This window comes from Rana temporaria, chromosome 4 (assembly GCF_905171775.1).
Source record: "Rana temporaria chromosome 4, aRanTem1.1, whole genome shotgun sequence".
Lineage (NCBI taxonomy): Eukaryota > Metazoa > Chordata > Amphibia > Anura > Ranidae > Rana > Rana temporaria.
In genome coordinates, this window is record NC_053492.1 from 106,465,533 (window position 1) to 106,609,711 (window position 144,179).

At 44.4% G+C, this 144,179-nt stretch overlaps 1 protein-coding gene across 2 annotated transcripts; it reads left to right on the top strand.

Annotated features, from left to right (window-relative positions):
* The first annotated feature begins 18,393 nt into the window (after positions 1 to 18,393).
* On the top strand, positions 18,394 to 80,712 carry LOC120936417 (alpha-1,4-N-acetylglucosaminyltransferase-like). 2 transcript variants are annotated; one of them, XM_040348727.1, is made up of 3 exons: positions 18,394 to 18,476; positions 62,550 to 63,043; positions 80,110 to 80,712. In XM_040348727.1, exons 2-3 carry the CDS (start codon positions 62,573 to 62,575, stop codon positions 80,695 to 80,697), a joined length of 1,059 nt encoding a protein of 352 aa, XP_040204661.1. In that variant the 5' UTR covers positions 18,394 to 18,476; positions 62,550 to 62,572; the 3' UTR covers positions 80,698 to 80,712. The 2 variants fall into 2 exon arrangements, with proteins under 2 accessions (XP_040204661.1, XP_040204660.1); XM_040348726.1 differs by lacking the exon at positions 18,394 to 18,476 and adding an exon at positions 52,224 to 52,478.
* The last annotated feature ends 63,467 nt before the right edge of the window (positions 80,713 to 144,179 follow it).

The following is a 144,179-nucleotide window of genomic DNA, read 5'->3' on the forward strand; positions in this document are numbered from 1 at the left end:
TTTTATTTCTTGAAAAAAAAAGGCAAATAGAGTGTGCACTTTGCAAAGTGCAGTTGCTCCAAAGCTTAGTAAAGAAGGCAAGTCTTCGCTTTGCAAAGAGTAAGTATCCAATCACATGCAAGAAAAAAAAGTGCACAGTCTATTTGCCTTTAGTAAATCAACCCCACAGTGTCTGTTTTCGGATCTGCACAATTGACCGGATTCAGTGCCTGTCTAAATGAACACATTGGCCCGGATTCAAAGAGAATTGCGCTTTTTTTGTGGAGACGCAGGGCAACGATTTTGCCCTGCGCCCCCGCAAATTTTTCCTCCGCTGCCCTCGATTCACAGAGCAGTAGCTCCGTAAATTGCGAGGGCGCGCCGGCAAAATTGCCCGGCGCTAGAGCACGCAATTTAAATGATCCCGTAGGGGGCGGGAATCATTTAAATTAGGCGTGCTCCCGCGCCGAGCGTAGAGCGCATGCTCCGTCGGGAAACTTTCCCGACGTGCATTGCGGCAAATGACGTCGCAAGGACGTCATTTGCTTCACGAATCACTTACGCAAACGACGTAACATTCAAATATCGCGATGCAGGAACGACGGGTATCCTTTAGCATTGGCTTCCCCTACTATTAGAAGGGGCAGCCTTACGCTAAACACGCCATACGGAAACAACGTAACTTGTGTACGCAGGGCTCGCGCAACATTGTGAATCGGTGTTAGTATGCAATTTGCATACTATACACTGAGCACAATGGGAGCGCCCCCTAGCGAGCATCGCAAGAATGCAGCCTAAGGCCTGGTACACACGATAGAATCCATCCGCTTGAATTTATCCGCGGATCGGTTTCAGCGGATCGGCGGATTTATCTGTTGGTCCACTGGCTTGTACACACCAGCGGATAAAAATCCCCTCGGACCAGAACGTGTTCAACGTAAACCACGTAAGACGTCACTATAAAGGGGAAGACCAAAGTCAACGGCGCCGCCCTCTGTTCCGCTTTTGCTAGTTCCGTGTTACCGCGTGCTAGTGAAGGTTTGGTTAGAGCCGATTCGTGCTTTTCAGTCTCCGCGTTTTAACAGGTGGTATTCTCGGGTTCAGTGCGTTTGCTTGCAGGATCGTAGTTGGCTTTCAGGTACAGGCTTTCAGCACGTTTCTGTTTGTTCAGTTGCGTCCTGTCCGCTCGTATCTGTTTGTCGCGCGTTCTTTGCAGGTTGTGCTGGATTTGCGAGTGCTTTCTGTTGGAGTGTGTTCTTGACTGACCAGCCGGCCGGTTTGAAGCCATGATGGAGCAGCAGCGTCGATTCTCGCGAATTGGTGCTGGTTATGGGTTTGCTTATGGACATGCTCAGCGAATCAGTTGTTTGGCCAGGAACAGTGGGAGGAGGCGTTTCTGGGCCAAGAATTGGTTGCGCCAGCGTGACCAGTTTTCTCATATGCCTCTGCTTAGGGAACTCCAGGAGAATAATCCTAATGACTTTAGGAATTTTCTCCACATGACGGACCCCGTATTCAACCGTCTGCTGGATCTTCTGTCCCCCTATATCACGAGGCAGGACACTGTGATGCGCCAAGCCATCACGGCCGAGCAGAGGCTTATTGCCACGTTGCGGTACCTGGCGACTGGGAGGAGCCTGCAGGACCTCAAGTTCTCGACAGGCATCTCTCCCCAGGCGCTTGGGGTCATCATACCGGAGACGTGTACTGCCATCATACATGTTCTGAAGGAGGAGTATATTAAGGTAAGTTCCCTCATTTTAACATCACAATGTTTTTTCTAAAAATGTGTGCGAAAGTCTAATCTTTTTTTCTTCCCTAATAACCATGAGATTGTAATCTGCTGTGTGTTGGATGTTCCCTTTTCTCCCCATGCATGTTGTTAACCTTTCCATGTTCATATTTTTGGCCTACCTGCATATTTTGACCTTACCCACCATAAACCTGTCCAGCATGCTATCCTAGGCCCAAACACACCTAGCCAATTTTTTGGTGATTTTTTGGCTAATCTATTGTAGTTCTGCCCCCCCCCCCTCCTCCCCCCCGAAAATTGTTTCTTGCTCTATCATCAGAGGGATGTGGAGTCTGATAATTAAGTGGGCCTATATTTTTGAACAGAAATACTCACTTCACAATGCTTGTAGGAAATGTGAATCCTGTTGTTGATGTTGCACAATGATGGTTTTTGTATTTTGTTTGCAATGTTTATCTGACAAAGTACTAATAATTTTTATTTTGTTTGTCCCCACAGCTACCCTCCACACCACAGGAATGGCAGTCTGTGGCTTCCCAATTTGCCCAGCGTTGTGATTTTCCGAACTGCGGTGGAGCAATAGATGGGAAGCACGTCCGCATTGTGCCCCCACCCCACTCGGGGTCCTACTATTTTAACTACAAAGGTTTTCATAGTATCGTGTTGATGGCGGTGGTGTCGGCACAGTATGAGTTTCTATATGTGGACGTGGGGAAGAACGGCCGGCTGTCTGATGGGGGAGTGTTCGCACGGACTGAATTCTACGATCGTCTACAAACTGGTGGTGTGGCATTGCCACCAGATGAAGATAATGTGGAAGGACTTCCGTTTGTGTTCCTAGTGGACGAAGCTTTCGGGCTTGGACCTCACCTCATGCGGCCTTTTCCCCAGAGGACCCTCACCTCAGAGAGGAGGGTGTTCAATTATCGGTTGGCCAGGGCTCGGAGGGTAGTCGAGAATGCCTTTGGGATCCTCTCCAACCGGTTCCGCCTGTTCCTGACAGCGATACACTTGGCGGAATATAAATTGAACACCATTGTATTTGCCTGCTGCATTTTGCACAACTTTTTATGCAGGCACTCCCAGACGTACCTACCCGACAGCGTTTCTGAGGCAAGACTACCCTCAGATACCCTTCCTGGGCTGGACACTGGTCGCGCTGGCTTGGCCACCCAATCAGCTTGTGAGGTACGCGACAAATATGTTGAGTACTTCATGGGTCGGGGGGCCATTGCTATGCCAGATCATATTTCTTTCAAATTCGGCCCCCAAAAGAAAGAAATATTCACATAAGTAATAAATAATTTGACCATTGGACTTTATACAGTTGTTTGTCATTATTGCTTTTTCTCTTTGTATCTGTCTTCCTGCTTCTGACCAAAAATAGTGCAGTTCTAGTGCCAAATGTATGGTTCAGGTTTTAGTAAGTAAACACAATCGCACATTATTCACTCATCTCCAAACTGGGTATTCAGCATATAAAGAATCAAGCCACTCATTTTTCGGATTTTGGCAAAGCTTTTTTTATTTAAAGCTTTTTCATTATCCTTTATTTGTATATCTTTTTTTTAATAAACATGTCAATATTTAGTTTTTGCGAGGCGATTTTTTGGGGGTTTTGTGTGTTTTTTCAAAAACATTTTTGTTCTATTTTTTTTTTGGTCCAAAAAATGTATTTACAAGTATTTTTGGTTCACAAACAATGTAGTACAATTGTACCATTTTTCCCAAAAAACTGTTATTTTCAAAATGTAGACTTCACCAAATTTTTATTTTGTCTTATTTTTTAATAATTTTGTTTCCCAAAATTTTTCGTTGATTTTTTATCTCGTTATTTTTACTATAATTTTTTTTTAGTTTTTTTGGGTAAAATATCTAAAAAAAAATTAGGATCGATTTGTTCCAAAATGTTAAAATATTTTTAATATTTTTATTTTACAATAGAGCTAAAAAAAAATTGGATATATTTGTTACCAAATAATTTTTTTTTTAGTATTTTTTTTTTTTTTTTAGTATTTTTTTTTTTTTTTTAGTATTTTTTTTTTTTTAATTTTTTTCGTTTTTTTCTGGCTTTTTGATTGCAAGCCATTTTTTTGGGGAAAAAGGATAAAATGTAAGCAAAAGTTCAAAGACAAATGTGTCACTTTTACATTCACAATAACAGTCATGGTGTGAGTTCACACCGGAACACGCCAAAATTTGAAGATGCACACATTGGGCCAGATTCAAGAAGCACTTGCGCCCGCGCAACCTTACTTGCTCCGGTGTAACGAGTGCTCCTGATTCAGGAACCTCGTTACACCGACTGCAGCCTAGGATGTGACAGACATAAGCCTCCTTATGCCTTCACATCCCAGGCTGCATTCTTGCGTTGGCCGCTAGGGGGCGCGGCCATTGTGATCGGCGTATAGTATGCAAATTGCATACTACCACCGATTCACAAAAGTTGCGCGGGCCCTGCGCACGCAAGGTACGGAGGTACGGAGTTTCCGTACGGCGACTTTAGCATAAGGCTGCTCCTGCTAATAGCAGGGGCAACCAATGCTAAAGTATAGCTGCGCTTCCCGCTCGTGAAATTTAAATTTCACGTCGTTTACGTAAGTGAACCGTGAATGGCGCTGGACGCCATTCACGTTTACTTAGAAGCAAATGACGTCCTTGCGACGTCATTTGCCGCAATGCACGTCGGGAAAGTTTCCCGACGGAGCATGCGCTGTTCGCTTGGCGCGGGAGCGCGCCTAATTTAAATGATTCCCGCCCCCGGCGGGATCATTTACATTAGGCAGCCTTACGCCCGGCTGTTTAGCATATCGCCCGCGCAATTTACGGAGCAACTGCTCCGTGAATCGCGGGCAAAACGCAATATTTGCGTGGGCGCAGAGAAAAATATTTGCTCTTTGCCCACGCAAATATTGCTCGGATCTACCTGAATCTGGGCCATTCAGTGTAATTCGCCAAATGTCAGTTCTTCAACATAGAAACACAGACAAATGGCAACAGGTGCTATCTGCCATCATGGGTGATCAATGTCTGTGTTTTGTGGGAGCAAACCCTTCCTCGAAAACTACTTGAGAATCGAGGAGGGGGTTGTACCCACAAAGCACAGATAATCGATATTCTGTGATGGCAGATAGCACATGTTGACACACTGGGCCAGATTCATGAAGCACTTACACCGTTTTTTTGGTAGATGCGCGGCGTAAGTGCAGATTTGCACCGGCGGATCCCTGCACCGTACCCAGAGAACCAGATTACGCCTCCAAATAGACTTCATCGCCTCGGTGTAACCTTTCCACGCCGGCGCGGCGTTGGCGCAGATTTACGCTGGTCGGATCTGGCGCGGCCATGGTTTTTGTGTTTTAAATATGCAAATGAGGTTGTTGGGCCGATTCATCAACTTAAGCTTGACCGGCGCAGGCTACTCCCGGTGAGCGGAGCTGAAATTTCCGGCGCCAAGTTACACCTCATAAAAGCAGGGTTAACTTTGCACCAGACTTGCACAGGTCAGCTGGAGAGCAGCTAAAGCAGCAGCGTTACAAACGAACTGAGCAACAACACTTGCTGGACAACACATCTGTGTGCCAACATGCCAGGGGCACCTGTGGTCTTTGCACTATTGCGTCAAAGGGCACGTAGGAGGGCACGGGAGAGGATCTTCCGCCCGCGCATTAACGTCTTTGACATGGGGAAGTGGAGGTGTATCGCACCTACAGGTTCAGCCGTGAAGTCATCCTGGAATTAACCAGCATCCTGCAGGATGACCTCACCAGCCATAACTGCCCCACCACAATGCAAACGACCTAGCTTGGAAAAAAAAAGCTTAAGTACATTTGCACCTGCAGGGCGGAAGTCTGGGCTGATTTATGGACTGGGCATTGGTAGTGGACCGGCGTAGCTCAGGGATCACGCCAGGACGCAGTTCTAAACATGTGCAGATTGGGGCATTTACCCCTGGATGTCACTGAGCATGTGCGGTCTAAGATGCGCCCCGGCGTGACCCCTGCGCCACGGTCGGCACTTCATTAGCATAGGGTGACTCCCAGTTGGCCTTACCCCGCCTTACGCCGTCTAAAATCCGCCCCGCTGGGGCATCGTAGACAAAAAAAGTTTCTTGAATCACCTAACTGCCTCTCCGCGCTGGACCGGTGTAGTCTAAAAATGATGCACCACGCCGGTGCAAATCTGCAGCATTGTTCATGAATCTGGCCCACTGTGTGTGCATCTTCAAATTTTGGCGTATTGCTGAGTATAAAATTTAAAATGGTTGGGGGATGGGCGGGGGGGGGGGGTGTTCAGTCTTTGACACGGCCCATCATGTCAATGATATTTTTATAGTTTTGTTCTATAACCAGCATTCTTTGCCGCATATTGTCCAGCTCTGTGCAGCACTCCACAATTACATTTTTCACATTCTGTTCCATGAGAACCATCCGTTGCCGCATATTGTCCATTTCAGTGCTGCACTCCATAACTTGCTGGATAATTATTCCAGCACTTGCGCGCGAAAAATGCGGAACAGCATCTTCATCCCCTACAAAATGAATCCAAAAAAAAAGAAATCAATTTTACCGGCCTATCTACATCTAGGGTTGCCACCTCATCCCTTTAAACCAGAACACATATTAATTACACAGGTTCTGTGGCTGATTAAGGTGGTAATTAAACTCACCTGGTGCCATATCTGCATTACATTAGCCACAGAACATGTGTAATCCATATGTGTTCTGGAGTAAAGGGATGAGGTGGCAACCCTATCTACATCTGTTTTGCCCTATAAAGCTGGGGTGACACTGACCTGATGGTGTGCGAATTTCCTCCTCCACCACTTCTCCATCTTCAATAACTCCTCCTTCTTTAACCACTTCCCCCTCATCCTCCACGACTCCTCCTTCTTGAACCACTTCCCCCTCATCTTCCAGCACTCCTCCTTCTTCTTCTTCCATCAATCCACCATCTTCAAATTCACAAAAATCATCTTCTTCAAATTCCTCTTCAAATTCCTCTTCATCTTCCACAACTACTAAATTCAAAATGACTCCTTCCTCCTCTCTTCCTTCCTCCTCCTCCTCCACATCCTCCTCTCTTCCTTCCTCCTCTCTTCCTTCCTCCTCTCCTTCCACATCCTCCTCTCCTTCCACATCCTCCTCCTCCTCCACATCTGCCTCCTCAAAATGCTGGCGTCTTCTTTCCCCTAAATAACACAAAAAAAAAGGCATACTCATCAGCACACAGATATTGTAGAGCAGAAATCACACACATTGCTTAGAAGGAAGAGGCTTTAATTTATTATTTTTTTGGTCTTATCCCCCCAAACCTACATTTTTGGATGACTTCTAGGCCAAGCTCTGATTCTGTCCCTTTTTAGCGAAGTGACACACATGGATGTCCCCCCCTTAAATTTTTTGATCTGAGACCATACAAATTTAAGTGTAATATTTTGGGGGAGACACAGGTGCTCTGGATTACAGATATGAAAACACCTGCTTAGTAGCACTGTTTGCATTTCCCATTCTAGAATTCGAATTTTACATAAATATATTTGTACACAATGTTTACAAACAATGTTTTTGGTCAGAGAGGCATGTCCAGGTGTGTTGTTCCTGGGCCAACATCGTATTTGGGAGAAACAATCTGATGTGAACGATGTTTCCTATTAACACTCGTTGCCCAAGCAAATTTTTTGGCAAAAAAAACTTCTATTTCAACATGTGTTCAGAAGTACAACCAGGCCAAGGAGACAGATGTAGAAATGTACCTGACCAAACATTAACTAATAAAATTGTCCCGTCCCCCCCCAAAAAAAAATAACTTACTTTTCTTGGTGATTTTTTTTATTTTCTTGAACTGATGTGGCTCCCGCAGTTTCAAGTCGGACCACCGCTTCCGTAGCTGCTCTTTGGACCTGGTGACACCGAACATCCTCTTCATTCTCCTTGTCACCATGTCCATAATTTTCCCCTTTCTGCGGTTTGGGGTCTTGTATGGGCCATATTGCCCATCATAGTCCTTCCTCCGCATTATTTCTACCAGCTCCACCATTTCGGCAAAAGCCATATTAGTGGCCTTATACCGTTTTGGCCTGGATCACGACGTTCCTGCCTCTGTCACTTTACTTGCGGCCTGAGAGCTTCGTGCACGCTCGTGTGACATCGCCATCTTTCCTTCCCACAGAGATTAGGGGCGTGGAAAAGAGGAAATGTCCCATCATGGGCGGGGACGAGGGCGGCGTTTCATGCATACGCAAAGTGTAGAGAATGAATAAGACGTGAGTACGTAGGTTACGTGGAGATTATTCGCTCGTTTTACAGAAGTTACATAGTTAACGCCATATTTTTGGAGTTAACATTGATTAGGGGCCATGGCAAAGGTGACGGAGGCGGCGTGTCACGCACACGTGGAGTGTATTAAATGGAACCTACGTGATTACGTAGGTTACGCAGAGATTATTTGAACATTTGACAGAAGTTACATAGTTAACGCCATATTTTTGGAGTTAACATTGATTAGGGGGCATGGCAAAGGTGACGGAGGCGGCGTGTCACGCACACGCGGAGTGTATTAAAGGGAACCTACGTGATTATGTAGGTTACGCGGAGATTATTTGAACATTTGACAGAAGTTACATAGTTAACGCCATATTTTTGGAGTTAACATTGATTAGGGGGCATGGCAAAGGTGACGGAGGCGGCGTGTCACACACACGCGGAGTGTATTAAGGGGAACCTACGTGATTACGTAGGTTACGCGGAGATTATTACAGCGTGCTTAAGGAGGAGCTAGAGAGACTAATAAGGTAAGAAATTACAACATGGGATCAGCAGAGGCCTATAAACTGGAGAGACATGGGATTGGGGTTTTGTCTCTTGTTTGCACCCTTTTAACGCTACTTATGTTTCTTGTGTACCAAAATGGTATTTTGTTCTCCCAATGCTTTGACACATCACTAAATCTAGATGTTAGGAATGCTCTACCTAATTTTACTTTTTGCCAGGTGTATTGTGATCATGCAAGTATTGTTATGTGTTGGTTGGACAGAGGTAATTAGGAAGTGTATTTATATGTCAGGAATGCTAAGGGGCATGCTATGTACACATGAAATAGTGCCTTGATGAATGGTCAAATTATTAATAATTGGGGATGGTTAGAGATCCCACGTATTTTGAGAAATGTAATCAAAAAGGGTCTGCATGTGAACTCATTTTTTGGAACAACAATGGGGCAGAGCTGGCCAGCATTTTAGCTGCAGGAGACACTGTGTTTGCATAGTAGCTGATAAATCTGGGGCCACATATTCTGACAATGTGAATGCTGAGCCTTTTTTAACGCTTTTTTCTTTTGGTTTTAACAGTGTTAAGTTTGAAAGATTTACAAAGCCCGAACTTAAAAAGATGGACCATATTGTAGGCAAGGAGAACATTAGCAGACTGATCGAAAAATTCCGGGAAATGCCCATACTATGGGATTCTAAACACCCCCACTATTATAAACGGAACCGACGAACGGCAGCACTTGCCCAGATTGCTACATATATGCAGACATGGGTTCTGCACAGGCGAGATAGTCAAGGACAAAATGAACAACCTGAGGGCCGCATACCGCAAAAAAAAAAAGAGAACTACATGACCAAAGATCAGGAGCAGCAGCAAGCGAGTCCACGGAGCCCAGTCTGTGGTACTACAAAGAGATGGAGTTTTTAGGTGATCAAATAGAGGGCCGGCAATCAATGTCAAGCCTTCCTTCCAGCCGGCATCGCAGCAGACCTTCCAGGGATCCCCACAACCCTGATGAGTACGGTGAGGGGCTGGCTGACATACAGCCAAATCTGCGACTCTCCACTTCTGAGGTAGAGTATTTTTCAACATATTTTGTGGCTGCTAATTCTTGTTTGTTTATTGAGTTGATATTGTAATCCCAAAAAACAAGATGTGAAAGAAAAGTCGTGGGCATAAAAATAGGGGTCAGGGATGCCAAGTGCAGGGATCAGAAGGAGAGTCTATTCAAGTTTAAAGTAAGAAAAAACAAACCAGTCTAGAGCATGAAAATGTGTGTGATTTGCTTGTGCTAAATTTAACATGTCCCTTTTTTTGACACAGGAAGAAGAGAGCAGCCAGGAGTTGTCAGCTCCTGATACTGAGCTCCATGTCAGCCAGGAGGAAGGGGTCAGTGGCAGCCAGGAGGAGGAGGCCGGGCCCAGTAGAAGTCAGCAGGGCCCCAGGCCCAGGGTCAGCACCACCAGGCAAGCCCCTCCCCCCCCAGGTCAGGCAAACAGGCCTAATGAGGCGCAGGAGGGAAGTTGAGGACGCTAGCCTCGAGATGATCCGGGAGGCTAGAGCCATAATGAGGGCACCCCTCAACCCCACTGAGGCATACAGCGCCTACGTGGCGCACGAAATGTCCCAAGCGGGGGAGGCCGATCAGAGGCTTGCCAAGGACCTGTTCAACCAGGTGCTTTTATGGATGCACCAGGGCTGGCTGACCAATCAGACTGAGCTGAGTGACCCGGCCCATCCTGCCCAACACCTGCAACCTCCTCCTGCTGCCACATCATCCCCACCTGCAAGGGGCTGTGGACGGGTCCGTGGAAGATCTGCTGCAATGCAGGCTGCAAGGAAGGTTACAAGGAAGAGGAGAAGGTGATTCTCGGCCTTCCATTTGATCACCCAAAAACTGTTTTTTTTTTGGACTACCACAGCCTGGGCTCCATTGGCTCACTTGCTGCTGCTCCTGGTTTTTGTTTTTGTGGTTGTTCTTTTTAGTTCTCAGTATGTGCTCCTCAAGGTTTGCCATTTTCTCCTTGACTATGTTGCCTGTGCAGTCTGGAACACAAGTCTGCATGTATGTTGCTATCTGAGCAAGTGCTGCCGTTCTAGGTAATTTATTTTTGTTTATGGCCAAAATAAATGTTTTTTTGATTTACTGAAAAACCTTGTCTATTGTGTTTTAATACTGTGGTGATTAGGCATGAAACATTTTAAAAAATAATATGTGTCATTTACAAAGGACACCAACTCCTTGGGGGGGGGGGGTACATTTGGTGTACCAATTTGGCAAAACAAAAACGGAAAAACACACGCAAAAATAAAATGGTGACATAACTTGCCAAAAAAAAAAATATGTCATCAAAAAACAATGGTGACATAACTTGCCAAAAAAACAACCCATAAACAAAAAATATGGCTTCAAAAAACAATGGTGACATAACTTGCCAAAAAAAAAAAAAATATGGCTTCAAAAAACAATGGTGACATAACTTGCCAAAAAAAATAAAAACAAAAAATATGGCTTCAAAAAACAATGGTGACATAACTTGCCAAAAAAAAAAAAAAAATATGGCTTCAAAAAACAATGGTGACATAACTTGCCAAAAAAAAAAAATATGGCATCAAAAAACAATGGTGACATAACTTGCCAAAAAAAATAAATAAAAAAAATAAATGGCATCAAAAAACAATGGTGACATAACTTGCCAAAAAAAAAAAATTGGCTTAAAAAAACAATGATGACATAACTTGCCAAATTGTTTTAAAAAATAAATAAATAAATAAAACATCCACATTAAATACAAATAACATGACATAAACATATACATGTGGAGGACATAAAGAAAGTTACAACATCTGGATAGATAGCATCAGCAAGAGAACGGGTTTATTCTAGCAAGAGAACGCAGAAAAAAAAAGAGGCAATAAACGACACACTAGATATTTAAAATGACGAATGTGCCATATCACAAACAAACGAGAGTTTTACCTGAACGAGTGCTCCCATCCCCTTATTTTGTCAGAGCATGCGCGGGATTTTTATCCGCGGATATTGTGTACTAACCAACGGATCTGTCCGTCGGACAGATTCGCAGCGGATAGATTTGTTAGCATGTCTTAAAATTTTTATCTGCTGGAAATCGATCTGCCGGATAAATATCCGCGGAAAAATATCCGCTGGAACGTACACACCAGGGGATCTATCCGCTGAAACCGATCCGCTGAGATTTTTCAGCGGATGGATCCTCTCGTGTGTATGGGGCCTAAAATATGCGTGGCATAAGAGCCTTATGCCACGCAGATTTTAGGCTGCAGTCGGCGTTACGATGTTCCTGAATCAGGAGCATTCGTAACGCCTGAGCAAGTAAGCAATTGCGCTGTGTAACCTATGGTTATACAGGCGCAATTGCTTATTGAATCTGGGCCATTGTTTTTCCCAGAGACTATAGATAAAAGGAAAACATGCTGTGGTTCCTCCTAAATAGGTTTACAATTTTCATTGATAGACATTGGCTCCTGCTGCTGTCAATCACAGCCAGTGAGCCAATCAGAAGACAGAGGGGACGGGGCCAAGTCGCGGCTCCATATGTGAATGAACAAACAGAGCCGCAGGTCGGGAGTGCGCCTGCTTGGGTGGCCCCAGAGCAAGCTGCTTGCTGTGGGGCACTCGGCAGGAGGGAGGGGCCAGGAGCTCCGATGTGGGACCCTAAGGGTCCATTTACATTTGCTTCGGCTTCAACAAGGCTTCGGACAGGTTTTGTTAAAGTTCTCTGAACACTAGTCAAACCTCCTGAAACTAAATAAAATGGTTAACTTACAGTCCTGTTTTCACCTTGCTTTTGCTTTGCTTTGCTTTGGCTTTGCTTCAAAAATTATACCCCATTTAGCTTCAGTGGTGCTTCAAAGTATCTTCAAAGCCTCCATAGAGGTGTAGCAAGGTGCTAGGCCTCCTTTGATCTAATGAAAACCTGCAGGGCCAGGGATAGCTGATATTCTTCTGTACAGTATATGGTGGGTTGCATAGCATATTGGGTGTAATGCAAGGTAGATTGATTGGGCGCCGGACACTTTCTTAAAAAAAAAAAAAAGGACTTTAATTACCCTTTAACCACTTAAGCCCCTGACCATTTGTCTTGTTAAAGACCGGCCACTTTTTGCGATTCGGCACTGCGTCGTTTTAACTGACAATTGCGTGGTCCTGCGACGTGGCTCCCAAACAAAATTGGCATCTTTTTTTCCCCCCACAAATAGAGCTTTCTTTTGGTGGTATTTGATCACCTCAAAAATAGAGCGACAATTTTGAAAAAAAAAAAAAATATTTTTTACTTTTTTCTATAATAAATATCCCCAAAAAATATATATATATAAAAAAAAACATTTTTTTCCTCGGTTTAGGCCGATGTGCATTCTTCTACATATTTTTGATAAAAAAAAACGCAATAAGCGTTTATTGATTGATTTGAGCAAACGTTATAGCTTCTACAAAATAGGGGATAGTTTTATGGCATTTTTCTTAATATTTTTTTTTACTAGCGATCAGCGATTTTTATTGTGACTGCGACATTACGGCGGACACTTTTGACACCATTATGAGACCATTGTAATTTTTACAGCGATCAGTGATATAAAAATGCACTGATTACTGTAAAAATTACATTGGCAGTGAAGGGGTTAACCTGTAGGGGGCGCTGAAGGGGTTAAGTGTGTCCTATGGAGTGCATGTAACTGTTAGGGGGTGTGGCTTGTCGTGACACGTCACTGATTGTTGTTCCCGATGACAGGGAACACGATCAGTGACACCTAAGCAGAACAGGGAGATGATGTGTTTACATCTCCTTGTACTTCAGCTCTGTGACCCGATCGCGGGACACTGGCGGCGATCGGGCCCGTGAGTTCCACGGGCGCGGTCACGGAGCTCACGGCAAGGTCGCGAGCGCACGGCTCGCAAATTAAAGGGGACGTACCTGTACGCCCATTTGCACATTCTGTCAACGTACATCATCGGTTAATACAGTTGGCTAGGAGGTGACAAATTGCTTCTGAGCCTCCTGCCAAATGCCTTTGAAAAGCAATCCACAGCAGATTGCTATTTAGAGGGGCTGTAATGATGGCTGCAAGTGTAAATAAGCCCTAAAACTTGCCCACTTCTCATGTCTTAGGCCCCGTACACACGACCGAGTTTCTGGGCAGAATTCAGCCAGAAACTCGATCGGAGCCGTATTCTGCCGAGAAACCCGGTCATCTGTACACTTTCGGCCGAGAAAACCGACGAGGATCTCGTCGGGCCAAATAGAGAACATGTTCTCTATTTCCTCGTTAGTCAATGAGGAAACTTGGCTCGCCGAGATCCTCGGACGGCTTCACAAGGAACTCGACGAGCAAAACGATGTGTTTTGCCCGTCGAGTTTCTCGGACGTGTTTACGGGGCCTCACCCATACATTACTACAAGTAGGTTTTCTGCTCCCCCTCCCAGTGTTATTTCACATGTCCGGTATACCTCTGTTAGGAAATGTTCTGCTTCGCATGCAACAACATGACTATTGTATAACAGATGTCCCCATTGCTGCTAAACCCATCCTTCTACTCCACCTTATATTTTAACTTGAATAACGAGACCACCACATTATTTTGGAGTAAACTTAGGCCGTAGCAGCCTCCTTTATTTTAACCACTTGCCGACCGCCGCATGTATATGTACGTCCACAGAATGGCACGTACAGGCATATGGGCGTACATGTACATGGTCGGATACCCGCGGGGAGCGATCCGGGACGACGGCACGGCTATTCGTTTATAGCCGCTCCGCCGCGATCGCTCCCCGCAGCTGAAGAACGGGGAGAGCCGTATGTAAACACGGCTTCCCCGTGCTTCACTATGGCGGCTGCATCGATCGAGTGATCCCTTTTATAGGGAGACTCGATCGATGACGTCAGTCCTACAGCCACACCCCCCTACAGTTGTAAACACACACTAGGTGAACCCTAACTCCTACAGCGCCCCCTGTGGTTAACTCCCAAACTGCAACTGTCATTTTCACAATAAACAATGCAATTTAAATGCATTTTTTGCTGTGAAAATGACAATGGTCCCAAAAATGTGTCAAAATTGTCCGAAGTGTCCGCCATAATGTCACAGTCACGAAAAAAACGCTGATCGCCGCCATTAGTAGTAAAAAAATTTTTTTTATAAAAATGCAATAAAACTAGCCCCTATTTTGTAAACACTATAAATTTTGCGCAAACCAAGCGATAAACGCTTATTGCGATTTTTTTTACCAAAAATAGGTAGAAGAATACGTATCGGCCTAAACTGAGGAAAAAAAATGTATATATGTTTTTGGGGGATATTTATTATAGCAAAAAGTAAAAAATATAGAATTTTTTTCAAAATTGTCGCTCTATTTTTGTTTATAGCGCAAAAAATAAAAACCGCAGAGGTGATCAAATACCACCAAAAGAAAGCTCTATTTGGTGGGGAAAAAAGGACGCCAATTTTGTTTGTGGGCCACGTCGCACGACCGTGCAATTGTCTGTTAAAGCGACACAGTGCCGAATCGCAAAACCTGGCCTGGGCATTTAGCAACAAAATGGTCCGGGGCTTAAGTGGTTAAAATAACTTTTTCTAAATATTCAAATTTAAATTAACACATAACATAAAATTTTCTCAGAAAACAATCCCATCAGTATACTCGCGCTGGTCTTTGCAGGAACCACCAGCTTGTAACATCTGGCACTGCAGTACCTCACCCTCTGATCGTAGGCCTCAAGCCGACAAGCTGGCTCAGAGATGACCACTGACCGCAGTGCCTCCATTAACATAATATTCCAGCTACACTTCGGTTAACTGAAACTACCACCCTCAGGACCCGTACCACCAGGGCCGGCGCTAGGCATAGGCAAGTCAGGCGGCTGCCTAGAGCGCCAGGGTGGGGGGAGCGGCAAAATCCGGATCCCCAGCCACTCGCTGGGGATTCGGAGTATAAGTATTGAAATACCTCCGGGATCCGCATTTTTTAAAAACATGCCTTATGGCGCCTGCCGCCAGGCTAGGGGGTGGTTGCGGCTGTGAAGACATCACTTTATCCCCAGCCTGCAGTGCCACCGTAGCAAGAAGATGAGGGGATTGAGCCGTGACATGGAGCAGCCGCCGGAAGTGCTGCATGATTGATGGAAGCCCTGCAAGTGAGTCCAGGCTTGCCGCGATGTCCGATCCCCGCCTCCTCCTCCTCCTGGTTGCTCGGGGATCTGTTATGAGAGGAGTGGACAGACAGGCAGCAGCGCCGTTCACTGCCGCTGGCTCAGGTACATAGTGATAGTAGAAGCAGGAGGCAGCACGCTCAGTGCTGCATCCTGCACCTAGGAAGTTTGCTTTCAAGTTTATAGTGCCTTGCATTGTGTACAGAGGGGGAAAAGATATATGTGTGTGTGTGGGGAGGGGGGGGGGGAAATGTGCAGGGGTTACAGAGGGGGGACTGGTGTGTGTATGGGGGGGGCAGATGTGTGGGGGTTACAGAGGGGGGACTGGTGTGTGTGGGGGGGGCATATGTGCGGGGGTTACAGACGGGGGACTGGTGTGTGTGTATGTGGTGGGGCAGATGTGTGGGGGTTACAGAGGGGGGACTGGTGTGTGTGTGTGTGTGGGGGGGGGGGAGATGTGCAGGGGTTACAGAGGGGGAACTGGGGTGTGTGTGTGTGGGGGGGGGAGATGTGCGGAGGTTACAGAGGGGGAACTGGTGTGTGTGTGTGTGTGTGGGGGGGGGGGGCAGATATGCGGGGGGGCAGAGGGGGAACTGATGTGTGTGGGGGCAGATGTGCAGGGGGGTACATATAGGAACTGATATGTGTGGGGGGGGATTTAAGGGGAACAAAGGTGGGGGGTGCAGAGGGGAATGGTCAGGCTGATACAGTGATGGGGTGATCTGAGGTGTGAAGATGGAAGAATTGTGATGATCTGAGGTGTGGAGGTTCAAATCCACTTTTGTAAAATAGATAAATAAATGCAGATCTTTTTGCAGGTCAAAAAATGTGCATTATTGTTTTTACTAGGAGCTTGTAAAGCATTGTCAGTGTATCTGTCGCTCGTACAGACAGGCAGTTACACAGTTAGCCTCTCTGTATACTGCTCTAGCCTGTGGACCACAGCTGGCATGAGGAAGTGAGCCGAATCCATCCTCTAGTTGTCTTTGGGCCAGGTCCAGGGGCACAGGTGCAGGCATGTAGACCACGGCTGAAGTATAGGTGAAGAGGCACCGCAAAAAATCTCATTGGGTGGAGAAGCGAATGGGGGGGGCGGCAAAAATCCTTGCACCAGCCCTGCGTACCACCGATAGGTTCTGAACTCCTTCTTTGAGGTATCTTCATTCCCCCGCAAAGACCAACACCCACCACTGCCACGACTACATGCTCAGCGCCACCTGCATAAAGAAAAAGGAGAAAGCATAAACACAAACCAACCACCAGAAACAAATCACCAAGCCAAAAAGGGAGGGTGGGTGGGAACTTTCCTAATGCCGTGTTAACTCGGGGGAGGGGCCGATTCTATTTAATACCTGCTGTCCCCTCCCCGCTGCCCTCTTATCCAATCCCTTCCCCACTACTAAACACTGTGTCCCTGTTAACCCTGTCATGTCCGGCCCTCCGCTCACTGCATTCTTTTGTTCTTTTGCTCCGGGCCTTTCTTACTGGAGGAAGAGGACATAGAAAGGAGTTATTTTTTCTCATTTACCCCCACGTAACTTCTCACTGTAATATGAAAATATGTTTTAGAGTAATAAAATAGCATTTGAAAAGTATTGCTGATGTACTGTAAAACCATAAAATTATGCACATGTACAGTATAACAATTGATTTTATTGTCTTCAGCTTCTTTAACTGCTTGCCGACCAGCCGTTATACGGCGGCAGGTCGGCTCTGCTGGGCGAGAGCACGTAGCTATACGTCATCTCGCCGAGCAGCCAATAGGGGCGCGCACGCCCCTGGAGGCGAACGCGCGCCCCCTGTTCGCTCCTGACTCCCCCGCGCATGCCTGGCTGGCGCGATCGGCGCCGGGCACCCGCGATCGCTCGTTACAGAGCAAGAACCGGGAGCAGTGTGTGTAAACACACAGCTCCCAGTCCTGTCAGGGGAGAAATGCCTGAACAGCGATCAGTTATGTATGTATGAACAGCGATCAGTTATTTCCCCTACTGAATCCACCCCCCTACAGTTAGAACACACCCAGGGAACATACTTAACCCCTCCCCCCCTAGTGTTAACCCCTTCCCTGCCAGTGGTATTTTTATAGTAATCAATGCATTTTTATAGCACTGATCGCTATAAAAATGCCAATGGTCCCAAAAATGTGTCAAAAGTGTCCGAAGTGTCCGCCATAATGTTGCAATACCGAAAAAAAATCGCTGATCGCCGCCATTACTAGTAAAAAAAATATGTTAATAAAAATGCCATAAAACGACCCCCTATTTTGTAAACGCTATAACTTTTGCGCAAACCAATCAATAAACGCTTTTTTTTTTTACGAAAAATATGTAGAAGAATACGTATTGGCCTAAACGGAGGAAAAAAATATTTTTTTTATATATTTTTGGGGGATATTTTTTATGGTAAAAAGTAAAAAATATTTTTTTTTTTTTCAAAATTGTCGCTCTATTATTGTTTATGGCGCAAAAACTCAAAACCGCAGAGGTGATCAAATACCACCAAAAGAAAGCTCTATTTGTGGGGAAAAAAGGACGCCAATTTGTCTGGGAGCCACGTCGCACGACCGTGCAATTGTCAGTTAAAGCGATGCAGTGCCGAATCGCAAAAAGTGCTCTGGTCTTTGACCAGCAATATGGTCTGGGGCTTAAGTGGTTAACTGCTTCTATGTACTGCCTAAAGAGGCCGGTCTAAGCACAGCAGCACAAAACAACCATGACTTGCTTTTCCTGATCATACAGTTCAGTGCGTTTCATGACTCGTTTACAGGCAGAGTCTCTGCAGTCCAGGTATGGCACTCCTGCATGGATTTCAATTTGTTACTTTATAGTATAGAAGTAACATGATTCTAAAGTTTTTGTTCATTTGCAAGAGCTGAGCAGCCTTTTTACCAAATGGCTGAGAATGGATCGCACGTGTGTCTCTAGAGATGTGTGTGTATACAATATGTGTGGCTTTCCACCCTTGGACTGTGTTTATCAAAGCTTAGCTTTAGGCTACATTCATACGGCCATAAAACAACACGTTTACAAGCATTTTTTATTTATGGATCTGAACGCAGTTGCATTGTTTTCAATGGAGACAGACAGATCCATAAACATAGGTGTGTGCACCCCAAATGTATTAAAACATGGACAGTGTCAGTAGAGCAGTGGACTAGTCAGTAGAGCAGAGGTTGGTGTCAGGGACGTGGACAGTGTCAGTAGAGCAGTGGACTTGTCAGTAGAGCAGAGGTTGGTGTCAGGGACGTGGACAGTGTCAGTAGCTTTTTATTTTTATTATTTTAATCTTTTTATTTAAAAATAAATACATTTAGGAGCCCCATTCGGGGGGCATTGGTGCCATATTAGCAAGGGGAATCTGCACCTCAAGTGGTGATTAGGGTGTGCCCAGGCACACCCGGAACACCCCCTGCACACACCTATGTCCATAAACATGCACTACCTTCAGATCTGTAACACAAAATTCAAAAATATGCATCTAAGGACAATTGCTAATGCATGTATACTATTAGGTAGATTCAGGTAGATTGGAATATCTTTAGGGCAGCCTAGCTTAGCCTGTTTAGGCTACACCGCCGTAAATTAAAGCAGGAGTTCTCCCATAAATGTTTTTTTACCCTTAGATTGATGCTCATTTAGTCTAGGGGAATGGGCTAGTTGTTTTAAAATCCGAGCAGTACTTACCGTTGTAGAGGGCGATCTTCTCCGCCACTTCCGGGTATGGGTCTTCGGGACTGGGCGTTCCTTCTTGATTGACAGTCTTCCGACAGGCTTCCGAAAGGCTTACGACGGTCGCATCCATCGCGTCACGAGTAGCCGAAAGGAGCCGAACATCGGTGCGGCTCTATACTGCGCCTGCGCACCGACGATCGGCTACTTTCGGAAAATCGTGACGCGATGGATGCGACCGTTGGAAGCCTGTCGGAAGACTGTCAATCAAGAAGGAACGCCCAGTCCCGCAGCCCATACCCGGAAGTGGCGGAGAAGATCGCTCTCTAAAAAGGTAAGTACAGCTTCGATTTTAAAACAACTAGCCCATTACCCTAGACTAAATGAGCATCCATCTAAGGGTAAAAATAGCAATTTACCGGTGAACCTCCGCTTTAACTAGGCTAGTAGTGATTTTCAATCTACTTACTGGCTAATCTACGGGGGCGTAGCCTCAAACGAGCGGGCGTAAGGGAGCCTAATTCAAATGACTTGGAGGGGGGCGTGTACCATGGTAATGAGGCTTGACCTCACGTTTTTGAAGTTTTTTTACACTGCGCATGCTGCGGGCGACTACATTTCCCAGTGCGCATTGCGGCTAAGTACGCCGTACGGCCTATTGATTTCGACGTGGACGTAAACAACGTAAATCCCGATTCGCGGCCGACTTACGCAAACAAAGTAAAAATTTCGAATTTTGCGGCGGGAACGGCGGCCATACTTAACATTACTATTCCACTAGAGCATAGCTCTAACTTTAGGCGGCCTATCTCTTACGTAAATGGCGTAAAAGTACTGCGACGGCCTGGCGTTCGTTCGTGAATCGGCGTATCCCCTCATTTACATAATCTATGCCGGCCGCAATGGAAGCGCCATCTAGCGGCCATCAACAATATTGCAATCTAAGATAGGACGGCGCAAGCCGTCGTATCTTAGATATGTTTAAGTGTATCTCTGTTAGAGAATACGCTTAAACATAGGTCGGTGCAGATTCAGAGTTAGGTCGGCTTATCTGTAGATAAGCCGGCCTAACTCTTTCTGAATCTACCTATATGTATTCTTTTATAAAAAAAAAACTAAAAATTTAAAATAAAATTGTATGCATTTAAAACTGATCTAAAGGCAATAATCATTTACAGAGGAAGTTTTGTTACAGAAAAACATCAGTAAACTTTTACCAGCTGTATGAATGTACCCTTATGACACGTACACGCGGAATTTTCGACAACAAATGTTCGATGTGAGCTTGTTGTCGGAAAATCCGATCGTGTGTATGCTCCATCGGACATTTGTTGTCGGAATTTCCGACAACAAATGTTTGAGAGCTGGTTCTCAATTTTTCCGACAACAAAAGTTATTTTCGGAAATTCCGATCGTCTGTAGCCAATTCCAATGCACAAAAATCTTACGCATGCTTGGAATTAATTTGACGCATGGAATCATTGAACTTAATTTTTCTCGGCTCGTCGTAGTGTTGTACGTGACCACGTTCTTGACGTTCTTTTGTGTGACCGGGTGTATGCAAGACAAGTTTGAGCAAACAATACGTCTGAATTTTTTTTTTTGATGTCAGAATGTCCGATCGTGTGTACGCGGCATAAAAGTCAGGCAGTTTCAGGCATGTACATGATCTGTTTATTCTTGATTGACTTAACAGCATTGGTTTTCTTACCTGTATAGTATCAATAACAAGACTACAAAGGTAGGATGGCAGTGGCAAGCGCCAACCTGATCTGATGAAGAATGATAGTTGGATAATAGAGTGCCCTAGGTTTTTAGACTCCATGAGAGCAAAGCATAAATTATGCATATTATCTCTATTGATACGCTGCGTAATTTAAAATTTCCCGCGTCGTATCTTTGTTTTGTATCTACAAAACAAGATACGACTGCATCGGGGATCGATCCGACAGGCGTACGTCTTAGTACGCCGTCGGATCGTAGATGCATTTTTTCTGCCGGCCGCTAGGTGGCGTTTCCGTCGAATTCTGCATCGAGTATGCAAATTAGCTAGTTACGGCGATCCACGAATGTACGTCCGGCCGGCGCATTTTTTTACGTCGTTTGCGTTTGGCTTTTTTCGGCGTATAGTTACCCCTGCTATTATGAGGCGTACTCAATGTTAAGTATGGCCGTCGTTCCCGCGCCGAATTTTGAATTTTTTACTTTGTTTGCGTAAGTTCACGAATACGGCTGTACGTCATTTACGTTCACGTCAAATCCAATACGTCCTTCCGACGTAATTTGGAGCAATGCACACTGGGATATTTTACGGACGGCGCATGCGCCGTTCAAAAAAAACGTAGAAAACGCGGGGTCAAGTCAAATTTGAATAAAACACGCCCCCAACATCCCCATTTGAATTACGCGGCCTTACGCCACAACACATACGTTACGCCGCCGTAAATAAGGGCGCAAGTTCTTTCTGAATACAGAACTTGCGCCCAAAGTTACAGCGGCGTAACGTATCGGGGATACGTTACGCCAGCAGAAAGATCCACTGATCTTTCTGAATCTGGCCCATAATTTACAAACATAAGTGTAACAAACCATAATGTTATTGTACACATTGTTTACTAAAGTATAACTAAAAGCAAAACTTTTTTTTTTCACTCTTTGAATAGAGTATGGGGTTTAGAGCACTAGAACACCTGTTTTTTTATCACGGTCTGTGTCCCTGAGATTCAGCCCTGGTTCACACTGGTACCATTTATTTGACATGTCAAATCGCATGTCAAATCAGTAGCATTTTCCGGCAATGGCACCGTCATAATCGGTGCGACACCGCATCTGCGCCGCTGCACTGATTTCAAAAAGTAGTTTCTGTACTACTTTTTGCAATTATGGCACAGATGTCTCTGTAATCACGGCCGAAATTGGGACTGACAGGCGGGAGTGAAATCGTGCGAGTTCAGCTCAACTCGCACAGCTTCATTCCCTCAGCCCAGCGTGAACCTGGGCTCACAGAGATTCACGCTCTTTATCGTTCCTGTTTACCGTCACTGACTGGGACAGGGGTTATAACTTTCTCTTACTTTATCCATAATGAAAAAAAAAACGTTTGCCTTTAGTTCTACTCTTAGCAATATAGGTGATTCAGTTAGATTATGGTTTACAAAATGCCTAACTCCCAACTGTCCCAGATTCCAAGGGACTGTCCCTGATTTGGAGCAATGTCCCTTTGTCCCTCATTCCTCCTCATTTGTCCCTCATTTTGGTCTAATCTATACAGTTGTATATAAAATGCACTTTTTATCTATTAAAAGGTGTTTTCCAGCGCTAAACCTTTCATTTGATTTCTAAATTGCGGCATTTGTAAATTCCAAAAGCCAATATAAAGGAATAGTAGTTGTAAAAAGGCACTTGTGGGTTTAACTAATCTTGTTTTTTTGTACAATTCCCCTTTAAGGGGGTGTGACCGGGTGGTGTCTTCTATGCCTGCATACTTTTGCTGATAGGTGTCCCTCATTCCCATCTCAAAATGTTGGGAGGTATGCAAAATGTGGGAATTAAAGTGTATATCTGGGCACAAAGAAATACTAAAAATACTAAAATACCAGTTTTGCTATTAAATAGGTATTAAAGTGATTCTAAATGCAGAAGGTTTTTTTTTTTTTTATCCTAAAGCGGTTGTATATATTCAATAAGGGAAATTCGCTCCCTCACTTTTCACGACTTCCCTTTTTCTTTTTCCTTTTTTTTTCCTCTACCCATTTCCCCTCCCCCCCCGCTCCCTCCCTCTCCTTTTTTTCTCCTCTCCACCATGGGTATTATGGCCTTGTCCCCAGATGTCTCCCATGGAAAATATAAAGGGAAAATTAGACATGGGAGTATAATGGAAGGGAGAAACTCCAGTAGTAGTATTGGTAGAAGATGTCTCCTCTCCTCTTTCTTTTTTTCTTCTTCCTGGTATAAGGGGTATTTATTGAGACCATATATGTTGTTAGTCTGTATGTTGTTTTTATGTTATATTTATTGTATTGTCTTGGAAAAAAAAGTAATAAAATAATTTTGTAAAAAACAAAAAAAAATAAAAAAAATAAAGCGGTTGTATAGTCCCAAAAGCTTTTAATTTTCTTAGTCACCTGTAAGGCCTCGTACACACGACAGAGTTTCTCGGCAGAATTCACAGAGAAACTCGGTCAAACCCGGATTCTGCCGAGAAACTCTGTCGTCTGTACACTTTTGGCTCGATGGAGCCGCCGAGGAACTCGTCGAGAAAATAGAGAACATGTTCTCTATTTTCTCGTTGTTCTATGGGAGAAGGCGGCCCGCCGAGCTCCTCGGCGGCTTCATCCCAGAACTCGACGAGGAACTCGACGTGTTTGGCACGTCGAGTTCCTCGGCCGTGTGTACGGGGCCTTAGGCATACTAGCTCATTATGAAATACTTACCTTAGAACGAGGCATCGGTAACTCACCTGGTCCACGCCAAGGGAGATAACATCTTGACTCGGCATGTCTTCTGGGTATCGCGGCTCCATGCGCGCGGGAGACATCTTTCCGGCAAGGTCCGGTGTCTGCCGAGCCTTTAGCCGAGAATCCCCTGTGCGCATGCGCCGCTGCAGCCAGCGGCTCATTGCTAGGGGAATATCTCCTAAACTGTAAGGCCCCATACACACGAGGCGGATATATATACATCCCAGGTGTTGTACATATATTTATACACTGTATAGTTTAGCTAGATCAGTTCTTCCTAATTTACTGTGCTAGCTGCAGTATTCTCACGTGGTGTATTGCCCGTGTGCTCTGTAGTTTGCACCTAAAGCTACTTGGTGTGTACTGCACTTGTGCTCTGTAGTTTGCACCTAAAGTTACTTTGTGTGTACCAGTACTGCACTTGTGCTCTGTAGTTTGCACCTAAAGCTACGCGGTGTGTACTGCACTTGTGCTCTGTAGTTTGCACCTAAAGTTAATTTGTGTGTACCAGTACTGCACTTGTGCTCTGTAGTTTGCACCTAAAGTTACTTTGTGTGTACCAGTACTGCACTTGTGCTCTGTAGTTTGCACATAAAGCTACTTGGTGTGTACTGCACTTGTGCTCTGTAGTTTGCACCTAAATCTACTTGGTGTGTACTGCACTTGTGCTCTGTAGTTTGCATCTAAAGTTACTTTGTGTGTACCAGTACTGCACTTGTGCTCTGTAGTTTGCACCTAAAGCTACCTGGTGTGTACTGCACTTGTGCTCTGTAGTTTGCACCTAAATCGACTTGGTGTGTACTGCACTTGTGCTCTGTAGTTTGCACCTAAAGCTACTTGGTGTGTACCAGTACTGCACTTGTGCTCTGTAGTTTGCACCTAAAGCTACGCGGTGTGTACTGCACTTGTGCTCTGTAGTTTGCACCTAAAGTTAATTTGTGTGTACCAGTACTGCACTTGTGCTCTGTAGTTTGCACCTAAAGTTACTTTGTGTGTACCAGTACTGCACTTGTGCTCTGTAGTTTGCACATAAAGCTACTTGGTGTGTACTGCACTTGTGCTCTGTAGTTTGCACCTAAATCTACTTGGTGTGTACTGCACTTGTGCTCTGTAGTTTGCATCTAAAGTTACTTTGTGTGTACCAGTACTGCACTTGTGCTCTGTAGTTTGCACCTAAAGCTACCTGGTGTGTACTGCACTTGTGCTCTGTAGTTTGCACCTAAATCGACTTGGTGTGTACTGCACTTGTGCTCTGTAGTTTGCACCTAAAGCTACTTGGTGTGTACTGCCCATGTCCTCTGCAGGTTTCACCTAAAGCTACGAGGTGTGTGTACTGCCTTTGTCCTCTGTAGGCCATTAATATGTCTGGAAGGACAACAAGGAGAGGCAGAGAGACACGAGGGCAAGCAGGCTCTGCATCTAGAGGCAACAGTGCTGGTCGTGGACACGGTGCATTCTCATCAGCACGTGGCCGTTGCACACGCTCGTCCTTGTTTTCGGCAGGTGGCTGCGTTGAGCCGCAACATGCCGAAGACTTGGTAGAGTGGATGTCCAAGCCGTCCTCATCCTCTCTCACCCAGGCTCAGGGTACTTTGTCTGGCAAAGTAGCTGCCAAGGCGTCCTCTTCCCTCTGCTCAATGGCCTCACTCACTCCTTCCCTAGCCCCACCATGTCCTCCTGAGGAGTCCCCCGAACTGTTTGACCACAGTGTTGGGTCCATGCTGCATGAGGATGCGCAGCGTTTTGAAGGCTCCGATAATGGTGCACAGATAGAGGAAGGCAGTAACGTGAGCCCAGAGAGAGGGGGTGCCCAAGAAGGACAGCAATCTGGCAGTCATGTTCCCCCAGCTGCAGCATACTGCCAGGTTTTCGACAGTGATGAGGAGGGAGGGGATGATGAGTTCGCTGACTCTACGTGGGTGCCTGAAAGGCGAGAGGAGGGGGAGGAGTCACAGGCACATCTCCAACGAGGCAGGATGCCCTCCAGGGGCCAGCTTAAGAGCAGCACACCGACTGCATCACAACGCAGATCTATGCATGTGCAGGGCGCTGCTGTGTCTCAGCGTTATTCCAAAAGTTCTTTGGTGTGGGCCTTTTTTGAGACGAGTACATCAGATTGCACCGCTGCTATTTACAACATATGTCTCAAGCGTATCTCGCGTGGCCAAAACATCACCCGCTTGGGCACCACATGCTTGACCAGACATACAGTATGTGGACCTGCCATGCAGTTCGTTGGCAAGCGTACCTCAAAGACCCACACCAAAGAACAAAGCGGACCTCCCCTTGTCCCTCATCAGCTGGGATCTCCAACCCCACTATACCCTCAGTCCTCTCTGAAGCCTGCACTGATAGGACTGATGGTGTAGAATTAGTTGTGTCACAGCCTAGTACATGCAGGCAATCTACTATCGGTACGCCAATGGCAGATTGTACCAGGCAAATTTCTCTGCCCCAGCTGCTGCAGCACCGAAAGAAGTACTCTCCCAGACATCCACATGCCCAGCGGTTGAATGCTAGCTTAGCTAAATTGCTAGCACTTCAACTGCTGTCTTTTCAGTTGGTAGATTCTGCCCCCTTTCGTGAGTTTGTGGAATGTGCGGTACTTCAGTGACAAGTTCCCAAACGCCACTTTTTCTCACGGAAGGCGATTCTGGCTCTACCAGCATGTGGAAGGCAATGTCCATGCCTCGCTGGACAGGGCGGTCAGTGGTAAGGTGCATATTACAGCTGACTCATGGTCCAGCAGGCATGGATAAGGATGTTACCTATCTTTTACGGCGCTTGGGTGACTCTGCTGGCAGCTGGGAAGGACGCAGGACAAGGTACAGTAGTGTTGGAGGTTGTTCCGCCACCACGCCTCCAAAATGCTACTACTGGTTGTGACACACCTCTCTCCTCCACCCCCTCCTCTTCTTCCTCTGTGGCCTCTTCCTGTGCTGATGTGTCCTCGGAACCAGCGGTGCTCCGTAGGCGTTCAAGGGGCTATGCAGGTACGCAGGCAAAGAGATGCCATGCAGTGCTTAAGCTGGTGTGCTTTGGGGCAGGAGCCACACTGGGGCACTCTGCAGAGGCAGGCTCAGAGGTGGTTGACGCCACGCCAGCTTATGCCAGGAATGGTGGTTTGCAACAATGGTACCAACCTCCTCTCCGCCCTGCGACAGGGACACCTGACCCATGTGCCCTGTTTTGCTCATGTCCTTAATTTGGTGGTGCAGTGGTTCTTGGGCAGGTACCCGGGCTTACAGGATGTCCTGAAACAGGCCAGGAAAGTCTGTGTGCATTTCCGATGGTCATATAATGCCAGTGCTCGGCTGGCAGACCTCCAAAGGGAATACAACCTGCTCAAGAACCGCCTAATCTGTGACATGCCCACAGGGTGGAATTCTACGTTGGCCATGCTGCAGCGGCTGCACACGCAGCAGAGGGCCATCAATGAGTATCTGTGCCAATATGGCAGCAGAACTGGGTCAGGGGAGCTTGTTTTTTTTTTCCCACGCCAGTGGGCCTTGATCAGGGATGCATGCACTGTCCTGTCACCATTTGAGGAGGCCACGAGGATGGTGAGCAGTGACAGTGCATGCATCAGTGAGACTGTCCCTCTTATTCACATGTTGGAGCACACACTGCGTGGAATAATGGATAGGGCCCTTGAGGCAGTACAGAAGGAGGAAGAGGCGGACTTCCTTACCTCTTAAGGTCCCCTTTATCCAGACAGTGGTCCTGCTTGCCCGCCTATCACACAGGAAGAGAACGAGGAGGAGGATTGTGTCAGCATGGAGGTGGAGCCTAGCACTCAGCATCAGCAGCAGCAGTCTTCAAGGGATCAATTGCAGTCCCAAGGAACCCATGGACTTGAAGTGGCTGGGATGAGGTGGCTGCAGATCATTTCGTCCTCAGTGACCCAGAGGACTCCACACTGAATGCCTCAGCAAACCTTCGCTGCATGGCCTCCCTGATCCTGCAAAGCCGGCATAAGGGTCCTCATATTCGTGGTATCAAGGAGAGGGATCATTACTGGCTGGCAACTCTCCTTGATCCACGTTACAAGAATAAGGTTGCGGGGCTTATCTTGCCGGCGCAGAGGGAGCAGAAGATGAAACATCTTCGGGAGGCCTTGCAGAAAGGTCTGTGCAATGCGTTCCCAGAGACTGGGGGGTTACAAAATCCAGGTCCTGGACAATGTGTTGCTGAGGCTTCAGTGTATACTGCTGTTCAAAGTATATAGGGCCAAAGGGGCTTGTAATGACCTGGGGGGAGGGGGGCGGGGAAACCCATTCTATTTTTCTCAGTGATTTTCATCCATATTGCAGGGACCAAACATTACATTAAAGCCGCAAGCAGTCTTAAATTACATTTTTCTAATTTTGTGCAGGGACAGTTCTAAACACGTGCCACTACTATAGACACCCAGCAGGTACGATATTTAAAGGAATTTTTCATTTTTTTTTTCACTTTAAGCATCATTAAAATCGCTGCTCCAGAAAAAACTACCGTTTTTAAAACTTTTTTTTCCATTGATACATGTTCCCTGGGGCAAGACCCGGGTCCCCAAACCCATTTTCCGACAATAACTTGCATATTGGGCTTTAAAATGAGCACTTTGAATTAGAACGTTCGAGTTCCATTGACGTCAATGGGGTTCTAAATGTTTGCGGGAACGTTCGGTCCGTTCAAAGGTTCTGGTGCGAACTGAACGGGGGGGGGGGGGGGGGGGGTGATCAGCTCATCCCTACTCTCTGGGCGGCTGCACAATCCTCCTTCTCTGCTCGCTTCCCAGGTGCATGAGGGGAGGGGGATGAACTGATGGAGGGGGGTTATCCTGAGCAGGTCTGTACTGATGGAGGGGGGGTTATCCTGAGGGGGGTCTGCACTGATGGAGGGGGGGATTTCCTGAGGGGTCTGCACTGATGGAGGGGGCATTTCCTGAGGGGGGTCTGCACTGATGGACGGCCGGGGATTTCCCAAGGCTTGGTCTACACTGATAGAGGGGGGATTTCCTGAGGGGGGTTTGCAATGGAGAGGGGAGGTTATCCTGAGGGGGGTCTGCACTGATGGAGGGGGGGATTTCCTGAGACCCCCTTGGCCTGCAAGAACTCTGCCATCCCTGCCATGTGCCCAGACCTGTTTGTGGATTAACCTTTTTTGCCTGCAAGAACTCTGCCACCCCCCTGTTATGTGCTCAGTCCTGTGTATAGATTAAACCCTTTTGCCTGCTAGAACTCTGCCATCTTCGTTGTGTGTCCAGTCCAGTCCGTGTGCAGGTTAACCCCTTTTGCCTGCTAGCACTCTGCCATCCTCGTTGTGTGTCCAGTCCAGTCCGTGTGCAGGTTAACCCCTTTTGCCTGCTAGAACTCTGCCGTTCTCGTTGTGTGCCCAGTCCATGTGCAGATTAACCCCTTTTGCATGCAAGAAGTCTGCCGTCCTCGTTGTGTGCCCAGTCTGTGTGGGGATTAACCCATTTTGCCTGCAAGAACTCTGCCATCCCTGTGTGTAGATAAACCCTTTTGCTTGCCATAACTCTGCCATCCTTACAATGTGCCCCACCCTGTATTACTGGCTTAACCCTTTGTCTGCCTAAAATTCATGCTACCTAGCTGTGAGCGGCCGATTTCCTCCCTGCTGTTACTAGCAGGATGCTAGAGAACATGTAGAGGAAGAAAGAAGAAAGAATGAAGTGGTAAGAAATCAAGTCCGTCATTGTCGGCACCCCCCTTCTCCCTCGCTTCTAATCTCAACTTCCAACTTCTAACCCCCCCCCCCCCCCATCTCATCTTACTGTGCGATGACAGTGTGTCAACAGACATTCGGATGATAATCACTACTTATACTGTGCGATCATAACACTGACTGTGTCATACATTCAGGGGTCGCCACTACCCCCCCCCCCGCTTCTCACTACTCATACACTTATACTGTGCGATCATAACACTGACTGTGTCATACATTCGACGATCGCCACTATCCTTCCCCCCCTTCTCATTACTCATACAATTATACGGTGCGATCATAACACTGACTGTGTCATACATTCTGCGATCGCCACTACCCCCCCCTGCTTCTCACTACTCATACACTTATACTGTGCGATCATCATAACACTGACTGTGTCATACACTCGGCGATCGACCCCCCCTTTCTCTTCACACAGTATAAGTTGTATGACACAGTCAGTGTTATGATCGCACAGTATAAGTGTATGAGTAGTGAGTAGCGGGGGGGAGGTTGGGTTTAATTTGTAGTGGGGATCGCCGAATGTATGACACAGTCAGTGTTATGATCGCACAGTATAAGTGTATGAGTAGTGAGAAGGGGGGGGGGGGGGTGTGGCGATCGCCGAATGTATGACACAGTGAGGCCGCGTACACACGACCGGTCCAAACCGATGAAAACGGACTGAAGTTAAGTTTCAGCTGTCCAAACTGACCGTGTGTACGGCCCATTGGTCTGTTGTCCTTCGGACAAAAATTTGAGAACTTGTTTTAAAATCGAACCGATGGACGGCTGACCATCGGTCAAAACCGATGGTTAGTACACAAAAGCATCGGTTCAAAACCCGCGCATGCTCAGAATCAAGTCGACGCATGCTTGGAAGCATTGAACTTCGTTTTTTTCAGCAGGTCGTGTGTTTTGAATGTTTGATTGTGTCATACATTTGGCGATCGCTTATCTTCTTTTAATGAGTGCTGTAATATTGATTGTCCATTTACTTTGCAGAGAGGTTTGCATAAGGGATGGCAACTTCCTCTGCCGTTGCTATGGAGACCTGACCAGAAACCTATTACACGGCTTGTGTAGCACTGAGCATGTGCGAGAGCTGCATAGCTGAAATCCAGGAAGTAATACAGTCTGGCTTCAGATGCCCACACTTAAGATGGCTACGGTCTAATGCTAGTTTATAAACTTTCAAAATGCTATAATAACCTAACAAAACGGACCTTAGTTTACAGACTAACTTTACTAGAATACATTAAGCTTGTGTATTATAGGGGTATTTTTATTTAAATAGTGTCATTTTGGCCGGAACACCGCTTTAAAGATCAAACATTTCCTGCTACTCGGGGACTTCAACCTCTGGGCAAACTCCTCACAGGACCGCGGACGCTTGCATTGACCACTTGGAAGGCTTAGGTCTGCAGCAACTGGTATGCGGTCCAACACATGTTTCAGGACACACACTCGATCTTATCTCCAGTCAAGACTTGGATATTAACACACTGGAAAATGAGCCCCTAACCTGAACAGATCACCATGCAATAAAATTCAAAATCACTACAAACGCCCCCCTGAAAAAAACAAACAAACCCATTAACAACACACTGGACAAGATCTCAGAAAAAGCTACACTCGGAGCACTTCAAAACTACATTAGGCAACAAAATAAAAACAATTGATCAACATCAAACAGCAACGGAAACACTCAACTCTATCAACAAGGCTCTACTACAGACAGCAGACATAGTAGCGCCGAAACGCAGAACGCTCATCCCGAAAAACAACTCCAGTTGGTTTAACGACAAGCTCACGTTGTTAAAACAAGAGCGCAGAAGAGCGGAAGCAGCCTGGAGAAGAAGCTCAACAGAGGAATACCACAATATTTACAAGTTATTAACTAAGAAATATCACAAAGAGATCTTCAAAGCTAAAAAATATAATTTTTCTAATATCATCGCAAAAGCCCTGAATCGCATGAATGAACCCAGCCTGCCTAGAGGCTCCAAATTTTGAATCACAAGAGTTTTGCAACAAATTATCTGATTATTTCAATAACAAAATTGAAAACATCCGTGAACTTATTCAGCAAAATAGAACCTCCACCGACTTCCCTTTAAATCAAAAAGCTAATAACCACACAAATATACCACAATCAACTAAATTCACACCAAAGCCTATCTCCATCGACACCACCAAAAATATCATCAGTACTCTGCGAGATAGCACATCGCCCAGGGGCGGACTGACCATTGAGTCACTCGGGCACTGCCCGAGGGCCCCATGCCACTAGGGGGCCCCATCAGGGTTGCCAGGCTCAGTAAAACCAGGGACAGTATGTAAAAATCTATGTTTTTTTTAGATCTGTCCCTGATATGTCCGAAACTGACATGCTTTTAATGTGAATATCCCAAGATTTTAGCTGCCCTGCCTCTGCACTGCCTCCTGGCGTGGTGGCCATCTGTAAGCCAGAGGGGCCCCATAATCTTCTATTGCCCGGGGGCCCCATGAGTTGTCAGTCCGCCCCTGACATCGCCTAATGATATCATCCCCACCAAACTGTTGAAAGAATGTGCCGATATTGTGGCACCGGCTATCACACACCTCATAAACCAATCATTCAAGGAAGGCTGAAACAAGGCATAATCAAACCAATTCTAAAAAAAAACACCCTTGACCCCAAAGACCCAAACCATCGTCGACCCATAACAGGCCTAAACATTTTCTCCAAGGTAATGGAGAAAGCAGTTGTACAACAGCTACAACATCATTTAGACACCCACAAATTACTGGATCCATTTCAATACGGTTTCCGTCTTCGTCACGGGACAGAAACAGCACTTCTCAAAATATGGGATGTCGCTCTGGAAGCAGCAGACGAAGGAGAATCTTGTCTTCTGGTACTGTTGGACCTAAGCGCAGCTTTTGATACTGTAGACCACAAATTATTGCTGACTCGCCTAGCTGAAGTAGCTAGAGTCTCAGACTCGGATTTACCCTGGTTCTCCTCCTTTTTGGAAAACCGATCTCAAATAGTGAAACTTGGTCCTTTCACTTCTGAAAAACACATGGGGCCTGATTTACTATGCTCTGTGCGCTGCGCTGGTTCATGCGTTAATTAGTACTCCGGGTGGAGGCTTAATTGGGCGCATGAACCAGTGTAGCAGCCGGCGCATTGAAAGTAATATGTAAAGCCGCGCCGAACTCCCTATAGAAGTCTATGGGAGAAATCAAAAGTGTTCATTTTAAAGGCTAATCTGCTAGTTTTGTCCTAAAAAGTGTTTGGGGACCTCAGTCCTGCCCCAGGGAACATGTATCAATGTTTTTTTTATTTTTTAAAACGGCCGTTTTTTCGGGAGCAGTGAAATTAATAATTCTTAAAGTGAAACAATAAAAGTGAAATATTCCTTTAAATTTCGTACCTAGGGGGGGTGTAATGTCAGCATGTGAAATAGCACATTTTTCCCGCACTTAGGACTGCCCCTGCACAAAATGACATTCAGAAGGAAAAAAGTCATTTAAAAATTCACACGCGGCTATAATGAATTGTCGGCTCTGACAATTCTAAAGGGATTCATTCATAAAACAAACAAAAAAATGTGTAGGGGTTCCCCCAAATTAAATTACCAGGCCCTTCAGGTCTGGAATGGATATTAAGGGGAACCCCGCCGTAAAAACCCCCAAAAAAAAGACGTGCGGTTCCCGGAAAATATCCATTCCAGGCCCTTCAGGTCTGGTGTGGATTTTAAGGGGAACTCCACCCCAAATTGAAAAAAAAATGGCGTGGAGTCCCCCTAAAAATCCACACCAGACCCTTATCCGAGCACGTTGACCTGGCCGGCCGCAGAAAAGAGGGGGGGACAGAGTGCGCCCCCCCCCCTCTCCTGAACCGCACCAGGCCACATGCCCTCAACATGGGGAGGATGTCCCCATGTTGATGGGGACAAGGGCCTCATCCCCACAACCCTTGCCCGGTGGTTGTGGGGGTTTGCGGGGGGCTTATCAGAATCTGGAAGACCCCTTTAACAAAGGGGACCCCCAGATCCTGGCCCCCCCCCTATGTGAAATGGTAATGGGGTACATTGTACCTCTACCATTTCACCCCAAAAAAAATGTCAAAGTGTTAAAAATGACAGTAGCCGGTTTTTGACAAATCTTTTAATAAAATCTTCTTTTCTTCTTTCCTTCGGGTTTCTTCCGCTGCTTCTTTCTTGGGTCTTCTCGTCCACATCTTGCCCGACGTCTTCTTCTATCTTCTCCGTCCGTCCTTCAGCCTTCTGGTCCCGCATCTTGCCCGACGTCTTCTTCTCCGTCCGTCCGCCAGCCTCCTCGTCCGCATCTTGTGTCTTCTCCGGTCTTCTTCTCGGTCCGCCAGCCTTCTCGTCCCCATCTTTTTCTTCCCCGGACTCAGCGTTTGAATTTGATTTGGCCGCCGTGTTCCCGCTCCTGGGACCCGCCCCCCTCTGACGCCACAAGTAAACTCCTTAGAAGGTCATGTGCGTCAGAGGGGGGCGGGGTCACAGAGCGTCACACAGCGGGGGAATTCAATTTCAATCGCGCCGCCCGGAGAAGAAGATGCCGCAGCTTCCAATTGAAGTTCCCGCCGTGTCACACTCATGTGACCCCGCCCCCCTCTGACGCACATATGCCACACGCGGACTTTCATATGAGTTTACTTGTGGCGTCAGAGGGGGGCGGGTCCCAGGAGCGGGAACACGGCGGCCAAATCAAATTCAAACGCTGAGTCCGGGGAAGAAAAAGATGGGGACGAGAAGGCTGGCGGACCGAGAAGAAGACCGGAGAAGACACAAGATGCGGACGAGGAGGCTGGCGGACGGACGGAGAAGAAGACGTCGGGCAAGATGCGGGACCAGAAGGCTGAAGGACGGACGAAGAAGATAGAAGAAGACGTCGGGCAAGATGTGGACGAGAAGACCCAAGAAAGAAGCAGCGGAAGAAACCCGAAGGAAAGAAGAAAAGAAGATTTTATTAAAAGATTTGTCAAAAACCGGCTACTGTCATTTTTAACACTTTGACATTTTTTTTGGGGTGAAATGGTAGAGGTACAATGTACCCCATTACCATTTCACAAAGGGGGGGGCAGGATCTGGGGGTCCCCTTTGTTAAAGGGGTCTTCCAGATTCTGATAAGCCCCCCGCCCGCAGACCCCCACAACCACCGGGCAAGGGTTGTGGGGATGAGGCCCTTGTCCCCATCAACATGGGGACATCCTCCCCATGTTGAGGGCATGTGGCCTGGTGCGGTTCAGGAGAGGGGGGGGGCCGCACTCTGTCCCTCCCTCTTTTCTGCGGCCGGCCAGGTCAACGTGCTCGGATAACGGTCTGGTGTGGATATTTGGGGGGACCCCACGCCATTTTTTGGGGGGGTTTTTACGGCGGGGGTTCCCCTTAATATCCATTCCAGACCTGAAGGGCCTGGTAATTTAATTTGGAGGGACCCCCTTTTTTTTTTTTTTTTTTTTTAATGAGCAATGACTGTATTCTTTATAGCCATGAGTACTTTAAACTTCCTTTTTTTTGTTTCACTTCAGAAATGACATCTTGTACAGGGACAGTTCTAAGCACGGGAAACATGCGTGTACCCCCCCTCCCCCCCTGTATGAAATTTAAAGGAATATTTCACTTTTATTATTTCACTTTAACCACTTCCATACCGCGCCTATTCTGGCACTTCTCTCCTTCATGTAAAAATTATATTTTGTTCCTGGGAAATTAATCAGGACCCCCAAACATTATATATAATTTTTTAGCAGACACCCTAGGGAATAAAGTTAGCGGTCATTTTTTATTTGATTTCCAACGGTATTTGCGCAATAATTTTTCAAACGCCTTTTTTTTGGCCCAAAAAAAAAACACGGTTCATGAATTTAAAAAAAAAAAAACAGTAAAGTTAGCCCAATTTTTATGGATAATGTTAAAGATGATGTTACACCGAGTAAATAGATACCTAACTTGTCACGCTTTAATATTGTACACACTCATGGAATGGCGCCAAACTTCGGGACATAAAAATATCCATAGACGATGCTTGTTTTTTTTTTTACAGGTGACCAGTTCAGAGTTACAGAGGAGGTCTAGGGCTAGAATTATTGCTCTCGCTCTAACGCACGCGTCAATACCTCACATGTGTGGTTTGAATGGTGTTTACATATGTGGGCGGGACTTACATGCATATTTGCTTCTGAGTGCGAGCTTCTAGGGACAGGGGCGTTATTTTTTTTTATTTTTTTTACCTCATATTTTTATTCTTGCACTTTTTTGACACTTTTTTTGATTTTGGATCACTTTTCTTCCTATTACAAGGAATGTAAACATCCCTTGTAATAGGACTAGTGTGTGACAGGTCCTCTTTATGGAGAGAGGCGGGGTCAATAAGGCTGGAAAGCATGGTATTGAAAAAAAAAAAAAAAGTTCTCATGCTTTCAGCTGCAATCATGTTCGTTCAGCACAGTGGTGTAGTGTATAGCACTTTGACCTAGCAGCAAAAGAGTCGTTGGTTCGAATCCCGCCCGTGACAGCATCTGCATAGAGTTTGCATGTTCTCCCTGTGCCTGCGTGGGTTTCCTTCCACAATATAAAAACACGCTGTAAATCGGATCCGGTCTAAATAAGCCCTAATATGCAGTAGTATATTTAGGTTTTGTTCTGCCCTAGGCCTGACTACATATCTGCACCTCCTAATAGAAAAATGACCCACCCCTTCCTGTCAAAGCCACACCCTGTTTTTGTATGACCCGCCCAGGAATTTTCAGGGGACCCACACACTAGTTCTGGGGGGGCACTGGATTCCCTTAACCACTTCCATACCAGGCACTTACGCACCTTCCCGCCCAAGCCAATTTTCAGCTTTCAACACTGTCGCACTTTGAATGGCAATTGCGCGGTCATACAACACTGTACCCAAACAAAATTGGCGTCCTTTTTCCCCCACAAATAGAGCTTTCTTTTGTTGTTATTTGATCACCTCTGCGATTTTTTTTTTTGCGCAACAACTAAAAAAAGACTGCAAATTTTGAAACAAAAAAACGTTTTTATTTTTTTAGGTAAATAAGTTTTTCTCTTTCAATTACGGGCACTGATATGGCGGCACTGATGGGCACCGATGAGATGGCACTGATGGACATCGATGAGGTAGTACTGACGGGCACAGATGAGGTGGCATTGATTGGCGGCGCTGCTATGCGGCACTGATGGGCACTCATAGGCGGCACTGATGGGCACTCATGGGCGGCACAGATGGGCACTCATGGGCGGCACTTATGGGTGGCACTGATGGATACTTATGGGCGGCACTTATGGGTGGCACTGATGGATACTTATGGGTGGCACAGGTGGGCACTGATAGGTGGGCACTGTGCATGGATGGGCACTGTGGGGTGGCACTGATGGACACTGTGGGGTGGCACTGATGGACACTGTGGGGTGGCACTGATTTTCCCAGGTTGCCAGTCAGTGCCCATTTGTGGGCACTGATTGGCATCTTTTGTCTTTTTTTTAATGCTTTTTGTTTTTTTTTTCAATATTTTTTTTTTTTGCACACCCTGGTGGTCCAGGGTGGGCATCCCTGGTGGTCCAGTGTGGTGATCCGAGGGGGGGCTGCGCTGATAAACAATCAGCGCGAACGCCGCCTGTCAGGAGAGCCTACTGCCCCCACAGGCGCGCGCGGCATGAAATCCTGCAGGACGTCCTGTCAGGATTGTGTAACCACTTCCCGGACGTAAATCGGCCATAGGCTGGGCGGGAAGTGGTTAATTTGCATAGTTTTTCTCTCACTTCCTGGTTGGCTATGGGGCAGGAAGTGAAGGCAAATCTCCCCAATTGGACACAGATAATACAAAATAAACTGACAGGGCCTATAACCCTCCCTCACTCTATCCAAAATTAAAGAAAATAAAACTTGTTGATTATAGTTCTTGTCAGGGGCGGACTGAGCATTGAGTCACTCGGGCACTGCCCGAGGGCCCCATGCCACTAGGGGGCCCCATCCGGGTTGCCAGGCTCAGTAAAACCAGGGACAGTATGTAAAAATCTGTGTTTTTTTTTAGATCTGTCCCTGATATGTCCGAAAATGACATGCTTTTAATGTGAATATCCCAAGATTTTAGCTGCCCGCCTCTGCACTACCTCCTGGCGTGGTGGTCATCTGTAAGCCAGAGGGCCCCATAATCTTCTATTGCCCAGGGGCCCCATGAGTTGTCCGCCCCTGGTTCTAGTTTAAGCACAAATTTCATAGAGTTTTATTGAGAGCCCTAAGAAAATATAACCATGCCAATAGGCCAGGATACAGCGTTGCTAATATGTAGGAATGTGTGTGTTAGAGCACCCCACCCAATGTTAACTAAAAAATTATTAATTTGCAAATAAGTATTATCTGCTAATTTTTTTGGGGATGTCTGCACCCCTGATAGTGACAACATTTGTGAGGTGTCTTCACCCTTTCTAATTCATTCACTTCCTGTCACATAGCCAAACAGGAAGTGAGGGTAAAACCTTACTAATATCTTTTCTTGGGGACACAGAGATCAATCTAAATAGTTTCCCATTATGTAAATTGCACTCTAGCATTTTGCTGTGTACACCCCAAATTATTAGGGATCTTGGACTTTGGGGTCCATTTACTAAAGGCAAATCCACTTTGCACTACAAGTGCAAAGCAAGGAAGAAAGAAAACAAAACAACTTTGCTTCTACGGGATTGGATGTTAAAACCATCAGTGCTTCCTCTCTGATTTTCAGCAACTATGCTTGTACTGCAGAGTGGCTTTGCCTTTACTAAACCCCAAACTAAATAATCATTTGGGGCAGGGATCCTCAAACTACGGCCCTCCAGCTGTTGTAGAACTACACATCCCATGAGGCCTTGTAATGCACTGACATTCACAGACATGACTAGGCATGATGGGAATTGTAGTTCCTGAACAACTGGAGAGCCGTAGTTTGAAGACCCATGATTTGGGGTGTACACAGCAGTGCTGGAGTGCAATTTGCTTAATGGGGACACTAGTTAGATTGACCTGTGTCCCCAAGAAATTACACTGGTAGGGTTTTAACCTCACTTCCTGTTCAGCTGTGTGACAGGAAGTGAAGCCAATTTTAAGAAAAGGGACACAAAGCTCAACACAAAAATAAAAAAACACAAAGCAGGGGTTCTAACACTCACTTGGCTTCCCTCAAACACCCACAATTTGAATAGGATTGCCTTGCGCTAGATTTAAGCACAGTGCTGTAAATCAGCACGTCAAGCCTGTCCACCAATAGCAAACCCCCCCCCCCCCACAGGCCATGTTTGCAGGTTTTCCTTCATCTTGCACATGTGCTTTAAAATACAGTCTGGACAGCAATTCTTGATAAGAGAAATCCACAAAACATGTCCTGTCGGGGGTACTTGAGGGCTGAAGAACACTGCAGAAAAAATTAAATACTTACCAGTTTTGTCTTTAAAGTCATGGAGAATAAACATGGCAAACATTTCATGATTACACACCAGGAAAGAAGCTTAGACACACATAATTTGTTAGGCCCAAACCGATTTCAGCTGCAGCTGTCAACATATGTAGCATGAAAAAGTAACAAAAGACAAACTTAACAATTTTAAAGTAATTTTTATTGGTCAACAAAACAAGGAAAGCAAAAAAAGACAAACAAACAAACACAAACAAAAATACATTTCAAAATTCTAAATAACCATAGCTTCACACATTTTTCATAAAATAAGGCCACATAGACAAATACATCAAAGTGAACATCATTTAAAAATAAACCAAAACCATTGGCAAAATAAAACAAAACCCATGCAACAAACCACATTTGTGTTTAGCAACAGCATTTCTGCCAGCCTGCCCCTTCTGAGGGCAGCTGAGAACTGATCGATCCAAGCTTTTTATAACAGTGCTAGTAATGAAGCAATTGAAATCACATGAACAAATTGCAGTCTCTAGTTTGGGTGAGCTTGTAATTGGGCACACCTGCAATTAACCCAAACCACGCTCTATGAGCATCCAAGGAGTGTTTTTCACCTTTTAAAAAGAAAGGATATTTTTTTTCTAAGTGTTTGAGCATGCTCAGTTCATCACACATGTAGGAACCAAGCTGCAATGGAATGAGAGCTTTTTTTTTTTTGTTTCCCCTGATCTGATGCTTTCCAGCCTGAAGGGGAGGTGTTAAAGACAGAAGTAAACACGCACATTTAATAATCTATTTGTGGGAAAAAAAAGGTTGCCAATTTTGTTTGGGAGCCACGTCGCACGACTGCGCAATTGTCAGTTAAAGCGACGCCGTGCCGAATCACAAAAACTTGCCCGGTCATTGACCAGAAATATGGTCCGGGCTCAAGTGGTTAAAAATTACCAAAACACAAAAGTGAGCCCAATTTTTGGGGATAATGTGAAAGATGATGTTACACTGAGTAAATGGATACCTTACATGTCACGCTTTACTATTGGAAACACTCCTGCAATGGGGCCAAAATGAATTCCGTGAATATCCCCATAGGCGACCTTTTTATTTTTTTTCCAGGTTACCAGTTTATAGTTACAAAGAAGGTCTAGTGGTAAAAGTATTGCTCTCGCTCTAACGCACGCGTCAATACCTCACATGTGTGGTTTGAACGATGTTTATATATGTGGGCGGGACTTGCGTAATGCCGTCTGAGCAGTGGGCATGGACTTATATAGGGCAATGCCACCATGTGACCTCAACCCATGTGACATCACATTCCCATCATGCCCATGGAATGTGATGTCACATGGGTTGAGGTCACATGGTGGCATTACCCTATATAAGTCCATGCCCGCCGCTGACACGGCATGTCAGCGCGGAACCTCGTCGTGTCAACATCCAATGGAAGAGAAGGAAGAAGACAGCGGAGACAAGCCCTGTGCTCCCGGAGGAGACAGGCAGAAGAAGGAAGAGAGAAGAAAGAAGACGGAAGAAAGCCCTGGCTCCGCGGGGGAGCCAGGCAGAAGAGGGAGCAGAGAAAAGACCGGGGAGTTGGCGCACCCCCGGCAGAAGACCAGGAAGACCGGAACCCTGGCGGAAGGCACCGGAAAGGCCGGGGGATAGGCGCCATCCCCCTGCAGAAGACCCCGAAGTCCGGATGCCCCTCCCTAATGAAAAAGAGCTTAAATGGGGTGGGGGCATCCGGCGGAAGGCTCCGGAGAGGACCGAGGGATGGCGCCCTCCCCCGGCAGAAATCACCGAACCCAGGGTCTCGGCGGAAGATCGGGAGAGAAGAGTTCCCCTTCAGGGCTGAAAACAGCTCGGAGATTCCCGTGCGCCGCGTCACGCAGCGCATTCACGGGTACGCCGCTTGGTATTTACCAAGATTTTCACGGCGTACTGACAAGGCGCACGGGAATCCCTGACTTTTCTCTCTGCGCATGCCCAGTATGCAAATGAACCTCCCGAGGTTCAGGCGCACTGTGCAAGCGTACGGGGATCTGTTTTCAAAAAACACTTTCCCTTTCAATTCGGCCCGCCAAACACTTCAAAACACATGTCACTTCACTTCCCCTGCATCCCCCCACCTCCCCCCCTAATAAACTCCCGCCCGAACCCCCGCAATTTACAGTTTAATGTGCCGTGCGCCAGGTCTGTACTGGTGCACAATGCACCCTCTCCTGGGCGCACGGAGCACATTAGTAACTAGGGAAATACACTGCACTAGCAGCGTATTTCTTTAGTAAATGGCCAAACGGCTGCTACTCCTGCTTTTACTCCATGAGTCATGGAGTAAAGGCTTGGTAAATCAGCCCCATGGTGTCATGCAGAGTCCCTCAGGGATCACCCTTGTCACCTGTACCATTCAATATCTATCTCCGCCCTCTTTCCAAATCATCAGTAACCAGAAGTTACTCTACCATTCCTACGCGGATGACACCCAACTCTTTTTCCGCATCAGCAACAAAAAGGATCATTATCTCGGACTAGAGAAATGTCTTACTTTGATAGAAAATTGGATGACAAAGAGTTACCTTAAACTCAATGGCTCAAAAACAGAACTTCTTCTGTTCCACGCCAACCGAAAGAGACTTCCCGCAACAACATGGACACCCCCACCCATTCTGGGACAAACCATCGTCCCAAGCACCAAAGTCAAAAGTCTTGGAGTCACTTTTGACTCCAACATGACAATGGATGCACAAATAAGTTCAGTAGTCAGCGGATCCCACCATCTGCTGCGCCTGCTACGTAGACTCATTCCCTTTATCCCGAAAGAAGACACTGCAGTCATGGTGGGAACAATAATTAACTCCAGACTTGACTATGAAAACGCCCTTTACATCGGACTCCCAAAGTACCAAATCGCTCATCTACAAGTCGTTCAAAATACGGCGGCACCACTTGTGACGGGGAAAAAACCCTGAGAATCAATCTCGCCCTCCCTGAGATCCCTTCACTGGTTGCCAGTAAAATACAGAATTACGTTTAAGTCACTTTGTCTGATGCATTAGTGTGTTCAAGGAAGTGCTCCCCAATATCTATTTGAAAAATTAAAATGCCACAACACCCATCGCGTTCTCCGTTCCACCAACCAAAAACTACTGCACATACCCAAGGCCAAATACAAGTCCAAAGGAGAACGAAGATTTGCAGTCCAAGGACCTAGACTGTGGAACGCACTTTCAACTAGGGATTAGCTTCGAGTTCGAGTCGAACTCATGATCGGCTCGAACATTGCCTGTTCGGCGAACAACGAACAATTGGGGGTGTTCACGGCAAATTCGAAAAGCCGCGGAACACCCTGTTAAAGTCTATGTGAGAAATCTAAAGTGCTAATTTTAAAGGCTAATATGCAACTTATTGTCCTAAAAAGTGTTTGGGGACCTGGGTCCTGTCCCAGGGGACATGTATCAATGCAAAAAAAAGTTTTAAAAACGTCAGTTTTTTCGGGAGCAGTGAATTTAATAATGCTAAAAGTGAAACAATAAAAGTGAAATATTACTTTAACCACTTGACACCCGCCCGCCGTCAAATGACGGCAGGCGGAATGCTCTATTGTTCTGACAGGACGTCATATGACGTCCTGTCATTTAAAGCCTCTAGGGCGCGCGCACCCGTCACATCACTGGGAACACAGTGCGCGTGCCCGGCGGCTGCCGGGCACCTGCGATTGCCCAGTAACTGAGCAGGGACGTGGAGCTCTGTGTGTAAACACAGAGCTCCACGTCCTGTCAGTGAGAGAGGAGACCGATCTGTGTCCCTCGGTCACCTCCCCCAGTCACCCCCCTCCACACACAGTTAGAACACACCCAGGATACACATTTAACCCCTTCCCCGCCCCCTAGTGGTTAACCCCTTCCCTGCCAGTCACATTTATACAGTAATCAATGCATATTTATAGCACTGTTCACTGTATAAATGTGAATGGTCCCAAAAATGTGTCCGCTATAATGTCGCAGTCCCGAAAAAAACACAGATCGCCGCCATTTCTAGTAAAAAATAAATAAAAAATAAATCATTATGTCCCCTATTTTGTAGGCAATAATAACTTTTGCGCAAACTAGGTTATTGCAAATTTTTTTTTTTACCAAAAATATGTCGAATAATACGTATCGGCCTAAACTGAGAATTTTTTTTTTTTTTAAATGGGATATTTATTATAGCAAAAAGTAAAAAATATTGTGTTTTTTTTTCAAAATTGACGCTTTTTTTTGTTTATAGCCCAAAAAATAAAAACCGCACAGGCGATTAAATACCACCAAAAGAAAGCTCTATTTGTGGGGAAAAAAAGGACGTCAATTTTGTTTGGGAGCACGGCCGCGCAATTGTCAGTTAAAGTGACGCAGTGCCGGGAAGCTAAAATCTTGTCTGGGCAGGAAGGGGGTGTATGTGCACAGTAGGCAAGTGGTTAAATTTCGTACCATGGGGGGGGTGTAAAGTTAGCATGTGAAATAGCGCATGTTTCCCGTACATAGAACTGTCCCTGCACAAAGTGTCATTTCTGAAAGGAAAAAATGTATTTTAAAACCGGACTTGCGGCTATAATGAATTGTCGGCTCTAGCAATTCAGAGCGAATTCATTCATAAAAAAAATATAAAAATAGCCCGGGGGTCCCCCCAAATTCCATTACCAGGCCCTTTAGGTCTGGAATGGATATTAAGGGGAACCCCGCCGTCAATTTAAAAAAAAAATGGCGTGGGGTTCCCCCCTAATATCTATTCGAGACCCTTCAGGTCTGGTGTGGATTTTAAGGGGAACTCCACCCCAAATTTAAAAAAAAAATGGCGTGGAGTTCCCCCAAAAATTCACACCAGACCCCATATCCGAGCACGTTAACCTGACCGGCTGCAGAAAAGAGGGGGGGATTATAGAATTTTTTTTTTACGTTTTTCAGAACCCGAAAAATGCTCTGAAGCCCACACACAATCGTTTTAAATTACATTTTTAAAAAACGTTGCTTTTTACAACTCGAAAAATGATTGTGTGTAAGCGGCATTACTGCGAAGAAACCTTTCCATATTTGGAGATGAAATCTCTTTTCCTCTAGACGTAAAGAGTGCCCCCTTGTCCTCAGTGTTGACCGTAAAGTGAATAACTATATGGACCCCTTATATATTTATACATGTGGATCATATCCCCCCTAATTCTTCTCTTTTCCAGAGTTAATAAATTCAGTTCCTCTAATCTTTCCTCATAGCTGAGCTCCTCCATGCCTCTTATCAGTTTGGTTGCCCTTCTCTGCACTTTCTCCAGTTCTCGGATATCCTTTTTGAGAACTGGGGCCCAAAACTGAACTGCATATTCCAGATGAGGTCTTACTAATGATTCATACAGGGGCAAAATGATATCTCTCTCTGGAGTCCATACCTCTCTTAATACAAGAAAGGACTTTGCTCACTTTGGAAACCGCAGCTTGGCATTGCATGCTATTATTGAGCTTATGATCTACTACTAATCAACATTAAACCTCATCTGCCACTTAGTCGCCCAATTAGACAGAGCATTGAGGTTGGCTTGTGAATTGGAGACATCCTGTAAAGACGTTATTCCACTGCATAGCTTGGTGTCATCTGCAAAGACAGAAATGTTACTTTTGATCCCAGACCCAATATCATTTATAAAGATATTAAAAAGTAAGGGTCCCAGCACTGAACCTTGGGGTAAACCACTGATAACCTTTCACCATTCAGAGTAATGCCGCGTACACACCATCACTTTATGTGATGAAAAAAAACAACGTTTTGAAAAAACGTCAATTAAAATGACCGTGTGTGGGGGAAAACGTTGTTTTATGTCTTGTGAAAAACGAAAAAAAAAATTGAAGCATGCTTCAATTTTTTGTGTCGTTTTTCAAAACATTGTTTTTTGTGTCAATTAAAATCATAGTGTGTGGGCAAAACAACGTTTAAAACAAAGTTTTTAAACCCGCGCATGCTCAGAAGCAAGTTATGAAGCTAGCTTCAATGGAAAAGAGTGCTGAACGTAACCTCGCTTTGCTAGAGCATTTTGAAAAAACGATGGTGTGTAGGCAACATCGTTTTTGAAAACGAAGTTTCAAAAACTTTTTGTTTTATTTCATGATTTAAAACGTCGTTTTTTTTCATCACATAAAGTGATGATGTGTACGCGGCATAAGAATCATTAACCACAACTCTCTCAATTCTGTCTTTTAGCCAGTTTTCTATCCATTTATAAACTAATATATATAATACTGTAGACTTTACCTTACACATGAGCCGTGTGTGCGGAACTGTATCAAACGCTTTTTCAAAATCCAAGTATACCACGTCCACTGCCACCCCTCTGTCCAGGGTTTTACTTACCGCTTCATAAAAGGAAATCAGGTTTGTCTGACAATTTCTGTCTTTCATGAATCCATGCTGTCTGTTGCTTAAATAGTTCTTTTTCCAGCAAGAACTCATATATGTGGTCTTTTATTAATCTCTCCAGTATCTTCCCAGATATAGAAGTTAAACTAATATGTCTATAGTTACTTGGTAAAGACTTTGTTCCCTTTTTAAATATGGGCACCACATTGGCCCTGCGCCAATCCAGTGGTACTATTCCTGTCATTAAGAGTCCCTAAAAATTAGATACAGTGGCTTTGAAATTACAGAGCTCAATTCTTTTAGGATCCGTGGGTGGATGCCATCTGGTCCAGGTGCTTTATCCACCTTTATTCTGTCTAAATATTTCTGGACCATATCACTTTTGAGCCATTGTGTATCATTTGGGGCTTTGTCACCACCACCCCCATTATGGACATGAGCTCCCCGATGCTCCTTTGTATACACAGAGCTGAAGAAAGCATTTAATAAATTTGCCTTCTCTTTGTCCCCAGTCACCCACTCTAGATTATTTTGTAAAGGGCCTACATGCTCAGACCTGACCTTTTTACTATTAATATATTTAAAGAATTTCTTGGGGTTTGTCCTACTATCTTTTGCAATCTGTCGTTCGTTTTGAATTTTTGCATCCTTGATTTCCTTTTTACATCTCCTCCTTTTTACATATCATCTGTTGTTGATGGTTTTGTCTTTTTTTTCTTGTTTTGTTTTAACATTTTGCTAAGCTAAAAAAAAATGTAAATCAGTACTGCTTGGACCTTGAAGAAGGGGACATACCCCAAAAGCTTGTCCTGAAAAATTGTATGTTAGTGCAAATAAAAAAGTATCACGGACAGTACTCAATTTTCTCTGTCACAATTGCACTAATACGGCTTCAATCACGTCAAGTATAACCTTTCCTTAAAAGGAGTCTGCTAGTGTTCTGAGATGTGTATCTCTGTCTTCTTGGTCAGTGGCGTCACTATGGGGGGGGTGACACCTGCCACCTGCCAGAGGGGTGATAATGGGGCCACCGCTACACAGTGCACTATATTGCTTGCACTTGCAGAGCTGCAGCAAAGCGGTGCAAGCAGTACACACAGCCGTGTGGGGGAGGTTGCCTATAAGGCCGAGTACTCACGGCAGGACATGTCCGATGAAAACGGTCTGCAGACCGTTTCCATCGGACATGTCTGGCCGGGGACTGCCCGGGGACTTCTGTTCGATGGCTATACACACCATCGAACAGAAGCCCGCGCGTAAACATTACGCGGGGCGTGTCCGCGGTGTCGCCGCGTCGATGACGCGGTGTCGCCGCGACAATGACGCGGCGACGTGGGCGGGCCGCCTTAAAAATGCTTCCACGCATGCGTCGAAGTCATTCGACGCATGCGAGGGATGCGGGCGGCAGGACATGTACGGTAGGTCTGTACAGACGACCGTACATGTCCGGGCGGACAGGTTTCCAGCGGACTGTTTTAAAACAAGTCCGGGAAACAGTTGTCCGCTGGAAACCTGTCCGATCCGTCCCAAAATGGTCCGCTCGGGCCAACACACGGCCAAACATGTCTGCTGAAACTGGTCTGCGGACCAGTTTCAGCAGACATGTTTGGTCGTGAGTACGGGGCCTTACATGAAGTGGAGTAAACCTTCCTGAGCTCAAGCGGTTAAAGTGGTTGTAAACCTGTACATATATTTAGTGAAATCCTCCTACATAGGTTGTACCTGTTTATCTGCAAACTTCTCTTCTCTACATCCGTTCAAAGTCCAGAATTGATAAAGTCTGAGCTGTCAGCAAAAAAGGAGAGGAGAGCTGAAATTACACACTTTCACACGTAATTCAGCTCTCCTCCCCAAAAGGGGAGGAGAGCTGAATTACGCAGAGCTCAGTAAGGAGATCTCTGAGAGCTGATTGAAGGGAAGGGACACACCCGCCTTTACACAGCACACAGGAACAGGGCTGAGGCTGTCACTCACATGGAGGTCCCTCCCCTGTCACCATTTTTCTTTTGGTGTCAGGAAAACTTGTCAGAGGTGAATCATGCTGATAGCATATATGTGTGCACAGTATATAGCATTAGGGCGTGCATCCTAAAGCTCAAACATGCGTGTGTGTGAGTGTCTACATATATATGACCCCATTACATTGTTTTCTCCCTGCTGCCCCAGTAAAAGAAAATTGCGTAAACATTTCTATTATGGCAGAGCAGGTAAAAGGGAGATGTTTTCCATCTTCCTGCCAGCATGCAGAGCGATAAATACTAATGCACATGGGGTGATTGGGGTGTGCCCAGGCACACCCTGTGCGCATGCCTATGGCAGGGAACTTAACAGCAGACAGAAAGACACACATAGGTAGATTCAGGTACAATGGCGTTAATTTAGGGCGGCGTAGCGTAGCCTGTTTAGGCTACGCCGCCGTAAATTAGCTAGGCTAGTAATGATTCTCAATATACTTACCTGCTAATTTACGGCGGCGTAGCCTAAAACGAGCGGGCGTAAGGGCGCCTAATTCAAATGGGTTGGGGGGGGCGTGTTTCATGGCAATGAGGCTTGACCTCACGTTTTTGACGTTTTTTGTCACTGCGCATGCGCCGGGCGACTACATTTCCCAGTGTGCATTGCGGCTAAGTACGCCGTACGGGCCTATTGATTTAGACGTGGGCGTAAACGATGTAATTCCAGAATCGGCGTATCCCCTCATTTACATAATCTACGCCGGCCGCAATGGAAGCGCCACCTAGCGGCCATCAGAAAAATTGCAGTCTAAGATAGGACGGCGCAAGCGTATCTCTGTTTGAGCATACGCTTAAACATACGGCGGCGTAGATTCTGAGTTAGGCCGGCTTATCTACTGATAAGTCGGCCTAACTCTACCTGAATCTACCTATTAGTGCTCTGGATTAAGACAAGTACACACTATAGAGGGCTATGCTTTGCTCATATTTCATGTCTGAGGTTTACAACTACTTTAATGTATTTTGAATTGAAGGTTTGAATAGAGTAGGAAATAGTTAAATGTTTTTCATTTGGGTGTCTTTCTAGGATGATTAAAGCGGGGTTCACCCAAAAACAAATTCTAACATTACATTAAGCTCCATTCTGACATTGACTGTATGCTGATTTTTTTATTTTTTTTTGCCGTACATACCGTTATATCTTTATTCCCCCCCCCCCCCCCGGCTTCCGGGTATGAATCCCGCGGGAGTGGGCGTTCCTTATGCACAGGTAAATTGATTGACGTATGACATAAGCTTCCCCCCGGCGCATACGGCCGCATCACGAGTTGCCAAAAGAAGCCGGACTGCGAGTCGGCTCTATACGGCGTTATACGGTGCGACGTTCGGCTTCTTTCGGCAACTCGTGCCGCGGCCGTATGCGCCGGGGGGAAGCTTATGTCATATGTCAATCAATTAGCCTGTGCATAGGAACGCCCACTCCCGCGGGATTCATACCCGGAAGCCGGGGGAGAAAATAAAGATATAACGGTATGTATGGCAGGGAAAAAAAAGATCAGCGTACAGTCAATGTCGGAATGGAGCTTAATGTAATGTTAGAATTTTTTTTTTGGGTGAACCCCCGCTTTAACTTTCATTTTTTCTCATAGTGAAACAGGAAGTGAAACCTCGCTCAATTAGTTGTCATCGGAACAGGTGTTCCCATTAATGATTTCCTGTCACTTTTTGTTTCAGTGAGAACTGTAAAAGTTTGGAATTTTCCATCACGCCCTATCCCAATTCCAATCATCCAAAAGGAAGTATCTCCGCAGGGGGGTGCACACAGCAACAAAAAAAAGTGTAGGGTGACCAGGCGTCCCTGACCCAGCAAAGCAGTGATAAAACTGGGGACAGACTTCCTCCAGGGACAGTGTTTTCAATCTGGGGACTGTCCCCAGAAACCGGGGATGTCTGGTCACCCTATTATAGATAGCTGTCTTATTTTTTTGTGTTTTCACTATGGATCCTATCATGAGCATGTGTGAGGAAATGCTCCTGATGTTGCCGTTGCTGAGGAGAGAGGCTGTTTTGTGAGAGGACCAGAGTTCATTGCTACTGGACTCATCCATTGATGCAGGCAACAGCATGTGGTGACATTTTTTTTTTTTTTTATATATGTTTAACCACTTCAATACCAGACACTTTTCTCCCTTCCTGCCCAGGACAATTGTTAGCTTTCAGCGCTGCCGCACTTTGAATGACAATTGCGTGGTCATGCAACACTATACCCAAAATACTTTTTTATCATTTTCTTCCCACAAATAGAACTTTCTTTTGGTGGTATTTGATCACCTCTGTGGTTTTGAATTTTTGCACTATAAATGAAAAAAGAAACTGATGGGCACTGATAGGCGGCAATGATGGCATTGATAGGTGGCACTGATGGGTGGCACTAATGGGCACTGATAGGTGGCACTGGATAAGCAGCATCGATGAGGAGCTACTGACAGGCATTAGTCAGTGGCACTTATTGGCTATTTGATGTGGCACTGTTGTGGGCACTGATCAGTACTGGCATCCATTTATCATGGGGACAGGCTGGCAGGGGATGGGCACTGATTTGCAGCTGATGGGCATCTTTTGATGGGGGGCTGTGCTGATAATCAATGTGCTGATTATCAGCACAGATCCGCCCCCCCCCCCCCGGATAGGGAGAGACACCGATCGGCTCTCCCTGTCAGTGTGAACTGAAACCAATGAGAGCTGTTTACCAGCACTTCCTGGTTCACACGAGGATCAGCTGTGATTGGTCAAGCCTCTGTCAAAGGGTTCATTCCACGATTGGAGTTGCTGTGTGTCAGACTGACACACAGTACCTCCGATCGCTGCGATGCATGCCCCTGCGGGCACGTGCCGGCTCTGTTATCCTGATCACGTCATATGACGTCCGACCAGGATAACTAAACCACTTTGCCGCCGTCATTCTGCTATATCATAGTTGCCAACTGTCCCAAATTTCCCTGGACAATCCTGGGATTTAGATCCTTTTCCCGAATTTTTTGCATCCCGGGAAATGTCACGGGAAATCAGTTTTTTTCAAAATCCATTTTTTCCTGTTTTCTCGCCGCCGTGCGGCCGGCCGCTGCTGAAGGTCCGCAGCCGGCCGAGACAATGTCTCCGCAGGCCTCATTTTTAAGAAGACCAGAAGAACAGCCCTTGCAGTCCCTCAACTTATCTCCCCAGGGTTCCTCTCCCCCCCTTCCCCCTGATACCTCCGTAAACACCAGAGCACATCTCTGGGCACGCTGGTTCTACGCAGGGCTTTCGGGGTATGAGGACATGGAGAAGGCGGACCTGGACAATCACACTCCATGCTGAGCCAAGCTGCGTTCCCCGCTGCCATAGCAACCTCTGTCATGCTAACAGAGCAGGAAGCGATAGGACCTTAATCACAGTGCAGCTCCACCGTTCTGCCCCGCCTCCATGCACTTATGGTTTGTAAGGAGCTGATTCTGGGTCATGTGACTGGTGCTGTCCAGTAATTATCCTCCGCCTGTAGTATGAGAGACAACAGGAAGGCGTGGCCTGTGTATGAGCGCCTGCTCAGCGCTCAGTGTCCGCTCATACCTGTCAAAGAAAACCCTCACTTTATAATACAAATGATAGTGCAGTCACGGGGGCCCAGTGTAGACAAAGCGGGCTTCATTTAAATGTCATCCTTGTGAGGAAAGCATGTCTTCCATGAGTCCTGTTCCAAAAGTAGCGTTCTGATGTAAGGAGGGACTCGGCTGGGAATGTTGATGTAAGGAGGGACTCCACTGGGGGACGCCTGATGTAAGGAGGGGCTCCGCTGGGGACACCTGATGTAAGGAGGGGCTCCGCTGGGGACACCTGATATAAGGAGGGGCTATGCTGGGGACGCCTGATGTAAGGACGGGCTCCCCAGGGGACGCCTGATGTAAGGACGGACTCTGCTGGGGACACCTGATGGCATCTGGTGGCAGGCAAAGTGGCAGGTGACATGCTCGGGATTTCATCCTTTATATCAATGTAATAATAGAAACAATGTGCTTCAATCGTCCTGACACCATAACAACCATGGTGCCAGGATGATTGAAACGCTAACCCCAGGTGTTTGGAGTATCTTTATGTGCTGATTTGTTAAACTTTCTGGAATACACATATTTTTATTGTGGTGTAGGATCTGGGCCTGCTGTCCCTCCATCCCTCTTTCTTTCTCTCCCTCTTTCTTTCTTTCCTTCTTTCTCTCTTCCTCCCCCTCTTTCTTTCTTTCTTTCTTTCTTTCTTCCTCCATCCCTCATTAATCTCAGACTCTAACCACACCCCTTCCGAGCCACGCACATTTAAGCCACACCCACTATTCAGCATAAACCACTCCACATTTTTCCCTTACGCTATGTCACGCCTACAAATGAATGCCCGCCCCCTAATTAAAGCGCTGCGCAAACTGTTGGCGCTATATAAATCCTGTATAATAATAATAATAATAATAATAATAATAATTATAGCAAAAAAGTGTCCTGATTTATTTTTTTGCAATGTTTGCAACTATGCTATATGGTGGGCGGCAAGTGGTAAAAAAGTATCAGAAATGTTTTCTCTTAAAAACGCTTATAAATGCAAATGTGCAAAAACACAGCTTACCGTGGTTACAAGCACTTAGCGTTTGAAATGTCTGTAAACTACAGTCCTGACCGCGATTTTTCTGCTTTAAAAAAAAATGCCTGTAACTCAACTGCCTCTAAACTACTATAAATGACCCTGTGTACTTGTGCCCATAGGATAACAAAAAAATGCCAAACTGCTTCTAAAATTCAGTTTAGAAGCTGTAGTGTACATGAGGCCTTAATGCTGTCACTGTCTTTCAGTTTGTGGATTACGGTTTGTTTACCTTCCAGGAAGGTGGGCTGTACTCTGCCTTCCTTCCTGTCAGGTTATGTCTATGTAGAGACTCTTCAGCTGCTATTTACCAGCACACTTCCCACCCCACCCCATGTATCTTCCTGCTCCTCCTCCTCCTTTTTCTTTGCCGTCTGAAAATAACTTGACGGTAATCAGTAACAGCTGATGTCAGGACATTTACAGTATCAGACATTTTTAGTGAGTTGTTGGACACATTCAACAAAGGGAAGACGGCTTTATCAGTGGACTCTACCCAACAGCTGCAGACAAACTTTGTGGATGTTTCCTGAAATATGTGGATGAGGTAATGCTTATGGTGATTTTAGCCGTATTCGTGCACTTGCAACAACACAGTTATGTTTTGTCTGCAATACATTTTTTTCATTTATACTAAAGCCGGCCATAGATGGTTTGAATCCCTGCCTGTTCAGCAGGAACTGGCCGAGATTGTAACCATGTGTGGGCAGGCTGATTGTACCGAAGTTAATATATGGATCAACGTGGGTGCAACCAGCATATCGGACTTTTAGTGCCGGTTCACACTACCGCGACTTGGGATTCGACTTGTGTCGCGCGACACGAGAAATTCTATTGAAGTGAATGAGAGCCGTCTTAATTTACATTACTGAAGTCACTCAGACTTCAGAAAGGGTTCCTGTACTACTTCAAGGCGACTTGTAGGCAACTTGTACCCATTGATTTCAATGGAAGTCGACTTTTTTCACCACCCTGCCAGTGCACCGCCCCAGTGTAAAAGCATCCATTGAAATGAATGGGAAGCAGTTTTCAGGAGCTTTTCAGGCGCTATGTTTAGCATGAAAGTGCCTGAAAAGCGCCTTGGTGTGAAAGTGGTCTTTCTCATCAGCAGTATATAGCAGTCTTGTGATTTCTGTTGGTTCCTGGTGAAGCTTGAAGGAGGAGTTTTCATACTGTACTGAGCTGTTCTATGAGGCTGCAGGACCCCTGACTCTCTATCTGGACAGTGCTGATTGGCCCTGTGCTGATCACATACACTCTCCCAAAAAAAACTGTCTAGCAAAACACCCCAAACTGAGCATGTGCAGCCTGACTCCAAAGGCTCTGTCTTATCTGAACTTGTCCAGGGGGACAGTGCAAGAGGGGGATGATCTGTGCATACAAGATCAAACAACCTTTTTAAACAATGCAGAGGATTAACCCCTTAGGTTCCACAGTGAGTATAACCAGTGACGTCTCCAGCTTTCATATTTAGGGGGGGCACATGGGGGGACAGGGACAAAAGTAGGGGGGCCAACTATAAAATGCAATTTTTTATATATATATATATATATATATATATATATATATATATATATATATATATATATATATATATCCTGGGGCCCTTTACTACGATCCCACTATGGGCCCTTTCACATGTTCTGCAGTGAGCTCCCTTCCTACTATACTGGGGCCCCCCAGGGTGGCAGAAAACAAGACATATATGTCACCAGCACACCAAGAAAATATAAGGGTCCAAAGCAGTGGGAGAACTATTAGGGTTGCAAAGGTTGTCTTGCCACCGGGCCCTGGTGTTCTGCCACAGTGGGGATCCCCAGCTGTCCTGTCCCTGCTATTGACAGCGCTGGTCTGGCATCTGTCTCCTTGGCAGCGGCGGCAGTCTATTAGGACCTAGTGCTGGTGACATTATGGGTGCATGCAGGGGAAGGCTGGCACTATTGGTTATAGAGAGCCGAGCCCCCAGCTGGTCACCTAGCAGCAGTAATGCTGTATAACCTTCTCTGTTGACATGCTGATCGGCATGTGATCCAGGTGATGCTCCCAGTCAGATCTAATAAACACAGTATTTATTAGCATCAAGAGTACAACCACATAAATATAATCAACCGTATGATCAGCAGCCATGTGGGCTCTATGCCTGTAAAGTGTAGGCTTTGATCAATAAAATCACTGATATTTATGACTAGGATTTGACTAAGAGCATCACCTGGATTGTATCCCGATCAGCATGTCAGAGAAGCTCCACTGCTGCTAAGCAACCTGCAGGGAGCTCAACTGTCTACAACCAATAGAGATGGACTCGGGTGTGTTTGAAATCCCACATGCCCGATCCCGCCAGGAAGCCGACACTCCACAGTGCTAATCAATGTATGGGCTGCCTAAGAGCTAAGACCAGCCATAGACAATTTAAATCTCAGCTGGTTCAGCAGAAACTGGCTGAGATTTGAACCATTAATGAGCAGATTCTCTTATAATTATCACTAGTGGTTGCTGTATAGTCACTGGTGATAATCACTGTTTGTCGGGAGAATATAATTGCTGGGCAGGAGGGATATTCCCCTGTCACCACTGTCTGTTGATGGGGGAATCATGCAAGTTTCTTTCCTGCAATCTGTGGATGCAGGAAAGAAATTTGCACCCTATATTATCTGCCTAACTGAAAGTGAAAGTAAATTGTGAATGTTTTAAAAGAACAGGAGAGGGGAAGGGAGACAGATGGGGGGAGAGAAGGGATGGAGATAATGTAGTTCAGTGATTACAATGTACTTCGGTCTGCAGTGCACACACTTAAACACGGCCCAGGCTAGAATATCTGGTTGTGTGAGCGCTCGCATTATGCAGTGTCGGCGAGCACAGGGAGGGGGAGGAATCCCCCGCAGAGCTGACTGGTGACGCTCTCCCTCTCGGGGAGCAAAATACAAAAAATGACAATTGCACGGTCATGCAACACTGTACCCAAAATACATTTCTATCAATTTGTTCACACAAATAGAGCTTTCTTTTGGTGGTATTTAATCGCCACTGGGTTTTTATTTTTTCCTATATTTTTCTGTTATAAAATTTTGCAAATAAATAATTATTATTAAAAAATTTAGGCCAAAATGTATTCTGCTACATTTATTTGGTGAAGATAACCAAAATCAGTGTATACTATGTAGTCTATAGGAAAGTTATAGAGTCCACAAACCATGGTATTTCATGAGGCCCTAAAATGTCAGAACAGTACAAATTGCATTTTATTTATTTACTTCAGGTACTTGCATAGCACCGTCAATTTACACATCGCTTTACATATCCATAGTTGCCAACTGTCCCGAATTTCTCAGGACATTTTCGGGCTTTAGACCCTTTTCCAGATTTTATTGTGTCCTGGGAAATCAGTTTTTCCTTATTTTTCGCCGCTGCTAGAGGTCCGCGGCCGGCAGAGACAATGGGCTGTAATTGGCTCTGTCTGTACCATGTGATCACATATCTGTACCATGTGACCATCTACAACTAGCAACTCAATTGTGTACAATGGATGGCATGAAAGGACTGTCATGTCACCTGCTGTTATTGGTCATAGTGGTCACATGGTACTTGCAGTGAGCCGGTACAATGATCTGGCCACAGCCAGTGACAGATCGTGACACTTTCTGAGAGGACAACCTATGACCACGTTTACTTAGAATGGTAGAGCCACTGCCTGGTATTGTACACTTTCAAATGTTTTTGTTGTTCTAGGTATTAGTGTAATTATTAACCACTTAGTGCGTGGCCTATAGCAAAATGACAGCCAGGCGGTGGTTCAGTTATCCTGACTAGACGTCATATTACATCCAGCAGGATAACACCCGCCACGTGCCCGCGGCGATCCGTGGTGCGGTGTGTCAGTCTGACACACTGCTACCCCGTTTTCGATAAAGAGCCTACGATGGAGGCTCTTTACCACGTGATCAGCCGTGTCCAATCACAGTTGATCACAATGTAAACAGGAAGGGCCGTTGATTGGCTTTTCCTCACTCGCGTCTGACAGAAGTGAATAGAGGAGAGCCGATTGGCTGCTCTCATAACAGGGGGGGTCTGTGCTGATTGTTTATCAGTGCAGACCCCCCTCGGATGCCCACCCATGACCACCAGGATGCCGCCGGGACCACCAGGGATGGGCACCCACACTGGACCACCAGGTATGCCTCCTTAGACCACCAGGTAAATGCCAATCTGTGCCCAGGAAGCTGCCAATCAATGCCCAGGCAGCTGCCATACCGTGCCCACCCACTATGCCTACCACTGCCAGTGCCACCAGGGATGCCTATCAGTGCCGCGTATCAGTGCCGCCTATCAGTGCCACCCATTAATACCCATCTTTGCAGCCTTTCAGTGCCCATCAGTGCTGCATATCAGTGCCATCCATCAGTGCCGCCTACCAGTGCCCATCGTCAGTGACTGCTCATTGGTGCAACCTCATCAGTGCCGCCTTATCAGTGCCCGTCAGCACTGCGTTATCAGTGCCCATCAGTGAAGGAGAAAACATACTTATTTACAAAATTTTATAATAGAAACAAAAGCAAAACTTCAAAATTTCCGGTCTTTTTTTATTTGTTTAGCAAAAAATAAAAACCCGCAAAAAAACACCAAAATAAAGCTCTATCTGTGGGAACACAATATAAAAATTCTGTTTGGGTACAGTGTAGTTTGACCACGCAATTGTTATTTAAACAGCGACAGTGCTGAAAGCTGAAAATTGGCTTGGGCAGGAAGGGGGGTAAGTGCCTGGCATTGAAGTGGTTAACCACAAAATATTTTGCATGCACGCAATCAACAAATTTAACTCTGCGCCCTGGAAAAATAACTTAAACTAAAATAAGGTATTGCTCCCACCGTTAATATAAATGAATGCACACCCACTGTACCTACTGATATCCAACACCGGTAACAGCACTTATCCTAAAAAAAATATATATATATTTGACTTAGTAAAGTCCAAAAAACTATTTTGTGTTTCATGTGTTATGGTTATGAGCTATTTCGCACTTCACCACGTGCTTCAGTAAACCCCACTTCCCGTAAGACATTCACTCGCCAAACTGTATTGCCTCTCATTTTCACGATAGGCTAATTGCACTTTTATCTATGCACCACTTGTTAGTCATCAGCTGGGTCATCCACTCCTCCTCCTGCCGAAGGAATTACTCATCTATAGCATCTTTTGAAATGTCATCTGTCTATCTGAATTTTTTATTTTTTTTGGAAAGTATGTAGACCCACACCTTGTAAAACAACCCATTCCATTTAAAAAATAAATGAAGGCAAAACATTTTTTTTTAAATATATAAAACACTTTATAAACACCCCCCCCCCCTTGTTTATAAGTGATCACATTCCCTCTGTTCTTAGCTGCATAAGAGCTGGGGGAGGAGAAACAGCAGCACACTAATCTTCTTCATGAATGGCTGTGCAGGGATGGGCGTTTCAGCACAAGCCTGATGAATGGATTAGCCAGAACACTGATCACACTGTGCTCTCATGTCTAGCGTGGTCATTTTTTTAATAGGAAAGCAGAAGCAATACACAGGAGTGCAGATAGCATCAAAACATCAATAAGTTTGTACAACACACAAGAATCAAAACTGAAACATAAGACTTGCGGAGGGTATATGAATAAACGGTATGGCCAGGCAGAGTCGGCCCAAAGAGGAGGACGAGAAGACAAAGAAGAAAGGGAAAAAGGGAAAGTCCAAGAAAGAAAGGGAGGGGGAAGGGGGGTAAAGGAGACGGCATGCTCCAATCCACAGCAACATTTATTATTTTAAATTCCTCACGCTATGCGAAGACGTAGGTAGGAACCCAGCAAGGATTCATAGGATCATTTTGGGCGGGAGTCTATTCTTAAGTTTATCTGAAGTGGAGTAATGCCTCCAAACACTCCAGGTGAAGGAAAATTTTGCGTAACTATCAAGGGATTTGGCCTGCATCTCTTCCATAAGGATAATGCCATTCATTTTGCTTACCCATTCAACAAGGGTCGGGGGCAGGATGATTTCCAATGTCTAGAAATCAATTGTCGACCAGCACTGAGACAGAATTTAAGGACGGTATGTTTCTGGAATTTGACAGTACCTGGGAGAATGGAAAGGAGGGCTCTAGAAGGGGAGGGAGGGAGAGGTTCATCGTAAAGTTCTGAATATATTTGGAAAATTCCGCAATGGGCGAATCATGTCACAATCCCACCAGATGTGACGGTACGTACCTGTAGCCAAGGTACATCTCCAGCAAGAGTCGGAAGGCGATGGAAACATGATCCTGAGGGTGGTCGGTACTCGATACCATTGTGATATCACTTTATAGTTTTTTTCTTGAGCATAAGTCGAAATAGAGGATTTGTGAGTATAGAGAAAAGCTTTGCGCCAATCCGCCTTACTAATGTCTCTCCCAAGATCCTTCGACCAAGCTGTGGTGAATTTAGGAAAGGAACCATGGGTGTGGCCTAAGATAATTTTATAGGTCAGAGAAAGAGTATGATGTGGAGTTTCTGGAAATGAACAAAGTTGCTCAAAACCGGTCAGGGGTCTATGAACCTGTCCAGAGTCATGAAGCTTTTTACAGTAAGCTGTCAAATGTAAATGGGTGAGCCAGGTCACTTTAGGGAGCGCGGGGGCCACGTTCGTTATGAAGGAGCCAGAGGAGACGTTCACAAATTGTTGTGCAGTGGGCCAGGAAGCTCTATTGTAGTCATCAATAAATTGGATTGATCTGCTCTCTGGGAGAGCTGGGTTGTCAAATAGGGGAGTCAGGGGGCTTGGGTCAGTAGAGAGCGCGCATACCTCATTCTTTCGGTACCAAATCGCCAAGGTGTCTCTAGTGAGGGGGGATAACTCAGAGAGAGACCGATGCAACCGTTTGTGTCCCCAAAGGAGAGCTCGAAGGTCAACTGAGGACAAATCTTGCTCAACTAGAGTGGCAATTTTACTCAATGGGCGAGGGAACCACTCCAGGATCCAAGAAAGCACCGCTGACTTATGGTAGAGCTCGAAGTCTGGAAGACCCGTTCCGCCATTAGTGATGGGTGAGCAAATTAGTTTGTGCTTCAACCTTGGGCGGTTCCCCTTCCATTCAAACCGTATGGCTATAGAGCGTAACGTACGAAAGAAAGCGGATGGGAGCGCTATTGGGAGTGCTTGGACCAAGTATAATAGCTTGGGTAGAATATCCATTTTTAACGTATTCATACGTCCAAACCATGACACTGGTAATCTAAGCGGTCCTCAGTGAGACGTCTAAGTCTAGTCAGGAGTGAGCTATAGTTCAGGGCATAGATCTCAGATAACTGTGCTGGAATGGCTGTTCCCAAATAGCAGATGGATTTTGCGGGCCATTGAAAAGAGAGATTCGATTTGAGGGTGGTAAGGACGGGCTGCGATAATGATAGGTTCAATGCTTCTGTTTTGGATATATTTAATTTCTAGTTACTAAGACTGCCAAACCGATCAATCTCCGCCAATATGGACGGGATACTAATGTGGGGTTGAGTGACATAAAGTAGCAGATTGTCCGCGTATAGGGAAAGTTTACAATGGGATGAGGGGGTTTGGATCCCGTGTATGCTCATGTTTTCTCTAAGCGCTTTGGCTAAATGCTCTATTACCAGGGCGAAAAGGAGGGGGGAGAGAGGGCATCCCTGCCTAGTGCCATTCTTTATCGAAAGCACTCCTGATTGGATGCTGTTGACTAAGATGGAAGCAGAGGGGGTTGAGTACAGGGACATGAACTGACCCTATCAAAGGCCTTCTCCGCATCACAGGAGAGAAGGCAGGTCGAGCCTCCCGGCCTGGGACAAAACCCACCTGATCTCTATGTATAATGTTGGGCAGTAAGGGTGAAAGGCGATCAGATAGGATTTTCGTAAATAACTTCAAATCGATATTCAAAAGAGATATTGGCCTATAATTGGGGCATTGAGTTGGGTCTTTACCGGGTTTGGGGAGAACTAGTATCTGGGCTAGTAGGAGGGTATAGGAAGGGGAGAGATTTTCATCAATGGCGTTAAAAGCTTTTGCAAGGAGAGGGGCCAACTGGGGTGCAAATGTCTTGTAAAAACGTGGAGTGAACCCATCTGGGCGAGGGCTTTTGCCATTTTTGATTTTTTTGATGGCCAGTTGAAAGTCAACATCAGATAGGGGGGATTCCAGTTCCTCTACAGCAGAAGCTGGGATGGACGGGAGAGCGGCGTCTCGAATGTAAGATGACATGTCGCATAGGGAGTCACCCGACTGGGTTGGGGACGTAGGTGTTTGAGGGGGAAGATTATAAAGCCCCTAATAATATTAACAAAATGCTTCGGCGATGGCAGAGTTAGTCAATAATTTTCCCTGGCTGGGGGAGACAATGAAAGAGATATGTTTGAGCATCAAGAGTCAAGAGTATCTACCAAAAAAATCCACTGGGTTTCTCTTTTCGAGAGTTCTCTCACCAAGTTATAACCCCTCCATGCAGATTTAATATGGTCTATACCCCAGAATTTAAGACCAGATGGTTCTTGGTTGTGATGTAATTTGAAATGAAGAGACACGTTATGGTCCTTAAAACCAATATTGATATTGTGTACGTGTTCTGCTATTCTCATACTCAATAGACGTTTTGTTGTCCCTATATTCATTAACCCACAAGGGCATTGTTGGGCATAAACTACATGAGCCATATTATATGTAATAAACTGTTTGATAGTAAACTCATTATTCGCAGTTGAGGAAAACTTATCTACTCCCCTCAAGGCCTTAGACACCTATTTGCATGCCTTGCATTTTCGGCATGCAACAAATCCATCTCGATCCCAAAAGCATGGAATTCGGCTTGGAGGGTCTACTACCCTTTTCACTATCAAATCACCAAAACTGGGGGATTTCCGGTAAATGAACTTAGTCTTGGTAGGGAGTTCTTTTTTTGGGGTTTTGTCAAGGCACAACACATGCCAATGTATATTGCAAATGTTCTCTACTTCTCTAAATTGAGAGTGGAAAGAGGATATGAATCTCCATTCATAATCCATATTTTGTGTCTCCCAAACCTTATCCCTCAAACACAATTCTCGAGGTATTGATCTAATTTCCTCTATGATCGTATCAAGTTCTTGTATTTTAGATCCTTTTTCCATAAATCTGTTTTTCAACACCAAGGATTGTTGTTCAAAATCCTCTGACGTGGAACAGTTCTTTTTTACCCTCATCATTTGGCCTTTTGGCACATTTTTCAGCCAAAGAGGGTGGTGGACACTATGTGTAGGCAAAAAGCTGTTCCTGTCCGTGGGTTTGAAAAAAAAAAATTAGTCTGTAGTTTATCATCCACACGGTAGATGTTAACATCCAAAAGATGTATTTGTTCTGTGCTCCACTGGCTAGTCAGTTTTATATTGTTTGTATTATCATTCAAGTGGTCTAAAAACTCTTTGATTAGTAGGAGGTCATCTATATAGCGCCGATAGAATAGGATCTCGGCCCTCCTCCCATGGAACACAACCTTATCCTCCCACTCTCCCATAAATAGGTTGGCGATACTGGGTTGCAAATTTTGTGCCAATTGCCACTCCCCTTTTTTTGGGTAAAAAAAAAAACAGAAATAATTGTGGGAAAGACAGAGGTCTAGTGCATTTCTTAAAAAGACCTGTGTAAATGGTAGGTCCTCCCTTTTGCTAAGTGGCCAATTAAGGGGCAACAGAGCATTCTCATGTTAAATCACAGTGTATAAACTGGTCACATCAGATGCAACCAGATATACGTCGTCTTTCCCAGTAAGACTAACTTCTTGTAATGACTGCAGCAGGTTTTTTTTTGTCTTTAAGATAAGCTTTCGTAACTACAACACTTTTCTGTAAAAATGTATCCAGATGTTGGCCCAACCTTGATGTTACTGAACCTAACCCATTCACAATGGGTCTAGGTAGGGGATTTTTTGAGTCCTTGTGGATTTTAGGAAGGGTATAGCTCATCGGGATACAATAAAAATACAATAAGAAAACACACTAACTCGCTAATAGCAAACTGAGCCCTGCTCTATCTTCACTCCAACAACACACTGCACAAGCTCCCTATGGGAAGGAACCTTTTATAGTGTTGGTGGGACTATGAGCACTGAGCCATGATTGGAGAACGTCATCACTTAAAATGTTGGCTCTGACAGTGCTCTGTGCCCTAATTGGCAAAGCCTTGCACCTGAGGCTTCATACAATTAGGGCCCTAGAATGCAGTTTTCAGCGGGCAGTGCATTGTAGGGCACTTGGCAGGATGTTCGCCAAATGGGCAAACAGGCAATGTTTGGGCCGAATTTTTGCTTGGCCCCAACCGTTCGCCCAACGCTATTGATGAGGTGGTCTGTCGGTTGTGTTTTTTTTGTTTGTTTTTTCTATTTAACCTGTTGGTTGAAAAAAAAAAAGAACTGAATGTATATCCAGCCATTAGTTTATCAGTCATGCTTGGATTGAGGAGAAAGGAACATCCTAAAAGCTTGTTCTGAAAATTTAAATGTTGGTGCAAGTAAAAATATGATCACAGATCATACGTGGTTGTATTAATATGCTATAGGATTCAATATGGAGTTTGTACAGTACTCAATAACACATTTTTTTCTATTTTTGTTTTTGTAGATTGGACATGGGACATTGCAATCATGTGGATAAAGTTAACAAAATTCAAGGTGATATTGATAACAGTTATAACTCTTTTTGGAGTAGTATGTTTTCAACAAAAAAATCAACAGGCCACTAGCAAACTTACATCAAATGTTTTAGCATCCATTTCCACTGACAATCAATCTCATAGACTGAAAAATGTAACCTCTAAGCCTATAACAGCATATACCATTCTAAGCAAAGGAAATGGAATCTTATTTATGGAGACCACAGACAGAATGGAACCACCATCCCTGGTCTTATGTGCTATTGAGTCAGCGGCTCGAGTCTACCCTGACAGACCAGTTGTCTTCTTTATGAAAGGACTGGGGGATATCATGACAGAGGAAGATGAGCACAGAATTCGCAAACACTTTCCAACTCTTTTACATTTTGATAATATCTACTTCTTGCCATTGAAAATGGAGGAGCTGTTCATGTATACACCACTTATTACTTGGTATAAAAAGGTATGTATGCCTAGGGCGAAATGGCTGACTGGGTTGGAAAAGCCCTTCCAAACCAAGCAGCACAGAAATTAAAGTGTACCTAAATTAGACCATGGAAAAGGAGAAACCCCCGAAGGTGGGACTTTAACAAAACTCATGTTCAAAAAAAAGTAATAATATTTAAAATGTATTTAACAAATTATTACAAAAAATATCAAAATCATAATTGATGCGTTGGTGCGTGACTTGTCCACAATGGTCCTATCGAGCCCAATGCATTTCGGGACATCGTCCCTTCGTCAGGGGCTAATGTGCGCGTGGAGTCACACTGTATATAATACAAATAACCATATTTAAAAATTTGTACACAATTAAATAAATTTCCATATCTATACAAAACAGGAGAACACAGTAACTGTACGGCATACACATCATTCCCGTCACCATATATGTAGACTCGTGGCTGAGCCGGCAGGCATCCAGGGCGGTGGCAGAAACAACCCCCCAGTAGAAGAAAAACGGGGCGCACAGCGGGGAAAGGCCACCTGAATAACTCGAAAAAAGCCCAATGTAATTTATTTTTATTTATTTTTAGTTTAGGGCACAAGTTTCAGAGACATTTGGGTCATGTGTGTCCTCCTACAGGAGGAAGAAACAATATCAAGCAAGTGGACATTGATGGTCAGACTTTAAGGCCAAGGAAGTATAGTTTTGTAAAAATATATAATTTAATAGCGTATAAATAAATTGAACAGGATATACATAAAATAAATAAGTTCAAGAAAAATTATCACAAATTCATCAACAGTAAATGACCACTGTACATTCCTCCGAAGTCGCCAACGCACGTTTCGCCGTGGGGCTTCTTCAGGGCGAAGATGAGGAATATATAGTTAGCAGAGAGATAGAAACTTATATGGCTGGTGGTCCCTCGATGGGTGCGTCCACGGGGCATATAAGATGGAAATATACCAAGTCGGAAGGTAAGCTTTAGGCACAAGTTTCCATATATCGAAAATCTTAGGTGAGTCGAAAGAGTCAAGACTGCAAGTCCAAAAGGTGGAAGATATGTACCACAGGAAGAGTTAATACTCGGACTATTTTTATGAAGTCCTGAGCACACTGGGACAACAGATGGCAGTATAACAGCAATGTGGAGGGGCTTACATAGAGAAACCCTTTCTGTAGCAGCCTTTGTATGGGGCTTTTGTACAGGCCCTATAACTGATTGCAGCAGCAATGCGTCTGTGTCCCAGGGTGTACACACGGTTATATGCCCCGTGGACGCACCCATCGAGGGACCACCAGCCATATAAGTTTCTATCTCTCTGCTAACTATATATTCCTCATCTTCGCCCTGAAGAAGCCCCACGGCGAAACGTGCGTTGGCGACTTCGGAGGAATGTACAGTGGTCATTTACTGTTGATGAATTTGTGATAATTTTTCTTGAACTTATTTATTTTATGTATATCCTGTTCAATTTATTTATACGCTATTAAATTATATATTTTTACAAAACTATACTTCCTTGGCCTTAAAGTCTGACCATCAATGTCCACTTGCTTGATATTGTTTCTTCTTTAATATTATTACAGATGTGGCCCATGTGAGTGCTATCCTTGTGTTTCCAACTTAATTTTCTCTTTTCTCTCCCTACGCCCTTTTCTCTCCTCCTCTCCCCTTCTTTTCTTCTTTCTTATTTCTCTTTTCTTCCCCCCCCTTTTTTTTTTTCTCTTCTCTCAACTTTTTCCCCAGGTTCTTTAACCAACCCCTCTCCTCCTTCAATCATTATACTCCTACAGGAGGATTTGGATACTGACAAACATAAAAACAGTGACCAGCCTATTATGATCACTCGTATTCCAAGCATGCCTCAGTTTTGAGACCTGTGTCGCTTAAAGAACTCCAAAGAAAAGGATTTTAGGGTGAGCATTTGAGGGATACAGAATTCGAAATCATTTGGGATGTCAAAAGCAGTCAAACTGAAGGACAACCTAAAAAAAAAGCGCTGTCCCTATGCAAAAATATAATATATAGTGTTGTGCATGTACAACGAAGTGGATTTTCTCCTTCCATTTAACCCAAATTTCCACAATAAATAAAAGTAATGATAATAATAATTAAATCAAAAGTCCTATATTCTGCAGTCTTTATAAAGTGCTGTGCTATATGAGCAGTTTTGTGCATTTGTGAACAGTAAATCATGCAGCTCTCCTACTTCCTGTTTGCAGCAACTTCACACATGCACAATGCTCCCCTACTAGTGATTCCCTCTCACAGAGGGTTTTGACCTTATAACTATATGAGTCTTAACCGGCTTGTAATATTCCACTTCTGCTTGAATGAAAAAACACAATGGCCTGTGCAAGTATTCTCCTGGAAATCCAGTATTTTACGCCCAATCTCGTTCTCTGGTACCACCATCCAGGGCTATGTTTTTCTGGTTTGTTTTTTAACAGAAGAGGTATCCATGGCTAATTTTACTCCATATGCTGTTTATTGTTAAAATCACACATATAAAATTATACCCTCACTTGTTAAATGGTTTGCAAGGCATTACAACAGAAATAACAAGACCCAGAAATGCCGTCTTGTCATGTGTTCCACAGGTCAGATGTGACATCACTGGAACCGGAGGGATCCAGGTATAACTTTCATTGCTGCTCTAAGCTGAGCTAAAGATCTCCCCTCCTCCCCTCCGGTTGCAGTGAAAGGAGCAGGTGCCTATGTACCATTCAAGGGTGTAGAAGCATCAACAGAGAAAGGAAGTGTAGCACTAACCCTGTAGGACCTGCTGGTTTAGATTTGGGTCTACGCTCTGCCTATCCACCCCAAAAGGTTGGCTCGAACCTTCCCTTGGCACAACTGGACAACCAAATGATTGTGGAACCCACTGACAGTTGGGAACCACAATGATACCATACAGTGATATGAATAAAGTTAAGTACTTTTACCTTATGCTGGTTACCTGTCCAACTGTAACAGACAAGATTCCACACAAGATGCAGTTTGACCAAGAATAAAGCGTTTACTTGGTAAAAGAAGGATAAAGCAGAATTAAACAAATCACAGTTGACTTTAAACAGGGCCCTGTAAGAGTCAATGGTATGGGATTAAATAACAGGTTTAAACAACTCAGGCTGAAGTCAGACCTAAGTAAGTACGCAATGAAGGGATTTCCCCAATGCAGTAATACCAGCACTGGAGTACCTCTCCACCAGGTCTCACCCAGCTCTCAGAAATAATAAATGACTGTACAGATAAACCCAGACAGTTATATCATATATGTGAGTCTATACGCTCCTTTGGCTCCCTCTAGTGGACAATTCCACAGACACGTGTTCTACTTCGTTAACTCAGACAGACAAACTGAATCCTGCAATTGTTCCTTCCAGTTAAAGGTAGTCTTTGACTAGCCTTAGTTGGTGCATATCAGTTATTTGTAATCCAATAGGATGTATAAAGGAATAGTTAACAAGCACCCAAAGTATATATCGTATTGGTAACCAAAGCGCCAATCCTCTCACCAAATGTCACTGCCGGATGCAATGCACTTCCGAAAAGTGTAAGTGAGTCTATAAGAGCCACCTTCCTGCAATACAGTTTATTATATCAGTGGGCAGGTGCCCTCTCACCCAATGAGGCCTCGCCTTGCCGATACATTCTGTCTGGAGTGTCTCGGTTCTCAGCTTCTCTGCAGCTTGTAGTCCCTGGTCCTCTGCGCAGCCGTTCACAAGGTGCTGGTGGATAGGCGACTGGACACTGCAACAAGGATCGCTCTCAGACTAGGCGATCTGCTCTCAGTCACTGTAGGCCCAGGCTCCTCGTGCCTAGGAAACTTTCAGCAGGCCTCAGCACAGGCCTCCTGCCGGCTTGAAGATGGTGTCCCAAGAGACAGGGAAAAACCCACACCTCTCATTTTATTTGCTTACCCAGCAGGCTGTTCTGTGTCTTGGGCTTGTGGGTAGGTGAACTGGGCATTGTGGGTAGGTAGTTTGCAAGAGGTCCTCAGCAGCCAGTTCAGCTGGCGAAATGCCTGGTAGAGATACAAGACTGGATGGCTGGCAATAAGCTTGGACTGAACGCAGCCAAAACTGAAGCTCTATTAATTGGTCCTACTAGCCCCCTATTGCTGGCTGCTTGGCCTCCATCTTTCGGACCCGCACCCATTCCAGCCAAGCAGGTAAAAAACCTAGGAGTCATAATTGATGACTCCCTCTCGTTTGTGCCCCATTTTAGAAACATCCTGCGAAATGCCAATTACCATCTAAGGCTCCTCAGAAAAGTGAAACATCTATTCACGCAAAATAACAGATCACTACTTGCCCAGGCTTTTATCCATTCCCGGTTAGACGGGGCAAACGTATTCCTATTGGGTGTTCCGTAAAATGGGCCCATAAGCTTCAGGTGGTTCAGAACCACACTGCTCGCTTTGTACTCGGTCTAGCGAGACGAGATCACATTAGCCTGGCAAGGAGATCACTTCATTGGCTCCCTATCGAGCAGAGAGTGATCTTTAAAACGCTCTGTATCTTCTTTCGTGCAAGTATTTACACAGCTTGGCAGTGCACTATAAACCCTCGCGCCTATTAAGATCCAAGACCCAACATCTAGCCACAGTTATTCCATCTAAACTTTCTAAAGACGGAGCTGTTCGTCCAGGCTTATGGATAAAAAATGTTTTTATTTTTTTTTCCTCTCACAGTCCGCCCCCTCATTGAAGGGGCCACTTGCCTCTCTAATAACCATGATCCCGGAACGGCCCTGACTATTCAGACATCTATGATGTTGTCTACCCCTCTTCTAGTATCCCCACTGCCCCTTTTTCTTTTTTCTCTCTTACACTCCATGGCTCTTTTCCTCATGCTCCCCTAAGGGCTGGATATCATTTCCTTTCACCGCCCTCTCTTCTCTTTCCTCTCTTTTCCTCACCAGGGATTGATTCAAAGTAACATCTCACCAGCGGCACTTAGACGCTCACTGTACAGTGCAATAACATGTGAATAAATGTGGCCTTAGCCACTGCTGCTTCAGCCATGCCCTCTGACATGTTTCGCCCCACACACTGGAGCTTGGTCACAGAGATTGGGAAAACAGAACCAAGCATAGGTTTATATGAGCATCATCAGCTGTGAATGGAATCAATGCAGGTGTGTGATGCATATTGATAAAGACTTTGAAATGGTGGTATGGAGAAAAAAGGTAAGAAAACAAACAAGGCCTCTTCAGGTGCCAAAATTCCCAAGAAGCACTCAATGATCCAGTAGAGTATACTCTGACAGAAAAGGGTAGGACCTGTTTTTGGCAAACATAGGCATGAACAATAATTTTTCTGATAATGATGATTTTTTTTTTGGGGGGGGGGGGTGGGTACCTGATCTTGACAGTTACTCGCTCCCCCACTTCCAGTCAGATCACTGCGGAAATCTGAGTAGAGGTCAGCCTCCCCTCCCCCCCCCCCACAGCCTTCTGGGACATATCACAGATCCCAGAAGACTGAAGGACCAATCACAATGCGCAGTGGAGTTTGCACATGCACAGGTGGAAGCTGGCTGTAAAGCCGCAAGACTTCACTGCCAGTTTTCCTTTGTGAAGATGCCAGTGATTGCATCCAAAGCCGATTAAAGAATCAGCTCGGATGAGGACATCACTGGATCCAGAAGCAGGTAAGTGTCCATATATTAAAATTCAGCAGCTACAGTACTTTTAAAATATCTTTTTTTTTTTTTTTTGGGGGGGGGGGGAGCTCTGCTTTAAGATATACTGTACCAGCATTTGTGCATTTTCAGCATTTTTCTGCCTGGATGTGCATTAAAGCTGAATTCCAGATAAACCACTAAATACACAGGATAAAAAACATATTGGGGCGATATTGGATATACTGTAAATCCATTTAGTCCTGAGATTTTCACAGCCCTGCCATAAAGCACAGTCAGACAGATGTTATCATCAGGGCCGTCTTTACCGCAGGGCAAATGGGGCAGGTGCCCTGGGCCCTGTCACTGTTGGGGGCCCAAAGCAACCCCCTTTGAAAAAAAAAAAAAAAAATTTTTTTTTTTTTTTTTTTTTAGGGGTCCGGAGGCCCCCAGGGGCCCGGAGGACCCCAGGGCCCCAGATGGCAACCCCCCCTTTTTTTTATTTATTTTTAAATAATAAAAAAAAAATTATATATTTTTATTAAAGGGTCAATTTAATATATTTTTATTTTATTTTTTTATTAAAGGGCCAATTTTTTTTAGAGGTCTGGGGGTCCCCAGGGGCCCATAGTTCCCCAGGGCCCCGGATGACAACCCCCCTTTTTTTATAAAAAAAAAATCTTTTTATTTATATATTTATAATTATAATATTTATATATATATAAAAATGTTTTTTATTATTATTATTATTATTATTATTATTATTATTATTATTATTATAGGACCCAGAGGTCCCCAGGGCCCCGGATGGCAACCCCCCTTTTTTTTATAAAAAACATTTTTTTTATATATTTTATTTCTTTTTTTTCTTTTTATATATATATATATATATATATATATATATATATATATATATATAATTTTTTTTTTATTAAAGGGCTCAGAGGTCCCCATGTGGCAAACACCCTTTATCTTTTTTATAAATGTTTATTTTTTTATTTTTGTTTATATATTTTTTTTATTTTTTTTTTATTTAAGGGCCCAGAGGTCCCCAGGGCCCTGGATGGCAACCCCCCCTTTTTTTATAAATGTTTCTTTATATATATTTTTTATTAAAGGACCCAGAGGTCCCGGATGGCAACCCCCTTTTTTTTGTAATTTATTTTTATTAAAAAAAAAAATATTAAAGGGCCCAGAGGTCCCCAGATGGCAACCCCCTTTTTAAAATATATTTTTTATATATTTTTTTAATTTCTTTTTTTCTTTTTATTAAAGGGCCCAGAGGTCCCCAGGGCCCGGATGGCTACATCCCTTTTTTATATATATTTTTCTTTATTTCTTTCTTTTTTTGTAAAGGGCCCCCCGCTTCTAAATTTGCGGCAGCCCCCCCCTGCTTCTCAATTTCAGGCATCAGCACCCCCCATCCCGGTTCTCTGCTCCAGGGGGCCCATGCCTGAAGCTGTGTAAGTGGCCCCATAATTCCTGATGGTGGCCCTGCCTCCCGTTAAGCCCCTGTGCTGCCCACAAACCAGGCTGAAAATCATCAGCGGCACGCAGCCAGTGACAGTACTGCTTCCCTTCCCAGTGTTTTAAAATGTACAGCACCCCTGGCTTCCCTTTAGATGCGCACTTCTCCCTTCCTGCCACTGGGTGCTGCTTGTATATAAAAGTGAATTAGAATGTGATTTTATAACATCCCCAGTTTGCTCTTCCCGAGGCTGACTTCTTCATGTCCTGCTCCTCAAGGTATGTCACTGTTTGCTAATCTATATTGTAAATTGAAGTTTTCTGTAGAGTGTGCCCAAAGTCTTTATAATATTTGATGATTCACTGCAGGTCTGGTCAGTGTTTTAAAAAGTTCCTCTATTTTACACATGGCATGGCATGGCATGGGGTCACAGCACCGTCTGTCCATTCTGCTTTAGCACCATGGGACCCCATGCCATGCCATGTGTAAAATAGAGGAACTCTTTAAATCACAGACCAGACCTGCAGTCCAGGCTGAGTAAAGCCTCAGAGTACATGACATTACTGTCTGTATTTAACTGCTTGATGGGCTTATTTTGGGCCTGGCTGCAGGGCTCAAGTCCTGCGGGAACGCGTGGGAACGGAGTCCCTGCACTTTTTTCACAGCAGGAACGCAGTTCCCTTTGCAGGACTAGAGCAGCGGAGCCGCCTGAGCCAATCCTTCACTAAGCGGTGATGCCCAGCTCGAGTCACTGTCAGGGGCAGGCGAACCTTAGTAATCCGTTATATTACTGGCTGCTTCCTGTATATGGATTCATCAGGTAGTTATCGCGGGATTTAGAAAGAACTTGCTTAAAGTTCTTTCTAAATCCCACGATAACTCACGGCAGACCTCCGCAATGTCTCCTGGGAACAATGACAAAAGCTCCCAGGAGACATTGCGGCATCGAGGAAGTGACGGAATACCCGCACACTACCCGATGAATCCATATACAGGAAGCGGGCAGTAACAAAGGATTACTAAGGTACAGTGGATCGAAAAAAAAAAATGCGGTTTAGTAATTATGCATATGTGCACATATGCATATGTGCGTATCATTTTTTTTTGGTGGGGGGAGTAGATCTTGGGTGGGAGTTCCCACACTTTTTTCCCCAGGACTTGACCCCTGGCTGGCTGGTTCACATGTATGTGTTTTGGCGGCCCACATTTGCGCAGGCACAGCAGCCCATTCATTTGAATGGGCCGCCATGCCTGCGTTTCCTGCAAAGAAAATCGCATGCCTCATGTAATAGGCTGCGCACACGGCACGCCTATGCCCATCAAGCACTGAAATGCAGCACTGTCTGTCCATTCTGCTGTCTGCTGTGACTTATCTGCAGTTCCCGCACTGTCAAACTTGCTGCATTTTTAGACGTTTAGGTCACGCTTTTAAAAACACAGTGCGTTTGTGTGTGCAAGAACTGCAGGTAAGTAGCATGGTGCAAAAGCAGAATGGATTTCAAGGCAACTGTATTTTTAAAATGCTGAATGCACCTTTTTTCTGCAGGAAACAAAGGCATGGCAGCCCATTCAAATCAATGGGCTGCTGTACCTGCACAAATGAGGACCGCCAAAACATACATGTGAACCAGCCAGGCCCAAAATAAGCTGGAGGGGGGCCCAAAAAAAATGTTTGCCCTGGGCCCAAACCATATTAAAGACGGCCCTGGTTATCATGTATACACAGTAGACAGTGGTGTCCTTTCGAGAGCTTGCTGATTGGACACAGACATAGCAGCAGTAGTCTGATAAGGTAATTGCTCTGCTTAGGCTACCCTGTCATTCTATCAGTTTGTTCCTTGTCAGCATATTTACACGCAGAACACCTGATTGACTTCCAGTCCTGCACCTCCCTAACCCAGTCTGAGTGCTGTTGTAAAGAAGGTTGCACGATACCAAGTAAAATTCATTCGCTTACACTGAATGAATTTAATGATTCCGATTAATAAATGTGTCTGTTTGTTTTTTTGTGGTGTTTGTCGAATCTGTCATGAAATTAAAAAAAATAATGCAAAGTTAAAACCAAACTTAATGGAAGCCTATGGTTATACATCTTGAAAATATTAAAAGCTAATATGCAAGGTATTGACAAAATGGGCATTGGGGTGCTTGGCACTGCCATGGTGGACATGGACCAATGCAAAAGGGAGAGGTTCCAGCTTTTATTGCAACTTTGAGGGTGACATGGTAAAAAAAACAAAAAAAAAAAACACCATTACTTTAAATGGCATGCTTGAGTGATGCTTTTTAGCTGAATGTGGTGTTACAGAACAGTACAACTCCCATCGCCAACACTGCAACATTTTCTGGGATTACATATTTTGCATGTGTAATTTTTACTTTTAAGTCTACGTTTAGTTTAAATACAGCAAAAGCATCCCAGTCTGCTTTATTACAACTTGGAAGCCCCCTGGTGGTTAAAGTGAGGTACAGTTTAAGCACTAGGTACAACATAGTACAAAAAAGCAGCTGATGGAGTTGACTTATACTGTAGATCAGGGGTGCCCAGCCAGTGGGCCGGTGGCCACACATGGCCTGCGCCCTCCTGCTCTGGAATAGAATACTGTTATTAAAGTTTATTACTAAAATCACTGTTAGAATCAGTTTATTACTAAAATCACAGTGTATATATGGGCATATCTGTTCTGCAGTAGTTACTGGGCTGCTTTCAAACTAATCCACAGATGCAGAGCAGTGCACCTGCGGGTCACTGAGCCATAGACTTCTGTTATTACCTGCAAGTTTATGAGCTATCTGAAAGTGCACCAAACCTTCGGAATATAATAGAAGTCTATTGCAAAGTGCAGAAAAGCCAAAGGTACACTGCGTTGCACGCGCGGTGCGGGTAAACCGCAGCACATCAGTGTAAAAGCAGCCATGGGCCCCTTTCACATGGTCAGTCGGACCTTATTGGACCCTCAATTCACCTCTAAGGAGTGACAAATATAAACCGACTTGTGTCCTACCTCCAATCCGATCAGGCTGTGTCCTCTCTGCACATGCAGGGCAGACACAGACCTTCCATGCGCCCGCTCTGCTGATTGTGGCCCACGACCAGTTACCAAGTCGCTTAAGTGGCCCTCGTGCTTCAAAAGGTTGGGCACCCCTGCTGTAGTGGTTACTTGAATAGCTTGAATGCTCAGGGTCCCCCTAGTGGCAATAAAGTGGTAAGACAAAACTTTTATAACTAGGCTTATAATGGACTCAAGAGTCCAAATAAGTATATTTTTCATTGTGAGTGTCTTATTAGAGGACATTATGGATGGGGAAAAAAGGATATTGTGCATGGTAAAATAAAAAGGGGAACTTGAAGCCAAATTAAAATAAATACGAATTAAATAAAATAAAGTAATGATGATGATGAAGAAAATTTTAAATAAAAAATGCTAGACTGAGCAGGTAAAATGTTATATAGAGTAGTAAACATAAACTGATTTGCGATAATGAAACAAATAGATAAGCTTGTTAGATGATTGAACAATGTGTGGTATAAACTGGTCTTCATGCTCTGATTACATAAAAATATACTGTATATAAGAGCAGAAAGCAGCCATGTTTTTTGACCTGCTAATGAGACTTGTTCATCCTCAAGGCTGCAAATCAGCCATGTTTCTGAAATATCACCTTTATTGCTAGTTGGTTGTTATAGTTTCGTCTTTCAACCAACCACGACCCAAACTAAAAACCTCTAATTACTCATACCAGGATGCATTTATTTGTGTCTTTTATACCTGACTGGAGTTCATTTTTAAAAGCCAAAGTTGTTAGAAAGGTTCTGACACATGGTTCTCCTATTATTACAAATAGAAGACACTCGTAGCCCGGATTAAACCTTTGAAGCAGGAGACAAGAGGAAAAGCTCCATCGTGCATACAATTTACAATAGTAGGTGGCTAAAAGCCCTTATTATCACTTCCCTTCTGAGATCACAGTCAGGCAGAACAATTATTATTTTGCTAAGACCACACTTTGTCATATTTCTTCAAAACCTGCTCTGCCACTTGAAATCCAGCAGGGAACTAGTGATCTTTAATTTAAAGTGTTAGCATCGCCAATAAGAATTATCTCATGGAACTAACACAAAAAAAATGGCGCAAGTGATACTGCAGTTTTTTTGTTTTTTTTTATAGTGTTTCTCACTCTCCTAAAAATAAATCGCCTATTCATTAATGTAAAGTGGAACTACAAGACAAATAATCTGAGCTGTCTAATCCGCCAAAGCATTTTTACTTGTCCTTTATCAGTCCAGAGATCCAGGCACCCCTGCCAGAGCATATATCCACACACGCATTTCCCAGCTGAGCTTTGTAGCTTCTGTCATCACCTCTCCAACAACATTGACATCAAGATTTTTCTGCAATTGTGACATCAGGCTCACTATAGGGCTAATGTAAAAACATTAGGCTAAAACATTGGGCTAATAACATTTTGTGAATGCTTGTGGCAACAATTCTGATTCAATCTGTCATTTCTGCAGTAAAGACATTGAACATAAAACAAGAATTCTCACTAGATGTTATAGGCTGCAAGGATATTTGTTTTCCTAAACCTACTTTTCATATGTCAGCCCTTAGTAGTTTGGATTGCACAATATACAGTTAGATGGCAACATCTGCTGTCTCCACTGGTAGCTTTTGATGAAAATGCCAGTATGTATCATGGCTTTTAAGATTTTCCAACAATTATATGCCAAAGGGAGGAGATGCTGCACTGGAAACATTTGGTCTGTCCAGGAAATATTACTCAGACTTCAAATATTTAGTAACTGTTTATAATGGCTTTGTACAAAAAAAACAACTGGGTAGGACAGACTGTGTAAAGCAGTTAATAGCCATCATCCAGTAAAGTTTTAGACAAAAAGTTAGAACTAGCAAAGAAATATTGTAAATGAGTGGTTTGGTGTTATTCCAATTTTGGAAGGTGTTGGTTTTCTATTCCAAGGTGGTATCCCCACAATATTTTTAATTCTAATAAACTTTTTGTATAAAACTATACTTCTTGGGAGATGGCTATTACCTGCTTTACACAGTCTGTGCCCTACACAGCTGTTAGTTTTAATTTTTTGTAGTTGTCCTCTTACATAATTGCACCCACACCATAAATTTGTTAAGTCAGTGAGTAAGAGATGATCCCTAAGAGCCGTTTCACACTGGGGCGACTCGTCAGACAGCTCAGCCGCCTGACGAGTCACGTCCCATTCTATGCAATAGAACCGTTCTAATAGGAGCGATGCAAGTCTCTCCGACTTAGAAAAAGGTTCTTGTACGACTTCGGGGGCGGCTGGGGGCGATTTGCATTGACTTCAATACAGAAGTCATTTTGCTAATCGCCTCTGAAGTCATCTTCAGGACGACTTGTAGAGTCGCCCCCGAAGTCGTGCCGCCGCAGTGTGAACCGACTAATTTTTTGCGCATTTTATTTCTATTTAGTGTCATAATGGCTTTGGCATGTACAGTAGGTTTGGATAATGTGCACAAATTTCGGCAAGCCTCCAGATGCTTTGTTGAAACTTTTAAAGCATTATCTAGTTCCACTATGGCAGAGGTTAAAGAGGATTTTTAGTCTCCATTTAAAACATTAAAAGTCATGACTCATCAGCTACAAATACTATAGACAGAATATGTCTGTATATTCATAATTAGTCAAATAGCATCATTTGGTTAAATTATGTTAAGGAACAAAAAATATATCAATATAATGATATTTTCTGTTGTTTAATATTTGTTCATATAGATGATGACATAAACAAATACGTTAAAATAACTAAATCCAAACTAGGGAGTACCTGAGCATAAGGGTGGTGGTTTAGTAAACATATAGAAGCCATATCTATAGAAATCCACTAAAGGGTAGTGTTGCATAATATCATTAAAGCAGGTAATATAGACATGGACTTACTTGACAGAATCAACCTCACACCTTGACAATCCAGCAAAGAATGCTGGTGTGAAGGTGCGGGTGATCTGTATTTATATCAAGTCCCTCCCATTAGCTATCACAGTTATCTGCAGACAGCTGACTGTGAGAAACAGAGATAATAGGGAACTCCTAATTAGTCCCCTGAATCAGGTGGATGCGAGCATAATGCCGCGTACACACCATCACTTTATGTGATGAAAAAAAATGACGTTTTTAAAAACGTCACTTTAATTGACTGTGTGTGGGGGAAAACGTTGTTTTATGTCTTGTAAAAAACGACCAAAAAAAATTGAAGCATGCTTCAATTTTATGTGTCGTTTTTCAAAAGTGCACTTTTTACTTCACAGAAATTGACCGTGTGTAGCAAAAAACGTCGTTTTCTAAGACGTTTTTTCATCCACGCATGCCCAGAAGCTACTTATGAAGCGAGCTTCAATGGTAAAACGTGGTGGAACGTAACCTCACTTTGCAAGATCATTGTGAGAAAACGATGGTGTGTATGCAACTTCGTCTTTGAAAATTGAAGTTTCAAAAACGTCATTTTTTACTTCACAGAAAGTGTCGTTTTTTTCATCACATAAAGTGATGGTGTGTACGCGGCATAAGGGTGATGGTTTATTTAACATATAAAGGCAATATCTATAGAGGTCCACTAGAGGGTAGTGTTGCATAATATCATTAAAGCAGATACCGTATTTATCGGCGTATACCGCGCACTTTTTTGCCATGAAAATCAGGGCAAAATCGTGGGTGCGCGGGTGCACTCACGTCCTGGACGTACAGGGCGTCAGCGCGGGTAGCCAAGCATTTCCGACAATACACGAGTGTACTCAAACTCGGCGCGGGAAACGAGCGGGGAGGACGCCGCAGAAGGACGCCGGACCCGCTGAAGAGGACACCGGAGCCGCCGAAGAGGACACCGGACCCGCCGCAGAAGGACACCTGAAGCCGCAGAAGGACACCTGAAGCCGCAGAAGGACGCCGGACCCGCCCAAGAGGACACCCGAAGCCGCAGAAGGACGCCGGACCCGACGAGGCCGCCGATGGACGCCGCGCAAGACACCAAAACTGTAAGTACAAAAAAACTTTTTTTCCACAGGATTGGGGGCCACTTTAGGGGTGCGCGGTATACGCGGGAGCGCGTTATACCGCGATAAATATGGTAATATAGAAATGGAACTTACACTATGACAATCCAGAAAAGAATGCTGGTGTGGAGGTGTGGGTGCTCTGTATTTATATCAAGTCTCTCCCATCAGCTATCGCAGTCAACTGCAGACAGCTGACTGCAAGAAACAAAGATAGTAGAAAATCCTAATTAATCCCCTGGATCTAGTGAATATCAATATAAATGATATTTTCTGTTATTTAATATTTGTTCATATAGACGATAACATAGACCAATAAGTTTGAATAACTAAATCCAAACTAGAGAGTACCTGAGCATAAAGGTGATGGTTTAGTAAACATATAAAAGCCATATTTGTAGAGATCTGCTAGAGGGTAGTGTTGCATAATATCATTAAGGCAGGTAATATGGACATGAAACTTATTTGACAGATTTGACCTCACACCATAACAATCTAACAACGAATGCTGGTGTGGAGGTGTGGGTACTCTGTATTTATATCAAGTCCCTCCCATCAGCTATCGCAGTTAATCGCAGACAGCTGACCGCGAGAAACAAAGATAGTAGGGAAATCCTAGTTAGTCCCCTGGATCTGGTGTGCGTGGCAAAGCCCCCACCGCGCATGCGCAACGTCATCGCCTCGGGGCGGCGTCAAGCACACCACATCCACCGACACAATAAGCCTCAACTGCGGACTGAGCATATCCGCTAGGAGTGGCAAAATGGAGAGTGTGGGCGGGGATGGAATATCAACCCACAGAGTCTCTAGCGCGGCCCAGATTCAAAGAACCGGCGGCTTTGTGTGCCGGGCAATCCCCTTGATCGACCACCACAAACAATCTTGGAAAACCTGCATAAAGCAAAGGCAAAATAAACTAAAAGTAAAAGGAACAGTAATACCCAAATATTACATAAGAGTTTAATCAATAATAAGAGTGTTCAATATCAAGTTGACTGGCATACCCCATAGATGTTAAATATGACCCAACTGGAAGATAGCAAAATTACATAAGCAGGTACATTAATCATAAATTGTAAATTATATAAGATTTAGTGTTATTAAAAGGCAAACCAGCAGATATTAATATTACTTTACAATTACATTAGTGGCTCATTTTTCTATGCCACCTGAGGAGAAGCCCTCCAGAAAAGGTTTAAAGCAAATAGCCTTATTTAGGCCTGGAGGCAATGTGGCATTTAACTGGAAAATCCATCTAAGTTCCATCTGGAGGAGGGTCTTATTCCAGTCACCCCCCCCTGGGGTTGGGGTGTATCCTATCCAGGATCAAAAATTTGACACTGGGGAACACTCCACCATGTACCAAGGTAACATGGCGTCCCGGGGGGAGGTCCGGATCACGCAACCGCATACTGTGGATGTGTCTATAGACCCTCCCCCAGAATTCCAGCTTGGTCTTCCCAATATAGAAGCAACCACAGCTACATTGCAACAGGTAGATGACTCCCAAGGTTCTACAATTTGCAAAGTGTTTTGGATAAAATGTTTTTCCATTTGGAAGGACAGGGTTCTTTTGTACAAGCATATATCTACAGTAATTGCACTTTCCACACATTAAAGTGCCCTTGTATTTACAATGTATAGGTACATTTTTGAACTCACTGCTAACGACTCTATCACTAATGGATGGAGCTCTTCTAAAAGAGTCGCTTTTCTGGAACCAAGGAACCCAAGGCTGGATCTAGTGTCAACATATGCCAACATTTTTCAATGATTTGTTTCACTTGAAATTATTGTTGATTATATCTTGTGATAATTCTCAAAATGTTGTTATCTCTTGGTGGCGTTTTGTTGTAGAGTAGATAATTTCTTGATCTCATTGTTACTTGTTTAAATTATCTTTTTAAAGAAGCATGTGAGTAGCCCCTAAGAAGGAGCCTATCACAAAGTTTCCCAGCCTCTATTACAAAGGTTTTGTCATCAGTACAGTTACGTTTTATCCTTAAATATTGACTATAAATAGAGTCAATTAACGATTGTGGGTTGAAGCTCGTAGCATGGAGTATTGTGGTACCCGCTGTAGGTTTTCTATATAGTTTCGTATACAATTTACTTCCAATACCTTTATAAATTTCCACATCCAAAAAAGTAACCGAGTCCTTATCAAAGGACATGGTGAAGTTTAAATTAAAGTTATTTTTATTCATCCTTAAAAAGCACTGCTGGAGCTAAGCTCTTTTGCCCCGTACACACCATCACTTTATGTGATGAAAAAAAATGACGTTTTTAAAAACGTCACTTTAATTGACCGTGTGTGGGGGAAAACGTCGTTTTATGTCTTCTAAAAAACGACCAAAAAAAATTGAAGCATGCTTCAATTTTATGTGTCGTTTTTCAAAACGTCAAATTTTACTTCACAGAAATTGACCGTGTGTAGCAAAAACGTTGTTTAAAACGACGTTTTTTCATCTGCACATGCCCAGAAGCTACTTATGAAGCAAGCTTCAATGGAAAAACGTGGTGAACGTAACCTCGCTTTGCTAGAACATTGTGAGAAAAACGATGGTGTGTAGGCAACTTCGTCTTTGAAAATTGAAGTTTCAAAAACGTCATTTTTTACTTCACAGAAAATGTCGTTTTTTTTCATCACATAAAGTGATGGTGTGTACGGGGCATAAGAACCTTGCTGAAAGCTTTACAGATGCTTGGCAGGAGCTTGCTGTACACACTGCTCTCATACAATATGAAGCCTGTATAAACAAAGCTTGAAAATGTAATAGATCCCATTGAAATTCTTCTCATATACAGAAAAGAACCAGACATGTTTTATAAGGTTGCTTCCATTGATCTATCATTTCCGTGTACAAAGTTGAATGAAACTTTTTATCAATCAATACTTTTCACTGCTTTTCTATGCATTTTCAATATATTTCCAGGTGAACCCCAAAAAAGAAAAGTACTGGACCCATGTTATTTCTGATGCCAGCCGGTTTGCTATGATGTGGAAACATGGTGGAATTTATATGGATACTGATGTAATCTCCATTCGCCCAATACCTAAGGATCATTTCGTAGCAGCTGAATCTACTAGAGTTACCAGCAGTAGTGTTTTTGGGCTGCCACCCTTTCATAGCGTGACCTGGGAGTTTATGGAAAATTTTGTGGTGGAATACAAAGGATATAAATGGGGACACCAAGGACCAGGAGTGTTCACACGTGTTATAAAAAAGTTGTGTGGAGAGATAGTATTTACATTTTTGGTAGATACTGTATGTGGAGATATATTTTACTTTCATCCTTATCGTTTCTACCCAATTTTGTATACATCCTGGGAAAAATATTTTGAAGTTAATGAAAATCCACCAACTTTCACAGACTCGTATGGCCTACATCTATGGAACTATAAAAACAAAGTTGGTCTAACCATGGTTCCTGGAAGTAATACATTAGTGGAGCACCTCTATAAAAAATACTGCCCGCTCACATATGGAGCAATTCTGAGAAATGAAACAATTTACATTTAAAAATAACTTTACTCAGCAGTACACAAAGAAAATTATAACGTACTTTGTTGCTGCCATTACTAAAGAGGTGAAAAGGATAGTGGCCCCTGAGATCGGGCACTAAAGCTGGATATACATGTAGTATTTTTTTTCCATTCAACTATGTTGATGCAGAGATCCCCCCCACTGTGCTATTCTATTGAGACAATGGGGACCCCCCCCCATCAGAATTACAGACCAGTGCTGCAGTCAATGGCTGTGAGTGCTGATTAAATGTGGGTTTTCCAGCATAACCCGTCAACAGAAGCCACACGTTAAACAGACAGTGGTACACACATACCGAAAGTTGTCTGGTTTCTGCTAAATTAGCTGAATTTTGGTATGTGTGTATGGGGTTTAAGAGTAGCAGTCAGATCACTCTCCCTTGGTCATATGACATCACTGGGACCTAGCAATTGGCTACTAGTCTCAGGAGAGTAGATCACATGCACTGAATATTGTCTATAGCTGCTATAGAAGTAGCAAAAATAGAGCGCTGGCAAGTGGAGCGTCAGTTTTAGTAGGGTGCCCTAAATGAGACAGTGGGATGAATTTAATAAGGGCAAATAGACTGTGCACTTTGCAAGTGCAGTTGCTCCAGAGCTTAGTAAATGAGATTTTGCCTCACTTTGCAAAGACTACCCAATCAAGCATTTTTGTTTGAACATTATTGGATGATGGAAGTCAATAGACCTTCACCTCATTTACTAAGCTCTGGAGCAACTGAACGTTCAAAGTGCACATTCTATTTGTCTTTAGTAAATTAACTCCCGCCTCTAAAGAATATGTAAACCCAATATTTCATATTCCTGATATGTGTCTGCTCAACCATGTACTTGTATGAAAAAGTATCCAGTTCTCTTTGTATTGCTTCATTTGTGATAAAAAATGATCACAATTAAAAGAGCATAAATGCACGATTAAAACAATCACAAACAGCGCTAAAAGTGATAATTCTGGTGTAAATGCTCAAGGCACCACTAATACACTATAAAAAAATATTGTGTGAAGGAAATCAGTCAGTAGAGGTAAAGTCCCATAAAAAGATGTGGTTCACTTTAAGAAAGGACAGACAGCGTAGCACCTTCCACCCGAACTCCTTAAAAGACACCGCGTGGGACAAAACGAGCCCCCTCTGGGGTACACACTTACCAAAAAGTAAGTTAAATCAGGCGATGTATATAAAACTCCAGACTGGTATATATCCTTCAAACAGGGTAATCAAATGAATAATATAAAAGATAAACAAGCGCATAGTCACCAATTCCTGTATGCTAGGTAGAGCGTTGTGCTGGTCCTATTACAGTCTCAAAGAGGCTAGCAAACGTTGGTTCCAGCTGAGGCCCTGGTGGAGCGCAAGCGTCACTTCCTGAGCGTCGTGAGTAGCCACGCCCTGACGCGTTTCGTCATAGGACTTCGACAGAGGGCGTGGCCTCACGACGCAATCCACCAAGTTAAATACATGTTGCTCTCACAGGCACACCCATCACCGTAGAGGCGAGGGCGGGCAAAGGTGCTTAACCCGCCCCCTAACTCATAGAACCACGGCGTACGGGGGCGAGTGAGAAATAGTCCAAAAAACAACAACATCCGTCATGCACTGTCACACACAGGGGCCATGATTAACAGTGACACCGGAAGTAAGGGTGGTAGACAGCGCACGGAAGTAAACATGTAATTTTAAACATAATAGTAAACTCATAAGGCTATTAGGAGCACTAAAATGTCATATAATCAGCAACAAAAAACGGATGTCATATACTCATACAATGTAAGAACTTCACTGAATAAATAATCAGTTGAAATTCATTACATTATATCTATATAAATATATATGTTACATATTAAAAAATGTGCATTAATACCATTAAAATATACATTAATAACTGTAATCAATTTATAAATATATTTAAAATTTGGAAATGACTCAATAAAAAGTCTCAATAATAAAAAGTGATCCCATTTAACGTAATATAGAACATATTGTGCAATGATAGATAAACCACAGCTAGTATAGCACCATCTTGTGGTAAGCAGATATATGGCAGACATATCAACCTTACACTCAAAGCACAGGGAAATGTGACCATAATTTGCTATTTAACCTGTATCAAAAAATTCGGTGATCTTTCAAGAAAAACACAACTAAAACAGGAAAGAAAAAGCCGAACTAAGAAGGAGCAGGCAAATGATAAAGCAAAAATGACACTTAACCACTTAATATGGGAACATAAAGGGAAAAAAAATGGGTCAACAGCCACAACTCAAATTGACCAATTATGACATACTATCAGAAATCACTAATAAAACAATTAATGTCTAGCTCGACATTCAAGCCCCTAGGGGCAAGAGTGTCGGCCGAAAAGATCCATTGGGTTTCTCTCTTTGATAAATCCCTGACCAGATTGCTTCCTCTCCATGTTGGTTTCAAATGGTCCACACCCCAGAACATTAGACCACTCGGGTCTTGATTATGGAACAACTTAAAATGAAGCGAAACATTGTGGTCTTTAAAACCCAATAAAATATTGGCGATATGCTCTCCAATGCGCACCTTAAGTTGGCGTTTAGTCCGCCCTATATAGAGGAGCCCACAGGGGCACTGGAGGGCATACACCACATGTGTGGTGTTACATGTAATAAATTCGCCAATAATGAATTCTTTGTTATTGGCACTTGAGGTAAATTTCTTTACTGCTTTCATAGGCCGATTGGCCTCCCGGCAGGCTCTGCATTTGCGACATGCAAAAAAACCATCGCAATCCCAGAAACTTGATGGCCTGATAGGGGGATCAAGTACCTTACGAACCAGCTTATCAGCAAAACTCTGGGCTTTTCTGTAAATAAAGCCGGGTTTCTCAGGAAGGACAGCCATTAACACCTTATCCATAAGCAATACATGCCAATGATCAGAAAAAATTGCCTCGACTTCTCTATATTGGGCATGATACCCCGATATAAAATTCCATTCATGGTTATTCAGTGGCCTATTCAGAGTTCTATCTGCGAGGAACACCTCTCTAGGTTGTGCGGCTAATTCACATATAATAGTATCAAGCCCATTTTTCTTATACCCCTTCTCTAGGAACTTTCCCTTTATAATTTCTGCCTGATCTAAAAAATCTGTGGTGTCAGTGCAGTTTCTCCTTATTCGGGTTAGTTGTCCTTTTGGAATATTTTTTAGCCACATCGGGTGGTGTCCACTGCACATAGGGAGATAGCTATTTGAATCTGTAGCTTTGTGGATAGTCCTGAGCCGGTCCTAATAATTTCCAAATCCAGAAAATTCACTCTATCCTTACTAACAGTGCTAGTAAGCACAATATTATTAGTGTTAGGCCCCGTACACACGACAGAGGAACTCGACGTGCTTGGCACGTCGAGTTCCTCGTCAAATTTTGGGATGAAGCCGCCGAGGAGCTCGGCGGGCCGCCTTCTCCCATTGAACAACGCGGACAACGAGAAAATAGAGAACATGTTCTCTATTTTCTCGTCGAGCTCCTCGGCGGCTCCATCGAGCCAAAACTGTACAGACGACAGAGTTTCTCGGCAGAATCCGGGTTTTGACCGAGTTTCTCGGTGAATTCTGCCGAGAAACTCTGTCGCGTGTACGAGGCCTTAGAGTTAAGCTCATCCAGAAAAGCATGTAGCGTAGTGAGAGGGCCATCCCAGATAAGCAGAAGATCGTCTATATATCTCCTGTAAAACAGGAGAGAGGGACGTGTAACTGAAAAGATGACTTTATCCTCCCATTCACTCATGAACATATTAGCTATGCTCGGGGCAAATCGAGCCCCCATAGCTACTCCCCGGCATTGGGAATAAAACTAGCCTCCAAACCAAAAAAAGTTATGTCCTAAACAAAAGTCTAATGCATTTCTCAAAAACACCTTTTTATTATGGGAGATGTCTTCACGTTGACTCAAGCTCCAATTAAGTGCCAGGAGGGCATCATCGTGCTGAATCACGGTATAAAGTGATGTGACATCTGATGTGACAAGGTATACTTCCTCCCTGTTGGTCAAATTAATTTCCTGGAGTAATTGTAGAAGACTTTTTGTATCCTTCAAATAAGCTCTCGTATGTATAACACTCGTCTGCAGATAGAGGTCCAGGTATTGACCTAACCGGGATGTAAGCGAGCCTATCCCATTGACGATAGGTCGACCTGGGGGGCATTGGGTACTTTTATGAATCTTTGGGAGAGTATAGATCGTGGGAATTCTGTTAGAGCTTGGTAACAGATATTTTTTCTCACGATTATTCAACACTCCAGATTTAAAACCCATATTAATGAGTTTATTCAAATCAATCTCATATTGAGATGATGGATCTTTATCAAGTAGGACATAGGTACCTGTGTCGCTCAGCATTTCAGCCAGCTGGTTATCATAAAATGCTTTATCTAGAATGACAACTCCACCTCCTTTGTCTGCAGGACGTATTATCAAATCCTTTTTTTCTTCTAATGATTTAATACCATCTAGAATATACTGAGGATTGACATTTTTTTGGGGTGCCAATTGACGCAAATCCCTCAAGACTAATCCTTTAAAAACTTCTATCTGATGGTTACCTTTATTTAAAGGGTTAAAGAGGGACTTATTCCGTAAGCCACTATCAAGTGCTATTGAGGAAGTCCCAGATGAAGAGTTAGAGTTTTTATTAATAAAATACTTTTTCATATTTATTCTGCGTACGTATTTATGCAAATCAATAAATACGTCAAATTTATTAATAGGTCTTTTAAGTCCGCACTTAAGGCCTAAATGCAAAATATTTGTCTCTTTGGAGGTTAATTCAGTATTACTTAGATTAAAAATACCACCTCTACTTAAACCCTCCTTCTTTTTTTGGACTTTCTGTCCCGATCTACACCCTCTTGTTGTTCCCGATGCGGGGGCGGTTCCCTCCATTGCTGTTCTGCATAGCCCATTGCTTGTTGCTGGTATGCCGGGGGACGCACCCTCCAATGTGGGGCACCCCGGCCTCGTCCATGTCCTCCCCTCCCTCTCCCTAAAAAAGGTTTCGGGGATTGAGGACGGCTTCTTTCATCCCATAAGGGTTCAAATCGATTCTGAACTGGGATGTGATATTGTCTATCACTAGATGTACTTGGGTATGCGGGGTTCTGTGACACCCTTGTGGTATTATTTTTTGCCTGATTCCCATTAGGCTGAATAGGGATAGATTGATTTCTAGATGGTTTAGGTGCAGGGGCAGCTCTTTGAGTGGAATTGCGGATGGGTGTAACCCCAACCGCGTTTTCTGTAGAAACTTCCATATGAGCTGCATCTTCAATTTCATTCTGTCCCACTTGTTGCCAAGTATAAACTTTTCTAGACTGAAAATCACCCAAATCCCTATGAAACTTTTTAGTTTTTTTCTTTTGTGTTTCCTTGTCAACTTTTTCAAGTTTCTTCACAATGCGGGTATTAAAATCTGTAAATTGTTGAGTATCATTAATTGGTTCAAGTTGTGTTTTTAATTCATTAATTTTTGCTACCAAAATAGCCATTTTCCTTCTCTTCCGTTTGAGAACTAATTCCTGTAGTTTAGCACCCATACCATCAAAGAAGTTATACCATTCGTTTACAGAATCAATGTCATCAAGACCATCTTGTGGTGCGACATCCCAACGCAAATTTCTGGTAATAATCATTTCTTTTGTATATTTTTCAAAAGTACATATGTCCCACCACGTACGGACCTGCTTTTCCAGCACATGGCCTAAGGTGGTCAGCATAGCATTGAAATTAACTTGTGTGGATGTCTGCTCAGTTACGGTAAAAATATTATCTAAATCTATATTTCTGTTATCAAGAAATTGCAAGGCATCCATGGCTGCTAGGATAAAAGTAACAAATAGAAAACGAAAAAAGTGTACTGAAGGCCTACAGAACACCTCCCAGCGCCAAACCCGGATATAAGCTGATTGCAATAAGCTAATAACTGAAAGAACGTAGATGACAGAGAATCTGTATACTACGATGATGGGAGCAGCCGTTTAAAACAATAAAGACATGATAAAAAATGATCACAATTAAAAGAGCATAAATGCACGATTAAAACAATCACAAACAGCGCTAAAAGTGATAATTCTGGTGTAAATGCTCAAGGCACCACTAATACACTATAAAAAAATATTGTGTGAAGGAAATCAGTCAGTAGAGGTAAAGTCCCATAAAAAGATGTGGTTCACTTTAAGAAAGGACAGACAGCGTAGCACCTTCCACCCGAACTCCTTAAAAGACACCGCGTGGGACAAAACGAGCCCCCTCTGGGGTACACACTTACCAAAAAGTAAGTTAAATCAGGCGATGTATATAAAACTCCAGACTGGTATATATCCTTCAAACAGGGTAATCAAATGAATAATATAAAAGATAAACAAGCGCATAGTCACCAATTCCTGTATGCTAGATAGAGCGTCGTGCTTCATTTGTGTAAAATCCCTGATGTTCCTGCCAGTCCCTCTGCTTTCCTATTAAAAACTGACCACACTAGACAGGAGAGCATGGCATGGTCCGTGTTCTGGCTGTACTGGGAGCTATTCCAATGATCAAACTTGTCCTGACATTCCCCCATCCCTGCACAGCCATTCACTGCAAAGATCAGTGTACTGTTGTTTCTCCTCCCATATCACTTAATGCAGCTGAGAACAGAGGGAATGTGATTACTTATAAAAGTGGGAGAAAAGTATTGATATATTTTTTTATATCAATACAAAAATGTTTTGCCTTTCATTTCCTTTCATTGCCTTTCAGTTCTACTTTAAACTAAATGGGCTGTTTTACAAGGTGAGGGTTTTTCATATACTTTAAAGGAACACTACATGTGAGGCCTCGTACACACGACAAACTTGCTGGGAGATATTTTTTTCCGAGTAAACCGGTCGTGTGTACATTTTTGTCGAGGAAACTGTCGAGAAACTCGACGAGCCAAAAAGAGACCATGTTCTCTATTTCCTTGACGGGAATGGAGAAACTTGGCTTGTCGAGTTTCTCGACGGCTTCACAAGGAACTCGACGAGCAAAACGATGTGTTTCGCCCATCGAGTTCCTCGGTCGTGTGTATGAGGCCTTATACTTACCTCCACTGTGCAGCTCGTTTTGCACAGAGTGTCCCCGAACCCGGTCTTCTGGGGTCCCTCGGTGGCTGTCTCGGCTCCTCCTCACAAGAGCTTTCCACCTTCATGGGAGCGAGCTCGCATGGTGGAAAGCTTTTGCGAGGGCGCTCCCGTGATACAGCGGCGGGCATAGCCGCCGACTGTATCACTCGGCCCCGTCCCCCGGGAAAGCCGTGTCATCGGATGTGATTGACAGCAGCGCCAGCCAATGGCTACGCTGCTATCAATCCGTCCAGCCTAGCCAATCAACGGCCAGGCTGGGAACCGAAGCGGATCACGGGACGCGCGGGACTTTCGAGGGGTGAGGTAAGTAAAATGGGGGTTCAGGGGGGCGGGGGGGGGGGGGGGGCGGTACTGTCGGATGTTTTTTCACCTTAATGCATAGGATGCATTAAGATGAAAAAATATTTACCTTTGCAACCCCTTTAAGTACAGTATAGTCATTACAATGTCTCCTCTTACTGAACAGGGCAAACTTTGGAAATATTTACAATGTAGAAAGCGCCCTAAAAAAGAAGAGCAGAGGCAGAAATGCTTGGTAAAATATTTTCACTTTAAAAATCAGGAAAATGAGCAATGATCTTATATATTTTTTTCCCAGTCTCCTTCTGGTCATTATCATTTAGCAAATGTATTAGTAAAACAAGTTGGACTCCAGTCCTTGTTTTTTTTGAGAGTCAGGAAATTCTACCGGGCTGTTATTGCTATCTATATTTACGCAGAGATTTCCCCTCTTCTCTTCTACAACAAGAGTCAGGTTATAATCTCCAACAGTTGTCACTGGAATAATTGTCTCAATTGGAAGATTATCGCTCACCTTCTGTCTGTAAGACTCTAGTCACACCTATATGTACATGCTTGTGTTCACCAAAACATGTGTACCCCACATCATATGTAATATGTGTGTTGTGATACATTGTCCCCCCAGTTTGAGTGACATCTCAGTGCACATATACAGTATGAATAAGTGCAGCTGCCCTTTAGAGCACCACAATGCAAAGATGTGAATGCACCGTGTGTTGTGTTGCATTGCTCAGTAGAGATGCGTTGAGGCTCGTTAAGGTTTTTGTAAAGTCATTAAAAACTACTTACACTCCCTTAACAATTTGTTTACATTACAATATAAATGACTGTAAATACCTTTTTTTCATTTTATCAGTGGGACCATGACATTTTGTCCCATCTTCTCCCACCAGGGTTTGGGGTGGTGACTCAAAAAGATGTTGGAGAGAGAGATGGGATACCTTTCAATTATTCTCTGGCTGTAGGCGAACCTCTGTTGAACCGCGATGAGCTTGCTTTGCTGGAAGGGTTGTACTCGCAGAAATCCGACTATAGGAATCTACAGGCACATGTGCACACATACAGTACATACACAAGCCAAGAGGTCACAGACCACATTCAAATCTCACAGAGGTTCTAATCATTCACCAACCTATCCAAAACCACTTCACTATTACTTTTATATACTTTTTTTTTCATTGTACAAATTACTGATGTATTGCCAAAGCCATTCTTTTTACCATTTAATAGATCAGAGTTGCAATATTGAGTAAGTTAACATAAATACTAATAGTTTCATAAGTAATATATTTATTTGGGTGGTAAACCAAAAGATAATCCTGTACTCAAGGCCTTATCTTGTAACTTGACACATGGTGGTAAAAAAAGAGAACAGTGCCTTAAGGGATACGTGTATTTATCGCAGGTCTTGTTATTGTTATTATTTTATTATAATTTTTTTTTATTAATTTGTTCATGGCAAGGCAACCTTCGTTATTTAAATCCTATTTATCTGAATAAAATGGTGGATCCCCCAGTTCATAGATGCAATACTGCATCTAGTACATATTATTCAGTCAACACGCCAACAGAAATGGGTTACCGCAGCATACAATGTGGAAAATTATGTGGATTGAGGCTGGGTTCACACTACTACACTACTTTCATCCTACTTTGCTCTGTGTTCAATGTTTCCCTATGAGAGCGTCTTGTAGTGTCCTACACAAGGCGGTCGGACTGAAAATGCTCCCTGTACTACTTTTGGTCCTACATTGATCCTACTTCAGGCCCATTGAATATCGTTGAAGTCGGACCAAAGTAGTATCCTGTTCATGAAAGTAGGATGGATGTAGGACCAATGTAGGATAAATGTAGGACCAATGTAGCAGAGCAAAGTAGGATGAAAGTAGTGTAGTAGGCTGGGTTCACACTACTACACTACTTTCATCCTACTTTGCTCTGCTACATTGGTCCTACATTGGTCCTACATCCATCCTACTTTCATGAACAGGATACTACTTTGGTCCGACTTCAATGATATTCAATGGGCCTGAAGTAGGATCAATGTAGGACCAAAAGTAGTACAGGGAGCATTTTCAAAGTCGGACCGACTTGAGTGTGAACCCAGCCTCAGGCTGGGTTCACACTTGTCCTACAACGGTCCTACATTGGGAGCTCATGTAGCATGACGTGTGAAAATCAATGTTTCCCTATGAGAGCTGTCTTAACTGGTCCGACACAAGTCGGTCCGACTTTGAAACTACTCCCTGTACTACTTTGGTCCTACTTTGATCCTACATCAGCCCATTGAATATCATTAAAGTAGGATCAAAGTAGGAGCCTTGTCCTAACCATCCGACTTTTGACATCCGACTTGTAATTACAGCAGCAGTAAAAGGAATTTATCTCACTCTGGGATTGTTTTGATTGGTCAAAGAACAAGTCAGACTATCACAAAGTCGGATCAAAGTAGTATCCTGTTCATGAAAGTAGGATGGATGTAGGACCGATGTAGGATCAATGTAGGACCAATGTAGGACCAATGTAGGATCAGTGTAGGACCAATGGAAGCAGAGCAAAGTAGGATCAAAGTAGTGTAGTAGTGTGAACCCAGCCTCAGGCTGGGTTCACACTATACTACACGACTTTCATCCTACTTTGCGCTGCTACATCGGTCCTACATTGGTCCTACATTGATCCTACATTGGTCCTACATCCATCCTACTTTCATGAACAGGATACTACTTTGATCCGACTTTGTGATAGTCTGACTTGTTCTTTGACCAATCAAAACAATCCCAGAGTGAGATAAATTCCTTTTACTGCTGCTGTAATCACATGTCAGATGTCAAAAGTCGGATGGTAAGGACAAGGCTCCTACTTTGGTCCGACTTCAATGATATTCAATGGGCTGATGTAGGATCAATGTAGGACCAAAGTAGTACAGGGAGCATTTTCAAAGTTGGACCGACTTGTGTAGGACCAGTTAAGACAGCTCTCATAGCGAAACATTGATTTTCACACGTCATGCGACATGAGCTCCCAATGTAGGAGCGTTTGTCGGACAAGTGTGAACCCAGCCTCAGTGTTGAGAATGTCAGATGACCTAAATCAGTGCTTCTCAATTCTAGTCTTTTGGAAAATCCAACAGTTTTGTTTTTTTCTGGATATCCTTCAGCTGTGGTAATCACTAAACACCACCCAGTGTTGGTAATCGGTGAGATAAAACAATAACCTAGCGATTGCCCAATAGTAAATAGTGCCCCATTGTTGGCATCATTGGGAGGAATTGTGCTCCATTAGTAATGTCACTGAAAATAATTTTACTCATGCTTGGTGTCAGTAGGAGAAATTATGCTTTACCATTGGTTTTAATGGGAGGAATAGTGCTTCATTGATGGTGTTAGTGGGGTGAATAGTGCCTTAAATAAATACAAGCAGAGACCCACATCTGCCCATGGACAGTTTAGGGATAACTGCTTTTGAAATGTATCTAAAACCAAAATGTTTTGTTTTAGTTTTAGATAAAGTATTTTCTTTGTTTCATTTTAGACAAAGTGGTGTGGGATTCAAACTCCTGTTCACTAGAAAGAATGACCCTCTTCATTTGCCTTGGTGATGTCACCAGGACTGAAAGTGAAAATTGCCCATTTTGAGTTGCCACCAAAAAAGGGAACACTTAGTCCCATGACAATTGTCATAGAGGAGTCTTTGCTCATTTTAGACAGTTGTGCTCTTTTTTTCCTGTTGCATATACTGCACAGAAAGTGAGGGAACATTTCCAAAATGGAACACAGCTGGTGAAAAAAAAGCCTTTAGTGTATTAACCATTCTTTACTCCATCCAAAATAGGATATTCAATTTATGTTAAACCTATTAACAACAAACACAGTGGGGTTGATTCACTAAAGGCAAATACGCTGTTTATTTTGCAAGGGGATGTTCCCCAGAGCTTAGTAAATGTGGTGACGTTTCACTTTGCAAAGAATAAGGCCTCGTACACACGACGATACATGTCCGATGACAACGGTCCGCGGACATGTCCGCTGTACACACCATCAGACCAAATTTCCCGCGGACAGCGAACGAGGTGACGTGGCCGCGCCGTCGCCGCGTCATCGTTGCGCAACCCTGGAAGGTCAATGCTTCCACACATGCGTCGAATCACTTCGACGCATGCGAGGGCTTTCGGCCGAGCGGACATGTCCGGTGAGTCATACAGATGACCGAACATGTCCGACGGACAGGCTTCTAGCGGACATGTTTCAGACGACCGAACATGTCCACGGAAACTGGTCCGCAGACCAGTTTCAGCAGACATGTTCGGTCGTGTGTACGAGGCCTAACAGGTCATGTGATGACAGAAGTCAGCAGATCTTCATCTCATTTACTAAGCTCTGGGGCAAATTGCCATGCAAAATGCAACTTCCCTTCCAAGTGAACAATCTGTTTGCCTTTGATAAATCAACTCCATAGATAGATTATATTAGTGCTCTCTATATAATAACATATTTTTGATTTATGCCACCCTTCTTTCTTTTTTTTTTTTTTTTTTTGTTGCTCTGCTGCTGTTTAATTGATCTTGTCCCCACTGATTGACTTTGTTTGCATGAAAGGCATGAGGTAGTCTGTCAGGGAAGGCTGATGAAGAGGAGGTTCTCTCCTTGAAACGCATTTCATACCCTTTGATGTCTTACCTGGAAGTGGGCGGAGCCAGGTGAGCTGTCGTTTTACCACACCGTGGAAGCTCAGCAGCCCTTTCCAGCCTCAGGAACTTTACTGTTACTCTGATCTGCCACCTGTGGTATTGATGTGCCTGAACACATTTTTTTTATTATTATCTTTGATTAATAAATCTGAATCCTTTTATTACTACAATATGGTGGTGTTTGTGCTGTTCTTTTGGGCCTTGTATTTTATTTATTTTTTCAGATTAGATATCATTGTGTGTATATATTTTTACCACTTACAAATTCATGAGATATTAATGAACTGATGTTTCCTTTGTATAGATTTCATATTTTATAATTTCCTGGTCTTCTGTGGGTACTGATATCATATTAGCTCATTCTGCAACTGGCAACAGCAAGGCAATGTAGTAATGCTTATTTGAGCTGAGATCTATGTAGTACCCACTTCCATACTAGTGATTTATCAGTGCTGAGAGTGCCTCCGGCAAAAAAGAACTTTCAGACATGTCCTGTGCACATTCCTTAGCATTAACAACCAGCCACACTCCAAAATTAAAAAAAAACTGGCATCTACATTTCACACCTAGCACATCAGCTACGGTCCACCCCCCCCCCCCCATAAATATGGACCCCCCCCCAAGATTTACAAGAACATCACTTTCCTCTGCAGGTGGAGCTCAGCGTACTTTTTTGGAAGTTTGCAATCAGGGAGGTAAGAAGGTTTATTTGCAGGAGAAACATATAAGATCATTTATTAAAGTGTACAGGATATTCACTAACACACATGTATATGTAAACTAGGTTCATAAAATACAATTCTTTTCAATGTGTCCATGTGTTGAGCCTATACTGATCTATGCAGGTTAATGCTGATCAGAAGACATGGTGTGAATAAAAAATATACACAATTTTATCACAACCAGTGCTAAAAGCTGTAGAGGCATAATATCGCATCTATTTTTAAGTGTGTATGGGTGCTCTTAGCTAGCTGTGTGACCATATGTAAATATTCACTGAAGGTATAATCTATAGTGAGTAAATCCATCATGAGTGAAATATTTGGGCTGCAATTGCTGATTGTCCTATGAAATACTAGTTGCCTGGCTGTTATGCTGAACCCAGGCTTCGGTATCTTTGGATCCACTTCCTCAGAACAAGATGCAGATTATGTCAATTGGAAAAATATCAGATGTTGGTATCTGAAAGCTTGCTTTGGGTCAATGAATCATTAAAGCAAGAGAGTAATTTAAGACAGTCACAAGCCTTTGACCTTAAAGCGGGGGTTCACCCTTAGAGGGCACTTTTTCCCCTTAGATTCTTGCTCGTTTTCTCTAGGGGAATCGGCTATTTGTATTAAAATATGTGCAGTACTTACCCGTTTTCGAGCTGCATCTTCTTCCGTCGCTTCCGAGTATGGGCTTCGGGAATGGGCGTTCCTTCTTGATTGACAGTCTTCCGAGAGGCTTCCGACGGTCGCATCCATCGCGTCACGATTTTCCGAAAGAAGCCGAACGTCGGTGCGCAGGCGCAGTATAGAGCCGCACCGACGTTCGGCTTCTTTCGGCTACGAGTGACGCGATGGATGCGACCGTCGGAAGCCTCTCGGAAGAATGTCAATCAAGAAGGAACGCCCGCTCCCGAAGACCCATACCCGGAAGCGACGGAAGAAGATGCAGCTCGAAAACGGGTAAGTACGGCTCATATTTTAATACAAATAGCCGATTCCCCTAGACCGAACGAGCAGGAATCTAGGGGAAGAAAACTTTTTTTTTTAGAAATGGGTGAACTCCCGCTTTAACTGATAGATTTCCTAAAAGCAATCGTGTTTCACTTTCAAGTAAGTTAGATACTAATAAGCAGCATGCTTTAAGTATCCTAGTGCCATCTTGTGGACAGTATGCAGAATGCAAGTATCATTGAATCCAAAGAAAAAAATAAATCCTTTTGTCCTAATGAGGAAACCTTTTTGAAAACATGAACCATTTAGAGAATTTATTTCAGTAGGTAACATTAGAGCTTAGTCTGAAACAGGCTATACAGAGGGAACGGGAGATCTCATTCCAGAGTCCTGATCTGGCATCCAGACATGGCGAAGATGACTTGCTGAAGTTCAAGCTGAGCATCAGAATGGGGAAGGGATTTTCCTGCACAACAATCTCTAGGGTTTACAGATGTATTACTCTCATTGACCTCCAGAGGCCTGGTGGTGACCCCCGGAGTCAGGGTGCAGGTTACTAGGCATGGTGGGTGTTGTGCAAGGTGGAAAGATGGGCGCCAGTCACTTTTAAAAATGAACAAAGAGAGTTTTATTTCTCCTAACAGTAAATGTGGCAGAGAGGGAAAGGGCACATGACAACCTTAGGCAAATGAAATAGCAAGTTGGCAGACTTCTTAGACAAAAATAGAACTAGGCAGACAGCTATACAGAAAAGGGGCCTTAAAGGGGTTGTAAAAATGTAAAGGTTCATGTTATTTCACCTAAATGCATCCTATGCAGGTGAAAAAACACCTGCCAATGACGCCCCCCCCCCCCCCAGCCCCCTGGTTTACATACCTGAGCTCGTTCACCTTCTGTGTGCGTTTCCCGACATCCTTTTTTCCTCTGTGTCTGGCTGTTGATTGGATAGATTGAAAGCAGCGCAGCCATTGGCTTGTGCTGCTATCACATCCAATGACGCAGCCGCTTTCCTTTGATAATATGATTGTGGAACCCAAATGGCAATAGGGGACCACAATGATACCACACAATAATAAATGTAGTTAAATATTATTATCTTGGCATTGGTCACCTGCTACACAGCTGCAATAGACAGTGTCCCACACGAGATATAGCTTAAGCAGTGGTAGGATGTTTAGTTGGCATAAGAAAAAAACAATGGTTACACGGATAATATTGACTACACACAGCTCCCTGTAAAAGTCGATGGGACACAACTGGTTTAGGATTTATTTGGTATCAGACCCAAATAACTTGACCTGGGGTCAGACCTGAGTGAGTGTAAGGTGGAGGAATCTCCCAATGCAATAACATCAACACTGGGACGCCTCTCCACCAAGTCCCACACAACTCCCCCAAACAGCAAAACAACGAAGCAATGCAAACAGTTATATCAAACCCATAAATTCACAACTGTATGACTCCCTCTAGTGAACAGTTCAACTGATGCGTGTCCGGTCGTAGCACTTCTGAGAATAGAGAAGACCTGTGACTTTTCCTGTAAGTGTCAGTTAATCTTCGGCTAGCTCTGTTAGTGTACTTATCTGTTTGTATTCCAATAAACAGGCTGAAGAGAAAGAATAATCACTTGATGCATACAGTGTAGTGGTTGAATTAACCCTAGTTCTCCCAAGTCGTTGTATCCTTCCCAGGGACAATTTTTCCCTACTTGCAGCGCTGCAGATGCCAGCAAGTACAAGTGGAACTATAGAAACTACACTATAGTTAATGCGCAACTGTTTTTTTCTTCTATATACTGCACAGCAAGTAGTACACCTATACCAGTCTTTGAAAGGACTTTTGTGGACCTGTTAGGTAACGATTTGTGTCACTAAAGTCTGTTCCTGCTCCGCACACAGCAACCTGTCCTTACACTGACAAAAAGTATATGAGTGTATTACACCCCTATATACTGCACAGCAAGTAGTACACCTATACCAGTCCTTGAAAAGGACTTTTGTGGACCTATTAGGTAACGATTTGTGTCACTACAGTCTTGTCCCTGCTCTGCACATAGCAACCAGTCCCTACACTGACAAAAAGCAGAATGTAAAATGGCCACCAGATCAGGTCTATTTATATGGTAGGGGGTATGTCCATGTGCTGAAATGTCTCAATTGGCTGTCCTGCACCACCTGATGGATGTGTCCTGGGTCAAAGTTCTTCTCAATGTAAAATGGTGGACCGTTGCGAATATCGCCAGATGTCCGCCTGTTCGGCAGACAGCGAACGAGCAAAGTTTGCAGCAAAACGACCGCCGGGCGAACCGCCAGGCCATCTCAACTTTCTAATATAGAAAGCATATTATAGTGGATTTGTATTGTGCAGCATTGTGACTGGTGGTGTATTTGGGTACTGCAGAATTTTCTTTTCTGTATGGCTGCGTTACATCTGCTACACACAGTGACAAAATTTACTGAAAAAAAGTTTTATAACTGGTGCGATAAACCAGTGGCCCCCCAAAATGACAGATTGAAGCGGGGTGTTATATAAAAATATACTTTCATAATAGTGTATTTGGGTACTGCAGATTTATTTTTTCCTGTTTTGCTGCTTTAACTTTGCTACACACAGTGACACACGTTACTGGAAAAAAAGTTTTATAACTGGTGCGATAAACCAGTGGCTCCCCAAAACGACAGATTAAAGTGGGGTGTTATATACATTCTTCCACATATACTGCGCTTCTCTAGAGACTTTTGTCACAGGGTAATTTAAAAAATGACAGGCAGAGGAAGAGGTAGGCCCTTCCACAGGGGTGGTAGGGCAGGAGCACCAGGCCGGAGCCAAAGTGGGAAGTGGCAAAAGGTGCGTTCGATTACGTCAAAGGACGCACCAGACTTGGTTGAGTCGCTCACCACCAACACCACCACCACCATATACCCTCCGCTTGAGTCACAGGAATTATTTTCCGATCCATCAGAAGACATTTCCGATGCGCAGCCATTGGATCAGGAAGAGGAGGTAGCAACCACCGCCACTCAGCAGTCTGACGACACAGGAGGGACAAACCAGACTGCTAATGTATCAGGAGCGAGCCATCAACCATGTACATCTGGCACTCCCAGGAGAAACCGGCCCATGGCTCCGCAGTGTGGGCTTTTTTTAACGTGTCCGCTGCTGACAATAGTGTTGCCATCTGCAGCCTTTGCAGTCAACGCATAGGTCACGGTAAGCCCAACACTCACCTAGGGACGATCGCCTTAAGAAGGCACCTGGCCTCCCATCACGAGCCCAGTGGGAGCAACGCCATCAGAACCCACAAAGCCACACTCCAGGCTCTCACCGTCCAGCCTCTTCTCCTTCTCCTTCTCCTCTATGCTCACAATTGTCCTACACTCCACCTTCCATCATTTGTTTGTTTGATATCATTTGTTGTATTTTTTAGCTTTGACTAAGCACTAGTTTCAGTGCGAAATGCGTCAGCGTCAGGTTTTATTTTGCTGTGACTTGTAGTGCTGTCCTTCTTTCAATAAAAGGCCACCATTTGTTCAGAGTGCGGCTGTCCAGAGACAATCTTTGTTCCTGCTTTGCTAAGTGCATTGCCTGCACCTGAGTTGTCTGCAACAGAGGATATTCATCTGGGTTCCCACCTGGAGTGGCTATTCCCTTTCCCCCACCTTTCATCATGCCTTCCTCAAGTTTTTTCTGCAAAAAGGCAGGCTTCCGTGGCCCAAATGTTCGATCGTAAAAAAACGATGATGCCGGATAACCCTCTTGCCCAACAGTTGACCGCTGGCTTGTCGGAACTGATGGCCCGCCAACTACTGCCATATAAACTGGTGGACTCGGAGGGCTTACGGAAATTTGTGGCCATTGGAACACCACAATGGAAGGTCCCAGGAATGAAATTTTTCTCATAGAAAGGCAGAAAGCCACAGACACGTGGTCTAGCAAACACAGGCAGGGAAGGTATATAACTTTTACTGCCCACTGGGTGAACCTTCTGACGGACGTCAAGCATGTAATCTGTGGCACCCATGTAGATTTGGTTTTACCGCCACAGATTGCATGCAGGCCTGCCTCCTCTTTTCCTCCTCCTACTCCATCCTCCCTCTCCTCCTCGGCTGACTCCTCCTTTTCTGATGCTACCGTCTCTTCCGCTGCGCCGCCCAAGATCCCCAGAACCTATTTGATATGCCAGGTGAGACGTTGCCATGCTGATGCTGTTGTGCCTGGAAAATAAGAGCCACACTGGTCCTGCACTCCTTTCAGCTTTGTGTTCACAGGCAGATCAGTGGCTAACACTGCTCAATTTGACAGTTGGTAAAGTGGTGTGCGACAACGGTGCCAATCTGCTGAGCGCGCTGAAACAGGGCAAAATTACACGCGTGCCATGCATGGCACACGTCCTGAACTTGGTCGTGCAGTGATTTGTTTACAGGTTACCAGTTTAGATGTACAGAGGCGATCTAGTGCTAGAATTGTTGCTGGCACTCTAACGCACGCGGCGATACCTCACATATGTGGTTTAACCAGCGTTTACATATGTCGGCGGGACTTGCGTGTGCGTTCGCTTCTGCGCACGAGCTACTGGGGACAGGGGCGTTAAAAAAAACGTATTTATTTCTTTTTTTACACTTTTTTTTTTTATTTTTATTTTTTTATTATCACTTTTATTCCTATTACAAGGAATGTAAACATCCCTTGTAATAGGAATGTGTGTGACAGGTACTCTTTATGGAGAGATGCGGGGTCAATAAGACCCCACATCTCTCCTCCAGGCTGGAAAGCATGAAATCGGTGAAAAAAAATTCACTGATCTCATGCTTACTGTTGCTTAGCAGCCGCAATTGCGGCTTTGTTTACTTACGGGGACCCGGGCGTGACGTCATCACATCGCGCCCGGGTCCTCCGACGGTCATAGAGATGACTGGTGACCATCTGGTCACCAGTCATCTCTATGCTTCCTGCCAGCGCCGAACGATTCGTTCTCCGGGCCCCCGATGGCACGGGAGAGCCCGGAGAAGCACCGGATGGCGGCGGGAGGGGGGGATGTACCCTCCCGCCGCCTGTAAAAACGATCTAGCGGCGGAACCGCCGCTATGATTGTTCTTACGTTGTGCAGAATCGCCGGCACAAGAGAAGGATATCTGAATGATGTCTCTAGCTGCAGGCATCATTCAGATATCCACCCGCAAAGCCCAGGACGTCATATGACGTCCACCCGGATCGTTAGAATTTACAATGGGCCAGGCGGGAAGTGGTTAAAGTGGAGGTTCACCCAAAAAAAAAAAAAAAATTTTAACATTAGATTGGGCCTAATTACAGGAAGCAGAATCGGGTGTTTTGTTTAAAATCAATGCAGTACTTACCGTTTTACAGATAGATGTTCTCCGCCGCTTCCGGGTATGGGCTGCGGGACTGGGCGTTCCTATTTGATTGACAGCCTTCTGACCATCGCATACAGCGCGTCACCATTTTCCCGAAAGTAGCCGAACGTTGGTGCGCAGGCGCCGTATAGAGCCGCACCGACGTTCGGCAACTCGTGACGCGATGTATGCGACCATCGGAAGGCTGTCAATCAAATAGGAACGCCCAGTCCCGAAGACCATACCCGGAAGCGGCGGAGAACATCTATCTGTAAAACGGTAAGTACTGCATTGATTTTATACAAAACACCCGATTCTGCTTCCCGTAATTAGGCCCAATCTAGTGTTAAAATTTTTTTTTCGGGTGAACTCCTGCTTTAAAGACTCCAAATTTTTCTGGATTTACATGATTTTTTTTATTTCAGATAAAAAAAACAGTACTTATCAAAATCCTTGGATTTCAAGCCACCTGTTTTATCTTACACCTACTGAAATACGTGATCTGTTCTATTGGCTACTGTCAATGTGCAAGCTACAGACTTTTTTTTTATACTTTTAAACAGCATACTGTTGAAACTTGTTAAATTTTAAACAGCTTACTCATAACGCAAATAAGGAGGAGGTGTCTGATATACGGGGAGATTTCTCTGCTTGCCATGCCATCAATTTCCTTCTTCCTGGGTTAAGGCAAGCCTTCCTTTTGCTTTATTCTCTTTCACTGTTTGTGTTATTTAGATATTATTATTATTATTACTATACAGGATTTGTATAGTGCCAACAGTTTGTGCAGAACTACAATCTAATTTAATGTATATTTATTATCACAGTTATTATTCTTTCAATAGGGAGCTGTACAATGATATTTTTATTCTGTGCTAGCCATTTAAAGTACAGGTTTGAATTTTTTGAATGCTGCCGCGTTCTGATGACTACTGTAAAGGATTAGAGCTGTTTCAGAATTATTATTGTTCTCATGAGAACCTGAATTTTAAACTGATATTTCTTATAAGTCTTACAAAAAATGAAACTGTGATAATATGTTGTATACCTGAGTCAGATGAAGATTCAAACTTTTCTGCTTTACTGTGATAAGTCATTTGATACAAAGAGGATGGTAGTTCTGTAAAATGTGAAAATGTCATCCAATGACTTGTCTAAAGTATAATTATTTTCTTTTTTTGTGATCTCTAAACCTGTTGGCCACTTTATTTATTTTTTTCATATTAGTTTTAGAATAGGAATGCATTCCATTTTTAATGCATAAAAATAGTAAATTATACGCTGCGCTTTGGAATATTACAAAATAAATGTGTGCTGAAGATTTAAACAAACACATGTAGAGTTAATGTGACATATGTGACATAGATGTGATATGACCAAAATAAAAACAATAATTATGTCAATTAAAACATTAATAATAAAGTGCTCATGTGCATCCAAGTGCTTTGTAACACAGCTATAAGTGTCCGGTGGTATATAGGGAACAACACTAGTCCCACTTTAAATAGAAAAAATGCTATTGTGCAAAAACAAGTCTTTTTATAAAACAATGCTGTGATAGTCCTGTTGAAAAAAGTGCATATGCGTGGTATCCAGGTATCCAGATCATGCATTTTTTGGTGCTCTTCCAGTGACCCCCTAGGTATTAAATGCTCACCTTGGAGCGTGCGACTTAGCGATTATGCTCAGTCAGTACACGCTTGTGAACCACCCCTGGGTTCTATAATGGTAATAGGATCCTGGGCTTCCCACGCAGTATCTCCGGAATAATGGGAAATAAAAACCTTGATAGTGTGATATCGCTTTAAATGTTTTATTAAACAAATAAGAACAACCCCCTCAGTGGGGTACTCACATGTACCAGGTGCGTTAGTGCACCACTCTGTGTATGGCATGAAATATTACAGAGGCTGGTTTTGGAATGGTGTGTTTTCTCCTAAGCAGGTAGACTGGCTGTTGTGTCGTCCTGGCCCCTCCCCTACACGTGTTCAATACAGGGTAATCGTATCTTCATCAGGGGAAATTATGTTCCTCTGTTTGCTCAAGCATGGCATTTTGTTGTCAAGTCTAATCTACAAGCATCCCCAGATCCTTTTCCATCACTGCTTCTCCCTGGGAAGTCCCTCCTGATGTATCTTTTGCATGTGTATTTTTGACACCCAAGTTCATAACTTTACAGTACATTTCTCAATGTTGAACCTCATCTTCTATATAGCTGCTAAACTCCCTATTTTGTCAAAGTCTTCCTTTAATGATGCTGTATCCTGTGCCAAAGTTATTTTCCTGCATAATTTGGTATCTTCAGCAAACACTGAAAATGTTATTTTGATTCCAACGTCTATATCATTAACCACTTCTATACCGGCTATTCTGGCACTCCTATCCTACATGTAAAAATCTTATTTTTGCTCATCATAGACGTCCTGGGGGAAGGGCAGTGGAAAGAGGAAAAAAACCCAGAAGAATCCATCTATTTGGAATCTAGCCATTCTGCTGCTGCAGCTGACGTCTCAAAAAAGCGTGTATGATCTCCGTCTAATTCTGTTTGCTAGGGTAGAGGAGACTGAATTTTATCCCATTTTCTCGCAGTCTTTTTCGTACTTGTATATGTTCTGTGCTGTTGCTGTATCTCGCGTGGGTAATCCGGAAAAAATAACAGTTTAGCATTCTCACATTGCACCTCAGATCTTGACCTTGCCATTGTTAGTATATGGTCCAGATCTTTATAGTTTAGTAATCTCAGAAGAAAAGGGCGGGGAGGGGATCCCGGCTTCGGTGTTCGAAAGGAGATTCTGTGGGCTCTTTCTACTACAAAGGTGGCAGAGATATTTGAAAGGTGCAGAACATTTAACAGTAGATTCTCAATAAATTCCAAAATTGGTATCAGAGATATAAAATCACTAAGAGAGGGGTGAGATAGGTGGGGGGGGGAGAGGGAGGGAAAGGAGAAGCAAGAGAGGCCCCTCCCTTTTTTTTTTCTTCCTTTCTCAGCACATGCATGGATAGACGTGTAAAGCGTACTTGTATTTCTGTGTCATTTCTATTTGTGTAGAGGGTGAAAAATTCCCTCTCCCCTTTTTTTTCCCCGGGACATGCATAGTCGTGTGTGGAGGTACATCTGTGAAAATGTTTTATTTTTTCTGGTTGTTTTCCTCTACCTCCCTTTCCAACATATGTATAGATAGACGCAGAAAGTGTATCTATATTTTCGTGCTTTCCCTTTTTTTTTTTTTTTCTTCGGGGGATATGAAAACCAATAAAGGGAGGAAGGGGAAGAGGTCAGTAGGATAAATGCAGTTTGAATAGTAATGGAAGATTTTACATTAATTTCACTATATGAAACGCTGGGAATAAATAGGATATCGATAAATGTCTAAAATATTGTAAAGCCTGTCACACAGCTGAATGAAAGGGAAATTGTTTTAGGCTGTTTAGGAGTTTGAGATATGTTAGGTACTGGTTATGGAATAGATACTATGATCAGTGGAAAAGGGGATAATCAAAGTGCCTCTCCACTCTTGTCCAGGTATGGATGGGAATTTAGAGTAAAGGAAGAGGTCGAGAGGGATAGGGTGGGAGTGGAGGAGGGAAGAAAGGTTGTAAGAATGGTGTGTGTAAATGTCCAAAGGTGTAGTTCAGGACCTCACAGGATATGCCCCCCCCCAAATTGAAAGGCATAGGAAGCAGGGGCATAGGCAGTAGATACAATGTCAGGGAAAAATAATAGTTATTCAGTAATATCATGGAATGTCAGAGAATTGAATTCTAAATTCAAAGGAGCCCTGATGTTTCAATATATAAGAAAATATAGCACGCATCTGATTATACTCCAGGAGACACATTTAATGGGGAAAAAGATAACAACGTTAAAAAAAGCCTGGATACAAAAGGAATATCATGCCACCTACTCATCCTATGCTAGAGGGGTATCAGTTCTAGTTAATAAATCATTTCCAGGGAAGGTAGAGAAAGCCTATATAGATTCACAAGGGAAATATGTGATCCTACTGTACACGATTGGACAGCAAAAGTGCATTGTAGTGGCAATATATATTCCACCTCCCTTTTCTGTTGGTATCTTAAATTAAATAATGGAAAAAATTATTCAACACCTCCCAGCAAAACTGCTGCTTATCGGTGATTTCAACTCGGCACTGTCTGTAGAATTGGATAGACCAAGACCCTCTAGGCAGCTACTCAGCCGATTTGAACAACTAGGCACAAGCGACAGGTGTAACAGAGATATGGAGGTGGAGAAACCCAGAAAAAAGAACGTATTCCTGTTACTCTACGTCCTATAAAACAGCATCTAGAATAGATCTGGCATTTGCCGACTCTGCAATGTTGACAGACATTGCAGATGCGGTTTACTTACCGAGTGGCCTCTCGGATCATGCTCCCTTATTTGTCACTATTCAAATTCCCAGCCCCAAAAATGCAGCATTATGGAGGTTATCCCCACAATGGGTGTTAGATTCAGAAAATAGCAGAAATGATGACAGATATAATAAAGGAGTATTGGGAAAATAATGAAGGTTCGACCTCGGTGGATATAGCCTGGGATGCGTTCAAGACATACATACGAGGACAGTATATATCAAGCATTGCAGCAGTAAATAAAAAAAAGAAGGCTAGGGTACAGGAGTTACAAGAGTTACAAATACAGGTAGAACATAATAAGGAAAAATATAGTCAAGATTCAAATGATCCCAATTTCGATGTCAATCTGCGCAGATTATTTACGAATATACATGCCCATCATAATTGCGAAGGAACTAGGACAGTGGTCTCCCTAGATATAGAGAAGGCCTTTGATACAGTCAAATGGCCTTTTCTATGGGAGATACTTAGAAGAATGGGGTTCCCACTAATGTTTATCAACTGGGTACAAACAATATATAAACAACGTATGTCACCGGTCAAGCTGGGGGGAAAACTCTCACCCTTTTTTCAGTTATATAGAGGTACAAGACAGGGCTGCTCCCTCTGTCCGTCACTCTTTGCGATAGCAATAGAACCAGTGGCAGAGGCTCTAAGGACCTCTAAAAAGATCCAGGGACTTCGAGTGGGGGGGCTGGAGGCGAGGGTAGCCCTATACGCTGATGATATGCTGTTATTTTTGAGAGATGCAGGTCCATCATTAATTGCTTGCCGACCAGCCGCCGCAGTTTTACGGCAGCAGGTCGGCTCTGCTGGGCGAGATCACGTAGATCTACACCATCTCTCCCTCCGCCGGAGGCACGCACGTGCACCCCTCCTGACTCCCGCGCACGTGCCCGGTGGTCGCGATCACCGCCGGGGCACCCGCAATCGTTTGTTACAGTGCGAGAACCGGGAGCTGTGTGTGTAAACACACAGCTCCCGGTCCTGTCAGGGGAGAAATGCCTGACAATGTATGAACAGCGATCAGTCATTTCCCCTAGTGAGTCCACCCCCCCTACAGTTAGAACACACCCAGGAAACATACGTAACCCCTTCACTGCCCCTAGTGTTAACCCCTTCACTGCCAGTGGCATTTTTATAGTAATCAATGCATTTTTATTGCACTGATCGCTATAAAAATGCCAATGGTCCCAAAAATGTGTCAAAAGTGTCCGCCATAATGTCGCAGTACCGAAAAAAAATCACTGATCACCGCCATTACTAGTAAAAAAAATATATTAATAAAAATGCCATAAAACTACCCCCTATTTTGTAAACGCTATAACTTTTTAGCAAACCAATCAATAAACGCTTATTGCGATTTTTTTTTTTAGAAAAATATGTAGAAGAATACGTATCGGCCTAAACGGAGGAAAAAAATAGTTTTTTTATATATTTTTGGGGGAAATTTATTATGGTAAAAAGTAAAAAATATTCATTTTTTTTCAAATTGTCGCTCTATTTTTGTTTATAGCGCAAAAAAGAAAAACCGCAGAGGTCATCAAATACCACCAAAAGAAAGCTCTATTTGTGGGAAAAAAAGGACGCCAATTTTGTTTGGGAGCCACGTCGCACGACCGCGCAATTGTCAGTTAAAGCGACACAGTGCCAAATCGCAAAAAGTGCTCTGGTCTTTGACCAGCAATATGGTCCGGGGCTTAAGTGGTTAAAGGGAGCTTTGGAAGTATTGAATACCTTCTCATTAATAACAGGACTTAAAGTAAATTGGGGTAAATCACTGTTATTTGCTATTGACCAAGAAGCGCAGGATACAGCGAGTTTAACCTTGCCATTAAAATGGGTAACGGAATTCAAATATTTAGGCATAATAAAAACGCGATAGGTGGAAGATTATAAAAATTTGAATAATGCAGGAATATAGGGGAAAATTAAAAGGTATGGGAAACGCTCCCCCTGTCTCTACTAGGACGTATACATTTAATAAAAATGAAAAATCTTCCTAGGCTGTTATATTTATTTAGGAATTCCCCACATGGATACCAAAATCTTTTTTTACACAGCTGCATGGAATACTATCTTCATTTATATGGCAAAATCTGCCAGAATAAAATTAACTACATTAATGCCTCCAGTAGCACAGGGGGGCCAGCATTCCCAGACTTTCACAAATATTATTTAGCAGCAAAAATAGTGACAATAGGGAGGTGGTTAAATCCCAATGGATATGATCCCGCTACAATGATGGTAGCTGCAGTAGTCCAGTCTATAGAGGCCCTGCAGGTATTACCATTTTGCGGGAAAAATGTGGGTGGGATTTAACTCCACCAATGATAACAACAGTGAAGGCATGAAAAGTTGGGTTGGCAGAGGAAAGAAACTCAAGAATAGATATATCTCCAAATACTCCGCTATGGAAAAATCCGGAGCTTACACATCTAGCTTCCATTCAAGATCCTAGAGCCTGGACAAAATACAGAGTTAAAAAAATATCACAAGTAATTCAGGAGGGAAAAGTATCTTCATTTGAAGAAATGAGACATAACTGGAATGTGCCTGAGAGCTATTTCTTTAGACATATGCAGTTGGTGCATGCCTTGTCAGCTCAGTTTCCCGAAGGTATCCCACAGCTAATAGAGTCAGGCTTAGAACAAATAGTGAGAAAGAAAAAGGAAAAAGGATCGATTTCAATTATTTATACCCATTTATTAAAGACAGATTTATCAGATATGAATAAATTACGAGAGTGTTGGATGCAGTGGCGGCCCGTCCATAGGGGGCGCCCGGGCCATAAAAACAAATAGTGAGAAAGAAAAAGGAAAAATAATTGATTTAAATTATTATACCCATTTATTAAAGACAGATTTATCAGATATGAATAAATTACGAGAGTGTTGGATGCAGTGGCGGCCCGTCCATAGGGGGCGCCCGGGCGCCGCCCCCCCCCCCTCCTGTAGTCATAAAAAAGAAAAAAAAAACAGGCCCTTTTAAGGCTTTTAAAATTTCGTGATTACGTGAGCGGCTCTGATAGGCTTTCCGAGTACAGCCCTTCAGCTCCCGGATGTCTTATCCAGGGAACATAGGAGGGCTACGTCCCTTGAATAAGACTGACGGCCGTCTCAGCCAATCAGGTTCACTGATTCTGGTTATCAGTAACCTGATTGGCTGAAGCGTCATCGAGGGACCGTGGAAGGAGGATGGCGAACCCCAGAAAGGTAAGTGCCGGGCGCGGGAGGGGGGGGCAATCTGACTGGCAGCATTTTACAGGGCACAGTGGGGACAATTGATGTGGGGACAATTGATGTGGGCACAGTGGGGACAATTGATGTGGGGACAATTGATGTGGGCACAGTGGGGACAATTGATGTGGGGACAATTGATGTGGGCACAGTGGGGACAATTGATGTAGGGACAATTGATGTGGGCACTGTGGGGGACAATAGATGTGGGCACAGTGGGGACAATTGATGTGGGCACAGTGGGGACAATTGATGTGGGCACAGTGGGGACAATTGATGTGGGCACAGTGGGGACAATTGATGTGGGCACAGTGGGGACAATTGATGTGGGCACAGTGGGGACAATTGATGGCATGGCACAGTGGCTGCGTTTTATGGCACAGTGGCTGCGTTTGGCATGGCACAGTGGCGACAATTGATGGCACAGTGGCGACAATTTTTTTCATTTGTTTGCGTTCACCCCAAAAATTTTGAGCACCAGCCGCCACTGGTTGGATGAGAGATGTACCAAATCTATCAGCAGAGAATTGGGGGGAAATATATACATTTCCATTCCAGATTCTAGTTTCACTACGGGATAAACTATTTCAATTTAAAATAACACATAGAAGTTACTATACACCGTATAAAATTTCCGAAATAGCTCCATCAAATTCTCAAAATTGTTGGAAATATGTTATTCATATATTTTGGACATGTCCGAAGATAAGAATATTCTGGAAAGAGATCCTGCGAGTCATTGATAAAGTGATAGCAGTTCCGCTCAACTTAGAGGCAGAAACCTGTCTATTGGGACTAGTGGAAGAAAATAAGGCCCCTATAGAAAGAAGAACACAGGTGGGCCTGCTACTTTTTTATGCAAGGAAAACAATAGTCCTAAACTGGAAGAGGGTGGAAGCTCCTTCGGTAATGCAATGGAAAAATCTGATAAATAGCAATTTGTCATTATATAGGGAGATATATTGTAATAGAGGACATGGGGAGAAATATAGGAAAGTGTGGGCGAATTGGATATAGAATGCTATGACGGCTTCAGGGTAGGGGGATAGGGAAGGGGGAAAAAAAGAGGAGAGAAACGAAGGAATACACCGAGGAATGAAAGGGACACAAATGTATAGTTTTATTTTTTATTGTAGGTGAATGCGATGAAATGATGTTTTTATAAGACATGTTTGAGTAATGCGTAAAATGTATATATTTTGGTATATGTTTATATGGATATGGAATGAATAAGGAAAAAAATGAATAAAGAGATTTATAAAACAAATTTTGCTAGAAAATTACTCAAACATTTATAACATAACATAAACATAACAATTACTCAAAATTACTCAAACATTATATATATATATTTTTTTTTAGCAGACACCCTATGGAGTAAAATGGCAGTCGTTGAAATGTTTTATCTTGCACGGTATTTGCGCAAAAAAATTTCAAACGCGTTTTTTTGGGAAAAAAAATAGTTTCATGAATTAAAAAAATAACAAAACAGTAAAGTTAGCCCAATTTTTTTGTATCTCTATGGTCATCATCCGTCGGCGGACGATTTTTACTCCGGGTCCCCGATGGCATGGAGAGAAGCACCGGATGGCAGCAGGAGGGAGGACCCTTTAAGAACGATCATAGGAACTGCCGCTATGATCATTCTTATGGTGCACAGAATCGCCCGCTGAAAACGAGGATATCTGAATGATGCCTGTAGCTGCAGGCATCATTCAGATATTCCCAATGAAAGTGAAGGATGTCATATGACATCCTTGGGCTGGAAGTGGTTAATAAACAAACTGAACAGCATTGGCCCCAAGACAGACCTCTGGGGCAGTGGTCATTCACCCTGTCCTCAGGGCCCACTAACAGGCCAGGTTTACAAGATAACTGAAATACATCACAGCAGTGATATTTGCTGTTCAGTGATTGCAGTATTCTAGTCTGCATCTCCCCAAGGTGATACATAAAATCTGGTCTGTTAGTGGGCGCTGAGGATAGGGTTGATGACCACTGCTCTGGGGCACATCCAGGGCTTTTTTTTCAGGGGGAACTTGGTGGAACTCAGTTCCACCACCTCTGGCTCAGACCCTTTGGTGCCTGCTCACCGCAATCACTTGTAAACACAGAAGTCTGTTTTTTCTGTGTTTACAAATGACAGCTCTGCACTCTGTATGTAATGCAATCCTGGCATTTAATGCTCCTTTAAGACACTCCTATTGTTTTCATGAAATTTTTCTGAACACACCCACTATTTTATGTGATTTGGAGGGTGTGTGTGGGTGGAGGGGTTTTGTGGGGCCATGGTTAAGTTCCAGCACCTATTGTTTGAGGAAAAAGCCCTGGGCACATCACTCACTCAAAACTTTATTACACTGACGTCACGTTGATGTTTATAGAGTAAATAAAGGAGATAGCGCTGTGTACATACTGTACATTTTTTTGAGGAACATAATTATGTATAATAAAAAAGACAACATTACTTAAAACACAATTTATAAAAAATAGAGAATATAAAAAAACAAATGCCGAAAAATAACTTACAGAGGATTACAAAAGTTGGTGGGCACATAATAATAATGATCAACTCAAAGTTGTAAAATAATAAATAAATAATGATGAAAAGCAAAATAAAAATAAAGATACAACTAAAAATACTATTAGAAATATGAATGGAAATAAATATAAAAATAAAAATGAACTGCAAGTGTATTGTGATGGCTATATATACCAAGCAAAAATTATTTTAAATACGTGTATCAGTTTCTGTTCCTTCATTATGCCCTGGAGGAGACAGGATACTGTATAACAAACCTCCATACCTGTGTACTCATGCAGGTTTCAGGCATTCAGCAAAACCTGTACACAGGATTGAAGGTTCCATCCCACCCAAGACATTTTTCAACCTTCAGGTTGGGTTCACACTACTGCGAATTGGATGTGGATTACGCCTCATCCAATTCCCATGTCAGGAGATTGTGACTGGCTCTCAATGGAGCTGGTTCACAGATCTCCGGAGCGCTCCTGTGGGAAATGAACAGGAGTCCTGTGCGTCCTTTGGCCTGTTTCAGATCCAAATTTAGCCCAAAATTCGGACTGAAATCGGACCTGAAACATTGAACAGGGATGCCCCAAAACCAACAAAACCCAGAGAAAGCTTAAAACACAAGTTTCTCCATTCTAAAACAATAGTCTTAAATTGCGTGTTAACTAAGCCCTAATGTGAGTCCTGTGTCATTGCTACCCTTTTTCCTAAACTCAGACTGTGGCAAGACCTTGCACTGTTACACTCCCTAGAAGTAATACAGATAGCAATTATGATTCAAAGGTCCTAATCTTTTCCTGCTCTATCCAAAAAAAAAAGTGATTGCATATCTGTATATACAGGAGCATGAATGTGTGCAACAACAAGTATTTGCATATATGGTTGACCGCTAGCCGACCAGCCTCCGCAGTTATACTGTGGCAGGTTGGCACAGCTGCGCAAATCAGCGTAGGTGTATATCGCTCCTTTAAGATGATCTAGCAGGCGCGTGCAGTGGCGTCACTAGGGTTGGTGTCACCTGGTGCGGTAAAATATGGTGTCACCCCCCCCCCCCCCAATAACATTTTTCAAATATTTTTTACCCTACTGTTTGCTCTCTGTTCTCCTTTCTTCCCATTTTCTCTCTCTCCCTATCCATCTTTCTTGTTCGTTCTATCCCTTCTTCTTTCTCTCCATTTTTCTTTGTCCCCTCCCCCCACCTCTCTTTCTCCAGAACCGGAATTCACATCTCAGGAGCCTATAGGCCAGGGGCGTACCTAGAGCATTTGGCACCCGGGGCGGATCCAATATCTGGCACCCCCCCACGTTAAAATGTAAAAACACCCCACTGTGCCCCCTGCATACCTCTGCATCCTTCAATATCTTTTTGTTACTACTGTGTACCCCTCTCCACAACTGCACCTCTGAACCACTTTACATTGCACAGCACCCTGCATCACTGGACCCCTTTACATTACACAGCACCCTGCATCACTGGACCATTTTACATTACACAGCACCCTGCACCTCTGGACCTCTTTACATTACACAGCCCCTTGCATCACTGGACCCCTTTAAAATTACACAGTACCCTGCATCACTGGACCCCTTTAAAATTACACAGCACCCTGCATCACTGGCCCCCTTTACATCTCATAGCCCCCTGCACCTCTGGACCCCTTTACATTACACAGCACTCTGCACCTCTGGACCTCTTTACATCACACAGCCCCCTGCATCACTGGACCCCTTTACATTACACAGCACCCTGCATCACTGGACCCCTTTACATCTCATAGCCCCCTGCACCTCTGGACTCTTTTACACTACACAGCCCTCTGCACCCCTTTAAATTACACAGCACCCTGCGTCACTGGACCCCTTTACATTACACAGCACCCTGCATCACTGGCCCCCTTTACATCTCATAGCCCCCTGCACCTCTGGACCCTTTTACATTACACAGCCACCTGCACCTCTGGATCCCTGCATGTTACACAGACCCCCTTCAGTGCAGACACCCCCTCAGTGCAGACACCCCCCCTTAGTGCAACCCCCCCTCAGTGCAAATCCCCCCCCTCACTGCAACCCCCCCTCAGTGCAAACCCCCTTGGTGCAACCCCCCAGTGCAAACACCCCCAGTGCAAACCCCCCCTTAGTACAAACCCCCCCTCAGTGCAAACCCCCCTTAGTGAAAACCCCCTCAGTGCAAACACCCCCTTAGTACAACCCCCCCCCTTAGTGCAAACACCCCCCCCCCCTTCAGTGAAATCCCCCCAGGTGCAAACACCCCCCTCCCCATTCAGTACCTCAGATCATCGCAGGCAGCGCCACAGCACATGGACAGAAGGTCCCCTTGGCCCCTCCCCCTCTGTACACACAAACAGAGAGGAGGGGGCTGTCCCTGTGTGTCGACTGCCGAGCACCGCTAACAGCCCGTGGCTGTGAGAGGAGGGGATGGATGGTGCTGCAGTGTCACCCCGCAACCCCCCCTCCTCTTGTACCGCGGCGCTCGGCGCTCCGATTGTGCGGCCCCCCACATGTCAGCTAAAAAATGTTTTATTTTTTTTTAAATCGGGATGGTGTCACCCCTCTAGCGGGTGTCACCCGGGTGCGGACTGCACCCCCCGCACCCCCCTAGCAACGCCTCTGGGCGCGTGCATGATCTCCGCCGGGCACCCGCAATCGCTCGTGACAGAGCAGGAACGTGGATCTGTGTGTGTAAACACACAGATCCACATCCTGTTAGGGGAGTAGAGACAGATCGTCTGTTCCTAGTATATAGGAACACTGATCGGTCTCCTCCTCTAGTCAGTCCCATCCCCCCCACACAGTTAGAAAACACCAAGGGAACACAGGTAACCCCTTGATCACCCCTAGCGTTAACCCCTTCCCTGCCAGTGACATTTATACAGTAATTATGGCTATTTTAAGCTCTGATCGCTGTATAAATGTCAATGGTCCCAAAAAAGTGTCAAAAGTGTCCGATCTGTCCACCGCAATTTCGCAGTCCTGATAAAAATTGCAGATCACTGACATTACCAAAAAAAGAAAAAGCGCAGAGGTGATCAAAAAAGGGAAAAAAGGACATACATTTTGTTTGGGTACAACGTTGCAATTTTCAGTTAAAGCGACGCAGTGCTGTGTCACAAAAAATGGCCTGGTCAGGAAGGGGGCAAATCCTTCAGGGGCAGAAGTGGTTAAAAAAAAATTGTTTACTAGTTAGATAACAGCAGTGTGGTTGGATGATAATCTGTGTAAATAACATGCAATAATATGCAATAATTAAAGCATTGTTAACCCCACCCCCCCCCCCCCCCCCCAAAAAAAACTGATTCCTTTAAAGCATGCTACTGCATGTTAGGTTGTGCTGTTTAATTTCTTAGTTTCTGTTATAAAAAGTTTTTCTTTGTTTCTGTTATAAAATTTAGTTTTCTCTTTCACTGACAGATACAACTAAAAATACTATTAGAAATATGAAAGAAAATAAATATAAAATCAAAAATAAACTGCAAGTGTATTGTGATGGCTATATATACCAAGCAAACATTTCTACACTACTGCAAATTTGATGTGGGTTTCTCTGCATCCAATTCAGATGTCAGAAGATTGTGACTGGCTCTCTAATTTTAGTTCCAAATTGGTTGGACTTGATCTGAGCTTGCCTTTGGGCTCTTTCACACGGGCGGCACGTTCAGGTCCACCTGCCAGTTTTTTAGGCGGACCTGAACGGGCGCTCCCTGCTCCTCTATAGAGCCGCGGATGTCAGCGAGAAAAGACAGGGCGGTCCCTGCGCAGTGTGTGGGGACCGCCCTGTCATCCGCCGGCTCAGCGGGGATCAATGGAGCGATCCCCGCTGAGCAAGCGGAGGTTCGCGGAGCGGATCATTACTGATCCGCCCCGTGTGAAAGGGGCCTTGTTTTTTTTTTTTCACAGTAGGCCGTTCATATGAGGTACTGTTAGTTACTCCCTGTTCTTACCCAATGCGTTATGAGGTAATTAGGTACCTCCAGTACCCCCAGAGGAGGAACCCTCTATAGCATTGGTCACCTTAGTTGTACTAATATCCCAACTGGGTATAGGGTCATCCCCAGATATTTTTCTCCCAGTCCCTTTGGGTAAGTAGTGAGAATTCTTCTTTTTTATTTTTTCTTCCCTTGCCACTTCCCCTTGTCTCCTCTCTCCTATCCCCCTAATGGGGATTCAAGGCTTCCGATTCTTCAGAAACAGAGCTGACCTCCCCGGTAAGGTTGACGTCCTTAAATGTGAAAGGCCTCAATGTCCCGGAAAAAAGGTCTAGATTATTGAGAGACCTGACAAAAATGCAGAGTCCGATTGTTTTCCTTCAGGAAACACATTTCCAATACAGGAACATTCCAAAATTGAGTAATAGAGCTTTCCCTGTGGTATATCACAGCCCATCACCGATCTCAAAAGCTAAGGGGTTCAGCATCCTTCTTGCAAGGTCAGTTTTATGGTCATTAGGTACATGTATCACTGATGAGCAAGGTATATACTTGATCGTTAAGGGCCTGGGCTACCAGGGTAACACTGATCAATGTGTACTTTCCTAACTCGAACCAGCTGCTTGTTTTAAGGTTATTGGTTTTCCTGATTTTGGAGCACAGTGATGGAGTATTGGTTTTAGGGGGTGATTTTAATTTTGCATATGATCCATTGTTAGATGTCTCAAGGGGGCATCACATTTATAATTTTCTTATTTAAAACGCCTGAAGGTAGAACTAAATCTTCTTCAATTGGTAGATGTATGGCGCTTACAACACCCAAATGACAGGGATTAGACTTTTTTCTCTCTAGTTCACTGAACTTATTCTAGAATTGATGGGCCAGATCCACAAAGAAGTTATGTTGGTGTATCTATTGACAAGATACAAGATACGCCCGAAGCTGGGCTAGATCCGACTGACGTACGTCTTAGTACGCCGTCGGATCTAAGGTGCATATTTACACTGGCCGCTAGGTGGCGCTTCCGTCGAGTATGCAAATTAGCTAGATACGCCAATCCACAAATGTACGTCCGGCCAGAGCATTTTTTTACGTCGTTTCCATAAGGCTTTTTTTGGCGTAACGTTACCCCTGAGTCTATGAGGCGTACGCAATGTTAAGTATGGACGTCGGGCCAGGTCGAATTTTTCGTTGTTTACGTCGTTTGCGTAAAACGTTCGCTCATAGGGCTTTGCGTCGAAAGCATTGGCTTGTTGCGGGTTAATTTGGAGCATGCTCACTGGGATACCCCCACGGACGGCGCATGCGCCGTTAAAAAAAAATTGTCATTTACGCGGGGTCAAGGCGTATTAACATAAAACACGCCCACAACTTAGTCATTTGAATTACGCGCCCTTACGCCGACACATTTACACTACGCCGCCGTAACTTCTTTGGCGCAAATTCGTACGGCGCAAATTCTTTGTGGATACGGAAAATACGCTGTAAGTTACGGCGGCGTAGTGTATCTGAGATACGCTACGCCAGACGTAAAAATGCGCCGAGGTACGTGGATCTGGCCCGATGACTTTTTCCTTACACATAAAGACTTGGGCAGAGTCCGAGCCACCACCATCAAACCAATTCTGCTCTGATCAAGGGCCAGTTCATATGGAGTTAGACCTGAATATAGTGGCCACCAATACCTTGTCTTGGAGGGTAAATGATGCATTGCTAGAGGGTCCTATCACCATGTCTGACGCTTCAAAGGGATTAGAAGCCTTTTTTTTAGAAAACTAGTCAAGGGAGCTACAACACAATAGTATGAAAAGCTGAAGAGGAATATTCAACTATAATTCCTCAATTCAGCAGCAAAACACCATCACCTCATTAGTAATTAGCCATGAGGTGTGTCTCTCTAGATCAAAAAGTAAAATATATAGAACATGGATAATAATCCAATATTTATCTTCAAAGAGAAACAACTGTCGATAGCAAAAAATATTTATTGAAAAAAACTAATTTAAATCCAACCATTAGATAAAATTGCACCTTCACCACATTTGTTTAAAATTTGACAACATTGTGAAGACACAGGTAGCTACCACATTCATTCAAACATCACATATTCATTCTAAACAGCTAGCTAGAAATAGACTCAAGCCTCGTACACACGCACGGTTTTCTCTGCAAGAAAGCTGCTGGGAGAGCCTTTTGCCGAGAAAACCGTTCATGCGTATGGCTTCTCGTCTCGAAAACTGCCGGGAATCTAACAAGAAAAATAGAGAACCTGCTCTCTATTTTTGTTGTCGGGATTCTCGGCAGAGTGTTTCCTGCCGAGAAAACCATTCATGAGTATGCTTAACTGTCTCCAGTTAAACCCCGCCCATGCTCGAAAAGACTTTGACGCATTCGCGGTAGCATACAAGGGCAGTGTAGGGTGTAGCAAGATGGCGGCGACGGCATTGAATGTGACGAGCGCAGGCAAGTTTAGGCATATCTACATGTATGCACTTTGTTGCCTCACAGGGATGGATGTCCACACATGATCTACCCGGCCTCACACAACCCCCTTTCAGCCCCTGGTTGGCCTTTCAAGTGACACATTACTTAAAGTCTATACCGGAGGTGGGATTGTACGCTAGACCACTGACGTTTTTTGAGCGTTTATGTGCAGAGGGGAAATATGTACCACACCTGTTGTCACTCTTGTATAAACGGATCATCGGGCCCCCAGAAGGTTATATTCCCTTATACATACGCCGATGGGAGGAGGACTTTTTACTAGATAGCAAATCAATAGGATCCTTTGACTGGCCCACGAATCCTCCATAGCAAGCCGTTTACAAGAACAGGGATATAAGTTGCTGGCTAGGTGGTAAAGGCTTCCGGCCCTACTTAATAAGTTATACCTGCAAAGGTCTGGGCGCTGCTGACGCTGTAATAAAGAGCAAGGGACAATACTACATATTTTTTGTAGGTGCCCCTTACACCAATTTGGAAGGAGGTGGGAAATGTGATTAGACAACTGACATCAGTTGATCTCGGCTTGGACCCCTTGGGATATCTTTTGCACCTAATTGCATTCTTCCATTCACCAGTATAAAAAATCATTGATAGTGCACATGTTGAATGCTACCCGGGCCTGTATCCCCAATCTGTGGAAAAATACCACCACGCAATCTCTAAAACAGTGGTTCTCTAGAATAGACAAAATTAGGATAATGGAAAATATGACAGTGTCTATCTACAGAAGATAGGAGGAAATTAGGGAAATTTGGCGGCCATGGACAACCTTTACTTGCACACCCCTTTCTACCGATTGTCTCTCTGTCTAGCTTAGCAATTACTCATTCTTGACCCATATGGGTAGGTCAGAGGATTCCTGGGTGGGGGGGGGGGGGGGTGGCTATTGTGAAGTTCCTAGTCCTTTATAAATTTCCCATTTAAGGGGTTGTAAAGGTTCGTTTTTTATTTTCTAAATAGGTTCCTTTAAGCTAGTGCATTGTTGGTTCACTTACTTTTTCCTTCCATTTCCCTTCTAAATGTTTTTTTTCTTTGTTTTCTTTGTCTGAATTTCTCACTTCCTGTTCCTCCTCAGTAAGCTGTTCTAAATGACTTTCCACCACTCGGATGGTGGTGGAAAGCTTACTGAGGAGAAAGAGGAAGTGAGAAATTCAAGCAAAGAAAAAAAAACATTTAGAAGGGAAATGGAAGGAAAAGGTAAGTGGACCAACAATGCAGTAGCTTAAAGGAACCAATTTAGAAAATAAAAGACAAACCTTTACAACCCCTTTAATATAATTGCAAACTTTTTTTGTTTTGTCTTCTTGTTGTTTGTTTTGTTTTTCTCTTTTTTTCTCTTCCTCTTAAACATCCTTTCCAGATCCCTAAGTGTTTGTCCTTATTAAAGTACGAAAGGAATAATAAAGAAGGAATTTAAGTTGCGATAAGCAAGTAAAGCATTTTATGTTAATAGCGGTGTTACATATATTAGAAACACCCTGTGATCATAAAGTGATCTTTTACATACAGAAATTAGGTCATCCACTAACACGGTAATGAAGATATTATTTGGACTTGATTGCATGCTTTCGGGTGTTATTTTGAATGGATTAGGTTATGAAAAAATGTTAAAGTGGATGTAAACCCACTCTCATCAATTTTAAAGTACTGCCATAGTGGTGATCTATAAGGATGTACATGCCTCCTGCATGTATCCTTACCTGTCAAATGTCCCCCATTTATCTGTTTGAGACCCCAAAAAGTCCAGATTCGGTGGCAGGTCTGTTGTTCGGCGCTCAGTGGGCGGAGTCATGATGTCAGCAGACTCCCGCCCACCTCTACACTCCCATTGGCCAGAGCGTGCACAGGACCAGGCAGAGCGCGTTCTGGGTAATAGCAGAGCGAGCTCACGGCCCCCATGATATCCTGTGACAGTCGGGGATGATTGCTGCGACGGGATAGCTGTGAGCACCGACCCCCCTGCATGGCTTTTCATCATCTGCTTCTCCTCCTCCCTCCCGCGGCTTTCACCTGAAAAGCCATGCAGGGGGGAATCAATGCTCACAGCTGTCCCCGTCGCACAGATCATCCCCGAGTGTCTTCCTCCTCCTCCAGCACCGTTATCCTCCACCCCCGATGTTGTCCCCCTCCGTGTGTCCACCCCCCCCCCCCGCCTTGTCTTTATCCTCAACCCCCCCTCGTCCCCCGCAGCCATCGCCGGCTTCTCTCTCCTCTCCCGCGGGCTGCGAGGGGGGCGGGGGATCTGTCAGGATGGAGAGCGGAAACGGGACACAGAGCGTTTGTTACCGAGCGCTGTGTGTCCTGTGACAACTGAGGAGAGTAACCTGTGTGTTACTCTGCTTCAGTGTATGAATGGAGGGGAGACGCTATCTTCCCTTCATTCATCTTCTGTGCAGAGAAAGGACTGGGGAATGAATGTCCTCTGTCACTTTCTCTGTCTCAAATGGGAGATGTCAGGGGTCTCTGTTTAGACCCCTGACATGTCACCAACACCCCCAACAGGGATGATAAAAAAAAAAAAAATTGTAAAAAAAAATATGAAATTTAAAAAATAAAACATCCGACACCACAACCGCCCCCCCCCCCCCCATACCAACACGGTCCAAAAACCCCCGACCACTACCCCACTGACACTACCCCACTGACACTGTCCACTACCCCACTGACACTACACCACTGACACTACCCCCACTGACACTACCCCACTGACACCATCCACTGACACTGTCCACTACCCCACTGACACCGTCCACTGACACCGACCACTACCCCACTGACACCGACCACTACCCCACTGACACCGACCACTACCCCACTGACACCGTCCACTGACACTGACCACTACCCCACTGACACCGTCCACTGACACCGACCACTACCCCACTGACACCGTCCACTGACACCGACCACTACCCCACTGACATCGTCCACTGACACCGACCACTACCCCACTGACATCGTCCACTGACACCGACCACTACCCCACTGACATCGTCCACTGACACCGACCACTACCCCACTGACACCGTCCACTGACACCGACCACTACCCCACTGACATCGTCCACTGACACCGACCACTACCCCATTGACATCGTCCACTGACACTGACCACTACCCCACTGACATCGTCCACTGACACTGACCACTGGCCCACTGACACCATCCACTGACATCGTCCACTGACACTGACCACTGCCCCACTGACATCGTCCACTGACACCGACCACTACCCCACTGACATCGTCCACTGACACTGACCACTGGCCCACTGACACCATCCACTGACATCGTCCACTGACACTGACCACTGCCCCACTGACCACTGACACCATCCACTGACATCGTCCACTGACACTGACCACTGTCACACTGACCTCTGACACCATCCACTGACATAGTCCACTGACACTGACCACTGACACCAACCACTACCCCACCCCCTTTCCCAAAGCACTGTGAAAAAATATATTTAAACAATAAAACCCCACCCTCTCATCAATAGTACAAAAATAAATTGTAAAAAAAAATATTAAAAACATTTAATTGTAAGAATTTATAAAAAAAAAAAAAAATCCACTGGTCCCAAAAAACCTTTTGGAAAAAAATAAAAATAAATTGTAAAATAAAAAAATTATCTGATCCTGACACCATCCTGCACGTACTACCCACCACTGTACACTCCACATTCCTGTGATTCGCACCGCATTGCTGTTCAGATCACATGCAATGTCTGTGTGATGCGATTTCAGCCATACAAACTGTATGGCTGAAATCGCATCACATTCGGACCAAACGCGCACAGGACCCTTTTTTTTAGTCTGCAGCAGAATCGCATGGGTGTTCACACATATGCGACCCGATTCATGTGCTGAAATGGGGATGACATTACTATTGTATGACACTCCCCAGCAGTTCGCATATGGCAGTGTGAACTGCCATGCGAGTCGGGTGCGATGTGGGAACCCGCAGTGGATTCGCAGGGTTCCCGAATCGCACCAGTGTGAACCGAGCCTCAAAGCATACAGCCTACAAATGTCACCTGACTGCTCCCACCAAGGCTGGGTTCACACTGGTGCGATTCGGGAACCCTGCAAATCCACTGCGGGTTCCCACATCGCACACAACTCGCACGGCAGTTCACACTGCCATATGCAAACTGCTTGGGAGTGTCATACAATGATAATGACACCCCCATTACAGCTCACATATCGCACTGTGAACTGACAGTTAGGACATGAATCGGATCGCATAGGTGTGAACACCCATGCGATTCTGGTGTGGACCAAAAAAAGGCCCTGTGCGTGTTTGGTTCAAATGAGATGCAATTTTAGCCATACAGTTTGTATGGCTGAAATCGCATCGCACAGACATCGCATGTGATCTGAACAGCAGTGCGGTGCGAATCACTTGCGAATCACAGCATGTGAACCAGCCCTAAGTTCATTCAGCCTTATTGGTTTTAATTATAAAAAGTGAGAAATCCACCCATCCCCCACATAACACATCCTGGTAATATATGAATTTTGCATATGTGATCAGGTGACCTCAGACACACACACTTCAATATAACAATAAGAAGAAGATCACTCAAGCTTGGACTAAATATATATCCCCTAATAACTTGTCTATGTATATTCTAATGGCTGTTCACTGGAGCATTTCCTCATGACATTGAACTTTGTCTCACCTCATGTTTTGGAAACATTTAATCAAAACACAGGAGAAAATTCTGTGATAGCTAGAAGGGAGAGGGGAGGGGAGGGTGATTTGAATTGTGCACTGTTTACAGAAACTGTGCATGTTCTGCAGGCTAGTGCACGAGATATGTAAATAACCTGTCACTCAAAGCATGGGGGCGGAACGGACTTTGCTTTTTATAGGAAAGTCCGTTTTATTCCCCTGAACAATACAAAGAGGATTGCTCAGCGCTGGATTAACTCTGTGTGGCAAGACTGGGCACAGATGATAGGAAATCTTATTCTCTACATTGTGACATAAAAAAAAGGGGGTTGAATTTATTTGTATTATGTTACATCACTTTGCTTTGTGGCCACTATAGGTGCGCCCTGCCGGAGGCTCGCCCCCCAGAGCCAATGTGAGTCCCCGGTGGGCGCGATGACCGCCGGGCACCCGCGATCGCTCGTGACAGAGTGAGAACCGGGTGCTGACCGGTGAGAACCGGTGTCCTAACCTTCAGTTAGGACACTTATAGGGAACACAATTAACCCCTTGATTGCCCCATAGTGTTAACCCCTTTACTGCCAGTGAAATTTTTACAGTAATCAGTGCATTTTTATAGCACTGCTCGCTGTAAAATTGTCAATGGTCCCAAAAATGTGTCAAAAGTGTCCGATGTGTTTGCCATAATGTTGCTGTCCTGAAAAAAATCGCAGATCGCCGCCATTACTAGTAAAAAAAAAGAAAAAAAAATTATAATTATATCCCCTATTTTGTAGATGCTATGGGGCAGATCCACAAAGAGAGTACGCTGGCGTATCTACTGATACGCCGGCGTACTTTCAAATTTCCCGCGTCGTATCTTTGTTTTGAATCCTCAAAACAAGATACGACGGCATCTGGGTTAGATCCGACAGGCGTACGTCTTCGGATTTTAGATGCAATACTTCGGCGTCCGCTGGGTGGCGTTCCCGTCGTTTTCCGCGTCGAGTATGCAAATTAGCTATTTCCGACGATCCACGAACGTACGAGCGGCCGTCGCATTTTTTTACGTCGTCTCTAGTCGGCTTTTTTTGGCGTATAGTTAAAGCTGCTATTTGGTGGCGTACTCAATGTTAAGTATGGCCGTCGTTCCCGCGTATAATTTAAAAAAAAAATTCCATTCGCGTAAGTCGTCCGTGAATCGGGCTGGACGTAATTTACGTCCACGTCAAAACAATGACATCCGGACTACGAACGCATGTGTAATGGTGATGCGGACGTGACGAGTGCGTGGGTGGGAGGTGCCGCGCGCTCCATGGCTCGAGGTTGCGAGCGGTGGGGATCCGAGGACTCCAGCAGCTGACCGGAGGACCGGAGGATGACAGCGTGAGAGGCTGACATCCGGAAGACTGGAGCTGCAGATCTAGCCCGGCGCAGCACGACCCTTTGCTCAGCCGAGACCCAGGACGCACCCGGATGTGTGAAGAGGCGAGCGCGGCTTGGGACACAGCAGCTGCATATGAGGAGGAGGAGAGCAGCGGAGGAAGCTGGATCGGTCAGGCGGCCAGAAAGCGTGGGTCCTCCGGTTGGGTGAGACGCTCAGTAGAGCCGAGCAGGGTCGGGTGCCGTCCCGATCCCCCCCCTCTCCCCCGGGGACTTCCTCCCCCCCCCCCCCCACTGCATAAACCAGTCGAGTATGATTTAAAGACACAGCATTTGGTCAAACCCCTATTGGAAAAAAGAAAAAAAAAAAAAAAAAAAAAAAAATGCGTTTAAGACAGTGCCTTAGAACGGGAGACAGGGAAATAAAATATTAAGAGCTCCCCTGTCTTTATGTCCCCCCCGAAATATTTATACTACTGGTCTTAACTTTGAGAGAACTGAGACTTAACCTGGACTGCAACATATTGCAATATGTGCCTTGTATTAGGGAACTGTGATAAAATGCAAACATTTCCTTTGATCTTGGGAGTACTGATAAGGATTAGGGGTTGTGGCATAATGCAATAATTGCCTTGATCCTGGGAGTCTGTATAAGTCAGTCTGGACCGCGATGTAACGCAGTGATCAAAGAGGAAGAGAGATAAATTGGTGTGAAGCCTTGAACTGACTAAGGAGTGCAAAACCCTCATACATTGTGTGGCCATAGTATAAAATCCCACAGGACTGTAGGGGAGCATAACCCAGTGTAGAGATAATGGGCGGGGGTATAATGGTTACGGACAAGGTGGCTAGCCTATTGCAGTTTACCACTTGATTTGGTGGACAATCCAGAGCAAGGAGGAAAATACCCCTAAACTACACCACTGGCACACCCAGTAAAAGAGGATAAGCGGGAAGATACGGCAGGATTGACCATAATAGCTATTGAGTGATCGGCACAGATAAAACCTGAATGGGAAAAGGGGTAGACTGGCAGTGGTGACACCTCCGCACTGGGGTCCCCCCTCTCATAGGCCCCTATTTACGGACCCCTCTCTTGTTGCTGCTTTTAAACTGGGGAAGAGAATAAGACCCTCCAATAAAATGAATAAAGCTACGAGAGGTGGTACTACTAAACCAACTAAGAATAATTCGGGGAATAGCTCCATTCAGCAATATATGACTCAAGAAGGGACCCTTAAAAGCCCAGGACTCGCAAAGAAGACTGAAAAGAAGAAGGGCGACAAAAAGAAAGGGGTAGATAGTGCGGAGAGCTCTAGAAGTGAAACGACACTAGAAAGTGAACAAGAGCAAACAATTGCAGAGGAGCTAGCCCAAGATACACATCCCCCTACAAAGGCAGAGATGAGCGCAATGTTGCAGAGGATGGAAAACGTCATGGAAAATATTATAAAGACAGAAATTAACAAGGTAAGAATAGATCTTGGAGGACTGCGCGAAAGAGTGGTCGAGACGGAAAGGAGAACAGAAGAACAGGACCAGGAAATTAACTCCCTGAAAAAGCAAGTAAAGGCCCTGACCGAAAATCAGCGATTGACTGCATATAGGATCGAGGACCAGGAGAATCGCAATAGGCGACAGAACCTCAGAATCAGATCGGTGGTAGAAGATAGGGATGAAGATCTCAGAGATATCATGAACACAATTTTTAATCCCCTGCTGGAGAGATCAGTAGAAGCCAAGCCCCTCAAGATCGATAGAGTTCACAGAGTCGGGAACCCCCAACAAACAGAAAGATCTGGTCCTAGGGATGTAGTAGTACGTTTCAGGAACTATATCGATAGAGCAGAAATTTGGGGACGGCTTAGGGGGAAACCCCCCCTGAAATATAGAGAGACTGAACTACAGATATTTTCTGATTTGTCGAAAGAAACGCTAGAAAGGAGAAGACACCTGAAACCCCTCTTAGAGCTGATGCGGGCACAAAACATAAAATATCATTGGGGCTTTCCGGCGTGCCTTATAGGCATAAAAGGGGGTAAAACTGCACGACTTAGGTTCCCGGAGGAACTCAAAGACTTCTGCTTAAAAATGGACTTGACAGTTCCAGATTTACCGGAGTGGGCGGGCTAGTGGGGCATGGGTTAGCCTAGAATATCAGGGGGCTGATTGGGGGGGGGAGGGAGAGGGAGGAGGAGTCAATGGAGTGCATTGAGCACCACCAGGAAAGAGGAGCCGAGGATGAAGATGACGAGTCTTCTACCAGCGGCTCCCAGGCCAATAGTGGGCCAGGGAGGGGAGGGGGGGATGGGGAATTGGGAGGGGGGGACAAGGGAGGTGGGGGAAGGGAGGGTAATGGGAGGGGGACCATCTGAACGACTCCACAAGAATTCTTTTCAAACTCAAAGAAAAAAAAAAAAAAAAAAAAAAAAGAGATAAATGACAGATATTAAGTTCTTATCATATAATGTAAAAGGATTAAACTCCCATATTAAGAGACATAAAATTCTTGCCGAACTTACGCAGTATAAAGTTGACATTGCCTACCTACAAGAGACCCACATTACCTTAGAGTCCAATATAAAGCTGTTTTCATCTGAATATCCCGTATGGTATTATGGAGATACAGTCTCATCGAGATCTCGGGGGGTTGCTATAGGATTTGCAAGAAGAGTTAGATACACACTGGTGGACAGATTGAATGATCCGGAGGGGAGATTCTTGTTTTTGAAAATAAAACTAGGAGAGGAGGACTACACTCTGGCAAATGTGTATGCACCCAACGTGAATTCGGCTAAATATATGAGTAAAATCCTCAGAAAATTAAAAAATTTTGAAGAGGGACATGTGGTGCTGATGGGGGACTTTAACTTCTGTATGTGCCCGAGCCTCGATAGCACGTCCCATGCTCAGGGGAATAACGGTGAGCACCTTAAGCTACTGAAAAAACTAATGATACAAAACCAAATGGTGGATGTCTGGCGAATCCTTAACCCCAAGACACGAGACTATACGTTTTTTTCCCCTGTGCATGGGACGTACTCGAGGATCGACTACGTCCTCGTAGATCATAGACTTTTGGAGAGGGTGGTCGAAGCAAGTTGTGAAATCATAACGCTATCAGACCACGCCCCTATAACCATGAAAATAAGCACATCCATACAAAAATGCATCTTACCTGAATGGAGATTGGATGAAAGTCTGTTGAGAGACGAGGTTGTGGTCGAGAGAGTACAGAAAGAATTGGAGTGGTATTTTCGGGAGAATGACAAGGAGGGAATCACAGGAGCAACTCTGTGGGATGCCCACAAAGCGTATATAAGAGGGATATTTATTGCAGAAGGGGCAAAGAAAAATAAAATAAGAAGGAGTAAATTAAAAATACTAAAAGAGGAGATATATAGGCTGGAACAGGAACATAAATTACAGGGCCAAAAGAGGGAAACTCTCCGCAAGTTAACTTTAACAAGGGATGAATATAAAGCCCTGGCCGGGCAAGAAACCAAGAATTTCATAAACAGGATAGAGAGTGAAAGATATGTCTGGGGAAATAAACCTAGTAAAAACTTGGCCAGAATGGTAAGAAAAAAGAAAACCAGGAATTTTATCGAAAAAATCAGGAATGGGGATGGGGACTTAGTATATGCGACAAATAAAATAGCAGAATCCTTCAGAAGCTACTACGAAAAATTATACAATGTCCAACAGAAGATCAGGGACCCTGCCGAAAAACAGGACAAGATCAAGGAAGTACTACGGCAAACTAATCTACCGAGGATAGAAGAATGTGAGATGGAAAGAATGGAGGAACGTATTTCTGAACAGGAGATAAGTGAGGTCTTAAAAAATACTCCCAATGGGAAAAGCCCGGGACCAGATGGCTTCACGTCGGCCTACATACAAAGGTTTAGTACTATCTTAGTCCCTAGACTATGTCAATATTTCAATGGGTTGGGGCGAGACTATGAGATGAGTAGAGAGGCATTAACAGCTACGATCACTGTCATTAAAAAAGAGGGAAAGGACAATACGAACTGTTCAGGGTTCCGACCTATCTCACTCTTGAATTCAGATACTAAACTGTATGCAAAAATTTTGGCCGAACGAATGAAGGGGGTGATGACTGCCATTGTCCACCCAGACCAGGTTGGTTTCATACCTGGGAGGGAGGGAAAGGACAATGGGGTCAGGGCACTTCTTCTCATGGAGCAGATCAAAGAAAGAGGAACCCCTGGTCTATTCCTGTCAGTAGACGCTGAAAAAGCGTTTGACAGGGTAGACTGGGGGTTCCTGATACAAACACTAGAATGTATAGGAATTGGTCCAAGGATGATCAAATGGATCAAAACGCTCTATTTCCACCCATGCGCTAGGATCAAGATCAATGGATCTTTATCCGCACCCTTCGAGATGAGAAATGGAACCAGGCAGGGCTGTCCCCTGTCCCCTCTTCTTTTTGTCTTATCATTGGAACCCCTGCTGGCAATGGTCCGACAAAATCCAGAAATATATGGAATAGAGGTTGGAGAAGACGAGCACAAATTATCTGCCTTCGCAGACGACATTTTGTTTTATATAAGTAGCCCAAGAGTTACTCTCCCGAAGTTAATAGCTACTTTAAAACAATATGGTGAGGTGTCAAACTTCAAAATGAATACAGAAAAGACGGAGATCTTAAATATCAATATTCTTCAAGAAGAAGAACAATATCTGCGGAAGAAATATAATTTTAAATGGCAAAAAGAAATAAAATACTTGGGAATAAAACTGGCAAATTCCATCAAGAAAATATATAGAATAAATTTTATCCCCCTGCTCAACGAAATAAAAAGGGAAATTAAAAACATATTCAATAGACCTATTTCGTGGTTCGGGAGGATAAATGTAGTGAAAATGGTTCTCATCCCAAAAATCCTATACAAGTTCCAAATGGTCCCAATATACCTTCCACCGTCATTTATTAAAATAATTAACTCCCTCATAATGAACTATATCTGGAATAATAAAAAACACAGGGTGTCTGCTCAAATTCTAAAACGGGCCAAGAAAAAGGGAGGCTTAGCTGTACCCGACATCAGATTGTATTATAATGCTTCGGTTCTCGCAAGGGTTATAGAATGGGCTAAAGAATCCCAGGACAAAAGATGGATAAATATCGAATGCACATTAGCGAGGGCACAGTTAGGGAGATTAATTTGGAATCCACCACAACACAGATCCTTACACACCTCAACACACACAATAACTCATAATGCATGGAGGATCTGGGATAGACTTCACAAACAATTAAAAACAGAATTCAACTCACCCTTTATTGATTTAAAAGAAAACGAATACTTTATTCCAGGGACAAAAGAAGTAGGGGGAAATTGGATCACAAATAGAACACAGTTAAAAGATATAACACTAGATGGCAAAATTAGGACACTTCACGATATTAAATATAGGATTGGAATAAGGGCGCTCGACGAGTGGAGATACTTGCAGTTAGTGTCATTCGTCAAGCGCCTACCACACCCTTTGAGGTCACAAGAGGATTACACCTTATTGGAACAATTGTGTAGTATTGAAAGCTCAAAAGGAAATATATCTAAAATCTATAATTACTTGCAGAAAACGGAAGAGTTGGACACGCTAAAATACATCCAAAATTGGGAAACGGACTTAGGGGTCCCAAGGGGGAAAACGACCATAGGAAGAATCCTGAAAATGACTCACACCTCGGCAGTAGATGTAAGAACTGCCGAGATGAACTTCAAATGTTTGACGAGGTGGTACGCCACCCCAGATAAAATGGCAAAATACAGAGGGGGGGAGTCAGAGAAATGTTGGAGAGGATGTGAGTCAAGAGGAACAATGGCACACCTATGGTGGGACTGCCTGAAAATTAAAGCTTATTGGGAAAAAATCTTGGCCCTGATAAAGATAATAACAAAAAAAGAAGTGGAAGATAACCCATGGGTAGTTCTCTTTCATGGGGGGGAGATCCCAGAGAAGGAGTACAAGGGTTCACTGACCCCTCATTTATTGAACGCAGCGAAACGATTGATCCCCATTAAATGGAGAGACGCGAAAAGTCCGCAAATGTGGGAGTGGATCGACTCCGTAGAGGACACTTATAGGAGGGAGAAATTAAAATGCGGGAGCTATAAACACAAGGAAGGGGAAAAGGATATATGGGTACCCTGGTTGGAATTTAAAAAGTCCTGGAGGTTCGCAGAAAACCTGAGAGAGGAATAGGAACGCATTTTTCAATTAAGGGAAGGAGTTCTTATAGTGGAGTCGTGGGATGGTCAAGGGAGGGGGTGGGTAGGGGGGGGGAGGGGGGATTTAGTTGGGGAGGGGGGAGATGGGGTGCTGGGTATTTCTTTGTCACACAGATAAAACTTTTTAAAAATTCCGTACTTACTATAAAAGAGTGAGTTTTAAACGGTGGAAAAAAAAAAAAAAAAAAAAAAAAAAAAAAAAAAAAAAAAAGATGATAATACAAAAACAAACAAATAAATAAAATAAAATTAACAAGTATAAAAATTGGCATAAGAAATGCACCACAAATGATGCTAAACCAGATGTAGAGACGGAATTTTGAATAAAATCATGAGCAAGTCTCTCGCTGTGGTGAAGTCTGAAGTGGCAAAAAAAAAAAAAAAAAAAAAAAAAAAAAAAAAAAAAAAAAAAAACAATGACATCCTTGCGACGTCATTTAGCGCAATGTACGGCGGGAAATTTTAGGGACAGCGCATTCGCAGTTCGTTCGGTGCAGGGACGCGCTTCATTTAAATGAACACGCCCCCTACTCGCCGATTTGAATTACGCGCCATTACGCCGCGAGAGATAGACTACGCCGCCTTAACTTACAGCGCAAATTCTTTCTGGATTAGAACCAAGAAGAAGTAAGTTACGGCGGCATAGCGTATCTCAGATACACTTCGCCGGGGCAGATCTTTGTGAATCTGCCCCTATAACTTTTGCGCAAACCAATCAATATACACTTATTGCGTTTTTTTTTTTTTTTTTTACCAAAAATATGTAGAAGAATACATATCGGCCTAAACTGAGGAAACATTTTTTTTTTTTTTTTTTAAATGGATATTTATTATAGCAAAAAGTTATATATATAGTGTTTTTCAAAATTGACGCTGTTCTTTTGTTTATAGCCCAAAAAATAAAAACTGCAGAGGTGATCAAATACCACCAAAAGAAAACTGTATTTGTGGGAAAAAAGGACGCACATTTTGTTTGTGTATAGCATCGCATGACCGCGCAATTGTCAGTTAAAGTGACGCAGTGCCAAAATGCAAAAAGTGCTCTGGTCAGGAAGGAGGTAAAATCTTCCAGGGCTGAAGTGGTTAAAGCATATGTAAGCAATAACATTCACTTATTTTGCTCCCTTTTTTCTGTTCCATATTTTGCATGATTTTTGTTGTATTTTATTGTTTAACTAAAATTTTCAGCTTTCAGCGCTGTCACATTTTCAATGACAATTGCGTGGTCATGCAACACTGTACCCAAACAACATTTTTATAATTTTCTTCCCACAAATGGAGGTTTCTGGGGTTTTTATTTTTTGGCTAAACAAACTAAAAATTTCCAAAATGTTTGAAAAAAAAAAAGTTTTTCTTTGTTTCTGTTATAAAGTTTAGTTCTGGAGAAATCCTGGAGGCGAGCAAAGGTAATCCAATGAGGAGGGCGTTGCTGTAGTCAAGGCGAGAGATGACCAGGGAGTGAATTAAAAGCTTGGTGGTGTCATTAGTTAAAAAGGAGCGTATTCTGGAAATGTTGCGGAGGCTAAGGCGGCATGATTTGGACAGGGGTTGGATGTGGCCTTGAAAGGACAGTTCAGAGTCCCCTAGCACCCTGGCATGTGGGGATGGACTTATAAATGTGCCATTGATCTTGATAGAGAAGTCAGGGGAAGGGGCACGTGGGGGAGGAAATATTAAGAGCTCAGTTTTAGATAGATTCAGTTTGAGGAAGTGGTTTGACATCCAGGCTGATATGTCTGTTAGTAAATCAGTAATGCGTGAGGATGAGCTGAGGGGCAGAGAGATAGATTTGATTGTCGTCAGCATATAAATGGTAGTGGAAGCCATGGGAGGCTATCAGCTGATCCAGGGAGGATGTGTAGATCGAGAATAGCAGAGGTCTGGACTGGAGAGGCGGCGCAGCTATAATCTTGTTTTTTTTTTTTAGACCAAAAGGATTTCGATAATGGACATTTCAGGGATAGATGTAAAAAAAAAAACACAGATTTTTACATACTGTCCCTGGTTCTACAACCCTGATGGGACCCCTAGTGGCATGGGGCCCTCGGGCAATGCCGAGTGCCCGAATGGTCAGTCCGCCCCTGAGTAACACTGAAGGTACGGTGAGATAGGTAAGATTCGAACCAACGGGGAGTGCAGCCATGGAGACAAAGCAAATTTAGTTTTTTGAGGAAGAGGGGGTGCTCAACTGTATCAAAGGCAGTGGATAGGTCCAAGAGTAAGAGTATGGAATAATGACTGTTGGTTTTGGCTGTTAGTAAGTCGTTTGTGAGTTTCTGTGGAGTGTTGTGGGCGAAATCCAGACTGAAGGGGATGAAGAAGGTTATTCTCAGGGAGGTGGTTGCTCAGTCGGTTGTAGACTGAACGTTCAAGGAGTTTGGATGCAAAAGGAAGTAAAGAGATGGGTCTTAAGTTGTTAAGATTGGCGGGGTCTAGTGAGGCCTTTTTGGTATTGAAGTGACTAGCGCATGTTTTAGAGGGTTAGGGAAGATGCCAGTAGAGAGTGAGAAGTTGAAGATATGAGTTAAAGAGTGTAGGATAGAGTCAGATGTGATCGTAGTATTTGAGAAGGAACAGGGTCCAGGGGGAAGGAGGTTAGGTGGGCATTAGAAAAAAGTTTAGCGACTTCCGCTATAGTAGCTGGGTTAAAAGAGGGAAGTATTGATTGCTCAGGAGGACAAGAAGTGTAAAGTGAGGGAGATATCTGTAGAGCAGAGATCTCGAGACGAATTGTCTGAATCTTATTTTTGAAGTGATTAGCAATCTCCTGGGCAGTGAGTGAGTTAGTGGGTGGAGGTAATGGAGGACGAAGTAGAGTGGTGAAGGTAGAAAATAGTTGGCGGTGACTGTGTGAGAGGGTGTTAATGATAGTGATAAAGTAGGTCTGTTTGGCAGTATGGAGGCAGGAATGGTATTTTTGGAGGGAAGATTTATATTGGCTGAAATCTTGCTGTGACTTAGTCTTACGCCATAGACGCAAGAGCGTGGCTATGTTTTTTGAGGCTTCTGGTATTGTCTGTCTGCCAGGGTTGTAGCAGTCGGGGCCTGATTCTGTGTTTAGTGAGGGGGGCAAAGGTATCCAGGGTAGATGACCGTGAACTGTTGTAGACAGAAGTGGCCAAGTTGGGGCAGGACAAGGATGAGATTTTGTCGTAAAGAAAATCTGTAGCAGAAAAAAGAAGAGAAGGGTTAAGATGGCAAAGGTTTCTACGGGTAATAGTTTTGTAGTTATAAGGCAAGGCGGAGGCAGACAGGGAGAGAGTGAAACTAATAAGGTGGTGATCATAGAGAGGAAAAGGAATATTGGAGAGGTTGTGCAGAGTGCATAGGTAGGAGAATATTAGGTAAAGGCAGTTGCCAACCGAGTGAGTAGAAGCATGTGTCCATTGTTTTAGGTCAAAAGAGAAGGTTAGGCTTAGCAGTTTTGAAGTAGCGGGAGTGTTACGATTAACAGGGATGTTTAAGTCACACAGAATTAATTTTGGAATTTTCTGAAGAGAGAAATCAGGGCAGACAGGCAGAGAAGTCATCAAGGAAGCTTGATACTGGACCAGGAGGCCGATAGATCACAGCAATTCTCAATGAAACTGGAGAAAATAAACAAATACAGTGAGCTTCAAATGAGGAGAGGGACAGAGAGGGGGGTGGATGAAGAACCTGAAAAGTGCTTTGAGAGGAGAGAAGGATTGCAACACCACCTCCTTTGCGTCCACTAAGCCTGGGAGAGTGAGTCCACAGGAGGCCACCATAGGAGAGAGCAGCAGGAGAAGGAAGGTCAGATTCTTGGATCCAGGTCTCAGTAATTAAGTAGGTTCAGGGAGTTTGTGATAAATAGGTCATGAACGGTGGTGAGTTTGTTAGAAACAGAGTGGGCATTGCAAAGGGCACAGGAGAAGGGGAGGATGGTTCTAGGCTGAAGAGGAATAGAAATGAAATTGTGTGGATTGCGGCTGCTATTAGAGGATGGAGGGTGCGGGGTATGTTGGCCAAAGGTAATTGACGGTGGTCCAGGATTTGTGGAAATATCTCCAGAAGTTAGGAGAAGCAGAAGGGTGAGAGAGGTGATATGGGAGTGTGACTTATGTGGGGGGACATGTCCCAGTGTCCTGCAGGTTTTATTGGTATATGGGTTCAGAATTAGCAGGAGCTGATACCTGCAGTAATAAGGTGAGGACAGGAGTAAGGGGGATATATACACAAGCTGTTGGGTGGAGAAGATCGGTGAAGGAGAGAGAATTTAATGAGAGGGGATGCAACTGTGAGAAGGAAAAGTAGGGAGTGCATGATACAGAGCGGTGAGATTGAAAGGAAGCCTGGATGAGAGATGAAAGTTTGATGGAGAATCAGGTCACTTGTAGTCTGTTTAGTGTTCTGCACAAGTCTGTTGTGGCTATTCACTTAGTGCATTCGCTGAAGTGCTGAGCCGAAGTGCAATACTTAATCCAATATCAATACTTTATCCAAGATGATAGTTGCCAATGCAATCCCTGCCTGTGCAAACCCCTGCTATATATACCAAGCTAAAATTATTTTAAAATAAGTGTATCAGTTTCTGTTCCTTCATTAAGCCCTGGGGGAGACAGGATACTGTATAATAAGCCTGCACACCTGTATACTCATACAGGTTGCAGGCATTCATCAAAACCTGAATATAAACAAACAATGATAAGTGCGACTACCTGAGTATTGAATACACTAACATCTAGCATAAAAACACATAAATATGATACATGCAATAGTCCATACTGGGATCAATCCCCGAGAGATAATTTGCAAATAAACACATATAGTCCTTCCAAAATAATGTGAATTGAGAGTTTGTGAATCTTCATGCATCAAAATGTGTAAAAAAATGTAGATTCTCTTTTGTGGGTGGTTTCCATAATAATTAATGCTCTGTCACGAAAGGAGATTCCGCAGTCCTGTCAATGTCAGGGGAATTCAGCCCCAGCGCGTGCGCATTGGCGCGCGCGTCGATGTGCGCGGCGCGCGGCGCGCGTCGCGGGAGTGCGCGCGCCCGCTGACGGCGTTTGGCGCCAAGGAAACGCTATTTAAACTGGTCAGTCCCTCACCACCTTGCTGACCAGTCTACAGCGTTTACCTGAGAACCTGCATCTGCTACCTATTGATTCACCTGTTTACCTGACCCGGCTTTCCTTGACCTTCCTTGTCTGCAACCCGCCTTTGACCCCGGCTTCTCCTGACCACGGCTCTGCTCAATCCCTGGCTTGTCGCTGCCCGCCCGTACTACTGACCCGGCTTGGACTACCACGATTCTCTGGACTTTCCCTGTTACCTGAACCGCTTACCGGTGAACCGACCGGCTTACTTACCTGCCTGATCTCTGTACCTACAAGTGCCATACTACCGTCTTGTCTGCTGTTAAAGTGCCCTGCCTGAACCAGCATACCTACCGGCTACCATTCCTGGACCACTACTCAGCTTTACCACCAGGCACTTGTGTCCCTCCGGACCCTTGACCCTCTGTCCATTCTACCAGTAGGTCTTGGGTCGGAGGCTTACGAGAGGCCGCTCCCTGCACGTTGGGCTCTACAACCAGGTACGTGACAGTACTGGTCAGCCATGACCGAGCCCACGCAGGGAGCGTCTCCTATGGAGGACTTATGCCGCCATCTGGATGGTCTTACTACGGCTGTAAGGAACCTACAAGAGGGGTATACCCGTTTGGAGGAGCGCGTCCAAACTTTGGCTACAACCGCTCCTGCGGCATCCGGAACTTCAGCCACCCCTTCTGTAGTGATGTTGCCACCGGAACCCCGTGTGCCCACACCTGAAAGATTTTCTGGTGACCGCAGCAAATACAGAGCCTTCCGCAACGCCTGCAAACTTTTCTTTGCGCTACAACCTAGAACTTTTTCGCTCGAAGCTACAAAAGTGGGCTTCGTCATCTCGCTGTTATCCGGCGAACCCCAAACCTGGGCACATCGCCTGTTGGAACGCAAGGAAGAATGCCTTAACCATCTTGCTGCCTTTTTTCAAGCCATGGACCTTATTTATGAGGATACTCAGTTAGCGGCAACTGCTGAAGCAGCGTTATGTGTACTCCAACAGGGGCGCAGGGCAGTAGAGGACTATGTAGCTGAATTCAGACAGTGGAGTTCCGACACCAACTGGAACGATGTTGCCCTGCGTCACCAGTTCCGTGCGGGCCTCTCGGACTCATTAAAGGACGAACTGGCTCGAGTGGGCATTCCCGCAACGCTTGACGCCCTCATCCTCCTCTCTGTACAAATCGACAGACGTTTAAGGGAACGGCGTGCTGAACGTACATCCGGTCCCGCACGACCCACATGGATGATGCCACGGGTACCAAGCTCTCCGCATATACCTCTTCCAAGTGCTGTATCGACCTTTGCCGATGCCCCAGAACCAATGCAACTAGGCCTGCTGCGGCCCTCTCTAACACCGGAAGAGCGCCAGCGGCGCCGGCGCAATAATCTCTGTCTGTATTGCGGAGGATCCGGGCACTATGTAAATACCTGCCCTGTCAAGTTCCGTAAGTGTTCAGTCTTGCCTTCTACCCTTTCATCCACTTTATGTAATAATGATACTCACCTGGTAATTTCAATCTCTCTGCAGCTCCCAGGAGGGGACGTCCAAGTACCCGTGATTATTGATTCCGGCGCTTGCAGTGGCTTCATGGATGCGTCCTTTGCCGCCCGACATGGAGTTCCTCTTCGACCTAGACGTTCGGAACTCACCGTTCATTTAGCCGACGGATCAGCCATCAGATCCGGCCCTTTCACTCAGGAAACTGCCCCCTTACACACGCTCATTGCTAACAACCATCGGGAAGTTCTTTGTTTTGATATCATTGTGTCACCTATCTTTCCCGTTATCTTGGGAATGCCCTGGTTAAAGACTCATAATCCCCAGATTGACTGGGAGTCCGGGGAGATCAACTTCCTTTCCTCTTACTGCCGCCAACGTTGCCTCCAGGAGTCTGCAACTTCCTCATCTCCCTTAATGTGTCTAGACTCTGAAGTTGGAAACCGTCAACTGGTTCCGGAGGCGTATCATGGTTTCCTGGATGTTTTTAGTAAAAAAGGGGCAGAAACCTTACCTCCACACAGGTCCTACGACTGCCCAATTGAACTTTTACCTGGTGCAGAAATCCCGTTTGGTAGGATATTCCCCTTGACAGAACTGGAATTGGGCACGTTAAGATCCTATATTGACGAAAACCTTGAAAAAGGCTTCATACGCCCTTCCACATCCCCCGCGGGAGCCGGCATATTCTTTGTGGAGAAGAAAGACCATTCTCTACGCCCCTGCGTAGACTATCGGGATTTGAACAAGATCACAATTAAAAACAGATATCCCCTTCCTCTTGTCCCCGAATTATTCCAGAGACTAGGAGCAGCCGTCATCTTTACCAAACTCGATCTCCGCGGGGCCTACAACCTTGTCCGTATTAGAGACGGAGACGAGTGGAAGACAGCATTCCGCACCAGATTCGGGCACTTTGAATATTTAGTTATGCCCTTCGGTTTGTGCAACGCCCCAGCCACCTTCCAACATTTCGTAAATTATATATTTAGAGACTACCTTGATCTATTCGTCATTATCTATCTGGACGACATCCTGGTCTTCTCTTCCTCCCTGCCAGATCATCGTAAGCATGTCCAAAGAGTTCTAGCTCGGCTCCGTCAACATAGCCTATACGCTAAAGCCGAGAAATGCGAGTTTGAACAAGAAAGTATTCAGTTTCTGGGTCTTATAATCTCAATCGAAGGTGTCAGGATGGATCCTCAAAAGGTCACTGCTATCACAGAGTGGCCTGCTCCCACCGATAAAAAAGCAGTCCAACGCTTCGTGGGATTTGCGTATTTTTATCGTAAGTTCATCAAGGGCTTCTCTTCAATAATCGCCCCTATCGCAGGTCTAACCAAACAGGGCACCCGTTTTCAGTGGTCTCCCGAGGCACAAGCTGCTTTTGTCACCTTGAAGGATCTGTTTATTTCAGCCTCTATCCTGAAGCATCCTGATCCGGTCCTACCCTATACATTGGAGGTGGATGCCTCTGAAGTGGCGGTCGGGGCAGTGCTCTCTCAGAGACAGGGGTCCAAATCTCTCCTACATCCAGTCGCTTTTTTTTCCCGCAAACTTTCAGAAGCCGAGAGGAATTATGATGTTGGGGACAGGGAGCTTTTGGCAATCAAAGCAGCCCTCGAAGAATGGCGCTATCTTCTGGAGGGTGCTGCACACCCTATTCTGATCTTCACGGATCATAAAAACTTAGAGTATTTAAAGGTTGCCAAAAGACTGAAGCCACGCCAGGCCAGGTGGGCATTGTTCTTCACCCGTTTTTCGTTCCATATAACCTACAGACCTGGGTCGAAAAACACCAAGCCCGACGCCCTCTCCCGGATGTTCAGTGGTCTTGAAGTCCCTTCATCTTCAGACACCATCCTTACTCCTGGAAATTTTCTCATGTTACAAGGAGACCTTCTTTCTCAAATCAAGCAGGCTTCTTCAGGAAGTTCCTTAACCCCAGATCCTACTCTACAGTTAAGGGACGGCTTACTCTGGAACAAGGACAAGATTTTTGTCCCTCAACAGCTACGGGTAGCAGCTCTTAAGTCCTGCCATGACCATGAGCTAGCTGGTCATTTTGGGATACATAAGACGGCTGAGCTCCTCCAGCGCACCTTCTGGTGGCCCCAACTACTTCAGGATTGTAAAAATTACGTGGAATCCTGTATTACCTGTATTCAGCATAAGGGTAGCAGAACCAAAGCTTGGGGTTTACTCAAACCACTGCCTGTTCCAGAGAAACCGTGGAGAAGGATTTCAATGGACTTCATTGTTGAGCTACCCCCTTCGGAAGAATATACCACTATCTTTGTGGTGGTGGACAGGCTTTCAAAGATGGCGCACTTCTTACCGATGCTGGGGACACCTTCTGCGGCTGAAACAGCAAAAATTTTCATAAGAGAGATTGTGAGACTTCATGGCATACCTGCTAATATTGTATCGGACCGCGGGGTGCAATTCACCTCAAGGTTTTGGAAGGCTCTGTGCGGGGCATTGAAGATTGACCTCTCCTTTTCTTCTGCGTACCACCCGCAGACCAATGGCCAAACGGAGCGCACCAATCAGACGCTCGAGCAATATCTGCGATGCTTCTCCAGTTTTTCACAGGACGATTGGGCCTCTCTATTGCCTCTGGCAGAGTTCGCCTACAACAACTCGGTCCATTCGGCCACCAACCAATCTCCATTTTTTGCTAATTATGGCTTCCATCCTCTCTTCCTATCCAACACTATCCCGGAATGCTCAGTACCAGCTGCCCAAGAAACCTTGGATTTTTTCGCCACTAATAACAAATTACTCCAAGAGACAATGGCAAAGGCCCAAGAACATAATAAAGAGGTATTCGACAGGAGGAGAAGGGGGGAACTTGATCTGGCTCCAGGAGACCAAGTGTGGCTGTCCACTTTGAATTTAAAACTAGCCTGCCCGTCCAAGAAACTTGGTCCCAAGTTTGTGGGGCCTTTCCAGATTCTCAGGAGGATTAACGAAGTGGCCTACGAGTTAAAACTACCTGCTTCTTTCCGGATCCATCCAGTTTTCCATGTGGCACTTCTCAAGCCTGCGATCCCGGATCCCTTCACCGACCGGAATGTCGGTCCCCCCGAGCCGGTACTTATCGACGGCGAGGAGGAATTTGAGGTGGAATCCATCCTAGATTGTCGGAAGAGACGTAACCTAGTACAATACCTAGTGAAATGGAAGGGTTATGGTCCGGAAGAAAATTCCTGGGAACCAGAAGCCAACATTCATGCCCAGAGACTGATCCAAGCTTATAAAAGGGCTCACCCAAGAAGATTGGCCCAGTTGGGCATCCGGAGGCTGCCCGTAGAGGGGGGGGGCAATGTCACGAAAGGAGATTCCGCAGTCCTGTCAATGTCAGGGGAATTCAGCCCCAGCGCGTGCGCATTGGCGCGCGTTTGCGCGCGCATGCGCGCGTCGATGTGCGTTGCGCGCGTCGTGGGAGTGCGCGCGGCGCGGGAGTGCGCGCGCCCGCTGACGGCGTTTGGCGCCAAGGAAACGCTATTTAAACTGGTCAGTCCCTCACCACCTTGCTGACCAGTCTACAGCGTTTACCTGAGAACCTGCATCTGCTACCTATTGATTCACCTGTTTACCTGACCCGGCTTTCCTTGACCTTCCTTGTCTGCAACCCGCCTTTGACCCCGGCTTCTCCTGACCACGGCTCTGCTCAATCCCTGGCTTGTCGCTGCCCGCCCGTACTACTGACCCGGCTTGGACTACCACGATTCTCTGGACTTTCCCTGTTACCTGAACCGCTTACCGGTGAACCGACCGGCTTACTTACCTGCCTGATCTCTGTACCTACAAGTGCCATACTACCGTCTTGTCTGCTGTTAAAGTGCCCTGCCTGAACCAGCATACCTACCGGCTACCATTCCTGGACCACTACTCAGCTTTACCACCAGGCACTTGTGTCCCTCCGGACCCTTGACCCTCTGTCCATTCTACCAGTAGGTCTTGGGTCGGAGGCTTACGAGAGGCCGCTCCCTGCACGTTGGGCTCTACAACCAGGTACGTGACATGCTCACAGAGCGCTTACCTCATGCCAGAGTGCACAGAGCCGTTCAAATCTCTTGGGTATCCGGGGCAACAGCAGCTAACCGTCTCCACACATATCCGTGCTCCCAATGGTACGGTTGGATATCTCCGTTGGTGGTATAAACATCCAGATTTCCAGACGTGGATGAGCCTCTCAATGTGTGGGTTAAAACAAAAACAAAAGGCCTTCTATAGAGTAAAAACACAGATGAAGTCACGTGGTGTGACGTAACACGTAAGGGCCGGATGTACTCTGGAAACTGGAAGTGACGCTGGAAGTGTCTACTAAAGCGCGGTTTGCAACATTTGCCTGTTTTCTTTGTTTTTATGTAAGAGCTTATTTGGCTATTCAATAAATCTGTATTTTAAATGTTTTTACGCTATGGGAGGCCTTTTGTTTTAACCCACACATTGAGAGGCTCATCCACGTCTGGAAACCCGGATATTCATACCACCACCGGAGATATCCAACCACACTATTGGGAGCACGGATATGTGTGGAGACAGTTAGCTGTTGTTGCCCTGGATACCCAGGAGATCTGAAAGGCTCCGTGCACTCTGGTGTGAGGTAAGCGCTCTGTGAGCATTAATTATTACGGAAACCACCCACAGAAGAGAATCTACATTTTTTTACACATTTTGATGCATGAAGATTCACAAACTCTCAATTTACAATATTTTGGAAGGACTATATTTGTTTATTTGCACATTATCCCTCAGTGATTGATCCTAGTATGGACTATTGCACGTATCATATTTATGTGTTTTTATGCTAGATGTTAGTGTATTCAATACTCAGGTAGTCGCGCTTATCATTATTTGGTTATATTCAGTTTTTAGTGCACATGTTACACTTTTAGATTGAGCAGCGACCTCCACTATTTGTGTATTAATTTATTCATTTATTTATTCATTCATCTCATCAAAACCTGTACACAGGATTGAAGGTTCCATCCCACCCAAGACACTTTGCAGCCTTCGGGTTGGGTTCACACGACTGCGAATTAGATGTGGGTTACACCTCGTACAATTCCCATGTCAGGAGATTGTGACCAGCACATCTGGTTCACACATCTCCGGAGCACTCCAGTGCAAATTACAATGGAGCTCTGTGCGTCTTTTGGTCCATTTCAGATCCAAATTCAGCCAAAAATTCGGACTGAATTCGGACCTGAAATGGTGAACAGGGATGCCCCGGACCCCCTGCTGTGAGCCGCTATGTGCTTCAGTGTGAACCCAGCCTTAAACTCCATGACCCAAGTCAGCATTACAAAACCCAGAGAAAGCTTAAAGGGGTTATAAACCTTCATGTTTTTTCACCTTAATGCATCCTATGCATTAAGGTGAAAAAACATCCGCTACTTACCGGCTGTCATGAAGATCCTGCCAGTAACAGGCACTCCTGGGTTCCTGGTTCATAATCACAAGTGCCGTTGCACATGCGTGTGCACCGCTATTGGCGCCAGGTGGGCTATTTAAGCCTGCCTGTCACATACAGTCCCCGCTGTCTGCTCTAGAGTGTTTGTGTGCCCTTAAAGAGGATGTCCGGCCAAAAAAAAATATTAAAAGCCAGCAGCTACAAATACTGCAGCTGCTGACTTTTAATATTAGGACACTTACCTGTCCTGGAGTCCAGCGCCGTCCGCAGCAGAGGACGAGCAATAGCTCGTCACTCTGCTGCTCACCCCGCCATCCTCAGTGAGGGAACCAGGAAGTGAAGCGCTCCGGCTTCACTGCCTGGTTCCCTACGGCGCATGCGCTGCACCCGCCGATTGGCTCCCGCTGTGTGCTGGGAGCTGAGTGTTCCCAGCACACAAGGGGGGGGGGGTGACGGGATGTGATGCAATGCCCGTCTTTTGCCCGTGAATGCTGGGCCGGAAGTGGGTGCAAATACCTGTCTTTAACCTGATCTGAGACTGTTACCTGTAAAAGACTTGGCTTGCTTGTGACCTGACCACCCAGTTATCTGCCTGCACCTGATCTCGGCCTGTTTGTAACTACTCTTTTGCCTGCACCTCTGTACCTCTGCTGCCCACCTGATATCCGATCCGGTATTTCTGACTATTCCTGTGTTGGTCCTATCTGAATGAATGAATGAATGACTTGTATAGCGCAACGCATGCAAACTGAATCGCCTCTGGGCGCTTTTTTCCAGCCAGTATCTGCTGGGCTGGTGCGGTCATTTTTACCCCGAAGGATCGTGACACGTTACTGGTTCTGATCCAGCCTGCCAAGCTGATCCAGTCTGCTAAGTTGATCCAGTCTGTTAAGCTGATCCAGTCTGCTGAGCTGTTCCTCTCTGCTGAGCTATTCCTGATCCAGTCTGCTAAGCTGATCCAGTCTGCTAAGTTGATCCAGTCTGCTGAGCTGTTCCTGTCTGCTGAGCTGTTCCTGATCCAGTCTGCTGAACTGATCCAGTCTGCTGAGCTGTTCCTGTCTGCTTAGCTGTTCCTGATCCAGTCTGCTAAGCTGATTCAGTCTGCTCAGCTGTTCCTGATCTTGTCTGCTAACCAGTAAGCTACTCCAGTTCCTGTATCTCAGTTCTCGTGAGGAAGTGTCTAGGCACCTGATCCATCCCTTCCTCTGTTGATCCTGCCAGTTACCCGTGCCAATCCTTCTCCTGTGCCTTCTGTTACGTTACCAGGGGCCACAAGTGGGAGCCGTAAGGGAGGCCTTCCTTTGCAATTCGGGCTCATAACCATCAGGTACGTGACACCGGCCCCCCTGTTTACTTACTTGAGCCCTCGAAAGTCCCGCGTCGAGAATGCTCTTGCTTCTCAGCCCGGTCTTCTCGGATCTTGCGCTGCCGTCAATCAACTCCAATGGGGCGGGGCCGAGTCTTGTAGTCGGTGGCTTTGGGCGTCAAATACAGGACTCTGGAGCACGCCTGCAAGGTAACCCCCTTGGGAGAGCGCTTTCCAGGGGGGTTACCAGAAGCGGGGAGGAGCCGAGACAGCCGCCGAGGGACCCCAGAAGACGAGGATCAGGGCCACTCTGTGCAAAATGAGCTGCACAGTGGAGGTAAGTATAACATGTTTGTTATTAAAAAAAAAAAATTGGAGGCTTTCCAAACCCCTTTAAAACACAAGTTTCTCCACTCTAAAACAATAGTTTTGAATTTAGGGTTAAGCCTTAATGTGAGTCCTGTGTCATTTCTACCCTTTTTCCTAAACTCAGACTGTGGCAAGATCTTGCACTGTTACACTCCCTAGAAGTAATACGGATTGAATCATAATTTCTAAGGTCCTAATTAGGGTTGAGCGAACCCGAACTGTAAAGTTCGGGTTCGGTACGGACTTTTGTTTTTTTTTGTACCCGAACCCGGACAATTTGCTGAAAGTTCGGGTTCGGGTCTGGTGTTCGGCAATTTAATGGCGGGCTGCAGGGCAGCCAATCACCATTTGTTTTACTACTGTGACTAAGAAGCCATCACAGCCATGCCTACTAATGGCATGGCTGTGATTGGCCAGTGCAGCATGTGACCCAGTATGTGACCCAGACTCTATATAAGCTAGAGGGACATAGCACAGCTCGTCACTCTGCTTTAGATAGGGTAGGGAAAGGCTGCTGCTGATCTGATCTGAGGGAGAGATTTAGATAGGAGTCAGACTGTCCTGCTACAGAAATCATATTACACCAGCGCTGCATATGTTCCTGTGAGATACTCTGCATTAGATACTTTAGGGAAAGGTTCCAGATTGTTCTTATAGGGAGAGAAATATATAGGAGTCAGTCCTGCTTCACAAATCAAATTGTAGCAGCATTGCATATGTTCCTGTGAGATACTCTGCATATTACACCAGCACTGCATATGTTCCTGTGAGATACTCTTCATATTACACCAGCACTGCATATGTTCCTGTGAGATACTCTGCATATTGCACCAGCACTGCATATGTTCCTGTGAGATACCCTGCATATTGCACCAGCACTGCATATGTTCCTGTGAGATACTCTGCATATTGCACCAGCACTGCATATATTCCTGTGAGATACTCTGCATATTACACCAGCATTGCATATGTTCCTGTGAGATACTCTGCATATTACACCAGCACTGCATATGTTCCTGTGAGATACTCTGCATATTGCAGCAGCACTGCATATGTTCCTGTGAGATACTCTGCTTTATATACTTTAGGGAAAGGTTCCTGATTGTTTTTATAGGGAGAGAAATATATAGGAGTCAGTCCTGCTTCACAAATCATATTACACCAGCACTGCATATGTTACTGTGAGATACACCCTTTATATACTTTTCTTCTATTGTGCTATTCAAAAAACATCCATTTAGGGGAAAAAAATTGCAGTGTTTCTTCCAGTGTTTGCAGTGTTTCCTCCATATCTGTACATGTGAGATAAACACTTTAGCTACTGTTTTTCTATTGTTCTATTCAGAATACACCCATTTAGGTCAAAAATATATATTTTTCAGTGTTTCCTCCAGTTTTTGCAGTGTTTCCTCCATATCTGTACGTGTGAGATAAACCCAAACCCTAACCCTGACCTCGTCCTCCTAGGTCAAGATTATTATTATTATTATTTTTTATGTTATTTCCCTATCCAATTTATTTGAAGAGTACTTGCCAGGCTCTTACCAACATTTTGCTGCCATTTGCAGCCCTCTAGCCCTTTCCATTCGTTTTTTAGAGACATTTTAGTAGTCAAAAGTCCGGGTCCCCATTGACTTCAATGGGGTTCGGGTTCGGGGTCAAGTTCGGGTCCCAAACTCAGACTTTTTTTCGAAGTTCGGCCGAACCCGTCGAACCCGAACATCCAGGTGTCCACTCAACTCTAGTCCTAACCT

What these genes read in the sequence shown, in the direction of transcription:
- LOC120936417 (XM_040348727.1), top strand. Translation starts at nt 62,573, where the DNA reads ATGTGGATAAAGTTAACAAAATTCAAGGTGATATTGATAACAGTTATA. An exon ending in TTATTACTTGGTATAAAAAG is followed by an intron (nt 63,044 to 80,109) that starts GTATGTATGCCT and finishes ATATATTTCCAG; the next exon opens with GTGAACCCCAAAAAAGAAAA.